Source organism: Leptosomus discolor, chromosome 9, assembly GCF_034619465.1.
Source record: "Leptosomus discolor isolate bLepDis1 chromosome 9, bLepDis1.hap2, whole genome shotgun sequence".
Classification (NCBI taxonomy): domain Eukaryota; kingdom Metazoa; phylum Chordata; class Aves; order Leptosomiformes; family Leptosomidae; genus Leptosomus; species Leptosomus discolor.
In genome coordinates this window covers 14176730-14317459 of record NC_141399.1, presented here as the reverse complement: position 1 = coordinate 14317459, position 140730 = coordinate 14176730, and the positions used below count along the sequence as shown (strand labels likewise).

Sequence of the window (140730 nt, the reverse complement as noted above, 5' to 3'; positions counted from 1 at the left end):
GGTATGGGGTGGTTCATGCTGGTGTTGGAGCCATGAGTTACAGGAGCCCCATGTTTGTTGTTTGCTCTGAGCACTTCGTTGCCGGGGATGAGGACCTGTTCGGGCTCCTGCGGATGCGTGGGCTGCTGCACTGGGCAGGATGCGGAGGTTAAGCAGGGGCGGGCAGCAGCTGGGCTCAGCACGGCGAGTGAGTGCCCGTGTGCCGGGCCAGTGTGCGCTGTGCCCATGAGGCAATGCAACACCCCGGAGCGCCTCGGGGCTATGGTCCTACTGCCTTCCTGCCAGCACTGTGAAGCGCTCCTGTCCCTGCCGTGCGTGGCCTTTGCTGTGCCAGCCTGCAGCCTGCCCGCCCGGCACAGCCTCCTGCCGAGGAGGCAGGTAAGTGTTGGTGCCTGTCCCTTTCCTCCAACTGCCACCACAGCTGGGCGAGAGGGCAGCCCACATGTGACAGCAAGTCTAAGAGCAGAGTTTCATACCAAGCTGTGATTTCACGCCTAACAAGTGGTGTTTGAAGAAGCTTTTGCCAGAGCCAGACTTAGCTTAGTTTCCAGGGCGGGGGGGGGGGGGGGGGGCGGGGGGGCAGGAGCCTAAAAATTCCCATCTGCCAACTGAACAGTCTGCATGGGGTGCGTGTGGTGGCTAAAGGTGAGAGCAAGCCTGCAGCAGGGGATGGGGGACAGAAAGCAGCACCTTGAAATGCAGAAAGCTTTTCCATCACTCAACAGTTGTACAGCAGAACAGTGCAAGAGGAACATGGAGGTCAGGGCTGACATCATCACGTAACTCTTTCATGCATCTTGCTGGAAATATCAGTATTTTGAGTTCCTGGTGGCTGGCCTTACCCTGTCCTATGCATTACGGTGGTACCACATACAGGAGCCGGTGCTGGTGCACAGGGAGCTGGAAACTCAGTGGGCTGTGTGGGCCAGGCAGAGGCATTTTCTTCCCTCTGCCCTTGCATGAGCAAAAGCCCTTTCATCTGGAGCTGGACCACCAAACACTGTCCCTGTCCCCAGGAACCGGTCTCTGATCAAAGCAAGGAGGGAGGTGGATGCCCAGGAATGGGCACACCCAGGACAGGTCTGGCTGAGGGCTCCTGGCAGCAGGTCTGGGGCTGGGATGTTATGCCCTTGCAGATCTGGGTTTCTCCTCTGCTAGAGGCGATTTCCATCCCCTGCAATTTCCCAGGGGCTTGGTGAGAAAGGGAAATAAGTGCTGTCAAAGGTTTTCCCCTTCCCTTCCCAAGCGTAAGCCCCCAGGGTCTCTGGCAGGGATTTGGCAGCCACAGGAATGCGTGGGAATATGCAAGGCTTTGGGGGTGTAAGTTAAGAGAAAGATAGATCTCACCGGGGGCTTCTCTGCAGCAAACTCACCCCCAAGTCTCAGAGCAAAACTGCCCATGCCGACCCCCCGTGTCCTGGTTTTATTCAGGTGCGTGTCCTCGTTTTTGGCAGCCTGGCGCAAGGGTGTGCTCAGTGTCCCCAGCAAGGGACGAGCGTGGCCAGCTTGGCGCAGTCAGGCCTGCCAATATTTCGCCTTCCAGGGCGTGAAGGAGTTAAACTTCTCAGATGGAAAACGAACTGAAGATCAAACCAGCAGCCTGATGACCTCCCGCTGCTGGGACAGCAGCGACTCCCCAGCCCAAGCCCGGCAGTTCGTCAGTTCCATCCATCGGCTGGTCAGCGGGAGCAGCAGCCGGTAGGTGCGAGGGGTGGCGCGGCTGGGCATGGTGCGGGACCCCCCAGGGCTGGGGCTGGAGGGCGATGGCAGGGTGTGATGGTCCGTGGGATGGAGGGAGAGCCGGGAGGGCTGTCCCTGATCGGCTTTCAGAAAAGGGATCGCTCCAAGCAAGTTCGTCCTATCAACGCATGTGGAAAGGCGATTTCTTGCCTTTTGGGATGCACAGCCGGCAGATCCTGAGGCTTCGGGAACAACATAGATTTGTAATTGAACTCCTTGCATGCAGCAAGGGAGGAGGTTGTGGGTTTATTTCTCCCTGACAAGGAGGGAATGATGGCCATATTCTTTAACCCCATCCTCTGATGGTGGGCAACTATTTACCAATAAATGCAAAAACCGTGGGGTGTCAGTTTATGGTTTCGAAATGATGAAAGATCTTGGTATAAATGGAAATTGTTTTTTTTCCTTGAGATGAAAACATCGTGGTCTGATTCTAAATAATATCAGGCATAGCCTGTTGTGGTAAGCCTGTGCTGTCTCTCTGGCTCTTCAGTTTATTGAATGATAGCAAACACTCACTGGTTCAAAGACACTGTGTCAGTACTTTGGATGTTTATTTTGCAGCAATGAAGTGGTGCAGTCTTACCTAAGGATTTGCATAAACATTTATCGTATCATTTGCGTTGTAAAATGGAATCATTTTATACCATAGTAATAATTCCTTTTGTTCAGAAATCGAGGCTGAATCAAAAGTCACAATCATTTCTGTCAAAGAAACAAAGATTACACTTAGTTTAAAGGAAAATGAGTACAGCTACCTCCCAATAAATTAAAACTGAAATAGCTTATCCTTCCCCCATCGCCAAACAACACTCTCAACCCTTATGGTGTTACATGTTTTTCCTTAGAAAGGAACCAGAAAAAATATTTCCCTAAAATCTGAGATTCATTTTGGTTTTTTATTAAACTGATCTTGGGATGGTGTCTAGAGGTTGCCAGGCGGATGCCTGCTAAGCAGTAGTTTCTGACCTGGCAAATGGAATTGCAATCACCGTGTTTCAGAGTTGGAAAAGCTCAAATTGCTCTTTCCTGGCCTCCCAGTCGCTATAACCCAATTCCCACAGGGTACTTTCTGGCCAGAGATGAGACTCTTGATTACAGAAATGCAGATCTCCTGGTAACTGCACTTGATTTATTCTTCTGTAGCACGGAGAACAAGTCAGTGGTATTCCTCAGAAGCATGAACTCCTCCAAATGCTAGCGCGTGGGGAGACAGGAAACAGCGATTTTTATTATCTTCTTAAAAACAGCCCGCAGGAATGTGCTTCGCAGAGAGTGCAGCCTGCGAGTCCTCCTGCCTTGGCCCCAGCGCCTTTCCCAGGGGCTGCTGACAGCCGAGGACCTCTCTGCTGGCCGACCAACACCAAGCAGGGGAAGCAATAATCTGAGCGGGGGGAAAGGAGGCTGTGGGATAAGTTAAGAGAGGAGCTCTGGAAAGTCACTGGTAGTAACGCAGTGGGGGGGCCTGCTCCTGAGTGCACCCCAGAGACATCCTGTGGCTGCTCAGCGTGACCAACGGGGTATTTGGGGGCATCTCCTGGGGTCAGGCAGCGTCTGATGTAGGTGACACTGGATGGGTCCCTGGTGTTCCATCTCTTAGGACAGTCAGGAAAGGATGCTGGGTGCTATGGCTTTTGCCATGAGGCTCGTTGGCCCGATGCCTTCCTGCGGCAGTGGGGTTTGCCCTGCGGACATCCCTGCCTGCCCCTTGTTGTCCGTAGCGGAAGTTGCCGGGAGAAATGCCTATAGGCAGATGGTAATGCATCCAAGGGGAGCAGAACCTGCCCAGCCTGGTGGGTTTGTTCAGTATGGTCTTGATGCTACTCCCATTCAAGTGGATAATAAAACTCCCATTGATGTTTTAAATTTACTTATGACTTTCTATGGACTCTCAATTACCACTGCAACTGCGCACAGAGTGTGCGAGTGCGTGGGGGCTGCACAGGGCTGCAGCACAGAGGAGTCTGCTGTATCCTGTTTTTGTAAAGGGCTTTTCCTCTTAGTAGTTGTAGTGAAAACAAACATGTGGGAGAACAATGGGATTTTTTTTTCTGTTTTCCTCTACATTTTTAAATACAATTTAAAAGCCTATTTAAATTAACTAAAGTGTGTTAAGAAAAAAGGAATACTTCTATGTTAATGAGGAAAATAAGCGTAACTATGTGAACATGCAATCACAAGCACAAAGGTCATTTGCCTTCCTGATCTCAGCCTGTATTTTTGCAGTTGAAAGCCTATTCATTAAATACCTTGTGAAAACAGGGCACTGGTAAAGCAGAACAATGCCCATGCTATAAAGCTGTTATCTGTAATAAAGGAGGGTCAGCTTCACACCCCAGAGAAACACCCTTGCATGCTGCCGTGGGACTTTGCAGTCTTCTGAGTCGTCATCTCAGCAGGGAGCAACGCAGAGTCCACAGAAAGGTTTTCCTTTCTTCAGATAAACCTGGAGGTATTTTATTTGTTGTGTCTAAAGTGTTTTGCAATAAGCAAATGAAAATCATTCTAGTTGCTGTAAAAATGGAAGTAATAGTAAGATATTAATTCTTTCCAAGAGTAAAACTTGGGATTACTGTTTGTAGGACAAATTACCCTCAGGGAAATGGGGACTGTGAAATCAGTGATAAGGTACAATATAACAGGTGGGACAACCACCTTAAATTGTTCCTATTTAGATTACATGTATTTTAGAGAAACACCTGATGATTTTTCCATATGAGAGGTGGAGGCTCTACCATCACAGGTGGATAAAGGTACAGTTAGTTGTTCACAAGGTCAAATTGCTCCTATGTGAAAACGTGTTTCCTTAGTGTATGGCTGCTTGGCTGCAGCTTTCTGCCAGTGAGTCCTTTTCCCTCTGGGGAAGAGGGACCCCTGGCCTCTGACATTGCTCCTCCCTGTGCAGGTGCTGCAGCCTGTGACCACATCTGGCCTCGACCTTCTCAGCAGCAGATCAGGCTCCCGAAGCCCTTCGCTACAAGGTGGGTTTCCCATGCTGTAGCCATCCCCCTCGCTGCTCTCCCTCTTCTTATTTTTTCTGAGTGGCAAATACCACACCTGGATGCAGCTTTCCAGTATGTTTATATGGGATGAAGTTGTTTATGCCACTAACAAAGTCCAATATTCTTCTGACAGAGAAACTTGCACTAGACCCAGAAAAATATGAGATAAATTTTACTTTTGAAAGAGACCACATTCAGGGCTTTCCAGATATGACAGTCTCAGGTTTGCTTTGTGTTTGGGTGTCACCAGTTTATTAAATAATGGCTGCTTGTTACTGCTGCCTTGATGTGCTGTGTGTGGACACCAAGGTGGGGAGACCTTCCTGGCCCCATCCATCAACGGGCAGGTGAGAAGGGCTGAGGACATATTCGTGGGACCAGATTTCACCCCAGCGTGTTTCATTTCTGTTGAGACCAAAGTGCTTTGTGAAATTTATATGAATTTGAAGGGATTATTTTAAGGGTGGGAGAAAGGAATAAGGTGCAATAACGTCAAAATGCTGCATTCAGCATTATCTGGGGTGTAATATTTTGGATTCATTTTGAAACAATGTATCCTTTCAAGAACCGGTTTGCTTTTCCTCTGTTCTAACACACAATACAAAATAGAAAAGAATGGTTTTGATGTGCCTGAAACCGAGGGGAGCAGCTTTTTACCATCCTCCTCCTGAGAATCGTACACACTGGGGTTTTGGCTCCGACTCATAGCGATGCTAAATTTAAAAATCCTTTCAACCTTTCTCACAGCTCTCTTCATAAAGAGCTGAATGTTGAAGTGATAATGTTCAGAACAAAGAACACTTAGTATAAACATTTAGTTTGTACTAAATAAATTACGCTTGGTCTTACAGTCACGTTCTTGGTGACAGCTCATGCAGCCTGCACCCTTCCCCTGTAATGCACCAGAATGAAGCAAATATACATAGTTGGGAAAATTTCCTTGTCTTTTGTCAAAGAGCCCAACTGCTGTCAGCAAACATATTGTGGGAATACGAATCTGGAAACAAACAGATCATTAGAGGGTGAGTTAAGGTTTTGTATTTAATTCTAAACATGTTGAGTGAAGGAACCAGAGATGTGCAATGCCAGGAAAACGGCGCACCAGAAGGTTTTTTTTTTCCTTTAATGAAAGCTGGTATTTTTATTGAATACAAAGTGCTTTGGGTGACAAAGACGGTTACATATGGAAAATATGAAGTTCCGTTTGTTCTGGAGAATTACGAAGATCACTTGATTAGAAGTAATGTTGTGCCGATGCAAGCTTTACATTCTTTCCTTTGTGGAAAGTATTCATCCATTTACAGAACTTTACTAACAAGGTACAATAATTTTCCAGTGTTAAAAAGAGAATGTATATGGAGGACCTCTACTTGCACAGAAAGTAGAGACTTGGGCTTGTGCAGTCACATCTCTGGTTGGATTACATCTGTCCTTCGCCCTGTTGCAAATATAATGGGGTTGAGAAAATAAAACTACTTCTTTGTTCAGAGCATCCTTAGTGGGATGAACCTGTGCCAGGGTCATGGTGCTGCCCAGTCCTCTCCAACTGCCGGAGCCATCGGGCAGCCACGGAGCCAGAGTAGCTCTTTGGAGGTCTCCTGAGAGGAACTGGAAATCATCTGTGGAGTCCTGAGAGGGCCTGGCCATTCCTGGTGTTTTACAGAAATGCAGTCCGAGGTGGCGGGGCGGTGGGAGTGCCCCAGGGGCAAGGAGGGAGCCAGGCCCTGTCCCCTGGTGCAAGGTGCTGCACCCCCTGGGGCGGACGGAGCGTCTGTGACCAGGCTTATGCCTCTTCTGGGCTTTCACTCTTCTGCTGCTTCGCACAGGTCCCCCGCCCACGTCTAGACACATCAGTGTGGAACGGATATCCTGATCTGCCCCGGCCCCTGCTCTGCAGGGACCACCACAAGGCAGTCTGTGTCCTTGTGTATTTTGGCAGATGCTGGAGCTCTGCTCTCTCAGGGAAAAGCTGCTTTGGTCTCCCCCCTTCCTATAGCCAGACAACTACTGTCCCATAGCTATTCTAATGGCAGCCTGAGCTGCTCCATTGTACTGAAGAGGAGAAGGTTCAGGCAAGGGAGCAGCAGGACTTCTCCACCTCAGAGTGCACCAACAAGCCCACGCAGACCTGGAAGTCTTCAAAGGCTGCTCCTCTGTCCGGCACCTACCCCTGGAGTGCTTTCTTCGGGCAATAGGAGCTCTGGACGCCTCTGCCATTAATGGTTTCCTGCGTGGCGCCACACTAATGAAAACTGAAAATCCCCTGAGATGGTCCACCTGCCACTTCCCTTCCAGCCCAAGCACATCCTGGTTTTGCCTAAAATCCAAGGATCTGCTTCCTGCGATGCTCTGAACATGAGTATCCCACCTGCACCATTAACCTGAACACAAATGGCATATGAGAAGAGGGGGGAGAAAAACTTTCCTTTCCCAAACTCTTTGACAAGATAGCAAAATGCTTCTCTTCCTCAGGAGCAGAAGTGCTTTTGTCGGAATAAATGCCCCTGCAAAGCTGGCTGCAGCCCCACGAGCTGCTTGTGGCTGAAGAGACCCTCCCTGGGGTGATGCCAGAGCTCAAACTTGGAAGTGGCTTCAGTTGCCCCTGCTTCTCATGGTCCCTTCTCTGCCATGTGCCGGAGTCTTTCCCCACACCGAGTGTGTGTCTTCTCTCTCCCAGCCCTTCTGCTGTGCTGTCTGCCGTGTGGGCAGGCTTCCAATTATCTCAATACTGAGTTTTATATGCTGTTAATTTTATAGCAAGGCAGAGGTTGATCAATACTTTCTGCTATTTTCTATCTTTTCTCACAACACTGGTTCAAATTGTTCTTAACAAACCAACCCCCCTGCCTCCAAAAAAAACCCCAGCCAGCTCTGTGAATACAGCCCAACGCTCAGGGTAGAAGTTATGGGGGATGCGTGGGATGCATGATGCTCATCTCAGGGTGAAGGAGCAGCTTCTTGCTGCCCTTCTTTTCCGCCTAGGAGAGAGCACCGATGCAGGAATGGGCCGTGTGAGCACAGGAGCATGGCCTGGAGATGTTGGACTGTAGCGAGAAGATACCAGACGATAGTTTCAGAAAATCTGCCCGTCGGGATCTGAGCCTGCGTTCAGAAGTGGTAATGGCTGGGATAATGTGTTGTTTATTGCAAACAGGCATCTGCAGTGGCCTCAAAGGTCTGGATGTCCAACCGCCCTGCTACACGCATCAAAAACCCTGTTAAGAGTTTCAGCCCCAAATTCAGCCTCCAAAGCCAAATGGTGATGGTATCACATTCGCTTTTCATTTCTGTATGGGCACAGTGCCTGTGCAGTTATAACACAGCTGATTCTGATTTTCATATAGTTCATTGTTTACTTATGACTTACTATAAAGTTGAGCTTGTCTTATTTATGAGCAGCCATGAAGATATGGGATTTCATCCACTGGGTGATGACTCATTCATTGGGTTGGACTCTTTAGCTCCTAATACGTGACATATTTTGGACTATTGGATGAACAGCATTTCTGCATGAGCCCAAATTAAATGCAGTGAATGGAAATAATTAGTTATTTGTTTTTAAAATCATGTTTGTAGCTGGGTTTGTGCTGGTTCAGCTCCCGGCTCATTCCACCAATGTGCACAAGGGCAGGATGAGTGGCTGTATGGCTACAGTGGAGAGGTGATGAACAGCATTTCAGGGTCAGACATCCAAATATGTCAGGGGCGACTTTGCTTTGTTTCTGTTGCACAAGGAAAAGCTTGGCAGCGCCGGAGCATGCGATACTCTCTATGAACTTTAATGACTGCAACATTTCTTGTGCTGCTGCAAACAATTTGAGAAACTAATTTGTAAAATCACTCATAAAAATCTCATGTTCTTTTTCTAATAATAAAGCTCCTTGGCTGGAAAAAGAAATACAAATCTTCAGAAAGAGCAGCTCAGCAGGAGAGTACTTTTAGCTGCTCTTGTCTCGGGCATGCTTTCCCCTCTCGTGGGTGCGTCATGCATAGTGAGTTCAGCAGGAAGGATTCATGCACAGTCAGAAATATCGCCCCCGGTAACGTTCAACTACCTAAGGAAAATGAAAAGTTTTTTAAAACCTTTTCCCCCTCCTCCTGCCCACAGCTCTCACGGATGGGACAGGTACCCTGGGAAATGTCGGAGTAACTTTGTCACAGCGAGTGGTTGTTACAGCTTACAAGTTTTTGCAGCCAGGAGCCCTGCCAGCAGAAATTTATGCCTCCATTTCAGTGGTAACGATGCTTCCCAGAGCTTTCGGCTGGCGGATGGCTGGGAGGCAGTGGCAGGGCGTGTGGGGGACTCGCCATGACATAACCGCATTCCTGCAGCATTAGGAGATATTCCCAGGCCGCGGCAGGGGCAGCACATCCCCTTCCCTGCCTCCCACCCAGCCACGCTCTGCTGCACTGGTTCTCAAGGCTCGGGGAGAGTGAGCGAACTCTTTGCCCGCACCATGTTTTGGGTATTTCCCTGCTGCAGGTTTGCAGGGATTTTTGATCAAATCCAACTAATAACTTGTTTTGTTGGGGTTTGTCCCGTGCGGGGAGTGGGGGAGCTGGCTGGTGGCCGAGCGGGGTGTGGAGCAGCCAGCGGTAAGGGCACGTTTGGTGCCAGCCACAGCAGGGCCAGCCAGGGCCCTGCGGGGAGCGTCCTGCCGCCCCAGGCACGGCTCTGCTGGTGGCAGCAGGTTGGCAGCACAGCAAAATGTTCATGGGGGGGTTCGCCCTCACAGGGCGTGGGAGCCAGGCTGCCCCTTCCCACCACCGGCTGCGCTCCAGGGGCGCGCACCAAGCACCGGGACGCTACCAGGGCCCGGCTCAGCCCCGCACCCGCAGGCTCGGACCTGCATGGGCCACCCACTCGTGGTGGCCGTTGTCTCGCTGTGTCCCGCCTGGCTGCGCACACACAGCAGAACTGCGGTGTGCAGCTTCTTTTCTAACCCTCAGATAATTTACAGGCTTTTATCCAGCCCTAGGCTGAAATGCCCTTCGCAGAGTCCTCTGGGGCAGTGATTGCCTTTGCCACATCCCTTTGTCCTCCAAGGCCAGCAGCTAAATGGACTTTGTGCTAATTAGGGTTTCTAAGAGCTGTCAGAGGGGTTGGGGTTTGCCGGGAAGGGAAAATGTGAACGGCACCCGCTGCCGCTCTCCTGCCTTGAGCCTTCTAGCCTGGAGTGCAAATGACAAAGCTGTTTTCCAGTTGCACTTCACCAGTTTGCAACCACTTCATCTCACCCCTCACTTTGCCACTGGAAACTTGCTGCTGTCAAGGAATTGGGGAGAGGATTTTTGCTTTGCAGAAGGAAAATCTGCTGCTGCTGTGAGGACTACAGAAAGCACAGCAGGCCAGTGCCTCCCCAGGTTTGCATGTGGCCAGGCACACCACTGCCGAGGCTGGCGAAGGAGCAGGAGGAAGGCTCCTGTGGGGCCGAACTGGCCTGTCGCAGGGCAGAGAACAGCTTGTTCATCTGTACAGAGCTCCCAGGCCCTGGGCTGCAGCTGCACCGCGGTACCCGTGCCAGCCGGGCACTGGCAGCACCAGCGTGTTAACAGCAGATTTGTGCTTTCCTCACAGGAGCAAAGGCTCTTACTGTGGAGTCTTCCCGGCTGCTGCTCCCAGAGAGACAGGGATAACACAGGTGTGCTGGCGTGCTCCTTGCTCAGCCCAGCGCTTTAAGGCACAGTCATACCAGGAGCTTGCCGGCCAGCGATAGCTGGTGCCAAAAGGACCAAAGTCCGTGTAGAGCAGAGGAAAAGTTTTACATACAAAGTTCAAAAAAAAAAAAAGAGAGATATCCAGAAGACCATTGCCATGTGGAAAGCAGGAGAAGGGGGCTTCTTGGGGGTATGCCTGGCCCTGCTGGTGTGTGTTGCAAATGGTGGAGTTCCTGGTCCCCACAGGAGCTGCTGCCAGGCTTGCCTCCCCAGGCTTGAGACTCAGAGAGGTCAAAAGCAAACAAGGGCCATTGAAGGTGCCTGGGTGGCTGCCGTGCTGTGCCCATGGAAGCAGCCAGTGTCTCTGAGAGGGCAGTGGTGATAACCCAGAGCTTTGCAAGGCTCCCGCAGCCCTGTCCAGACACTGGTGAGGTCCCCGCTGCCAGGTCCCCACAGGGCTCCCACATAGCACGACTGGTCCCAGCTGGATTGCCTCCATCCTGCTGCAAACTGTGTTATCACCACGGCTCCAAAGATAAAACCACTTACCTGAGGTCACTGTATCTGTATCTCACTCTTCTCTCTCCCTTCTCTACCACCACCACTGCAGCAATGGGGCAGCTGGGACTAACGCACAGTGAACACCCTCAAGACAGGCTCTCAAGCCATGCCCCAACCTTGTTCCCTTGCTATGTTTTGTTCTTGCTCACTCTGATTAGCAGGACTGGGCTTGGTAGGGCTCTTTTTTTCCCCCTCTGTGTCATACCAGTCTCTCTGTTGTTTTTATAACCCGTAGGAAAGCCACAATGTGTTTAGCTTACAAAGCCTTGCTGGGAGCACTGTACCAGATGGCTGATGTGAAGTGCAGTGCCAGCTACTGCCGTTTGGTTGAATTGCCCTTTGAAATACACTGTTCTTGATTGAAAAGGATCTATTTTTACTTTCTGATCCTTTTCAAACAGACAGTGGGTGACCGGGCTCATTCTTGATATTATCTCCTGTTTCAGGTTTCTGTCAGGCACACAAAGAGCAAAAGGCACCAGCTGCCCATCTAGCTCCACCAGCAACACTTTTCTGATGCCATCTTCTCCCAGTAGAATACCTTTTATTGCCTTTTTTTTTTTTTTAGCTGGTGATTTTGGAGCTGCTTTGCAAAATCCAGGAATCACTGTTGCGAGACAAGCAGGAACATGGGAATCACAGGTTTTGCTCTACAAGACAAGGGCAGAGCGAGAGCAGAGTGGGCGTCCCCATGAGCGAATCTCACAGTTTACACCTAGAAAAGCTCTGGGAATATGTAAGGTACAGATCATGCCATGGGGATGGGTGATCTGCTTGGCTTTCTTCCTGCCCTGTTTTCTCCCGTCTAGGGGCTCCGGTTTCTCCAGACAATCACCACGGAGCCGTCCCTGGACACCCAGCCCCCCAGTTCCTGCTGGGGGCTGTGCCAGCACACACAGCCTGGGGTTTCCCAAGCTGTCGCCTTCCTCCCGCCCACTGCTGGGGTGGCGTCTCCCATTATTTTCTGGGACAGTGGCAACACCCTGCCCTTTGTCCCCAGCTGGTGCTTCTTGCACCCACACACCCGCTTCTGCCTTTTCCTCCTCGCAGGGTGTTGCTGGGCAGAGCTCAGCCGCGGTATGTTGCTATGCTGCAATATAGGAACAGCAGAACTGACTAACAACAGGGCAGGGGGAACAGCGGCTTGAGGCTGGTGACTGCTGGCCAGGTCCAAGTGCTTTTCTTCCACCCTTTATTATTCCTAATTCTCACCCAAATCAATGTGATGCTGCCCGCAGTGGCCTCTGCCATTCCTTCTGGTTCTGCAACGTGTTTAAATCGTTGGCTCCCTTTCGAGCACAGAAATGTCCACACATATATGGCCTCACACATACAACTGTTTCTGGGGGAAGTTAAATACCTTAATTGCTTGTCTGGATCAAGACCAGGCTGCCAGCCCCACACCAGGCTGAGCAGCAGAACAATGCATGGCCCTTGTGTCCTTATGATCCAGCCAAAGCTTATCAGCCCACGTAGGGGCTAATAAAGCAGCTTTCAAAATGAGTCAGTAAGCTTAAGGCTTCTTATGCAAGATTTCTGTCTGGGAATATTTTTGTGAGAAATGTTTAAAAAAAGGAAAAGGAGAGTGACTCCAGCCTTTTGCAGAAAGCAAATCCACTTAAAGCGTGTTTTTTTGGTTGATTGTTCACCATCATAAGAACGCTGCAACGGGGATGGCAGATACAAGCACTGTGCAGCATCATGCCTTTCTTCTGAAATAGCTGGAATGTGTGTGTTTTCACACACTCCATGCACTGGCATCCTCATCCATGTGGCTGCCACATCCTGGGGCGTGCACCAGGAGAGCCAAACGACCTCCCCCTTTGGCTGCTCCTAGGTCAACAGTTTTGTTCATGTCACACAGAAAGGCTTTGGTTTGTTTAAAAAATATACACTGTTCCCCTGGAAAGTGTTTCTTCCTATGCTTCATCCAGCTGTCCCAAGGAGGAGCTTGGCCACTCCACTGCAGTCAAACACTACTATTCATCTGTACCCCAGGCTAAAACAACTCCCAAAGAGTAATCGGGAACACCTGGAATTCTGTGCAGTCCATGAGCTGTGGCAGTCTGAGATGTTTTATCCTGTTTTTACACAATTGCTCCTGTGAACTCCAACTCACTGAGTAAAAGCACAAGAAAAGAAGCTCAAACCCTGAGAAAAATGGGCATATCGTCTCAGGAAGAGAGCTCCAGTTGCTCCTAATGTAAAAACACAAGCAGTAGGTAAAGCTGGGAGCAAGCACAGAAAATGTCTAATGAGGACTGTGCCTGAGGTATCTGATAGGGGCAGGAAGCTGTGATTAGCTGCACACTGGAGCATTGTGTGGTTTTGTATAGGATCTGACTTCCCAGGTCATGATATCAGATCCTGAGTTATTTTTAAAATGAGTTGCTATTTCAAATTATTTTTCAACTTTGTGTTTGATATGTCAAGCCACATTTATTTGGGTAAGCTATGTTTCACTTGGACACCCACAGCGTGGCCATCGCTGCATTCCTGGTGCTCGGTGGGGGTTCTGTCTGAGAGCAGGCGCTGCCGCGGGGATGTTTGCACTGCCAGGCATCATCCTCAGGTACCAACACAACTTTTATTTGGTTTTTGCAAAGAGAGGGATGCCTATCCATGGTTGTGAGTATACATTTTTTAACTTAAAATCATCTTCACATATTAGAAGTAAAATTAAACAACCTGCGGCAGTTTATCAATCAGAAAAATAGATGGACCTACAAAAAAATAGATGAACTTTGCAGCATTTCCATAGGAACAAGCAGTGAGGGTTTTTTGGACAAAGAAACTAGGTGAACTCCATGAGACACACTTCCCAGGAATGCCCTGTCCTTGCTCTTCCAGTATGCACTAAATGGATTCCAGTTTGGTTGTCTCCCTTGATTTCAGCTGCCATAGGACAGCAAAAAGCACGAGCAGCCTTGCTCTTGGGCCATTTACAGCCTGTGTCAAAATCAGAGCTTTAAATTCCAGCAGCGAGTCTCCCTGGGATCCAAAGCAAGAGCAGCACTCTGGCGAAGCACTGTGTTTGCCAGACGGATGGCTGCTTTTGGCACCAGTTTCAGCTTCTGGATATATAAGTAATGCAGCAAGACATATATATACATATAGATAATGCAGCAAGACCTCTATGTACACAAGAAAAAATATATTCTTCCAGACACAGAGAGATCAAAAAAATGCCCCAGACACAACTGCTACTACAAGCAACTGTTGCCTAAATAGACTTTTGAATGATAAATTTCAATACAAATTCCAGGACAGGTCTTACATTTTTCAGCATATTTCTAGAGATTTCTCTGCCTAAAGACATCCCTCTGTCCGATTTGGACTGAACTGCTGCTGCACGCTCTTGTATTGCTCTCTTCCCTGGGTAACAGAGGTAGGAGGAAAAAGAAGACTTAAAAACTCAGAACAAGTTGTATCAAATGTCCTAGCCAGTATTTGTATAATGCAGAACTCCTTTGCCTTCCATATAGCTGCTGAATAACGAAAATGCAATCCATGACACAATCCATTTAATTCATGCTTTGACTTGAACGACTTGTCTTGGTTTTGCTTCGCTTGGTAGAGACCATGGTAACGAAAGGAGAGGCTTAATGACTGCTTCATCAATCAAGAAGAAACACTTCTATTGTCTTTTAAAACCCAGTGAACAGCATACCGGGTGAAGAAAATGTGCAGTGTGTTTGGAAACCTTTGACACGGGAGGCTGGGTGCTGCCCCCAGGGACCTGGCTGTGATTGCTGAGCCAGGATCGGTGCTGCCAGCTGCCCGGCAATGCCATTTATGGGCACTTAGTCATCGAGTTACGGTATCTGCAGCTTCTGAAAAACCAAACCTTTAGCTACTTTGAGCCACAGCTTCTCTATCTTTAACGGAACTGGCTGAGTGCTGGATTAGCGGATGAGTCTCCCCATGGCACTGTGAGGATTAGCATCTGCACAGCGTTTTGAATGTGCTATAATTTATTTTATGGCATTTGTTGTGCATGGCTTTTGTTGCAATGCACAATGCTGTCCTGTGTTTGGAAAAGGCTATTACATGCCAAAAACTTATAAATATTTAAAATCTCCTGATAAATTTCTAAAGCTACCCGGGTGCTACAGACCATGGCCCAGTTACTCCTTTTCCAAGCCATTGCCCTGATAACTCCCAAGCTTTGACAGCCCCAGGGTACAAACCCTTCAGGGTGCTGAAGCTTTGATGGAAGCCTTTGGAAAGGATGGAGGCATCTTGGTGGCTTTTCATCATGTTTCTCCTGAGATGTGATGCATCTTCAAAGTCATTTGTGTGGAGTTAGTTGTAGTGTGGGAAAAAAATCAGTGCTGCTGGTGTTTTAGCAGCACCACAGAAATCTTTAAAAGATGACGTTTCTAGTTGCACAGATCCTCAGAGAGGTGATAACTGAATCATGATCTGCCAATGGTAGAGAAAAGCCCTTCCACCTGAGAAAACTCAGCCCTGAATGCTCAGCCACGGCCAGTTCCTGCTCTAAGCAAACTGTGCAGATGTTGGATTAACATTTGATATTAATTCCAATTCTTGTCCTCTTTCGATCAAAGCAAGCTGTTGCTCAATAAACGCATCAAGCAGAGAGCATGTACAGTGTCCCGAATGGCCAGGATCTCTCATAAATAGGCCATGGTTTGGAGGAATCCAAGAACATATCATCACATGAGACCATGATAAAGTCGATAACCTTGAAGCAGACCTCAGACTTCATTAGTCACCCCATCATGTGCTGCCTGTCCACTGATGTCAGTGAGGGCCCGCGCCGCTGGTCCCCACACCCTTCTGCTTTTGCAAGTCAGGCTTAAACGGACCTTTCCTGACTGAAACAGCTGGTGGTCAGAGCTGCTACTTCCCCCTGCTATTACAATGCTCCGAAAAGCTAATGGCAAGTGTCCACCACGGTGTCACACAGTATGCTTCCAGGGCCCCCAAAGATGTGATAAATAATCTGTGCTGAGATTAGATTTCCATTAAGGATTGTCACTGATCCCAGGAAGAGCAGCTGCAGACCTGTGAAGGCCAGCCAACTTTTATTTACCTTCACAGTTTAAACTACGCTCCTCATTTTTTTATTCCTGCCTGTAAAGCAACTCCCTGTAAATTCACAGAGCCTAACGCCATATTCTGGTTTGAGAGACATTCTTTAGTGTCTTTTTGCTAAAAATAGAGAAACCCAATGCCATGACTATTCATTCTATTTGTCAAGGCTGCAATTTCAAACGCAAAATATTCTGAGCAGTTCTACGATAAAACAGTAAGTATGCGGCAGTAGACCTCTGCTGCTGAATAAACAGTGTCTTTTTAAGTCCAGTTTTGCAGCAAATTATCATAAAGAGGGAGGAAGAGTATTTTTAAAACAGTAGAAAAAATTCAGTGCTGTGTTTTTGCAACTTCTTAAAGAGAACCAAAAAAGCAATGACAGTGTTCTTCCTCGTATCTGCATCTAGCAAGCAAAGGAAGAGCTGGGATGGAAAGATCCTCATCATAGAGGACAAATCAAAAGAAAAAAGTACCTGCCCCAGAGTGTAGTGTTGAAATCTCCCTCCCTCTCTACATAGATACATACATCCACAGAAACATCTACCCATATAAATATACACATCAGGTATTTCTGCAAGGCATACATTAGTTCATTTGTAAAAATATACAGAACCAAGACGGTATTCCAGCAAGTACAGATTCATGGGTTAGCTTGTTTTCACTTCTCTGTCTCCTGATGAAACTTGAAACATATGTTCACTCGTGTTAAAGTGTCTTCCAACTTCGTTTCAAAGGAAATCCAGTTTTTCAGGCCACACACGACCCCAAGAAGAATCCAGTCACGCAGCAGCACAGAGGGACTCTCTCATCGGTAGAGAAGGACACGACATTGATGCCAGAGGAGCTCCCCAGTGCAGCAGTCACTGCCACAGCTGGGTGCCACACTTGTGGCCAGGCAGCTCCCAGGCACGGTGCCTCTCCTGATCTCAAACACACGTGCAGGTGATGGGGTGCACACAGGGTCTGCCCCCCTGCGCTGCCCGTCAACCAGAAACATTGCTCAGACCACGGCTGGGAGGGTCATCTGCGAACATGAAAGAAGAAAGGAAGGAAACAAGATCTGTTCCTCAGAGCACAAATTATTTTCCTTTTTTTTCATTCTCTTTCCATAAAGCAGTCTTTGTTTCCCAACACTCATGAAAGCAATCAGGATTTTTCATTACAGAAAAAAATGGTTGAAGCTTCAACTTTCAGTGTGGCGTGGGCACAAAATGGTATTAAAGAGAGTGTGCATTACTAGGTGCAGGAGTGGAACGGAACTGAAATGAAAATGTTATAAGCAATCAGCTAATCTGGATGTGGAATGGCTGCTAAGGAGTCCCAACCCAGGCCAAAATCTATACACAATTAGCATCTATTAAAAGATGAAGCACAGGATGGTGGGACAAAAGACCATGAAAAAAGGCTCAACTCCATCTTTCCAGCCTGCTTTCCCCTGGGCTGGACCAGCCTGTGCCAGCGGCAGAAAAGCCACTCGCGGGGGGCACAACCTGCCCCGGCTGGGGCACTGCTGTGGCCTGTTGCTGATTTTGCTCTGTAAATAAAATCCCTTAGTCACAGTCAGGTTTTATTTGAATCCTTCTTGCTGCTTGGCTCAATAATTTGAGGAGAGGGGAGTGGCTCCTGTGCCATGAGATACACCTCAACATGTTAGTACATTAAATCTGATCTCTGATTTCTTTGACAGTTTTAAAACAGGAGGCGATGCTGGTTGGGGAGCAACAGAAGTGGCATAACTCCCACTTAACCTCATGTTCATCTTTGCTTCTTCCTTACTTTCTTGTGAACAAATTTATCTAATATAACTTAGCCTGGGGGAGGGAGCTGTTAGGTCACTGAAGAAAACCACAGTGCCACAGTGCCACAGTTCAGTAAAGGCATTAGAATAAAACCCTTGAAAGAAAAACAATGGCAAGCTGTCTTCTAATTTTAGTAGAGAGTGGCTATGGTCAGTTAATTAAATTAGACTTTATTGATTGTGTTTTAATGGGTTTGTTTTCTCTGACAGACTCCCGCATCTTGCAGTGTGACAGTCTTGATGTAAATAGACACGCACACCCCCCCCTCTCTTGAAATCGGAGCAGCTCCCGGCAGCAAAGCCAAGGCTGTAAGTGTGCGCGGGAACCGGCCCGAGGGCAGGCGAGCGGGTGGGCACAGGCTTCCCTTGGGGCAGGGACACGCAGGGACACCTCACCGCAGCTTTCACTGACCCAGCGTCATGAGATGTCTCGGCCATCCGCAGCGTGTAGCAACTGCAGACGAGGTAGTTCTGTTGACTCTTTGCTGTCATCAAATGAGTCAGCGGCAAGTCAGTCTTGTACGGCGGCAGGGAGTGGTATGCCAGGAAATCAGTCACAAAAACGGGGGGGGGGGGGGGGGAGGGGGGAGAGAGAAAGCCCCGAAAATCCAAGCCCTACTTGATTGCTTTTTAAAGTTTCTATTTTCTTTAAATGGTTGATAAAACGTGCACAGAGCAGCACGGAGGGCGCTACCCTCAGCACCCTGTGCGAGCACCTCCGCCCGCTCCTGGCCCAGGCTGCACTTTGCACAGCGCTCCTCAGGGCTGCACTATTTCACAGCCCTGCACGCACGAACCCGTCCCGGCCCAGGGCGACCCGGCTCCGCCGGCCTCTGCCCACAGGTCCGTCCCGTGCAGGCCCCGGGTCGCCCACCCACGGCCGTAGTTGCCCCCAGCCGCTGCCGGCCTGGCGGCGCGGCCTCTGCCGAGCGCTGCGCGCACGGGGAGCGGGGGCTGCGCCCCTCTCGCCCTGCGGACCCCAGCCCGTTGCAGCGCAGGGGGCCTGGCACCCCCGGCCGCGCATCTGCCGCCGGGGGACTTGCGCGGCGGCCGGCGCAGCGGTGCGGTGCAGCGCAGCTTGCGCGCCTGCCTGCGCGCTCCGCCAGGGCGCTGCGCCCCGGCCGCGACGGGTGAGTCGCGCTCCCGCCTGTGCCGCCGTGCCACGGGGGCCGGTCCAGCGGGCTCCCCCCCGGGGGAACCGTCACCGCTGGAAAGCCGCGGGCGCTCCCAGCCCCCCCCTTCCGTGGGGCCGGTACGGCGGGGCGCGGGAGGCTGATGCAGCCGAGGGCGTGCCGCTCCCGGCGGATAAAGGCCGGGCGGCGGCGCGGGGCCCGCGCAGAGCCGGGGAGCGGAGGAGCAGCGCGCAGCGAGCGAGCGGGCGGGCCGGCCGAGGCAGCGGCGGGACCAGGCGCAGGAGCGGGGCAGCCGCTGAGCGCCGCGTTCCCTACCCGCAGGCGGGCGGGCGCGGCCGGGCGGAGCGCGGGCGGAGCGGATCGCGGCGGCGGAGGAGGAGGAGGAGGAGGAGGCGGAGCGGGGCCGCGCCATGAGCACGCAGGCGCGGGGCCAGGGCGGGCGCAGAGCGACCGATCCCGACGGCGAGATGCCGGCCACCGAGAAGGACCTGGCGGAGGACGCGCCCTGGAAGCGGATCCAGCAGAACACCTTCACCCGCTGGTGCAACGAGCACCTGCGCTGCGTCAACAAGCGCATCGGGAACCTGCAGCATGACCTGAGCGACGGGCTGCGCCTCATCGCCCTCCTGGAGGTGCTCAGCCAGAAGCGCATGTACCGCAAGTACCACCAGCGGCCCACCTTCCGCCAGATGCAGCTGGAGAACGTCTCGGTGGCCCTCGAGTTCCTGGAGCGGGAGAGCATCAAGCTGGTCTCCATCGGTGAGTGCATCCCCAGCGGACGGTTTTTTGGTCGCGGTTTTTTTTTTTTGTGTGTTTTTTTTTTTTTTTTTTTTTTTTTTTTTGCTGCGCCGGCCGTCTGCCTCGCAGAGGGGCTGGGGGCAGTGGGCGGCCGCGGGGCGCTGCCGGCCGGGCTCCCCGGGGCCGCGGGCTCGGAAGCTGAGGGATTGCTGCTTTTTCTTTCTTTAAAGAGCAAGCTTTCGGGGTGCGGCGTAGTGTTGGTCTAAAGCTGTGTGTGCGCTGTGCGCCGCGGGGCTGCCCCGCAGCCCGGCTGTCAGGGCTCTCCTGTCCTCCCGAGGTTCTCTCCTGTCGCTATTCCATCGGAGAGGCTTTGCTTTCAGGTCTTTTCCTGAAGAAACCCAGTGCCAGAGGTGTTCTCTCCCTCTGTAGCCCGTTTCCCCAGGCGCTGACCCCTCCGAGAGCCCTGGCAGGAGATGCAGCAGGGACAGTGCTTGCCCCAGCCTGTGTCCGGCCGGGGGTACCTGGGCTCTGGCAGGGTGCTGGATCCTGGCTCTTGTTGGGTGAGCTGCGGGGAGATACGCCCAGCCATAGGTGGTAGAAGAACATGAGGAGACTTTTCTTGCTCGCCAGAGCCCAGTAGATGATGCCAGTGTTCACGTTAGTGTGGATGCTCGCCTAAGCACAGTTGCAGCTTTTGAGCAGGACTGCACTTTCTCCTCAATCTTTCTGCTGTGGTAGGTCATGGGTGGAAAATGTACAAGGACCTCTGCTAATTCCAGGAGATAGGTGGTTTGAGGTAATGCCTGCCCTGGCTGGCACCAGGGTTGACTGTCCACGCCATACTGGAGGGTGCAATTGCTAGTAACTGGTGGGCTGCTCGGGAAATTGAAGCTGTTGGCATGCGTGTGATCCCTTGGGAATGCATGTGGTGACCGTTTTGGGAATGGCTCAGGTGTGGCTCCACTGCAGTTTGTAAAGCAACAATCTGAATGCCTGAGAGATCTGTGGGAAGGAATGTGAATGCCTTTTCTAGCTCTTTGCCAGATAACTCTAATTACTGCCTGCTGATGACTCTGGCCTCGATGAATTGCACAGCTGAATCTGGGTGAGTGCAGCTCTGCTCAGTTGCCTAAAACTGTTGGCCAAGGTGAAAGCTGCTTCCTCTCAGAGGCTTTAGCTACAATAGCAAGAAAATATAAACTTCTCCAGTCTGGGAGAGACCTGGCCCTCTTTGGAAACCTGGGTGGCTGGGTGGAGTAGGTGGGTACCCTGTTGTTTCTTACTACTAGCGTGTAAAAGCAGCTTTGGACAAATGAGGAATGCGGTGTCCCGAATGGCTGATTATCCTCTTGGGGGGAAAACAGCTATCGTACTTGCAGCTGGGAGCAGATCTGGTGCTAATTATTTACTCAGGGATGCATTCCCTTTGCACACAGTGGGGTTCGAGTTGCAGCTGCCGACTCCTGGGCTTGGCTTGCTTTTGCTAACGTTGGAGCTCACCTTTCCTTTTCAACCACTGGAATAGCTCCACACCAGCCCAGTGCTCTCCTCCTATTGTATTGTTTGCCCTAGAAAAACGTTGCTGCTCCAGCAGCCTTCCTATTTGTCTGTGGGACTTCCTGAGGGCTGCGGGTTTGGGAGATCAAGGTTAGTCTGGTCAGGCCTGGCTTCCAGCGACTTCCTTTCTAGAAATGCTGCTGCAGCAGCACGTCTCCCTTCAGGATTAGACTGAGCTGCGGGGTGACTGTAGTCATTTAAGACTTGTTTAACTGTTTTGCAGCTTACTTGCGTTCTGTTGGCTAAAAAACAAAAACCAAACCCCCAAACCCTGAAAAAACTTGTTGATGCTTTGGCAGAATGGATTTGCTATACTGCTAGTGCCTTTGCCATGTCCCAGCCTCTGCGTGAAGGGGTATACAGCTCCATCCGTGCTGTGCCACCAGAGCTGGAGCCAAGTGGCAGCACAGGAGCCCTACTGTATAGTCCTGGATAAACTGAGCCACTCCAGGAAAAACATCCTGAACTTACTTTCCAAAAAAGACATTCAAAGCAAACCTTGCGGTTCTCCACTTGGTTGAAGGGGCTGAAGCCCACGCCACCCCTCCTGCAGGCACAGGGTCAACTGGGATTGCTACCTGCCCTGAGTGCATTTCTCCCTGTGGGCTCTGAAGAACTTGGGGCTTTCTTTTTGTTTCTGCATTTTAGTCTCTTCTTTTGTATTCCTGAACAAAAACGAGGCCATTATGGGGTCTGGAACTATGTATCAGTAAAGGCTTTTAGGTAGAGAATTTTTATGACTGGGTTGGTCTTTAGGGCCTGGGGTGTTTAGGGCCAGCTCTGAGCCAAATCAGTTGGGAAAACCTGACAGCTGTGGCTGCTGGATTTCTGGCATTAATAATGCCATCAGACCTCTGCTAAGTGGATGCAGTGCCTGTTCCAGTTATTATTTAACTTCCAGGAACGTTTTGGAAGCCATGTATTATGGCTCAGCTACTGCTGCTGTACTACGACCACACTTTAAACTCTCTTTCAGTAGCAAGCTTTTGGCATTCAGTTTTGGTCCATTTAAAATAAGTCTGCGTATACACAGAGAAATCAGTTAAATTTATAGTGTTTGACCACAACCCTTTCTGGATGGACAGTGAGTCCAACCTCTCCTGCTGCTGCTCAGAGCTGGTAGTTTGTAGTTTCAAGATGCTTTTGTTCTAGGTGTGAAGTGCCTTCAGTGCAGATGTGACCACATGTGTGGTCTACCGTAAAAACGGCCATAAAGCACATAGGTGCTTTGTGCCATCCAGCAAAGATGGAATTGAAAGCTCTGGAATAGCTGCTGTGAGGGAAGGTGACTTGAACACAGAGTCTTCTCATGGTAGCTGCTGTACTACTCAAGTGTTAGCAAGTGCTAAGTCTAGCTTTTTTTTTATGTCTGCTAGACTGAAGATAATTGCAGATTCCTGGGTGCTGAGTGGTGTATGGCATGACAGGCTCTGGGGAGTAGGATGCCAGGAATGCAGAGCACAAGGGCTTTGCTCTTGGCTGAAGGGGCTGATTGACTCTGGAAATTAATTTGTACACATCGTGCCTTGGTAAAAGTCATAGCAAGTGGCAGAGAAGGGGGGGCTGAAGCTGATTTGGCCTTGAGTGTGCCCCTGGAAACCTTGATACCAGGCAATAGTAGTCAACTGGTTTGGCTTAGGAACAGAGGACTTCAGTGTCTGAAGCCTGGCAGGTGGTTTCAGGCTGTGACCTGCCAGGTTGCACCCAAGCTTGCGGCCGTCAGGTCCTAGATGCATGCTCTGGTGCTGTTTGGTGCTGGTTGGCAGCATCCTCATGGCCGCTGCTCACCCGGCAGCCCCATGTCACTGGCAGAGGCAGGATGGATGCTGAGCAGCTGGCTTGTTTGTTTGGTAAAACTGCAATCTTGGACTGTGGTGGTCAGATTGATCAAACTGAAAAACATGCAGTTTCTCTTTGCCAGGTTATGCTTTCACCAGATAAGTGAGATGATAGGGCTTGCCTCCCATCTGCAGGGTGTCACTGGGATCTGGTGCCAGCCTCAGCTACAGTTGTGGTTTGTTTTAAGGCTTGCGTTTGTGGTGGTCCCAAGTCCCACTGCAGTGCCTGGAGGGAGTTGAGCCATGCTAGGGGGGGACATAGGTGAGGAGAGGGTGGGGTTATAATCATGATCTGTGGTACTTGCCTTGTGGAGACCTTGGTGGTCTTGGGATGTCCCAACTGCAGGATTACTTCTGGAAGGACTGTCTCTTTCTGACGGAGCCTAACCTGTGTATCTGGTGGGTTTTTGGTTAATGACAAAGTACTTGATGCGTGAACTATGCTCTGTAGTGCAGACCTCCAGCATGCTCTAAAGATGAAAGTGTCTTGACCTGTGAGTCCTTCGAGTACTTCTTTGAAATCTCATTTTGGGAAAACAGTTGAAAAAACTTTCTTGCCTAGGCTGTTGATACACTCACTGAAGGGTGACAAAGTGAATTTAAATTTTTAGAGGAAAATTTAATCTTTTCTAAAACTTGGTAAATGTATTGTCCTGTAATGTCTAAAGCTAGGGCCTTGAAAACTGAAAAAAAGAAGATGTGTTTTCAGCCTGTATACAGTTAGGATGTCTTTCTCTTACTCCAGGTGCTATTAACACATCATAAGGAGGTAGTTGAAATACACTTGCATTTTCTCTGCCACTTACCTGTGACTTCCCTGGAGGCTGTTTTCTGGAAAATATCCAGTGTGCCTTGGAAGTATTGTTCTGCTTCTTGGATATGTGACACTTAATTCTTCCCCTCAAATGATTTTTGATTGACTGGCAATGGGCCTTGCTGCTGGAGACTGGAGGTGGCTTCAGTTTCTGAGGGTGGTTGGTCTCCTCAGGACCTTCTGTTTCAATAGTTGGACTGCTGGTCTAAAGAAAAAGTGGCTTTGCATGAGCTATTTGCTCCAAGTTACAGGAAACTTTAAGGTAGCTTACACAGACTGTTCTTGCATTCTTTTGCGTATGAGCGGAAACTTGTAAAGTGATCAAACTTCAGCAAAATTACTTGGGACCAGTTAGACTAATGTGCTAAACAGCTTTTTCATTTAAGGCACTGAATGCTATGCCAGCTATTCAAGAAGGACTAAATTCTTAACTGCTCCATATTCTCATGCCATGTCCTGTATTGACTTACATGGGGGTGTTTAAATCTAAATGGGTCAGGATAACACTTTTCCTAGCCTACAACTGTAATCTAAGAACATGGTTAGCCTTGTGTGTGGCCATGCTTCTGCATTGCCAGTATTGTTTGGTGTCTGCTCCAAGCGATGGGAAGTAAAATTATGATCCCTGAATCCCCCAAGCTGCAGAGGAATTCTGTTTTCTCTCTGCCCCTCTGAAACGGGCTTTGATGTACAGCTAGTTTGGGACCTGAACAAGGGCCTGCCAAGTTTAGACCACTAGTACCTGTTCAGCGAGCACACCAGAGCAAAACCATGCATTGCAGGTGATGCTGGTGTGAACAGACCTCTGCTGTACCGTGACACTCACCAGGTCTCTGCCACCAGCATCAGGTGGATCTCCCTGTGGACCTGTCTTCCTTTACTGCATGGTGTGGTACACAGCTCACAAATACAGCATCTGACCTGTAAGTCATTACAATAATGAAGATGCAAAGCTCAGCAACCTGGGGTTTGGCTCTGTTAGCCTTTGGTACTGGTGTGCCTGAAGAGCCTGTCCCAGTGGCTGTTGCTTACAAAGCCTCAAGCTTGACTTTGGCTCTTGGTGAGGTAGCCAGGCTTTCTGTAGAGAAACCTGTAGGTTCCTGTGAGAATTTCTTGCTTTTTGTGTGTGTAGTCTGAGAGTACTTTGGGTCCTGTTCCATGGGGAGAGGGAATCATCATGATGGGTACGCATGGTAGGTGGAAGTAGGTGAGGATGTGTTGCCACAAACTGCTTGGAGTTGGCAAGAAAACCAGAATCAGGTGTTCCAAGTGTGTCTGCCAGAGGGAGGAAATGCTGTGTAGCTGAGTGTTAACTGTTGGGGGAAGAATCCAGGGAAAAAAGTAGAAAAGGCTAAGGGAGGACACTGCCCATCTTTGTCAGGAGATCTGAGCAGGCTTTTTTACAGCCTTCACCATATGGCACTGCTCACAAGGCTTAGTTTGTCACAGGCTGAATTCATGCGAATGGTGGGGGGAACAGGTATGTGCCTTCATGTTGTGTTTGGAGAAAGAAGTCACAGTTTTCATGAAAATACTGTATCTGTGAAACCTGTGCTAGCTGTTGCTGTGTCATTTCTTGATTGCTCTAGTATCATGTGTGCGGTGGAGGTGAATACTTGCCCACCGTTTTTTCCAACGGCTGGCTGGGTGGGGTGAGCAGAGCTACTCTTGCGTTTCCTGGGAACTTGACCGTGGGTTCAGAGTTGACTCAACTGAGATCTGAGGTTGTCTCTTCAGTGGGCTAAGTGAGCTCTGCCTGTTGATTTGGATTAATGCAGTGAAGCTCGAGTGAGGTTTTTCCCTAGGTCTTGCTCCTGGGGCCTTGGTGCAGACTGTGTGTGTGTGTGTGTGTGTGTGTGTGTCCCCGCCCCACAAGGCAAAAGTTTCTGTAGCTTGCACTCCTGCCTGTGTTCCTCCTGAGGAAGGACCAGTGCTCTGTAATATAATGGGGAAGATGCTTTCTTCCAGGTCATTGTTAGGGGATAAATCCTAGTTCCTATACTTGAAAGCCTTACAGTGAGTGTGTGTTGTATCATAACCAGGTGGTTCTCTAGGCTCTGACATGGCTTTAACCTCTGTGTGAGCTTCCCTCAGCTTTCTGTCCCCCCTGCAAATAACCTTGAGTTTGGGAGGTGTCTACATAACATCTAGTATGTCATAGCAAGGATTGTATCTGCTGTGGTGGGCTTTGGGTTCAGCTAATGGATTGCAGTTTCTTGTGTAAACGTATTCTGCTGTAAGCAGTTGAAGTCCAACATCCATAGTGAGATGTATGCAATGTCTAGCTTCTTCTGTGCTACTACATGGCAACTATAATACTTGCACTGCTAGAATAAAACGGATTTTTTTTGTTAGGAAAAACAAGCTAGGCCACTTCAAACAACAGCCAAACGAAGAAGGTTTGCTCAAGTTCCTGGGGAAGCAAGAGTTGCCTTGCACATCCTTCCTTGTGCTGAGTAACACAGCAGACACTGCCCTGGAGCTGCCTGGGGCTGGGCAGAGGGTGGAGCAGCTGAATCCTGTCTCCCCTGGTGTGATGGGTTGGGGTTGTTTGGATCTCCTGCTGATACTGCCCTTGGAGGAAAGTAGCCATGGCTCTCTAATAAACCCTCTGAGAAGAGCGGCCACACATACAGCTGCGCCATCTGGTTGCTAATGGGATGCTTCCTCCGAGTTGGATAGGTGATGGTCCTCTGCTGTTCCCTACAACTTGCAGAAGTAGACAGCTAACCTAATGGGAAGGAACCAATAAATACTGAAGGCACTCTCTAACTTGAAAGCATAAATTCAGCTGATATTTCAGAGTTGTTTTCTTTGGGTCATTGAAACAGAGCAAGTTTTACTGATCAGGCTGGTAAGTTGATAGTGGCAGAGCTTTGAACATCCAGGCTGGGATACTTGCAAGGGGACAAGCTGTTTTCATCTAACAGCAGCAGCAGGTTGCATGAACCCTCCTGCCAATGTTACCCAGTAATAGCACAAAAATGGTTGTGGGCCACGATGACCTCATGGGCTGCAGCTCCTTCTCCCTTGCTTCAGGGCATGCCATAAATCATGACACATTTATTTGTCAGAGCATTGAATTACTCCGGTATGAGCTGGCCAGGCTGCATGGCAGCACAGCTCCCAAACACCGGGTCCTCTGAGGGCGAGGTGGGCACAGACAGACACTGTCACACTGATGCCCAGCCTGCTTGCTGTGAGGGGAAAAATGGGGCAAGGGCTGTTGCAGCAGCATGTCCCGGTGTCACCTAGGCGCAGACTAGCAGGAGGTGCATTGCTGCAGACGGTGCTTGTGTGGTGTGGGCGCTGTGCTGAGCAACCAGCCAGAGGCTGTGAGCAACCCTCTGGTCTTGCTGTGCTGTTGGGGAGTCTCTTGATGTCTTCTGCAAGCCTGGGTGGGGTGCAAGTGTTTGCAATGCTGGCCACAGGTCCTCTGCTCTGCTGCGGAGCAGTAACTGAAAGCAGTGGAGCCACCACCCTTCCTGCTAGCCCATGGCTGGTGCGTTTCCACCAGCTTTTTGTGCTGAAATCTGGGGTGCACTTCAGACTGCCAGCAAGATGAGCTCTCGGCTGAGCTATTAAGTGCTGCTCTAAAATGCCAGCTCCTGTGCCTTGCATGAGTGCTGTGAGCATGTCTGGCCCTGGGGTAGGATGCTGGTGGCCGGCTCTCTTCCACAGCTTACAGCCCACGCTCATCTCAGGCTATTCTGGGTGCTTGCGGCTGCCTACTGGTTTTGATTAGTCTGTGGCCACTCTTGTGAGGAGACAATGTGTGTGTGTGTCTGTCTGAGCCGATATTAAAGGGTACTGTCGTGTTTGGTGGGCCTAAAATGAGCCGTAAGTGGCAACTGCTGAGCTATGTTGTGTAAATAAGTTTTTGAAAGGTCTCCTCTGGAGCCCTGCAGAAGTAGGCACGGTGTACGGAGCTGCTCTGAGCAAACAACCATGATATGTGCATCTGAAGGTTATTCAAACATAGAAGAGGAAATGCTGTTCCCCTTGGCTAGATACTAATGTGCTCTATCTATACTTCCTTTAATTGGTATAATTAACTGTTTTACATTCCCTTTTCTCACAACAACCTTGCAGCAGTAGGTGCAGCATGGTTTTAATGGACTTCCCACAGGCAAATACTGGCAAGCCAGGTCTTGGAGCTAGTTTAGGTCTCAAGGCTAAAAAACATGGACAAATAGGTCTTGGAGGTGACCTTTACCTTTGTGCAGATTCTCCATTTATTATAAGGTGAGTGGTAGCAGCAGGTTCCTCTGTGTTTGGACTGCAGGAGCAAAGAGCCTGAGCTGGGGGATATGTGCAGGGTCCTGCATGTGTCTCTGATGCATCTCCCTGGCAGGGCAATGTCAGTATAATGAATACACCTTGTGTCTGTTCTGGTGTGAGACACAAATCTTGGGTTAACCCGAGTGCTTTTGATTCTCACTACAGAATGGGGAATGCTGGCTTGCTAAAAACAAAATTAGTGTCAAAGTGTTGTCTTGATGGTGCAAGGTATCAAGAGATACTTAACCTTTATAGCTAGACAGTGAATTTCTGCAGGGTTTCCTTCTCTCTGCAAGGCTCGGAATAATTCTGCTTTTCAGTCTCCCAAGTAGTCCAAAGCCCAGGCACCTTTGAGCCTGCTCCAACACCTGGATGCTCCTGCAGATTTGTTGCTTTCTGGAGTTGCTGCTAGTTGCTGTGGCTCTCTGAGCAGTTGTCACTTGCTCAGACGTGGCTTGTTGTATCAAATTCCTCTGTGGGGAAAGAGTTGGTGTCTGAACAGACTTAACATACCAGCTGTGGGAAGACTTGGGATGCTAATTGTGTTGTTTCAGCTTTGTTCTGGCTGTTGATTAACAGTGTGGCTGCATGCAAATATCTGATGGCTTATGTAACTGCTTGAACAAGATCAATGATCTAATTAGAAGTCAAATGGAAACAGCTTTAGTTGTCTCTGATTATTTCTTTTGGTAACTCTTTTAGGCCTGTGACAAAAGTGCCACTATGAAGAAATAGAAAACTACGCTGATGACTGCTACGAAAGCTTGCAGTGAATTGCAGTGCTACAGCCCAAGGTCAGCAGTGCTGGACACTGTGGCTGTCAGGTGTCAGAACAAAGACATGGGTGCTTTTAAACTGGGACCATGGGACCCTCTGTCATGGTGTCATCTTAATGGTCTCAATACTTTGTGCTTATGTGGCCCCATGGTATCTAGTGCTGGCTGAAGTCAGTTTGACACTTAGCAGAGGATGCAGCATGTGTGCTGGACAACTGGACTGCTACATGAAACACAGATGGCCAGAGGGAGGAGGGCAGCTTTTACCACAAACCCAGCGCAGCTGCTATCAGAGAAGACCCTGGCTGGCAGAGGTTGGCTGTGTGTTGATAAACCAGCTCCTGTACCAATAGTATTTCCCTGACCTAACCCAAGTAGTAAGAGTGATGATTGCCAGCTCAGTTGAGTCACCAAAGACCAAGGAAGGTGTCTACTTGAGGGGCCACAAAACCAGGCTACCGAGGAGTGCCTGCAGATCCCTGTGGCTTTGGGCTTCAGTGTGTCCTGGGGCTCCCCAGAGCTGTGCAGAAGCAGGCACAGCTCACAAGTAGCCAGTTATATTTTTTGCATCCAAGAAAGTTAGAAAAGCCTGAGAGAGTCTTCCAGGGGTTCAGAGTCTCCCTCAAAATGTAAGAGTGAAGAAGCACTAATTGCTTTTAGCTCACTGCCACTGTAAAGCCAGCTGGCTCAGCCCTGCCCTTGGTGCTGTCGCACTGGATGATTAGTGGCTGCTAAGTGAGTATTACTGGGCACGCTAATGCCTTGCAGACGTCTGCAGTTACAGAGATAGGAGCATCTGGGACTCCTGGACAAGAGTATTGCAAAGACCTTGTCCCAGAGAATTAACCACATCATTGCTGTTGGGATCCTCACTTGACTATATCCCAATATACCACTTTCTGCGAGGACACAGTTCGAAGCTACTCTGCAAGGGTTGGCTCATGGACATGGTTTGCTCTGCCATGAAAGCACCAGGAGCAGCAAATTTTAGTGAGGAGCTGCTACTTCAGGCCCTGCAAACACCAGACATGTCTGGGGTTTTGTGGGTGGAAAGCTCTGCTGAACAACCCTGACTCATCCAGGGAAGCCCCCTGAAGTTAGTGGCATAAAACCCTACTTCAACAAATCTACTTCAGATTTTGCTATGGTTTTGTAGCCTAGCTCTGAGTTCAATGTTTAAAACTAAAGAAATACCTCTTCTGATATAGATAAATAACTGAAGAAAATTATGTACCTTTAACAGGTTTTATTTGCAAGGAGGAAAAATAAACTGCTTCATATGAAGTGCTGCAGCTATTGGTTGAAAACACTGCCTAAGGCAGAGGAAGCTTAAATATTTTAACCAGCTTTATTACTTAAGCATAGGCTTTAACAAGCTGCAGAATATTTCATACTCTACCTGTAAGAAAATTAGCTCAGGATTCTGAAGCGAGTACCTGCACTGCCAAAGTATTCAGGCTCAAATGTAGAAGCTGAAAGGAGCAGCCCAGTCTCTGCCTAGGAGCAGGACAAACTCCTGTGGGGCTTCTGTCTGGTTGGAGGTAATGGCATGTTACTAAACATTTTTCATTGTGAAATGGAGGAATTGATAACAAAGAAGGTGGCCTAAACCTGTATCTAATGTGGCAGGTAACTGGAAGGGGTATGAGAGATCAGGCAGAGCAGTGTAGCTTGCAATGTTGCTGCAACTATTCCAGCTCTAGCAAAATTGTCCCTAGAGCCAGTGCTTTATTTTTTTGTGTTGTATTAAGAATGTGAAACACAATAGGCTTGCAAATGTGAACAATGTGAGACTGCAGATTAAAACTGAGATCTTACAGCTGGTGGGGATTTGGGTAATTGCCTGCACCCTGCTTAGTCAGCATGTGTGTGGTGGAGTGCTGTCCCTGAAGACTAGGGAGAGAGCTGCAAGCTTGTGAAGTTTGGAAAGACTTGTGTGAAGCCTTAGTTGGAACATTTGAAGGCCAGTCTCTGGAGAGGAAAGGTGGTATCCCTCTGAGTGCTGCCTAGCTTGGAAATGCTGTTAGCAGCGAGAGCCTGTTATGGCTGAGCAGCTCCTGACAAAGTTGGATTAGGCTGATAGTGTCAAATGAGCAGAGCTGCTCCCTGCCTCTTGCTAGGAGCAACCTGGTGGGGGGAAGAGCAGGAGGATGGCCCCTGAGCAGAGCCTGTACGTAGCAAAGGACCTACGATGCGGGAGAGCAGCTGGGGTGGTCCCTTGGGCTACTGGCAGTGGTGCAAAACTTGCACAACTGAAGCAAAGCTTCGCTGTGTGGCGAGCAAGTTTGGGTGGGAGGAGTGGGTACGTGGTCTGCACAAGTGTGTGTTGCACAGCTGGGGCTAATGTGTGCTCAAGCTGTACCATTAACCCCATATGGTCCTCTTTAAGGTGCTCAGAGACCACCCATGCAGACTGTGCCTCTGCAGATTCACTACTGCTTTGCTGCTCATGAAAGCTCCTCTCAAAAGAGGTCTGTCCGATAGCCACTGTCAGATGAATTACCTGGGCCTCAAGCCAAGTGTCTATTCCTTATGTTAGCGGCTTGTAGCTGAAACCGTATAAACACAGTGCTGTCCTCTGTGGGATATTAAACACACAAGGATTAAATCTCAACTGTGCAGGAGTGAGCCTTGTGCTACATGCAGATGGAAGTGTGTTTACTGCTAGGTTACACACAAGTATACAAAAATATGTTCAAATTACTTCCCTGCTTTCCCCAGAAAGAGGGGAAAGCTGCTTCCTTCAAGAAGCAGCTGCACAACAGTGAATATTTTTTATTTGAGGATTGATGTTCCAGGAAGGAAGCGGCCTTCTTGAATGGGGATGGTTGTGGTTTCCAGTGGAGGGGAGGATAGAAGTCTGAGCATGAAAGATCGCGAAGATTTAATATGTAGCTTGGTTACGCACAAGAGCAGAGACATTTTCTTACTGGTCATGGAAAAGCAACAGTGCCTGCCAGGACTGCAGGGATGTGCAGTGGATGTGTGTGTTTGTAGTGGCTGTGCAACTGCCCCGAGCATCCTCACTTGGTGTGCAGCTGCAGGAAGCAGCCTGGCTTGTGCATATGTGTCATCCTCCTCCTGATGGGCACTCCTGTGGCAATGTCATGCCTGTGGCTGGAGCTTGGAGGCAGGACCACAGCTGATTTCAGGTGGTTTGCACCATCACAGCAGCGCTGAATTGCAGTGGAGTGGCAAGACACGTTCTGGTGGCAGCATGTGGGTGTAGGGCTGCTTTCAGTGCTGTGTTTTTGTTGAGAGTGAGTACTTATGTCTGAATGGATATTGCTGAAATATCCAAAAGGAATTGCTGAAATGGCTCAGCTGTTGGGGGGAGATTTTCAAAGCGGCCACTTGGATCTGCAGCGGGGGTGCAATTGCGTGACAGATTAATCACTTTCCTATTGCTTCTCAGGGAAATGGGAGGACAGAGATAGCTGACGTGCTGATAAATTCTGGAGTAACTTTGTCACTAAGCTACAGAGCATCTGTAACAGGGTATCTGTGCTTAAATGCTTCAAACCTGCATGGAGCTGTGCTGTTAGGTGCTCAGAATCATGGACTATCAAAACTGAGACAAACCACAAATCTTTTGCCTAGCTAAAGCAGCTGGCAGGGTATTTTCTGATGTGTCACCAACCCCAGACCACAAAGTATGCTCCAATCCTGAGCTCTCTGGTGCTGCAGCATGGAGTGGAGATGGGTTGAGCCACGCAGGGCTGCATGAATGGGGATTTCCTTCAAGCAGCCCTGTGCACAGTGAATCACAGTCAGTACAGCAATTCTGGTTTCAGATGGAAAAATTGAATCTTGGTGAATGTTGTGGCCAAGGATTTCCCCAAACAGTAATCACTTCTGATAATTTCCAATGTGTTTGTTTTGGCTTCAGAAACTCCATCCATTGCAGCTTTCGTGCCTGGCGTCTGCCTCACAGAAGATGTCAGACAGCCCTATCTGAATGGCCTCATTTATCTCAGCAAGATTTTACATGCTGTTTCTTACAACTATCTTGACCTACCCCCACTGTGAATAAACATGCTCTTCAGTAACGCAGAGGTCACTCTGGCATCTGGAAACCCCTGGATTACTCAGTGCTCTTTGGCCTTGCGGGTTTTTTTGCAGCCGTATCTCTTGTACCTTTTCCATCTCCAGTGCATGCTGATGCCTGAGGATGGACCTGCCTGTGGGTCTCCTGCACTGAAGGTTGGTAGCCTTCCTTCAGCCATGTAAGGTACAACACAGTGCTGATGACTTGTCACCTGCCAGCCCCTGGGGGGTCTTTGCAAGAAGTAGCCGGGTTTTTAACCTTGATGCAACCTGAAGTGACCTGATGAGAAGTAGGATTACCTGAATCCTGCAGAGATGGTTACAGCACTCTCATGCTTCAGAGACAGTTCTCAGGTTTATTGTGTTACACTTGCAGAAATCTGGCTCTACAGCTGTTTTTATCAGTTCAGCCTTGCTGATGAAGGCTTGGCTTTCTAGTGTAAGCACATGATGTGTTGTGAGGAGGTGCTTTTTTGTTTGCATGCGTGCATGAAATAGCAACCTCCAGTTTATCAGACTCCTAGACAAGTATTTCTTGCTAAGGTTAGATAATTTTGCATTTGACTAAAATGTTAATGTCTTGAGGTAGAACTTGTTTCCTGTGAATTTGGTAGCAGTGTTGCTGACACTGACTCGGGTGTAGCAGCCCGCTCTGATGGGAAGGTGAAGCTTTGCAGTGCTATGGCAATAAATGTGCTGACCCCTGGGGAGCAGAGACCTGGCACACTATTATTCCCCTTTCGCTCCCGTCCCATGCCCAGAGGAGGGAGGCGTAGTTTGTGTTGCATCACTTGGCTTCAAAAGCCAAGTGAAGTGTTTCTCTGCAAAGCGTGGCAAAGGCCAGAGGACTCCTTTCTTCCCCCTTCCCTCCATCATTTCACAGAAATCCACTTTCCGGAATGTTCACTCCCCACTGTAGGGACTTTCCTTCACAAGTCATTCCTGAATGATTATTCGGCACTCGGGCAGCCTGCGTTGCCCAGGCCCTACAGCTTTCTGGTGCCTCCCGTCGGCGTTTGACCCCGGGGCGGTGGCCGCAATCCCGCAGCCCTTCCCGTAGCCCGAGCCCCCATTGCCGGGCCCTTTCCAGGGTCTTTCCCAAGGTCGATGCAACCCGCCTTCGGGGTGCTGCCCGCCGTGCTGTCCTGGAGAGTGGGGGGCTGCTGTGTCACCCCGCACCGGTGGGGAGCAGGACCGTCCCGAGCGGACTCGGGCTCCCTTCGCACGGTGAGAGGTTTGCGAGCCTGTGCCCGCCCCCGCCGCCCGGCTTCCGCGCGTTGCCCCCCCGAAACGCAGGGCTCTGCCGTCGAGGGGGCCGCGCTCCCGCCGCCGTCCCCGGCCGATAGCCGCGGTGCCCCGGCGGCTCCCGGGGCCGGCCCGGAGGGGCGGTGGGATGAGCTCAGCAGCGGGGAATGCGCTCGGCTGAGCGCGGGGGGGGACCCCCCCCCTCCCTGGGCCCGTTGTAGGGGCGGTCTGCGCGGGGATGTCGCGGCGGGCGGGCAGGCCCCGCTCCTCCGCCGGTGGCGCGGGGGGCGGGGGGCCGTTCGGTGCCCCGCGCCGGTGGACGAGACGCGCTGGCGGGCTGCCCCGCGGAGCTGGCGAGGGGCTCGCCCGCCTCCAATAAAGCAGCGCTCCTGGAAAGCTGCTGCTGTGCAAAGGCTCTCGAATCACTAGCGCAGCATCCCCGGCCGGGTGCGGCTCGGCTGGGTGTCCGCACCGCGGCCCCGCAGCTGCGAGCGGGAGCTGCTTGGCGGTGAGCGGCTCGGTCTGAAGCAGCCGGTGGGACCGGCTCTCAGTTCTCCCGTGCCGCATCCTGGCTCGCCGCTCGTCCCGTCCCCGGCAGCGTGGAGCCCTCCTCGTGCTCCTGGGGGAGATGGGGCAAGAGCGGGATGTGCACTAACGCCTCCGTCCTGGGGCTTTTCCCGAGCACAAGATCAACACGTTTTCCGTCTCACATCCATAACTTGGTATATGGCTTTTAAGACTAAGACGACAGAACCCCTAGGTGTATGCAGAGTGAAAGTATTAAGGAATTGTATCATAAGCCACCCGCAGTTTTGACTTTTTTCCCCACCCACCCCAACAATTCCTAATTTTTAAATTCTTGACTTCTTCCAGCCCCCTTGGGTGTTTCCAGCTCCTCTAGGAGAAGCTGTTACACTGCTGGCTTAAACTTGCTTCATGTTACGCCTTTCTCTTCTGGATGGGAGATGTAAGTAGTCTCTGGGTGTCCATTAAAAAGTTGGGCAGAGCTATTTTAGTCTGTATTTCATTCCTGTGAACTCCACTGGCTTGATTCTTTTTATTCTCTTCTGTATAAAAAGGCTGTATGATTTTTTTTCTTGCCAAATCTACACTGAAAGGACTGGATTTGAACTTATTTTTATTGTTGTGTGTTCCTCCTCATGAGAGATCCTTTCCAGCAGCCCAGTGTGCACCACTAGACAGTACAGGGTGATGGATGCAATAGTGGCCTGAAGTTCTCTGACTGATCTGAATGGTTTCAAATGCAGTTAAAGTAAAAACTATTGGAAAGATCTGAATTGTAAGATGAGCCTTGCAAGGGAATCTTTCTTTTTTTAATAACCAGACACTCTGGTAAGTGTAGAGTAAAATAGTTTCTATCCCCTTTAAAAAAAAAAAAAAAAAAAACAAACCAAAAAACCCAAAACCAAACCACAAAACAAAACAACCCACACCAAAAAACCAACTGCAAACACCCAGTGTTTTTTTCTATCCTGTCTGTGCCCAGATCAGCACTCAGTTACTGTTCTTACCGCGCTGCAGTGAAATGGCATTCCTCCTCTGGAAAACTCACCTTGTGAAAAGCCTAGTGGATCTGCTGTGTATAGGGTGTATACCTGGCACTTCCCGAAGATACACTTCCTCAGGTCACGAACGCCCTGGGGCTCGTTAGTGAAGCTGACCACTGTCAGTGTCTTGGCAGGGTGCAGGAGCTAAGCTGGGAGCGGGTGGGCGGGAAGCCCGCTGGGATTCAGGTAAGCTGGGTGGCATGGAAGAGCTCTCCTCGAGTCACAGCGCTGACCACAAACACTGCTGAGAAACAGAGGTGCAGTGGTGCTGGAGCATGTTGCCATCAGAGGCTGTAGCAGGTCACAGCTAGGAACCCATGAAACTGGACGGAGTTCAGCTGCCTCAGTGCCAACTCTGTGGAGTAAGCGCAGCCGGTGATTTTGCGGGGTAAGCTGGCTGCATGCAGCTGAACAACAAGCGATGTGCTGAGCCCTGAGAAGCTGTGAGGTGGCCCTGGGCTTAAGGGTCACTGGAGGAGATGGTTGCAGCATGCTCTCAAAGCACACAGGAACCTGTGTAATTGATTTAAAGACATGTTATCCCTACAGAGGATGTCGCTAATGTCTTTAGCAGACGCGGTAAGCCTGTGAACACATACTGTATGCTTCAGCAAAGAATTTCCTTAGATAGCTTGCTTGCTTAGCTCCGTCTCATCTGCATGCTTCTGTTTGGCATGCACACAGTGTGGAGCAGGGCTTTGGAAGAGCTTGGTTCAATGTGGAGTTTTCACTGTTGCAGAAGATCAAGCCCTAATGAGTACTTAACTTGCCTGTCCCGCAGTTTCTACAGCTGCTTAACAGTAGGTGAGAATAATTAAGAGGTGGGAAAGTACTCAGAAACTTCAAGATACCAGGATTTTAAATTCCTACAGCCTCTACATAAATGATCCGTAACTTAGGTGAACTTGTGTGTGTTATACAAAGTTCCTTCCATGTCAAGAAATAGGGAGTAATGGCTGTTGTTGAGACCGCTCCTTTGTTTTGTGTTAAGGAGCATGCATCTTGGGTCTTCCTTATGTAATGCATAAAACAAAATTGTAAATGGGAAAGACATCAAGATTGGAGAAGGTGACTGCTTTTTAGAGAAGCTGGATGCAAAGATCAGTGCTAGTTGTGGTAGAACTTTCACATGTGAAGATCAAAACTTCTGCCATGACTGTGCAGACTGTGAATAAGTAGTGTTGACTGTGGCCTCAGCCAATAAACTTTTTTTTAAAAAAGTAAATTTGCTACTTGGAAGTTGCTTTTTCAATGCTTGATTTGTTGCGCAACACTTTGCACAGTCTGTATTGCTAGCTCGATTTAGTAAGGAAGCTGTCTGCTGTAGTAGCTTATCTTGTTTCCACTAATTGTCCAACAGAAAGTAACTTGCAGCTCTGCTGTAGGGCACAGTTCAAGGAGCGTTGCCACAGTTTGGGTAATACTTGTGCTTAATCTAAATGCAAAGCAGGCTTGCACATAAGCAAAAGATACTAGTCAAAAGTTGTTTGTAAGAGTGGATTTTTTTTTTTAATTTTTAAATTGTAGAATAATTTAGTTCTGGAGAGACCTAATGAAGGTCATATAGTTCAAGCTGTGTACTTAGAGCAGACCCAAGTTGATCAGGGTGCTCAAGGACGTGTCCAGTTAAATTTGAGTATTTTGGAGGATTGAGACTTTATGGACTCCCTGGGCTTCTGTTCCAGTATGTGACAGACCTCATGGAGAAGACTTTTTTTTTTTTTTCCTTTTTCCCAAAAATCTGCTTGGAATTTTCCATGAAGCAACTTGGAAACTGTTTTGAGCAGTTGAGTGAGGGGACTCGCAGTCTGCAAGATCTTCTTTTGATTTTTATTTTTTTTTTTTACCCCCCTCTGGAAACTGCTTCTTCCAGCATAGAGCTGAGTGAAATAAAGACTGGACACTGGGCTGAGAAAAAGCTCAAGAGACAAGTGAAGCAGTTCTGAAAGATATGTGAGATCACAGGAATTTCTCTTGCAGCACTAGCTCTTGAAATCAAGTGATGGTGGATTGTAAGTCTACTAAATAATCTTACAGCTCTGAAGATCATAGAATCATAGCATGATTTAGGTTGGGAGGAACCTTAAAGATCATCTAGTGCTGATCCCTGGCCATGGGCAGGGACACCTTCCACTAGACCAGGTTGCTCAAAGCCCCATCCAGCCTGGCCTTGAACACGTCCAGGGAGGGGGTGTCTACAGCTTCTCTGAGCAACCTGTGCCAGTGCCTCACCACCCTCACAGTGTAGAATTTCTTCCTACTATCTAATATAAGTCTCCCCTCTTTCGGTTTGAAACTGTTACCTCTCATCCTATCACCACAGTCCCTGATGGAGAGTCCCACCCCACCTTTCCTGCAGAGCCCCCTCAGGTATGGAAGGCTGCTAGAAGGTCCCCCTGGAGCCTTCTCTTCTCCAGGCTGAACAACCCCAACTCTGTCAGCATGTTCTCATAGGGGAGGTGCTCCAGCCCTGTGATCATCTTCGTGGCCCTCCTCTGGACCTGCTCCAGCAGGTCCATGTCCTTCTTATGCTGGGGGTCCCAGAGCTGATGCCTAAAACTAAACTGGAATGTGCCCTAGGTGCTTAGGTTAAAGGATGTTGTGACTTAAAGACCTTAAGACAGCTCTGTTTAAAGAGTCAACACCAAGTGAGATCTTGCCATGCTGCTGGCTGGAGTACGACACTTCAGGTAGTGTTTAGGGATCTCTGCTGCAGTAGATGATTTTTTAAGCTTCAGATCGATGCCAGGTTTCAGTTTTGGCACTTGCTCCTGGGGCAGCTGCAAGCACAAATACAGAGGACCAAGCTCTGCAGCGCTGGCTGTTTTCCACTTGGTAGGTTGGGTTGGGAAGTTTTTTGTGTCCCAGGCCATAAAAATGACACACGTTTGTCTCAAGTTGGTCACATTGCTGGCTCAGGCTAGTCACGCTGCTGGCTGAAGGCTAGGCACTTTAATGTCTTCATGCTTTAAGGAGTGCGATATTAACAGTCCAAGTGTAACATATCATATTAATATTTTGTATAGAGCAACAATTATAAATCAGCTTGAGCAGTTAAAACTTGGTTCCCTTTCAAGACTGAGACAAGTGGTGTGTACTGTCAGCCTATGGAATTGCCATAATCCATTTTTTGGGCTGGTCGCCACTTAGTTAATAGGATAATAAAAGAGTAAGAATTACAATCTAGACTCAGAGGTGTGATGGGGGAAGCAAATGAGCTCTAGTTCAGTCTGTTTTCCTCTTCACCCTACCAGGCAACCACTTAAATCCTAATAGCTGACTAAGAAGCAGGATACTCCTACATAAAACTTAATGTTGTAGGCTATATATAGGCTTTTTTTTTTTTTTTTTTTTTTTTTTTACAGAAGAGTGAGTGCTCACTTGTCCAATGCTGATGTTGATTCTGCAGAACAGCTTAAGTCTCACTGGCAGGTTTTCCCCAGCAGTCAGCACGCAGGTCCTGTCGAGCTGCATCCCAGCGCCAGGACCTCTTGACAGTGGGCTGACTGCAGCCTGTCCCTGCAGACTGCTTCTGCCTGCATGCAGCTGAACCAGGGCTGCATCCTGCTGCATGGCAGTAGCTGTTTTGTTGGCGCTGGATTGCCATCGGGTACTTTTAGAGGAGGAAAGCAAGTTAGAGTGGAGTAATTGAGGTTAAAATGCACATTGAACAGCATGGGTGGGCATGAAGGTTCCTGTTAAAGGCAAACGTGAGTGTTTCTGCTTCTTGCTGGTTCCAGACCGTGTGTCTAGCCATGATAACTTGCAGACTGTCTAAAAGTGGTCATCTGGCAGCATTCACAAATTTGGAGTCTGCAGCTGAGTATCAGCAGGACTTCCATGTAGCAGCCCAAAACCTCTTTGAGTTCTAATGAAAAAAACCAACCAACCAACCAAAAAAACCTATCTCAAAATCCTCATAGTTCTGCTGTTCTAGATGGCACTTCTAAAGTTGGTTGGCTCTGTTTCCAGGTAAGCTGAAGTCCTCCTAAGTACTGGTCTGGGGCAGGCAAGACGTCCTCTGGCATTCCAGCCATGGATTCCTGCTTCATGCCTGGGTTCCTCATGAACACATATCCCTTGAAAGTATAAGTTAAATGGCTGTCAGCAGGTATCCTGCTCTGGTGCTGGTGCAGTGGTGTGACTCAGCTGTGCAGGAACTTTGATCTCCAAAGCACACATGACCTACCAGGTACAGTGAAACCATGAGCGAGTGTGCTCTGGCATATGTATAAGTGCATCTGCAGATGTTAACATAGGCATTGTAATGTGAATAATGCAAATTATGCAGATGACCATGCTTTCTCCAGGATAGGTTACATTATAGCTGTCTACAATAGTGCTGTAGAGAATTCGTTCAGCCCTGCTAAATTATCTTGGCGGATGAGATGCGGCAGCTTGCTTCCTCCGAGCCACGGTAAGGCGGGGATCGGTGGCTGTTGCCCACGTGGGGAGGGCTCCTTTAATCCTTGGAAACTCGCATCGTGCCATGGAATAAACACACTCTCCATTTCGGCTGAAAGCGGACAATTTGTTCCCATCTAGCTAATTCATCAAAGCTGAAAGTCAAACACTGCTGCTTGTACTGCCAGTGCTGGAGGTGCATCCTCGAGGGGCTGGGCACTTGCACTGTGGTTTTGAAGCAGTGACTGCAAGTGTGCGTCTCTAGGCTGTAAATTTACTATAAGCTCTAGAGGAGTAATGGAGACATGTAGCTTGAAAGGCTCTGTAAAGCTTCAAAGCATAGATTGTGTGAGTAATAAGTATGCCTAAAAAGTATGCCTAAAAGTAATGGTCATTGTAAGAAAGCACTGCTGCAAGATCTGCTGTTCATATAACCTGTTTTCCAGCCTGGGATGGCCAGAAAATATGTCTTGAAGCGGACCAGGGCATGGGGGGGATCCAGTGGAAAGCCAGCTGAGCTGGGGTACACAGCAACACCTGCAGTAATGATTGTTGGTGCTCAAGTGTCATTGGAAACACATTTTTGTCACTGCTCCAAAACCTGGGCAGTATTACACTGGCAGCGTGCACTTGGCGCTGGTGGGGGATGCCTGCAAATTTGGTTGTGCTGAGAGGGTTTCAGAGTTCTCTGAGACAGCTCTGTGCTCCTTGTGCAGGACCTGTTGATGAATACTTATCTTCTAGGGGTGCCACTTGCATTTTAATGCCTGAGAGACCTCGAGGAGAATGCACTGGATGATTTTAGTTGGTTAATTAAAAAGGCAGCACTAAAGCAGGGGCTTTTCTGGAGAAGCTGGATGCTTGGATGGAGATGAGCTTTATACCAGCGCTGGGAAGCCAAGCCCATTTAGGGCTGGACTCTGGTCTCTTGAAGATGGAGGGTCCTTTCGTATCATGATAGAGATTGTGAGTCAGAGCTGAGCTGCTGGTGGGATCCCCTGTAGCTGGGAGCGGGATGTCTGCAGTAAGGATGCACAAGTGGCTCTGCTGGGTGCTGATAAGGTGTCCTGTCCTGCCCAGGAGTTCTTCTCCCTCCCTCCTCCCCACCCCAAATGAAACCAGACAAGCCCTCCTACAAGCAGGCTTGGAAAAAATTACATCATGAGATCCCTGTGCTTGTCAGGAAGCCGGGAGGCCAGAAGAGCTTGCGAGCTTTGCTAACAACGTGCAGTTGCGAGGATGGCGCCAGCCCCGGGAGGAAGAGCTATCCCATTCCTGTGGTGACCTTTTCCTGTCATCGGGGCAGCGGCCCCACGGCTGGCCTCTCTGGACAAGGCTGATGAGATGGGATATTCTTGCTCTCGATGTGGAGCTGTCTTGTGCACAGGCTCTTTTTTCCCCAGGTCAAGGACCACTGCCCAGCCGTGCCCTCGGAGATGGTGATGAGGTGCTGGAGGAAGCTCTGAGCACGCAGCCGGTTGCTGCAGTAACTGCAGTGCATCCACATATAGACATTATTTATGTGCTGTAAATATGAAACGAGCCATTCTTCATCTCGAGTAACGTGCGCATAGCAGTGTGCTTGGGGTGGTTCTCTCCTCCTGGCTTTCTCCCTGGAAATGCTGGATGGCTTTCTGAAATTAGTTTACTTGTAACATACTAAATCATTGCTGTGTCCACTCTAGTAAAATGCTGATGTCAATATGAATCTGAAACTGAAGCTCAGAGACGTTTCTGGCGCAGGAATGCGACAGCCGGCGGTGTGCTCCAGTGCTGCGGTGTGAGCGGGTGGTCCTGCTCTGGGAGCATGGGATGGAGGTGCTGCAGGCACAGGGAGCGGGGTGGGCAGTGGGGGGCTCACACTGATGGTCTGTTTTTTGCATGCTGCAGCCCTTAAATCCAGCTTGCGGAGCTCAGGCACCATGGTGAGCCTGCCAGTGAGGCTTTGGGTCTCTTATTTATGTAAAATGCAGCTCTTCCTTCTGTTCTGATACAATTTCCTTCAAGAAAACTTTCCCTAATAGGTTGTAAGGGAGCATCTTCCCTCCACTGACCATCTGGCAGCTCAGCTAGAAAGAAGGTGGAAATGGGTAACAGCAGGGACTGTTTAGTTGTCACTAGGAGACACTACTTACGTGATGCAGGCTTTTACCTTGGAACCTGTAATTAAAACTCAGCGGGGCTTAATCACCTCATAGCTATCTATTGTATATTTCAGACTGGATGTGAAATCAGCAGTGAGCAGTCAAGTGGCAGACACTTACTGTAATCCTGTAAGATTAGTCAAAACTGGTATTTAAAAAAATTCAATACAAATAAAACCGGAGTAGAAACCAGACGTTAACTATCCAGAAAGGCCAAACACCATTCAAGTTCTGAAGTTATAGGATGATCTGTTGAGGACATACCGCTCTATTGTGAAACCGTGTAAATATTAACCACTTCGCCTGAGGACTGGGTTAAAGGGTGCTTACTGTTCCTGGTTGCTATTCTGTATAATCACTTGTTTTGAAAGTCAGGAGATGTTTTTGAATTGATAAGGTGGTATTGGGTTGCTGCTGCAGTCTCTGTAGCTGAAGAGGAGCAAGTAAGGCATGCCCAGGGGATGTTGGGCGTGATGAGGCTCGGCTTGGAGGACTTCACCTGGTAATACTCTGAATTTGAACTGGAGAAGGCAATTGAAGTATTGAACACTTTTCCTTTGCTAGCTAGGACTCAGTAAGATCCCTGTACAATTTTTCTGGTGGCATGAAAGTGAGTTTGTACCGCTGTAGTTGTCTTTACTCCAGCATCTGCTCTGGGAGCTGGAGAGCAGACAAAAGCTTCCAGGTCACTTGTAACTTCTATTGACTAAACAAGGGTTTCTGTAACAGTTTCCACTGAAATGGAGGAAAGAACAGAAAAAAGCTTTGCTGTAGCGTGCTGCTGTGAATGAAAGGATCAGTCAGGCTGAGGGCATCCCGAAACATGGCAGTAGAGCCCTGGTTTGGGTGAGCTCGGACAATCTGGACCTGAGTAGCAAAGGGAGTGCATCCCATCTGTGGCTCACTAAAACCAAAATAAATTGCAAGAGTATTCACAAAACTGTAGAGGCCACTTCATAAGGCCAAACGGATGCAAGAAAAATATCCTCCCCCTTCAGACAGCTTTTTATGACAATCTCATCTTGATACTAAACAGCCTTAAACTTAGCCTGCATAGTGTGTATTAAGTAGAGCTGTAGCGCAGTCACTGTGGTGATAAACTTTTGCTTGGCTAGAGTGTGACGTGGAAAAGACAGAGCTGGCTTTTCATTTTCTTCTAACTCTGAATTTGTAGCTTGAAGGGATGACTTTTTGTGCAGGCAGGAGTGTGACGGTGCAAAGGATGCCAAATGGACATCCACTCCCCACTTTTGCCAGTTGTACCCAGGTCATGATATATCTGGACTTTGTTCCAGTTCCAAACTCTTGACTTTGCTGGAGTTCATCATACAGCACTTTTTTTTTTTGCTACCATTTTTAAGATGAACTATTGATGTGTGTGGCGAGACATGTTTCTGTATATAAATGCAGTTTCCTAAATGGTGTTTTTAGGTATGCCCTGGGATATTTCACCTGTGTTGGGATGCTGTTCGTGTGAACTCCATCACATGCCATTTGGCCTCTTTCATAAGATACAAATGCCATTAAAAATACCATGTGGCACTTACCATCCAAATGCAAAATACCAGAGACCCTAAACTGCCAATTCTCCTAAGCTTGGTGTTGTAAAGCTTCAAGGGCAAGTCACATCACCTCTGGAGAGCGCTGGGTTCTTGGACTCTCCTCTTTCCTCCTGTCTAATGCAGGGCATGGAGAATGGTGTCTCTGCCTGAGCAAGCGTCTCCAGTGACCTGGGTCGCTTCTCTTGTCCTTGATTACCTGGGTATGAATCCAGGCACACTATTTTGAAAACATACCTCTTTCCTTTAGAGTGGGAAATAATCAGTTGTATGTCTTTTGTCTTCCAGATAGTAAAGCCATAGTTGATGGAAACTTGAAGTTGATCCTTGGCCTGATATGGACCCTTATCCTCCACTACTCCATTTCCATGCCAGTATGGGAGGATGAAGGTGATGATGATGCAAAGAAGCAGACCCCTAAGCAGAGGCTGCTGGGCTGGATCCAGAACAAAATTCCTTACTTGCCAATCACGAACTTCAATCAAAACTGGCAGGATGGCAAAGCACTGGGGGCTCTTGTTGACAGCTGTGCTCCAGGTAAGGCCTTTGCTTTGATGGTCAGCGTTTTGCTTGCTTGCTGCTCTTGTGGCTGCTCTGCTGTTCCAATGAGAGGAGGTTTTCACTGCTGAGCTGGAGACGGCTTTCAAGAAAACCCAAGTCCAAAGAGGCCGTCTGTGTGAAGCAGCAAGTTGTAAACAACTTGGCCAAGAGAAACACTGGCCTAAAGCAGAATGTGTGATTGCATTATTGGAGGCGCCATGTCTAAGCTTTGTATTGGGTACAAGGGACAAAGGCGCAAATGCTGGCTCCTAAATGCAAGGAAGACTTGTTCCCACAGCAAGTGCCAACAACCTTTCAACTTCAGGGCGCCGCAGGAGGCTTCATGTGTTCTTCTGAAATAGGATTGCAGAGGGAGCACAGAGCAGCCAGAAGCTGCACACTACCTGAAACTTCAGTGTTTAGCAAGCTAAGGCTGTGCTACTTAAGGAGAGTAATGTGATGAAGTGTGAAAAAGATGCAGTTTCCTCACCTTCTTGTAAAACAGCCTTGCTAGTGTGATTGCTGCTGTTCATCTAATGCAATCCGGGGTGCTATGGCATGCAGCTGAAATTTTCTTTTCCAAATCTGCTGCAGGAGAGCCAGTGAAACATAAAGGATGGCTAGATGTATTCATGCTGAATTTGGAGGGTGTCTTGCCCATCTTAAACTTAAAGCAGTGTGGTTGTGTGGCTGTCTGAAAAGCTGCACATCTTTTTTGTGGACAGGCAAGGTGGGTGCGAGTCTCTCTGAACTGACTACTGTCTGTGCCATAAGAGCCTGTGGAGATGCTGGTTGTTGTCTTGGAAGCATTTTCAGTGAGCAGCACGTGCTCATCTTGTTTTGATTATTTTTGCACAGCTCTGATTGTCTTTCTGTATAGCAGCATAATACAAGTGGCTGTGGAATTTGTACTTGGCTTCTTCAGCAAGGGTAGCTCCTTTGCAGGTAACACCTAACAACTGAAATGTCCTTGCAGGCCTGTGCCCTGACTGGGAGACCTGGGACCCGAAGAAACCTGTGGACAATGCTCGGGAAGCCATGCAGCAGGCGGACGACTGGCTGGGCGTGCCACAGGTAAGGCTGTGCAGCGGTTAAGCTTTGTGCTGGCAACCAAGCTTGAATTTAGATTGAGGAAAGCAGGTGAAGTTGTTTGGAAGCTTCCAAAAGTTACGGTTTACTCATGTGAAATGACCTGAGAAAGGACAAATTGTAATGAAATGCACTATTACATTTCGGAGCTCTGATTGTAAGATTTTGTGTAGTTGTCTCCACTGAAGACAGCTGGTGTTGCAGCATGTAGGGTACGGGAAAAAGTGCATGTATAGTGGTGCCTGCTCTGTTAGTCCATGGAGTGAGTTTGTCTTGCTGTGTTGAATGCCACAGAAGGAAAACTCACAGGGTTCAGAAATCAAAGATGACTTTCAAACAGAGAACAATGTATTTGCAAACCACATTGTTTTCATGCTGATAAAGTTGGACAAAGTGCTGAAGTCTCTGAAGCTGCAAGCACTGCAGTTCAGAGCTGTAGCACACAGGATTATGGATTACTAATTCTTTCAGTTTCAGTTATCCCTGTGTTGCTTTTTGGGGGGAACATGGCTACTGTGGACTTGCCTCACTACCATTTAGTTTGTCACGGTCTCCTGAGACCCCCCGTATAACCAAGGCACAAAACACCCCCAGACCACATTTGGACCATAATGAGCTTCTTGATTTTCTTGCCATGAGGTAATAAATGGTGTTGTGTGTATCAAAGGGAAAATAAATGTAAGAAATTGCATTAGCATGCAGGAGTTTTGAAATGTGAGACACTGTATATAGCTGTGTTTCTGTGTTGACATGTGGTAACCAAGCACTGGTACAATACACTTAATTGCGCTGTCTTTCAGGTTATTACCCCTGAAGAAATTATCCACCCTGATGTGGATGAGCACTCTGTAATGACTTACCTCTCCCAGTTCCCCAAAGCCAAGCTGAAACCAGGAGCTCCTTTAAAACCCAAACTGAATCCAAAGAAAGCAAGGGCTTACGGCAGAGGTAAGGACTTGGTGAGCTTAAGCTGCACAGAGCGTTTAACTCTTCAGAAATCTGGGTGGGGTTTTTTGCTTGTGTTGAACTACAGACCTACTGTAACTGACTTCAAAGTTTCACTTGTATACTCTTGGTGTGGTGCCTAGTTTCAGAAATACGTGGATATAGTCCAAAAGACACTCCTATTTCTAACATGTAAATTCCCCAAAGTCTCTGAACCTGTTTTGCAAGCTGCCAGCCTTGCAGTCCACAGCTGGAAGAAGTAGCATGATATGGGGCTAAAACAACCTTGGTGTGAAATTTAAACTAGTAGTATTGCTGCTGACAGTCATTGATCTAGCAGTGAATGCTTCTTGTGATAAAGCACTCCTTAAAGAGGAAAAACCCCTTTACGTCGATGTGTGTCTCTGAGCAGGCTCTGTGTAGAGGCAGAGTCTCCAGTTTCCCAGGCTTGGTGGCAGATGTGTATTGGTCGGCTAATTCTAATTACAGATTTTGAATTGATCAGTAGGTGTGAATACTTTATTTGCACGTGCACAAAGGTGGTTGGTAACACTTCAAACATTAAATAATGCTAAGCTTTTGTTGTAAAGGCTGTGTCTGCTAATTGAAAGGACTTGTCCGTAGACATTTATGCAACTGTAGATTTACATAGGCATTTGGATTTTTAACTTGCCTTTTAAATGGATAATTCCTGTAACTTCTGATGTGGTTCTACGCTAGATTGGAATACAATCGCAACTAAATGAGTAACAGATTTTTACCTTTAGTGTTCTTGGTGTGTAGCAAGACATTACTTAAGCATTACACTTTGTTCTCCATTCTCTCTTTTTTTTAGATCTGGGGCCAGCTAAGGTACTTCGAGATTTTTACTATTACTGGGTGTCAGAATTGGGTGTACGAGAGTGTAACGGAAAGAAACAAAAGTTTCCTTTTTTTTTTCTGTTTTTCCTGTTTTTTTTTTTTTCAGCCTGATTTTTCCATTGAAAGTTAACTAGTCTAATGAATAGACATAGACGCTATCTCTGCACTGACGAGCAGTCATTGTAGTCAGAAGTGGGTTTAGCACTTACACTAGTTGGGGTTTATGTCCTTCATTGGTGCCTTCCACAGCAAACCACAATTCATAGACACATTTGTCAGATCCCAAAAATATAGACTACCTATAGTCCACTTACTGTTGTAATGACTGATCAGCCTGCCTCAGTCTGTCAAGTCTGGCTTTAGTCATGTTCTTATTCTTTCAAAAACTGGAATTACTTGGTTTGCTTTTGTGCATGCAGTGCTCTGGAGCCATTGTAATGGAAATTTATAAAGGGTGAGCGGCTCTTCTTGAAAGATTGATGTTTTCCCCAAAGTTAATTGCCAAAACAGAGTCACTAAATATAATTGACAGCTGCTAACATATGTCAGAACCAAAAGGTGCTAACGTATGTCAGAACCAGCAGCAAGGGGCTTGCTGCCAACCTGGGCAGGGTCTTTTGGACAAATGAGTAACAGGTCTTCACATTTCCAGAAAAAAATGGTTGTCAGGTGTGAAGTTGGTCAGTCTTAGCTTTTTTTTGTTACTGTTTTTCCATATACTGCAGTAAGTTATTCATAACCTCTCAAGGTGAATCTTGGTTTTAGCACATCACCCTGGACACTGCAGTGGTTTACTCTTAGGGTGGCTGTGTGTAGACCTGATGTGAAGTGAGCCTGCAATGGTGCTGTAGGGTCCTGCAGATCATCAGTGACGCACTAAGAGTTCTCATTTACCCAGCCAAAGCAGATCTCTGAGAAGAGAATAAAAACTAGAAGATTAAATGTAGGCTACGAAAGTGCTGTGACTAATGCTGTCCTGGCTGAAGCTGTCTTCTGAGGATAAGCAATCCTTCTTCTTGTGCTTGTGCTTGCAGAAGGGGATACTTAACTCGAATACCGTATCCTAATGCTTGTGTGGTGGACTGAAGATATGCAGAGCGAATTTATAGCTGTTTAAAGCAGATGATAATCTAGGGCTTAGTTTGAAAGAATTAATATGTCAATTGTTAACACCTTATCAGAATGCTCAGATTTCCTAATAAAAACATGATCTTCCTTGCATTGCTCTCAAGTTATTGTTTTCTGAAGATAAACAAGTTCAGGAATTCTGTTGTTCACGACCGCTTCCTTTATAATCTATCAGACGTTGCACTTTCCACTAATTGTGCTATGGAGCTGTAGTGCCCACGGTTTTATGAATAAGCTGAGGAGTAATTCCTTTGGATGGAAGAGTATATATGTTTGGGCTAGTCTGGAACCAGCAATTTTGGGAAGTTCTTCCACCCACTCAGTCTGACACCACCATGACAGGTGTCATGACCTGAGGCTATGTATAGGGAGATGATGAAACCCTGCTGGTAAATGCATGCTGTAGCAGGCCCTGTGCTGAGGAACAAGGAAACTGATTAAAAGTTAAGCGTAAGTGGCACTGAATTGCAGGATTTTCATGGTTTAAAGAGGTTCCTGCGTGCTGTGTGTACAACAATCACTCTAACAATGTAGTTTGAGCAGCTCTCAAAGAATAATAAATCTGAGCAATATCTGTACAGCTGAGTTCTGAAAATGAAGTAAAATGGGACAGTATAGGTAAGAACTGTCTTGCTTAAATAAGTCCTTCACCCTTGGCTCTAGGGTAGTAAATTTACCAAAAGGCTTCCCAAAATTTCTCTCCTGCCTCCCTGGGTGCCCTTCCTGCAGTGCAGCACCGTTGCAGCGTTTAGCTGTGTGAAGCAGAGCAGCTCCTAAAGAACAGCTAATGCACAATACCCCGCTTGCTGTCGGCGTCGGCATCGGCTGGGCACTCGCCAGTGGTGGGGGTGACCCTCAGAGCGTGGCTTAGGCAAATGGGGTAACTTGTTTTCACCTGAAACCAGATGCCCAGTGGCATTTGACTCAGCCAGAGATCCTGAGGTTCAACCAGTTTTTAAAAACGCTTGTATTGTAAGAGTAGGGGTTATTGTGAGCACAATGCTCTGGGCAGCTGCTGAAGAGGTGTTGTGCAGTGGCCTGGGGAAGCTGGTGCTGGGGACTTGTGTGGGAGGACAGGTTGGACAGGTTGTGGGTTGTCTCTGAACTACCTTTTGGGTTTTGCAGCAAGTGCTAATGTGCCGCTGTGTGTCTGTCCCACAGGGGTTGAGCCTCACGGGAACATGGTGAAGCAGCCTGCCATCTTCACGGTAGACACCATCAGTGCTGGGCAGGGAGACCTGATGGTCTTCATAGAGGATCCAGAAGGAAACAGAGAAGAGGTACGTATGTTAAATATTTTGTGTGGAAAAGTCAAGCTGATGTGAATGCTAAAGTTTTTGTAGTAACCTTCATCTTTCACAAGTGAGGTCTTAACAGATAAATCATCTAAAAAGAAGCTGCAAAATACCATCCATTAAAAGTGCAAGCCTCAAGCTTTTCCTCATAATTGCCTTAGTGGATGAACTTGAAAAAGAAGTCAGTATCTGCAACTAAGCAACACAACTGCAATATCCAGTAGTTGCTGGCTTTAGCTTGACTGGCCAAGTACATTCTGACATGCTTTTAGATAACACACATCACTAAATCTGTCTGCCCTTACTCATTCTGCAAGAATGGCAAAAGCAGCTATTTAGATGCCATGAATCATTTTGAGTTAAAATGCTGGTTTTAATGTTTATAGAAACTTCTCATCCAAGTGCTCCACTTGATCGTGTTACAACATTCCAGAAAAATACAGCTGTACGTTGGACTTAATGTCTCCTCAGTTTTGGCCTGCCTTAGTAGAGCAGTTAGCAGCAAGGGAAAGGGCTGGGGTGGGAAGGCAGCTTGCTTTATCTCATGAAAAGACAAAACCAATGTTTTTTTTCCTTGTGATGAGAGGAGGTAGCAAGGCTCGCTGCTCCCACAGCGACATGTCTCTGACATTGCCGGCTGTAGAAATAGTTCACAGTATAAAGTGCCACACAGAACAGTCTTAGGCTGGCGTGCGTGGGCACAGCTCGGTGATGGATGTGTTTTCTCTCCTAGGCGAAGATAACACCGTCCAGTGACAAAAATAAGACCTATTCAGTTCAGTATGTGCCAAGGGTTACTGGACCTCACAAGGTAGGTTGTGTGTCAATAACCAGTATTCTCTTGCTAAATGTTCTGCTCTGCTGGTTGTTAACGTAAGCCCTTGAGGGCTGCCTGTTTACTGACGGCGTAATAGCCACTCTGGGCATATTGAAGAAAAGGTAGCTCGGTGGGGCCTTCATTCTCTGTCTGAGCTATCGGGCTGCCCCCTTCTCAAGGGGGAAGGAGGGGTATCTTGGGAGAAAGTGCATTGGTGTTTGGGTATCAAGTGCTGCAGCTGGCTCTCCTCTCATGTGGGGCCACTTCTTGCAGCTTGGGAAGCCAGTTTTGTGGGTTGTCATGGATATACAGAGGAAAGTACCAGGTTGTTTCTATAAGGCGTTTCTTCACTGATGATATTCTACACTGTAGGGCTCTTGCAGAGAAGGTTGCCCATGCAGCTGTGTCCTCAGATGGCTGCAGAAGCAGGTGATCCCATTGCTTGGCACTTGCCTGAGTGGCTGTTCCCCACAGCCAGCCTGAAAAGATAAAAGCAACTTCTGCTGCCACTTCATTGCTGGATGGTGATCTGCCTCTTATTGGCATGTCTACATTCAAGCATCCCTGCTGGTGTGGCTGACCCCGTGATCAGTAGCACTTTAAGGAGTTGGCCAGCAGTTATGCTGCATGGACAGGATTGAGGTTGTGGGATGGATGGTGTCTCACTTCTGAGCCATAGACTCTCTGTGCTAGGAATGCAGGTGCTTGACCTCACACTTGGCTGTGTGGCAGTGACACTGAGCTCTGCCTCTGCCTGGTGGGTTGGAGCTGACGCTGTCTGTCTCTAGGTTTCAGTCCTGTTTGCCGGGCAGCACATCTCAAAGAGCCCGTTTGAAGTGAACGTTGACAAAGCCCAGGGTGATGCAAGCAAAGTAACAGCAAAGGGACCAGGACTGGAGGCGACAGGGAACATTGCCAACAAGCCTACCTACTTTGACCTCTACACAGCGGGTAAGCAGGACAATTGAGTGCCAAAATCCTGCAGCTTCCTCAAACGTGAGGAGAACCTAAGCCTTGGAGGAATAAACAAACTGAAAAGTGGATGAGGGTTTGCCGCCCCATCAAATTCAGAGGTGAAATAGTAGCCAGGCTGTTCTGGAGGCTTCAGCTGTGTATCAGATGTTTGAAGTATGGAGCCGTGCTGGAGCAGGAAGGTGTTAAGCGTTGCCCAGAAATTTGCCATGAACTTGCTGAGTGGCAGAAGGCAAGTTCCTATGTGCTTTCTTCCCCCACCACATTTTAAGCAGGAATGTGAAATACCCACCTCTGAAGGATAAACTGTGAGTAAACTGTAAACACTTGATGTGTTCTGTATTTAGTTTTACAGAAAGAATCTCTGCAGTGCTATTTTGAGTTCATACTTCAATGACGAACTGTTTTCAACCTCTGTTGAATTTATTAGAGGGCTACTGTCTTCACGAGGGCATCTTCATCGTGTGACTTGTTGCTTGCTATTAGGCCAATGCTGTAGCCTAGAGGAATGAATCAATAAGATGCTACAAATGCTAATTCGTTTAGAACAATGTGAAACTACTTAGGGCAGTCACCTGGAAGTGTTTAAACACCAAAATATGCTGACTAGCATATTTTAAATTGCCTTCTGCCTGAGGGTGCTTATAAATAAAATTAAATGTGGTTATAGTGAGGGGAAGTGTTATGTTCAGCCCCTAACTGGGAGAGGGAGTGGTCTGAATCATGTAAAGACATGTCTGGCCTCTAAAAGTGTCTGGAAAACTTGCTTTTGTTGCATGATGAGTTGAATAAAATGTGAGAGGAGCAGGTGTCTGAGCAAAAGTGAGTACGTATAGTCTGTCTGAGAAGGATCCTTGTGCAGACCAGCATGCACGTTGTCAGAGTTCTTAATCTAAACCGCTTCAAAGCCTGAGAGATTGAACTGACAACTGGTAAGGTTGTGGGCTGGTCTGTAAAGAAGGTGGTACAGGGTGGTAGCCATAGGGTAACCAGGCTGTATGTGTATTTAGTACTATAATGCTGTTGCAGAACCCTGTGGCTGGAGCAGCAGAGCCCTGTCAGTTTGGCTTCATGGAGATGCCACCATCCTGTCTTGCCCCCTACCCACTTGAACGTCTGGTTGCTGTCAGCAGAAGCTGAACATACAGACTGTGCCTAGAAATGGTAGCAGAGGACAGCTGGCTGAGCCCAGACAGCTGGCTGAAATCCTAAATGCAGTGCATGTTGCTGTGGGGAAGCCAAGGCTCAGCTGGGCTTGTTTCCTTTGCAGGTGCTGGTGTGGGTGACGTGAATGTGGAAGTGGAGGATCCTCAGGGGAGAAGCCTTGCTGAAGTTGTGGTAGAAGACAAAGGCAACCAAGTCTACCGTTGCACCTACAAACCTGTTCAAGCTGGTCCTCACGTTGTCAAAGTGACTTTTGCTGGGGAGGCAATTCCCAAAACTCCTTGCACTGTTCTCGTCGGAGAGGGTATGCTTTTTAAAAAGGCACCTAAATGTAGATGGCCACTTTTCTCCTTGGATGCGATCACAGGATATGCTTGAATCTTGCCTTGGACATTCTCTGTACCTTTCAATATCTTGGACCTGATTCAGGGGGTCACCTGGGTATTCACAGGGTAGACCAGCACTCTCTAACAGTAATACGGCTTTTGTTGCTAGAGTTTCTTTTCTGCCTAGACCTCCAAATGTTAAGCTGCCCTCTGTATTTTTTTTGAAGTGTTTTATGCAGCTGTGCAGTGTCTTGCTGTTTTCCACCTTTGTTCCTCAAATGACTATATTTACTGTTTTCCTCCTTAACTGACACCTAACTTGCTTTCTGTTCCATCCTTACGTGCTCCTACGCTTTTAGATCTCTGCTCATCTCTCCTGAGCTACCCTCCATTTGTGGAATTTTGGACTTCACTGCTAATGGCTTCATAGTTGGTAAGAGGTGTGCAGGATGCTCCGTCATGTTTGCTTTTTGTAAGCTTCTAGCCTGCAGCTTGTCCCGGCCAAAAGGGTTTTTTTGGGGTTGGGGAAGAAAGTTGCAAGCGAACTGAAGCGGTGTGTAACCCAGTCAGTGAAACTGGCTTAACCACAAGCTGCCTGACTCAGTTGTGTAAGGGCTCTGCAAACTGTTCCCACTCCATGTTGGGCACGCTCCTGTATGCTCCCACGGAGTTTTCAGAGCTAGCAGATGGCATGCGATCTTCACTTACACTATCTGACGTAGGACGTGGAGCAATGTTGGCTGCTGCAGGGGTGAGGGTAAAACTTGTAAGCTCTTGAAATGAGTAAAAACCTAATGAGCTGCTTGGCAGTCTTGTGCTCCTGCTGTAAACACGATGTCTTTTGCAGAAATGCATGCTGAGTTTACACTGTTGTGATTATTTGTAAGTCTCTTCAAACCTTCAGGTCTTTGGAGTTGAAGACCACGTGATAGCTGGGATTGTGTAACAAAATCTGTTCATAAGCGTGCGTTACTTATTTACGTAGCCACTCTTCAGGCCTGGAGAAGCACATGGAGTAAAGAGGTCAAACGTAAACTTAAGCTCAGCCGTACGTAACCTGCTGCCCCTACCCATGACTGCTTTGGTCTGCAGAGGGCTTGATGGCTTTGTTTCTGGAAGTATGAACTGCAACAAGCAGGAGGTTTTGACGTGACATCTCTTAATGAAGCATGTGCAGAACTCGGCTTTGCTATTAGCAGTTATTCCAGTCATGTGCTTCTGAAAGAATAGCACAATAATACTGTTCATTGGGGCTTATCTGCAAAGGCAAACTTCACCCCCATGCTGCAGTGTGCCTCGACATGAAAGGCATCAAGATTGTGCCTAGAATGGTGAATATCTGTACGTAATAGTCATGTAAAAGTTTTGTATTGATAACTGGCATCAAATTGGAAAGCAACAGGGCTTCAGCGTTTGCTTTAATTCTAAAAAATGACCCTTGTAGGGGGTCAGTGTTTCCTGGCTGCACCAAATGCTACTGCCCAAAAACCGTGGGACATAGTCAGCGGCTGGGCAGGCTCCTGTCTGCCTTGATGCTGTAACATTAAAACTTGTGCTGAAAGCTAAGCTGTGGTTGCCCTGAGTCAACATTAAACAGAAGGTTGTTCCAGGCTGGCTAGGCTGTGTGTATGTGGAGAATCAAAGACGGTGTTGATGTCTGACATTCCCTTGCAGCATGCAATCCGAATGCATGTCGTGCTACTGGTAGAGGTCTGCAGCCCAAGGGCGTCCGCATGAGGGAGACGGCTGACTTCAAGGTTGACACGAGGGCAGCAGGGAGCGGAGACCTTGGAGTGACTATAAAGGGACCGAGTAAGTGTTGGGGTGAATTTGTACTGTGGATGTGTTTTGGGGAAGGGGGGAAGCAGAGACTGTGAAAAGGAAGAGCAGTAAGGAGATGGTGGCCTGATGGAACTTTTGTTTTGTATCACCATAAAAAGCCAAATTTCAGAAGGGTTTTCTGGTACTTTGTGTTTCGTGTGAAGGTTTTGATCTGAGGGGCTGGGTAAAATTACATCTGGTTTTAGGTCTCTCCATTTTAATGCGTATCAGTTAGCAAAACTGAGAAAATCCATGTGTCTCCTTTGGGTGGCATAGCTTTACCCAAGCTTTATGGGTTCGTATTGCATCTTCATCTGATCTGGGAGCAAGTCATACTCCAGGGTCTCTGGCAAGGTGGAAATCCTACTCTTGTAAAGCTAAGAATGGCTCAGAGTGGCACTCCTGGCTACAGTGGATGCTTGGACACATGAGCCGGCGAGGAGTGGGTTGATGGAACCTGTAGGCTGACATGGAGACCTTCTGCCAGGATCTGTCCCCAGGTCCTTTGCTGTGTTCTGAGCTCTGGATGTGGCCCTCCTCCTGGACCGCGGCAGGCTGGGGCAATGGGTGCGCCGGTGGCCGCTGGCTTGTGCAGTGGGCTCCTGAGGCTGCCAGCAGCGGTGGCTGTGCAGCTGCTCTCGGGGAGCTGCTGTGCTTCTGTGGTACTTGTGAGCCCGTCACCTCCCCCTGGCTGGGACGGTATTAAAAGGTGCATTGTATTGCCTTCACCTCCTCCACATGCACAGTGCTCTGATTGTGTGGCTTAATGCGGTTAGTGGGGGGGAAAAAGCAACAGACGTATCGATGTAAATTTTAGTGTATTAAGCTTTTCTTCTGGAATTCTTCATCTTGAAGAAAATGAAAAGTAGACATTCCCTGCATACTTGTGGTTGCAAAGTCTGACAAATGTTAAGCTTTTTTTGTTTTAACATATGACATGCATCATACTGCAGACTAAGAAAATAAAACACAAGGGAACCTATTAAGTCTGGTAACTTAAAATACTTTCTGCTGTATTTCTTCTGGGAGTGTTTGCTGTCTTTATCCTAGAGGGCAACTAGAACTAACTTCCCTTATAACCTGACCTTTTTCTTTCTGGTGGAAGAAATTTATTCTTGCAAGCTAAAATAAATACTAGAAAACATGAACTTGTCTGAGTAATTGAAGGCAAGATGGAAGCTGTTAAGTTTAATGCTGAACTGATCTTTCAACAGAGGGCTTGGAGGAGCTGGTGAAACAAAAGGGCTTTATGGACGGTGTATATGCATTTGAATACTATCCAGCTACCCCAGGGAAATACCTTGTCATGATTACATGGGGTGGGCACAACATCCCAAAAAGGTGAGTTAGAAGTTGCTTTTTTGAAGTTTTTGTGCCCTTTGATGGGTTGTATAGTTGATGGGTTTTTAAAGTAACACTGACCTTTGAAAAAATTTGGGAGGGACAAAGTTAGTGGCAAACAATTGCTGTGACAGTTTATCTACAGCCGGTTTTAGGGCTGCAGTGGCTTATAATGGGAAAGCTTTGAAGGGTGATTCAGATCAGTCTTGCTAAACCCAAAATGATGAATACAAAAAACAGTAAAACTTGGTAGATCATGCAGTTTGGACTTCTCTGTGAGTTTTTGAAGGGATTTGTTATTTTAATGTCTAGGGCTACAGCAAGCAGTGCAAGCCAAGTATTTGATGCTCAGGATTTGTGGTGCAAGATGTAAGCACGTGATGGGTTGGGTGCCCTCTCTGCTGGAAAGACAGTCTGCTGGGCACTGTGCCACCACATGATAGCATCTATTAATTTGGGAAATCCAATGTAAAGCCTCATTAAAATGCCTGGGGGAAAACGTGGATGCTGTATTTGTCCTCATTTCTAATCCTGTGCTTTGTTTTTCTCTTGCAGCCCCTTTGAAGTTCAAGTGGGTCATGAAGCAGGTCCTCAGAAAGTGCGAGCCTGGGGGCCAGGACTGCATGAGGGGGTCGTGGGCAAATCGGCTGACTTTGTGGTAGAGTCCATCGGCACAGAAGTTGGCTCGCTTGGTATGTTATGTTACTTCGTTTGCCTGAAATATTTGTGTATTGCAATGCTAGCAGTGAACTCATGAGAAACAATAGCTTTTCCGTCAGTAAAAAAACATGTCTGTAAGATGTTTTGGTCTAAACACAAACTTATATCAGAGAATCAAAGGCAAGTCCTGGAGACAGGAACATGTGTGATGGGGAGTATTAATCTGTGGTTTTGTGGGATGAGATCTAGAAGGGAATGATGGATTATCTCCTATATTGCTGAAAAAGGGTGATAGAGAGCCTGGTTGTGGCTAATAAAAAGCAGTTTGGGGAAGTGGTGTTAAATTAGCAGCCACCGCAAACCTAACACAAAGAACCTGCTTGTTCCTTTTTTAGGCTTTGCGATAGAAGGCCCTTCTCAGGCTAAAATTGAGTGTGATGACAAGAATGATGGCTCATGTGATGTGAAGTATTGGCCCAAAGAGCCTGGTGAATACGCTGTGCACATCATGTGCGATGATGAGGACATAAAAGACAGCCCTTACATGGCCTTCATCCGACCAGCTTCAGTAGAATTCAACCCTGATAAGGTGGTGTATAAGACTTTGCCCATGGCATAGCAAGTCTTTGACGTAGCTACAGTAGAGATGTTTCTGAAGACTTCTGATAACAGACTTGACTCTTAAGCTGCCTGTGCTTAAAGCTCTGAATTTGCCGTGCTCCAGACAGATATTACTCAGCTTTTTCTAATAACACTGTTGTGGTTTTGATTTGATGTAATGAAAACTTGCTGAATTAGTCCAAATTCCTAGCTTCAACACTAGCCTCTACTTGTATCCCATGCTTCGTGCCTTTTATGGGAAGGTGAAGGTCTTTAGAAAGAAATCACTTAGTTTTACTTCTTCTGAACTGCAAGTGACTCTTGGGGTGGATTTTTTTAGGTGAAGGCTTATGGCCCGGGCTTGGAGAGAACTGGCTGTATAGTGAACAATCCTGCTGAGTTCACAGTTGAAACCAAGGACGCTGGGAAAGCACCTCTGAAGATGTATGCACAGGTAAAAAGCCAAAGGCAACTATGTGAAACTTCAGCAAAAGGGCTTTAATACTGTTGGAAAATGCCTTAAGTATTTCTACTCACTCACACGCCACTTAATTCTGGGCATGTGTAATTCTCTCAGAGCTCTGTGCTTTGATCTGTGTAATGTAGTCGGGCACCAAACCGAACTCAAGACAAGGTGACTTCTCCCTGGCACATGAAATACATGGCTTTGCTTCCTTACTTGGAGTCTCCTCAGCAAAGCAAGCTGTAATTTCCTGGAGTTGTCATTTGGATGCAGCCGAAGTGTCTCAGCCTGTGAATTTCAGATGAGCTTGTTAAAATGAGTGTTGTAGGATGGTGTCAGGAATGAGCAAGTGTTAGATGAGGAAGACTTATAGGAGTGTAATTTGCATGTTTCTTCAGTGTTTGAGCTGCAATTCTGGAAAAAAAGTTTGGGGCTGTTCAAACTGTACAGACATTTTTAAAGTACCTGAACCTTCTGCTTGTGTTACTGCTTTTTAGGATGGAGAAGGAAACCCTATCGATATCCAGATAAAGAGCAAGCCTGATGGTGTGTTTGCCTGTTCCTATGTGCCAGTTAAACCAATCAAACATACAATTTCTGTTGTCTGGGGAGGAGCCAACGTGCCCAACAGCCCATTTAGGGTAAGTACAGAGGTGGATATTACTAGTTCTAGCCAAGCAGGACATTCATGCTCGCAACTACTTGTCATTACAACCAGGATGATAAAACCCTTCTGTGAACTTCAAGGAGGTGTGCCCTTCTGCTCCCTTTTTTTCGGAGTCTACCCACTTGAACAAAGCTTTCTGTTTTTACAAGCTCACACGTTGGAGATCTCCTATCAGTCTAGCTGCAGCCTGGGGGAGTTGGGGCACTTCACTCTTACCTTGGTACTGTTTTCCTGTAGCCTCTGTCCAAGCAGTGCTCCAGCTTGACTGTGATCTTGAGCAACACAGATTTGTGATTCTGACCCTTGTAAATCTGTGTAGGTCCTTATAGGTCAAGGGAGTCATCCTCAGAAAGTGAAAGTGTTTGGACCTGGTGTGGAGAGAACTGGCCTGAAAGCAAATGAGCCGACCCACTTCACTGTCGACTGCACGGATGCAGGAGAAGGTAAAGGCCAGCTGGGCTGTTGCTGTGGTATTGGAACCACAGATCATGCCAGGATGGGGGATTATGTACTGTTTCATGCTGGTTATGCTTGTTTCTTGGAAAAACTTTGGGAAGCAGAGCATTGCAATGAGTTGTGATGTGTTTCATCAGTTAACATGGTGGCTTGAACAGCTACTCTGGAAATGGGAATGTGCTGGCTGTTTGGCTAGCAGTATCTGTACCATCCGGTAGCAGAACCTCTGTTTGCTTTTCCTAGGTGATGTCAGTGTTGGAATTAAGTGTGATGCTCGTGTGGTCAGCGATGAGGAAGAAGACATAGATTTCGACATCATCCACAATGCTAATGATACGTTCACAGTGAAATATGCACCACCTGCAGCTGGGCGCTACACTATTAAAGTGCTTTTCGCAGGAGAGGTTTGCAACCTTTGTTTTAGAGCCTGATGTTGCTAGAGCCTGTTTATCTGCTCTTTGATCACCAAGCACGTGCCAATTCACAGCTGGCTGTGGCAGTTTACAGCTGTCTCCTTTCATTTCAGCTCACATGCACTTTGTCTGGTCGCTGTTTCTAAACACACTTTTGTAGTACTTGAAGTTACAGAAATGAGGAGGGCTGGCTGGAGACACTGAAGTTCAAGCTGTGATATGTTGGGCTGGCATAATGAGTGTGCTGTCAATGGTGGGGCAAAGCTGCTTTCTAAAGGATAGAAAACAGAAGTGACTCTACAAGGAACATGGGAATAAAAATAAATTTTCCTTTAAAAGAAAACCAAAGGGAGAGAGAAACCCCTGCAAACTCTCCATCTGTTAACTTTGCCCTAGACTTTGAGTGATAGTACTCAATAAGGCAGAGTGTTTAAGTGAGGTGAAATTTTACTCAAGATGGTACTGGAGTTAAAACAGAAGTACCTTAAAAAGATTATCTGTCTGGTTTTGGCCAGTGAAGAGTGACCTAGTTATGTTTAGAGCTGTGTTTCTGTTGCAGGAAATTCCTGCCAGCCCGTTCAGAGTTAAAGTGGACCCCTCACACGATGCCAGCAAAGTGAAAGCTGAAGGACCTGGACTGAACAAAACTGGTGAGAGCTGGGTTGAGATGGTGTGGCCGGTGCTGGACCTTGAGGAGCTGTTGTGGGGTAGCCGCTGCCTGGCTGAGCATTGCTGGGATGCAGTGATGCAATCCTGGATACAGTGGGGTAGGGTGCCAGGCAATTGGAAGTGACTCCATTCCCATGGTATTTTACTTGACTGGGCTTTGTAGGTACTGAATGCATCTTGAGAAGTGTTTCTATGTGTGAGCTTTGCATAAATTAGAATTAACGTTTTTCTTCAGGTGTGGAAAATGGCAAGCCAACACACTTCACTGTGTTCACCAAGGGAGCTGGAAAAGCGCCGCTGGATGTGCATTTCAGCAGCCTGGTGCCAGGGGAGGCGGTGGCAGATCTGGATGTCATTGACAACTATGACTATTCCCACACTGTTAGGTACACTCCAATACAGCAGGTAGGTCTGTCTCCTATAGGAATACAAGAGTGATCAGCTCATGTTGCCGTGGTACCATGACCTACCTCCCTGGTATCTGTGCACAGAAGAACGAGCAGATAAATTTTGCCTGAGTGTCCTGTTCCCTAGGATCCCTAAAGTCTGCAGGACAATTGGGATTGGAAAGCAGTAATGCAGTTTTCTGGTGTAGGTATTGATAGCTTGTCACTGTTTTCTTTTCTGGGAACAAGTGAGATATTGAAGCCGTAGCGCACAGCTCATGTTGCTATTCCGCACCTTACCAGTCGAAGAGGAAAGGTGGTGAACCTTTCTGGGGTCCGAAATGGAGCTGGCTGCTGCATCAGCTGCTCTGGGCTGCCGTGGTCCTGCAAAGTCAGGGCTGTGGTGTGGCACCTCTCAGCAAGCTGCTGTTGTCAAAGGAGCAAACCAGAGCTGGGACAAAAAGCCCAGCATTTGGGTGATGGTGCAGCAGCTCCCCAGTAGAAAAGTGAACGAGTTGGTGCTAAGGAGGGAAGCTGGGCTGCAGAATGAATGCATCAAAGTATTTGTATTTGGGGTTTGCCCTTAGGTTGGAAAAAGATTCAGCCTAACTCATTTTGCTTCGCAGACAGATGCTCCCTAGCAACACCATTAAAGAGCTGAAAGTGGAAGCTGTTAATAACTAGAAGTACTTTTCCTTATGCTGTGCTTCCGTGTTTGTAAAGGGCCATTAAATGCCAGAATGCATGAGTCTCATGTATTTCTGAATAAGTAGGTACTGTAGTGCTGAGATGAAAGTGTTTTGCTGCTCTTGTTCTGCTGAACAAACACACGAGCTACTCGGTCATCTGCACCAGCTTTCTTGAATGTTGCTGTGTAAAAGTGGACTGATATGGAGGACTGCAGCATTATTTATCTGATAGTGCTGGATTAGCATTCTTGGAAGCACCATAGAGCTAGCGTTTGTTTTTGGATAAAGCAGTTGCGTGATCTCAGGATGTGGCTGGCATGCCTGTTTGGAGAAGCTTTTGCTTGTTCATTCAGGGTTGGTATGCAGAAGGGAGCAAAATCATATGAACTCTGTGCATGTGTGTGTGAGCAGTACCAGAGTGCACTGGTGAAACAAGCCAGGATGCCTGAAGCAGGTTTCCCACTTGGTTCTCCCATCTGGAGGCGTGGAGGAGCTGTGGACTTACAGGAGATGCTCTCAGATAGCAGTGGTAGGAAAGCAATGGTTAAAAAGAGGAGATTAAAATAGGCTGCACAGTAATTAGAGTAGCCTTGTTGTTCCTCCAGGGTGTGAGCATGTAGGTCCTTCCTGGACCCTGTCTTTCTCAGGTTCATAAGCAGTAGTTTACGAATGAGACTCTGGACTCTTCAGAGCAGGGGGAGGACAGACTAGGTAGTTAAATTCCTGAGGGGCCGTGTCAGCAGCAGAGGAGCCTTGGTTTAATGCTGTTTACTCAGCCTTATCTATCTCGTGGTGTTGCTACAGCTACCCGTGTGTGTGTTTTCTAAAAACAACCAAGAATAATCCGGGAAGCTATTCACTAGCTTGCATGAAACATCCATGATTATTTCACTTGGGAGCTGAACTGGCCAAGAATGAAAAGTAAGCAAACAGTGAATATAGCTAAAATACGGACTGCGGTAGGAGAGAATAAAGGGAGCACACATTGTGGGCTGGAGCTTGCCATGGCTGTACGGTATTCCAGCCAAAATACACAACAGCATTAATCTTTCTGACTTGCAGAGCTTAAAACCCTGGTATTTCAGATGTAATAATGTGGCCTCTTTGCAGGCTTGGCTTTGGTGTGGCCTCTCCATGCAGTGGAAAGGGATACCTGGTCTGGAGCACTGGGACATTCATTCAGCTGTTGGGTCTGAGCGCCGGGAGGGTGGGAGCGAGCTTGAGCCTGAGGTTCTGCCAGGCAGCTTGAGTATAAGGCTAATTAAATGTTGGAAAGAACTGTCTTCTCCTTTCTTCCTGCTTTAAATAAAAACCAGTTAGTACTTTGAAGGGCTGTAGTGGGATGAGAGCTTGAGAGTCTATAAACCAGTAAGTTTGGCTGTGGTCAGCTAAAATGGATTAGGTGAAGTGGTTATGTACTGTTTCGATGTCATGTGTCTGCATGAAGTGAGGAACTGAGCTAACTTGTAATTCTCCATCTAGGGTCCAATGAAGGTTTTCGTAACTTATGGTGGTGATCATATCCCTAAAAGTCCTTTCACTGTGGGCGTTGCTGCTCCTCTAGACTTAAGCAAAGTTAAAGTCAATGGACTTGAAAACAGTAAGTACCTCTGTGCTGGAAGCCTCATAGCCTGCCTCTGAAGTGTCTCCTGAATCTGGGCGATAGCCAACATGTCCTGCTGGAACAGAAGTGGGCAAAACAATCTTCTTTTTGACTTGCTACAGTTGGCCATCAGCCAGCTCCAACTTCACAGCTTGATCACTCTGACTTAGCTGGTCCTCTTGAGGACTGAATTTCAATTTAGATTTTTTTTTTTTTTTTTTTTTTTGGCAAAGATTACATAGCAGTGTGGACAAAGCATGTGTTGGGGTTTAGTCCCTTGTGGTGAACAAAGCTGGACTCTTCACCAGGCTGGGCACCTGCTGCTAAAATTTGGTTTCCTTGGGGCTAGATGGTTCTTTGTTCAAGTTTATGTAACTGCTATAGTGCAGAATGTCATTCATACAATCCCTTTGCTTTCTAAAAGTGGAAGAACTTAGGGCTGAGAAATATTGTTGTGTTCCTGAAATGAGCTTCTGATACTGTCAGGCCATGTCTTACAGGCTTGTTTAGCACTGTAGCTTTGTAGCTTCATTTAACCAAAGCACTTGTTTATGTTTTTGTTTGGTTTGGCAGGGCTTTTTACATGCAGAGGGGTGCAGACTGAGCAGGGCTCTGCCAGTGCTTGCTCCCTTGGTGGTATGTGCATGAGAGATTTCTTGGAGCACTGTCTGATGTTGAGTAATTAACGTAGTAATATGGGTTATGTCTTTTTCAGGAGTGGAAGTAGGGAAGGATCAGGAATTTGTAATTGACACCAAAGGAGCTGGTGGGCAAGGTAAACTGGATGTTAGTATTTCCAGTCCTATGAGGAAAGCTGTGCCATGTCTGGTGGAACCAGTTCTGGGTAAGGAGTGCAGCACTGCAAAATACATCCCAAGGGAAGAAGGACTGTACGTGGTGGATGTGAGTTATGATGGCAACCCAATCCCAGGGAGCCCGTATACTGTGGAGGCCACGCTACCTCCAGACCCCTCCAAGGTGAGTGAATGGTTTAGGGCTCTAACAGCAACTGATATGTGAAAACTGAATGGTGGGCTATTGCATGACACTTGGCTTGGTTTTGGCCAAACCAGAGCCAGGAACATCGTTACTCAGAGCACTGACTCATTCCTTTTGCAGGCTCTGTGACTCATGGAAGTCATTCCTATACACTGTATTTGAAAAACCATTGAACTAATTAAGAATATTGCAAGCATCCTGCATAGTGTGGCAAAATATAAGTATTGCTCCTAATTTAATAGAAGTTGGCCTAGTGAGCATCTTGACTGTATTAATTGAGATGCTTCTTTCTAAGGAAATAGATTTCAAGAAAAAGTGCGTGTACAGCCATCAAATATTTTAACATTGCTACCTTTTATATCCCATGGCTATATAAAAACAGCTATGGTGAGAGTGTGAATATCCTTGCCTTGGAGGAGAGATACCAACTTTACTGTAAAACTGGGAGGAGCAGCAAAGGGGACGTTGCTTTCCGTGTGTTTTTAAGAGCTTGTTGATAGACTCCCACATACAAACAAGTCTAACTAGGCAGTCTGTGCTGGCAATAACATGACAAAATGAATTTATCTCAACTGCATGTTCTCTTCCAGGTAAAAGCTCACGGTCCAGGTCTTCGAGGGGGCCTCGTTGGAAAACCAGCCCAATTTACGATAGACACCAAAGGGGCGGGAACTGGTGGTTTGGGTTTGACGGTAGAAGGCCCGTGTGAAGCTAAAATTGAATGCTCAGACAACGGCGATGGAACCTGCTCAGTCTCCTACCTGCCTATGAAGCCTGGAGAGTATTTCGTAAACATCCTCTTTGAAGAAGTTCACATTCCTGGTTCGCCATTTAAGGCAGACATAGAAATTCCTTTTGATGTCTCTAAAGTTGTTGCCACAGGCCCAGGTCTGGAACGTGGTAAAGTAGGTGAGGCAGGGCTGCTGAACGTCGACTGCACGGAAGCGGGTCCCGGGGACCTACGGGTGGACATGGTGTCAGATGCTGGTTCCAGAGCTGAGGTCCAGATTGATGATAACAAAGACGGGACTTACGTCGTAACGTACGTGCCGCTTTCAGCTGGCATGTACACGATCAAGATGAGATACGGAGGAGAGCAAGTGCCTAAATTCCCAGCCCGGGTCAAAGTGGAGCCAGCTGTGGACACAAGCAGAGTTAAAGTGTTTGGGCCAGGAGTGGAAGGGAAAGGTGAGAATATCTGTTGTTATCAGAGTTTGTAGGACTCTATCCTGCGCAGAGTATTCTGAGCAGTAAATGTCGTAATAGCCTTCAATGTTTCCATGGTGACCCTCGGATGGGGGTGTTTTGTTATGTTCCCAAAGGAGTTGTTTATCATGCTGGTTCACAAAATGTTTTGTTGTCGGAAGTACATGTAGTTCTTGAAGTGACTCTTCAAAATGTACCCTGCAGATGTCTTCCGAGAAGCTACAACCGAGTTCACCGTGGATGCTCGACCTCTAACGAAGGCTGGTGGTGACCATATCAGGACACAGATCACGAGCCCATCTGGCTCACCCACAGACTGTCTCATCCAAGACAATGCTGATGGAACGTATTCAGTAGAGTACACACCGTTTGAAAAGGGTAACCTCTGGATTTTTTTTGTTTGTTTGATTAGTTGTTTTTTTTTTTTTCACTTGAGAGGGGAAACCAAGAGCAAGCAGCTCTTCTGACACTTTCATTTGGCAAACTGCTGGGGTCTGCCAGTAACTTGTTGGCATCTTGGCAAGATTTTTGCTAGTAGAGGATCTAATTGTGCGGGAAGTAGCTTTATTGCAACTTGAAGAACTGACTTTTATGGTAACTTGGCTTCAGAATAGCAGTGTGTAAATGGCATTTCTGTTATGAAACACTAGTGAAGTCTTGTGAAATGCAGGAGGAAGCTCTTACCCATATACTGACATTTAAGTCTGTAGCATCTTGTAGAAGTGATGTTAAGTGATGAGACTGTTTAGGGAATCTGGGACATGTTTTCGTCTTCTTAACAGGTCCACACACAGTCAGCGTAACGTATGATGGCGTACCCGTGCCAAACAGTCCCTTCAGAGTGAACGTGACAGAGGGCTGCCATCCGTCACGTGTGCAGGCACAAGGACCCGGACTCAAAGAAGCTTTCACAAATCAGCCAAATGCCTTTTCAGTTGTCACCAGGTAACTGGGCCTACTTGATCCTTAAGGAATATCTGAGAGAGGGAGGAGTGTAGTGGGCTGTGTGATGCAGGATGCTAAACTCAGTACAAACACTTATAAAATGACCAAGCTGTGCCCTTTTGATTACTGTGTGTGCTACCTCATCATGTACAGAGCACTCTGCTGTGCAGAGATTAGAGGTTGATAGTTGTTGAGGATTAAATTCTAGGAGAACGCAAATGAGGTTATGCTCAATGGCTTTGTATGCTGAAGCATGCTGAAGGCTGGACATCAGAAGTGTCAGGTTCCTGCATTTCCAATAAGGGTAAAAATGCAGCCAGAGCACACAAAGGCTGTGAAGCTGCTGTTAGAAGCAGGTAATTCTAACAGTATGCATGTCTGTCTTGCAGAGGGGCAGGAATTGGTGGCCTTGGAATAACTGTTGAAGGACCTTCAGAGTCTAAAATAAGCTGTAAAGATAACAAGGATGGGAGCTGCAGCGCCGAGTATGTTCCTTATGTTCCAGGAGACTATGATGTTAACATCACATATGGGGGAGAGCATATTCCTGGTAAGAGCTCTTGCTCAGTAGCTTTCAGAAGAGGGAAGGCATTGAGCTAGGGGCTCAGTGCCTTGGCTGCATCTCACTCACGCTGGGGGTTGTTGAGGTTTTGACATTTTGCTTTTCCTGGGAATTCTGGCAGAAACAGCGGTGGTTTATTTCCTCCCACCCGGCAGGGAAGTGTGGAGTGCTTTGTGCTGTGGTGCGGTATTTTGGAGGAAGGGCTGCAGTCCCTTCTTGTTTCTGAAATGGCCTCTGTGCAGTTGCGAAGGAGCCTCATCAAGACTGTAGCGCCCATAGCAGGGAACAAAAGTGCAGATACAGATGGGTGGGACAGGGAAAGGAATGCTAGCCCTTGACAAATAACTGGTATCATGCACAAGTGTTGCGTAATACATTAGGTCAAGAAAATAGCCCTTTGATATCTGGATGCCTTCAAGACTGTTCTGCAGTAAGATAGTCTAATGAGTGAGCTCGTTGTGGGGGGTAAATTAAACACTGCAAGTTTTGGTCACTGCAGAAAGCATAGTAATTGTTTTCTAAACCAGATGTTTACCTGTGTGTGCATTTGCACGGGATGTTAAGCTGAAGTGAAGTAGATTTAAGGAATGTTCCAGGTACGTCTTTCATCCAGCAGTTCACGATTAAAAGGAGGATATTTTGCTTGTTACCAAGAATTAAATGCTCCTAAATGCCAGACATGTTTTGCTGCAGTGGTTTGAGTTCTTAGGTGCTGTCGTATAGCGTACATCTAGGTATTCTTTCCTAGACTTTGTGAGTGAGCTCATTCTTTCCCGTTGGTCCCATTTTATTTGTCAACGTACTGAACTTGGTAAAATATGAAGGAAACAAGTGCCCACGTGATGCTTCATTTGCACTTCTGGCTTCTTTCGTGTGTTTTTTTTCCTGAGGTGTGAGAAGCAGATGGATCACAACTGAGTTGTTGAGTAGACAGTGAAAATGTAGAAGCACCATCATGACACTTCTGGCTTTTGCAGAAGCAGAGAAGTAGTGTGAAGGCTGTGGGGTTGTCATTCCTGCCTGAGGTTGAGGGATAGTAATAAAAAAGCCCAAGGAAAAGTAGGGAAAAAGACCTTTGGTTTCCTGTAACTGTTAACTCTGTGGTGTTTAACACTTGCTGCATTAACTTCCAGGCAGTCCTTTCAAGGTTCCTGTGAAGGATGTTGTGGATCCCAGCAAGGTGAAGATAGCAGGACCAGGTCTGGGAACAGGTGTTCGAGCCAAAATCCCACAGTCCTTCACTGTAGACACCAGCAAGGCAGGAGTAGCACCCCTTGAGGTGGTGGTGGCAGGACCCAGAGGTAAGAACCGAAGTACTTCATCTAGCTGTGCCCCCGTGTCTGTGTTTGGGTGTGTAACGTGGTCCTGGCCCTGCTTGCAAAGGTGGCAATATGACTTTGATGAGCCTTTCCCTCTATTCCTGTTCATCCAGCATGTGCACCTTGACAGCTGACCCATGTGCCATGCTGTAAAAGGAGAACTGTGTCCTAGGTAGTGCTACTTTGGGCAGAGTGTCTTTGGCTTTATCCTAATCTTTGGAGCTGGGAGAAGTGACATGAGTAACCATCACTGGTGCACAATTGTGGCTTAGATTTAGACGTCAAAAAGTAAATCCAGAGCCTCACATGTGAATACTCACTTGGGAAACCCGTGTCACTGGGTCGCAGGAGTCTCTGAAACATGGTGGAACCCCTCAGTGGTCCTCAGAGAGCAGCAAGGCCCTCGAGTGATAGTGTTAACGGTGTTTGCATTAACCTAGGAAGCCAGGTCTCAGTGGCACAGTATCTAATGGCAATAAGTACCATTTGGCTGCAAGTCTTGCCTTGCTAGGAGGTGAGAGCTGCTTCCCCGCTCAAGTGTCAGGTCATGCTCGTGTGGGTGCCCCTCAGGTAACCCTTCTTTAATTTTAGTGGATGAGACGGATTCCCAGGGATGGCGCTCCCCGTTGAAAGCGATTTCGGATTTCTTTAAAGGGGATCCAAAAGGTGACACTGAGACAGGTTTGAACTCTCACTAACTACTGGCAATTTTGGCTCTTGGAAATCCAACTGGCAGCAGCAAGAATCATCTGGAGGAGGGAGTGGGAACCAACAGTGTTGCTTTTAGGCTTTGCATGGCAACTATATGTTTCTTGTGCGCTTGCTTTACAGCTAATCCTTCCTGTGTTTTAAAGCCAACTTGTAATTGTAGACTGCTTTGTGTGTTGATCTGAACTGATATGTCACGTAATCTGCTGTAGATTTAGCTTAATGCAAATTGAAATAATTGATCCTGCTTTCTTAGGGCTTTGGCAGCTTGCAGGGCTTTCCTGCCTAGGCAGCGAGCCTGCCTTTCCAAATACCTGATTGTGAAACACTCAGTTGGTGGATGCTACACACCAACTGGCTTTAGGGCTCAATTCTGTACAGTGAATCCCAGTAACAGTATGTAATCTTGTAAATGACAGTTCAGGCAATTATAACCATTACTCACTTCTTTCTCAAAAGATCTTCTGTGTATTTTAAGCAATTGCTCTTGACCTGGACCTGGACTGTACAGAAAGGCAGGTGTTTCTCCAGTATTTTCATGCTAGCTTTTGTTTGCTGTGAGAAGATGGGAGCTGGGAGAGCAGTGGATAACAAATCTATCTCAAGTCAATGGCTCTTGAATACGAAATAAGGGAGACTGATCACTGATCCACACCTATTGCCTTCATTCAAAAAAAAAAAAAATTTGAAATTCAGCTTGTTGCAAACTGTAAACAAGCAGTGCATCTTGGAACTTTGTGCAGCAAATGGCTGGTGAGGAATTAAATTTTATTAGCACAGCTGAGAAGATAATCTATTGTGTTTTTAGGAGTTGTGGAGCCTGTTAATGTAGTAGACAACGGAGATGGCACCCACACGGTGGTGTACACCCCTACACAGGAGGGACCCTATATGATCTCTGTCAAATATGCTGATGAAGAGATTCCTCGCAGGTAAGGTGGTGAAGATAAACTTAGATGAACTGAAGATTTAATAACCTGATTGTGCTCTCCCAGCGCGTGAGCACCATTTAAGGGCTAGCTGCGGTCCTTTCTGCTTGACCAGTGCAGAAACGCTGAAGGGGAGGTGTATCCACACCTCAACATGTACTCCAGTAACTATCAGCTATTGACTTAGGAAGAGGGGGCAGTAACGGGTTTCCCTTTAAGTCCCTTCAAGGTGAAGGTGCTTCCTACCTATGATGCCAGTAAAGTGACAGCGAGTGGACCAGGTCTCAGTTCCTATGGCATACCAGCCAGCCTGCCTGTGGAGTTCGCTGTGGATGCTAAGGATGCTGGGCAGGGACTTCTGGCTGTACAGATCACTGTAAGTAACTACAAAACCAAGCAGGAGTGGAAATGCATTGTTCCAGGTGGGCGTGAGTGGCTCTTATCCCAACTGTCCATAGCTATACCCTGACATAACCAATGTCCTGGAGACTGGGCTGGACCTTAAGGTCTGGGACAGGAAAGTCTCGCACTCTGCATTTTTGCATCTTTGAAACTGTGCTTTTATGAGACTTCTGTCTTAAAGTCATCACACATGCTATATTTGGCCCTTGGTTAACCTTACACTCTGCAAATGCCCAAAATGAAATTGTTCCTTGTAAGATTATGAAAATGCTGGAATTGGAAATGGAGACAGCCTTCTAGCAGTGTAGTTCAGCAAGGCCATGAGATAACATCCACCCTGAGCATTACATGATGATAAATTAACAAATGAGTCTCCCTCAAGCTTTCTGAAAGTCATAAACTGCTTAAGGAGATACTATAGGAATGTTTTTATTTGACTTTGTTATTGCTCTTCCTGAAATTTCTGGTGCCTGGAGTCTGTGGCCTCAGCAAAAAGGTCTCTGATTAGTGGACCGTAAAGCACATTTCTCAGCTCTGGCATGCCTAGGTCATGGCATGGCCTGTTGTACTTGCCCTTCTGCATTCTTGCTCCCATGCTGTCCTGTTGTCTGCTAAGGTGCAGCAAAACAGTTGTCTTTATTCTAGCATGCAAATGTGCTCTTAAAGGATCCAAAATGCTTATCAGAGCTCCCAGCCTGGCCATGGCTTTGAAGATCAAGTTCCACAAGTCCTGCATGGTGGGAGTGCATAGGTGATCCACCTCACAGCATTTGTTTGCTTCTCGTTTTGAGCTTTTGAATGACAAACATTTCTCAAGCCTTCCTGAAAGAAGTAAGCTCTCTTGCGCTGTACCTAAAATCCTTTGCGGCTTATATGGTACCCTGGGCAGTGTTAAGTCATAAAATACAGAATGAGGTCAACATAGGGTTCCCTATAAGCAAGCCTGGAAGACTTTCTAAAATGCTTCATGCTTTGAAGCTGATGAGTTGCACTGAAAGCTGAGGCTGGGAGTAGCTCTGTTGGAAACGTTATATGCCGTGCTGGTCTTGGTTGTAGACGGAAAAGCTTGATGCTGAGGCTGAGATCTGTATTATTTATACATCTCATTAATTCTTGTATTCAGTGTAGAAATGGTAGTTGAAGGGACTACATAGATGAGCTTTTAACTGTAGACCTTACAGTGTGTCAAGAGCTGGATGCCTCATCGAGGAGTGTTCAAGGCAGACTCCAGTAATGCTTCCCCCAGTCTCAAAACTTTCAGGGAGCAGCTGGCCAAAGCTACCCAGTGCTTTGTCAGGACAGAGCTGCACAGTCTGGCTCCCGATCTGTGCCTCGGGAACTTGGGAAGTGTTCTTCATTTCCAGCAACGCTATGACAATGAAGCCTAAAACTTCTTACAATTAATATAAAGTTCATTAAAATGGCTTGTTGCATCTCATAAACATTCTTTTATCAAAGGGTAGTTAATGATAACACTGATTGTTTTATAGTGGTCTGATACCTTTTTGCTTCTAATAATCTGTTCTTGGTACTAGTCCTTGAGTGAAATATATTTAACCCTCAGAAAGCCTCAGTTCTGTATCTGTTTGAGACTATCTAAATATGGTTGTGAACAGATTTGCTGCCCTGCTAAAGGAATTAATAACTAACTTCATAGTGCCTAAGTCTTCTGGTTTGCATTCCTCAGGACCAAGAGGGCAAACCCAAGCGAGTGGACGTTCATGACAACAAGGATGGCACTTACACAGTCACCTATGTCCCCGACAAAACAGGCCGCTATACTATTGGTGTGAAGTACGGTGGAGATGATATCCCGTCCTCTCCCTATCGGATCCGGGCATCTCCAGCTGGGGATGCCAGCAAGTGTTTGGCCACAGGTGAGTGTTGACTTCTCTCTGTTGCTGCTGTTTGTGTACTTGGTGTAAAGCTGCCTTCTGAGCATGGTACAGTTGATGTAATGGGTGTAGAAGATGCTAGAGACTTGTGTAATCTGTCTGCTCTTACAGGAGAGATTTTCCTAAAGATAAAGAAGTATCCACCCTGTGGGTGAGCAGGAATCTCTTGCAGTCTCTAGCCAAATCTTTCAGACTGCCTGGGTCGTTAGAAACAGCCAGATGCAACCCAAGTCTGATGCTTATTTTGGCCTAGATAAATCCTGCTGAGAACTGCAGTGAGGTTGATTTGAAAATAACACATCTGCGCACCTTCACTGCGTCATGCTCCTTGCACTGCTAGTGTTGCAAGAAGCTTTTTGTTCCAAGCAAGAACAGAATTAATTCTGAGGGTGTAAATAGCTGGCCATGAACTTCTGCATTAACAAAGCCTGCATAGGCTGGGTGTTACTAGTGGAGGTTTCTGCTGCTTTTCTATCTGGTCAAGGTTGGCCATGGTCTGAACAAACCTTTGGAAGGCGCAGGTGGAAGGAGAGAACCTAAAGAGAAGACGTTACTGCAACTCAAAAAAATCATTGCCTCAAACATCAGTGCCTTGGTGTAGGGAGAGACTAGAAATTTGTTGCTGTAGGAGCACACTTACAGCTTCAACCTTTACCTGTTCTCAGGGTGGGTGGTCATCATGCAGCCTTGGGCTGGCCACCACGGCATGCTGCTACCTCCCAGCCAGCCGGAGACAGGGAGAAGAAGTGACAGGAACTACTTGCCACTGAAAGTTAAATACCCTGATTTTTAAAATAAAAAGTAAATTAGGCAAGACCAAACTGAGAGGGAAACTTCATCGGTCGTTGTAGACTTGTGAGAGTGTCTGGGCATTGTGCTGACCTGCATCATGCGGTTAAGAGCGTACCCGGTGCCTGTCTGACAGCTGGCTGCTTTCATGCCTGCTTAAACAGAAATACACTCCTGGCACAATGGAAAACACAGAGCGGCAGGTATCCCCTTTGCTTCTAAATTTGTTTAAAAGAGGCCCTAATGGCTGAATCTGGTACTCTTCCAAGTAACTCAAGTTGCTAACTATTCAAAATAGCTGCAATGGAGATTACTCTCAGATGCCAGCTTAAATTTCCCCTTTCCAAGAAGTGCCTCTGACTCTCTGTGGTAAAGCTGAAATACAATCGCTGTAGGAGTAGATGCTGGAATACTTTCAAGGTATTAGAACAGCAGGTTTGTTGCCACTTGAAAACGAGCCATTTACCTGGTAACAAGTGCTGGTCAAAAGCAGGAGTATTGAATACGTACTGCAAATAAGACTTAATAGTTCCCATTTAAACACAACGTTCTTCAGGCTGGATCTGATAGCTACAATTTGGGGATTGTTTCATGATTTTCTTTTTTGGGGTTGTGTGGCAGTGGAAAATCATTTGCTGGTAATGTGGGAGGAAACGGCCATGGCTGCTACTGTGCCCTTTTATAGCTGCTTACACAGGGAGGTTTATGTTAAAGCAGTGACAGCCAAGTTGCAAAACATAGTGCCTTTGGCTGTGCATAAAGGAGTATGACAGTAAGAGTATGGGTGAAGGCGTTGCTTTCTTCAAACTTAGCTTTTTTCCTGTCTCTGTTTTCATCTAGCCTCTCTCATTGCAGAGAGGAAGGAAAGCTGGTGGCCAGCTCTTGCATGCTGCTGTGTTGTCCAACGCTACGAACATCCCTTGTTGCACATCTGCTCCCAAACCCACATCTGTGGGTCCCTCGGACTGGCGTCTTGGTGCCGTGTTTCCCAGGCGCCGTGCAGGCAGCCTGCCTGGGAAAACCATCCTCTGAACGCTTTCTGTAATGAAATTGCCTTGTAGGTCCTGGAATTGCACCCACTGTGAAGACTGGTGAGGAGGTTGGTTTTGTGGTAGATGCCAAATCAGCAGGGAAGGGAAAAGTGACGTGCACTGTCCTGACGCCAGATGGGACAGAAGCTGAAGCAGATGTTGTTGAAAACGAGGACGGGACTTACGATATCTTCTACACTGCTGCCAAACCAGGAACCTACGTGATTTATGTCCGCTTTGGTGGGGTGGACATTCCCAACAGTCCTTTCACTGTCATGGTAAGCCAGCTCCACTCTGAAAATATCTCCCACTTGGATTCCTGCTGCCACGCTTTATTTAGGGATAGGTTAACTCTGTGTGTAAATGTTTGTTTAGGCATTTATTAGACTAGCAGGAGCTAATGAATCCTTATTACTTGCAGAGCTTGATTTGAGCAGGTGATACAGTCGGGTGAAGAGGGATAGAAGCCATCAGAGGATGAAGACGGCTTCTCTGAACAAATCCGTTTTTCATTTCCTGACCATGTAGGTTTTTTTCGAAATGGTGTAAGGGTAGTTGTAATCCACTTCTGCGACTAATTACTTCAGCTGTTGTCAGATACGTGCTCTGACTTGTCCGTCTCTCACTCTTTATAATGTTGACCCCAAAATAAGAAATGGTCTGCTGACAGATCCCAGGGAAGCAGGCTGTTAGCTCGCACTTAAAAATGATTTGCAAGTGCTAGTTAAACTGTTATAGCCAAATCCCCCTTCTTCTAATTATGTTCTTTCCAACATCCAGTACTTCAGCATGTTTAGGTTTAGAAAGCAAACAAAACCCCAGCCTCCCTGAGGAGCAGACTAGGTGCCTCTCAGGGTTCACGGAAGCACTTCATGTGAAGAACAGCTCTCACTGTTGGCAAAACAAGTCTTAGTCTTGTAATCTTAGCTGAGGTGGCCTCCAGTGCATCTCGGTCCATGAAAGTATACAGCTGTACTTGTGCTGAGTCTGGCCGAAGCCCGCGGGTGAGTCCTGGGGGCCAGGCATGCCGGCTCTTCCTACCTGCCACCCTGGCAGATCGCTACCAGTGTCTCTGAAGATTTCCATGAGAAGAATGACTCCCTTGGTCATTGCTCAAAGCTCACCACAGGAAATGTCTCTTGAGGTCAGGGAGCCTGGTCCCAGCCAGCCAAAATTCCCACTTCCTAGCGGACTGATACAGTATGTGTTTGACTTGGGTGTCTCAGCTGGGGACAGAGAACAGTGAAACAGCAGTATTTCTGGTTTGGATTGGTTTCCTTAGTGGAATCTTTCCATGCTTAGGTTTCCAACGGGATATTTTGTTAGGGTGGTTTGCAGCAGTGTGAACGGGCAGGAAGAGCTGGGGTGGCTGAGCCCAGTGGAGCTGCGTGCGTGGGTGTCAGCCCCAGCCGCTCTTGTTGGGTTAAGTGGGGGAGATGGGAATTTGCAAGTCATCCTCTTGGCATGCCTGGTGGGAAGGGAGGCTGTGCTGGAGAAAACACATTCGGTGTCTTGACAACGCTGTCCCAGCTATGAATCAGGAGAATAGCTTTGCAGCTATGACTGGACGTGGGCTGGGTCATTCACCCAAGTGCGCGAGCCGGGAGCAGCCTTCCCACGGTGGCAGGCTCCCCTGCCTCCCAGCTCGCACACTGTGCTGTGCAGTGCTTGCATCTTAGGTTTAACCTTTCACTTCCCTCCTTGCAGCAGTCCCATTAAAAAGCTACTCTGAAATTCAATTCTACCAGTGTCTAGGCACTGCTTTCTGGCTTCCCTCCCAGGCTCCCAACAACAGCATGTACAGACTTTGTCCCTTTGCTGTGCCACTGGTGGCTTCCCCCAGTGCCCGATGCCTGTGGATACAGGCAATTTCCCAGCTGGATCCAGGTCCTTGCGATGGTGAGAGGACAGGGAGGGCTGTGCGGTGGGAGGAAGGTGTTGAGGAGCTGGAAGGACCTGTGCATTCTGTACTGTAAAAGGTGGGCATGCCTCCGTTCCACAGTAACACCTAACCTGCCTTTACCCCTGCGCAGGCTGTAGATGCAGATGATGTTGCTGTGCGGTCGCAGGAGCCAGTGGGCACCTCCCCCCCCGGATTCCGCCCTTGGGTACACAATTTTTGCATTTTTCAGCTGTTTTTCCTCCATCTGTGTTCCATTTCAGATGACAGCCTGCTTCTTGGGACTGCTTGAATCGCTCTGGTCATTGTGTTCATTCTTTCTGTTTGATCAATTGTTCTTGAGATCCAGACCTTGTTTTTTCTTTGCTGCTTAAAGGCAGTCTCCAAATAAACTCTCATTCAAACACAAAGAGGATCATTACACCTACAGCTTCTACTTCCGCAATGTCTACTGTTGGCAAAAGCAACCCGAGTGCATCGCTTTGTTTTCCCAGTAAAATATCACAGTGTCTTGAGTCCAGAGTCACATTGTAAAACTTGTTTCTTTTGTCCATTTTGTGTTGTAATCGCTCTGCCCCATTCAAAAATCACTTTCTTTTCCAGGCCTTAAGCAACTAAATCCTTTCAGACGGAGCCACTTTGGGTCTTGTGTGCGCTGCATTGTCTTCCATCCCTTTGTGTTCCATTTTTATCTCTTTTAACTTTTTTCCAGCATGTCTTCCATTCACACCATGTTTGATTTGCTCTGCTCTGCGGTGTGGTGGTGTTACAAAGGACAGCTTGGCTGGACGCTGCTCTGGTTGACCCCAGTCCTGCGACTGGCTGTGATAATCACCACGCGCTCTCTTCTGCTTGTGCTTGCAGTGGAGTTGCTCAGTACTTGTTTGGGTCTACCGTCCTTTTTTGAAGTGTCCCATCCTTTTGCTTCTTTTAGGTCACCGAAGAAGCTTATGTCCCAGTTGGAGACATGAATGGCATGGGATTCAGGCCCTTTGATATGGTTATCCCTTTTGCTGTAAGGAAAGGAGAAATAACAGGTACCTGGAGTATGTGTAGCCTCTTCGGGAGGTTTTGGGTTTTGTTAGCATGTTTGTCCATTTGCAGCTAACAGTCTGGGTGGTCTAGACCACAGTGTGTTGGGGAGGATTGTATCCTGCCAGCAACTTAGTTGTTTAATTTCACATCATGTGGCACCCGCTGAGGGTAAGTAGGATACGCCCAGCTGATGGTTTGAGTTAAATGAGGGGATTCTTGGTGCTGCCGTGGTCCTCAGTGCTAGACTGTGAGCTACTGCACTGTAGGACCTCTTGCTGCTTTTTTTCCCTCTGGAGCAGCTGCGTGCATCCCTGGTAAGCTCTGTTACTTATTTTGTGCAGATACTGCAAAAAGAGTCTAATCCTGCATTCTTGTCACATACCTTCTGCAAAGCAGGCAACCCCTCTTCCACAAGTCTGGCAGCTGAGCCTATCACCCCAGTAACACCCCAGTTGCACTAAGCTCCTACACACATGGGCTGTGTCCCCTCCTGCCTTCTAGCTCAGCAATCCTACTCTAAGCCCCGCTCTGTCCCTGCTGAAGGGTCAATTAATCTTGTCCTTTCCAAAGAGCTGCGGGAGAGGGAGCATCTTGCGATGAGGCAGATCAGTGCCTTTCCTGGGGCTTGCTGTGGAAATTTCAGTGGCTGAAGCAAACAGCCCTGCCTGTAGAGTTTGCAAGGTCACAGGACTGTTTGCCAGATGTCTACTGCTGCGTTGTATTCATGTAGCTTAAGTAGAAAACATGTCTGGTTAGTGTTCCCATTAGTCTCCTATTTGTGCCTGTGGGTAAGGAATTTAACAATTTAAAATGCTTGTTTAAAATGGCTAGACGATTCTTTGTGGGTGGGAGAGGGGAAGCAGGCAGCTTCTCTTTCTGTAACTCCCATGGTGGCTTTTTGTAGGTGAAGTACACATGCCCTCTGGAAAGACGGATACGCCTGATATTGTGGATAACAAAGACGGCACAGTAACAGTGAGATATGCTCCTACTGAGGTCGGGCTGCATGAAATGCACATAAAATATATGGGAAAGCACATCCCAGGTGAGTCTGACAAAGCGGATGACACAAATCAGAGTGCAGTGTCCTGCTGACGCATCTGTTCTCTACTAAGATTTCTGTAGCTTAGTTGTATGCACTGCAGTAAGAACTGCCCAGGACATCTTACTGTTCAGCAGCAGTTCATCTGCAAGCAGTCCAGAGAGGAACTAAAGCAAAGGAGTGAGTGCCGGCACATGTGAGCTTCCATTGTGGTTTGATAGTACCAGCCAGGCTTAAAATGGATTTTGGTTTTGGAAACCAGCTTTTGTGGCATTTTATTATGAAGAATAAACGTACAATTTTTGAACTACCATTTTTTTCAGGTTGAAATTTACTGCTGTGGTGCTGAACAAAACTAGTGGTTACAGTGTATGCTTATCCTTAAAACTGCATTGGCATGAAATCTCCAATCTGTGGGGAGGACTAAGTGGCTAAAACACTGTAGTTACTCTTTCCATCTCATTGCAATAAAATAAAACACACATGCATACTATGCTGTAATCTTGCTTTCTTCCTGGCTGCTGCTTAACAAACAGAAACCACTGCCTTTCATTCCCTTTCTCTTCTCTTCTTTGTCCTTACTTCACCAGCTCCCCAGCTGAAGCCCGCCTGGAGGCTGGGGCTGTCCTGCAGTTCTTTGAGCGTGCTGGCTACATGGGGCTGAGGCAAAAAGGGGCAGATCTGTAGAAGGATGTGTAGACATGGGACAGAATACCTTCAGCACGGCCTGAACTTGGCTGCTGGTTCTGTTGGTGCACAGAAACACAGGATAACTTTGGCTGAAGCAGGGAGCTCGATAATGTGATGCATGAAGCTACTTCAGTATCTTCAGTGTTTTTTATGGATATAGCACCTCCATAAGTGCCAAACTGTTCAGATGTAATGGTTCAGTAAGACCATTACCCTGTCCCTGCACAGAAGAATGATGTGCTGTAATGTTTCCTTCTTGAAAGCTATCATGAATCAAACTTGCTACTGTCTCAGCTGTAAAATCTAGCTTTGGACTTAAGAGCTATCTGTGCCTTTTTTGAAACCATTACTGGCTGTTGGTGACTGTACTTTTTGTTCTTGTGCCCCAGCTTAGCTAATCTGAGGCTGACAAATATGTTTTTGGATACCCTTCAAATGTGCTAGTTCAGGTTCATTGAGTCAGACAATGTGCTGTGCTAGTGCCTAATTCTGAGCTACCCAAATTCAGGATCTGTGTCTGAACTGAAAGCCTGCTTCTGAGTTACGTTCTGATTTAATGTGCTAAAAATAAATTTGTAATGAATAAGACTCTTTACAACATCATTGAAGCTTATCTCTGGTAATTTGAGTAACACTTTGTCATGGCTGAATGTGAGACAAATTGTGGAGAAGTATCTTTTGAAGATGAAAGGGGAGGCTCATTCGTCTTTTTTAAATGCATTACAGTAACATAGAAGTTCTTCAAATATCAAGTAGTGAGAATGGCATTGAAGAATACGGGTAATCAGTAAGCATAAAAATAAGATCAAGTTAGGTCGGAGCAGCTTGATGTCTGTTCTGTTCTTGTAGTGCAAGGTACTCATCCTTAAAAGTGCTTCTTTTTAGGGTTTTGTTTGTTTGTTTTTTTCCTTTAGAGAGCCCTCTGCAGTTCTATGTGAATTATCCAAACAGTGGCAGTGTATCTGCTTATGGGCCTGGCCTCATTTATGGGGTTGCCAATAAACCAGCAACTTTCACCATTGTCACGGAAGATGCAGGAGAGGGTAAGTCTGTTCTTTAAACCCATCCTACCCTAAACTAGGAACTTCTTGGAAGTGTAATGTGTATTTGCATTAATTTGCATTTACCTGTCCAGCTATGAGTGTCTGGTGTGATACAAACAGCTTGTGCAAATATCAGGCTGTAACTTGCAGTAAAGAATGGGGTTTTTACCTCTTCCAGAAAGCAGTAGATGTACCCTGTGGTACAGGGTGCAAATCATTTGGTTAATTAAAAAAGAAAAAAAAATTAAGGCAGCTTAGATCTGGTAGATGATGACTGGATGTGGAATCACTGTTAGGTGAATCTAATAGACTGAATAGAGTTGTGGCCTTAATGGATTGGCCTGAGTGTTTTTTGCTGCTGTCCTTTGAAAACTTTCACCTAAGCTGCATTTTCAGTACCAAGTACTGGATCTTCCTCTTTGGACTAAATCTTTGGACTTGGTGTGCATGAAGATTTACAGAAGTGCTGTTTTCCTTGTTTCCTAGGTGGGCTGGACTTGGCTATCGAAGGACCTTCAAAAGCAGAGATCAGCTGCATTGATAACAAAGACGGGACGTGCACAGTCACATACCTGCCCACTCTACCTGGAAACTACAGCATCCTGGTCAAGTACAACGACAAGCACATCCCGGGCAGTCCGTTCACAGCCAAGATCACAGGTACAAAGTTTAGACTTCTGAAATACTTCATAATGAAAATTAACTTCTGATAGCATGGGGGACCTGGTTTGTGGTAGGAACATGAAGTCCTCTGACTTGTTCTGCACTTAACCTTATAATATTTTCTGACTTGTTTCTCTTTATATGTTCAGATGATAACAGGAGACGGTCCCAGGTTAAGCTTGGTTCTGCTGCTGACTTTTTGCTGGACATCAATGAGACTGATCTCAGTCTCCTAACAGCCAGCATTAAAGCCCCATCAGGTCGTGATGAGCCTTGTCTTCTGAAGAGGCTACCCAATAACCACATTGGTAAGCTCTGACAGTCTTGATCTGAGGGACTGGAATAGTAGCCTCTACTCCAGTTTATTTTGCTATGTAAAATGACTGACTTCTGTGCTCCTTCCCAGGAGAGCATTGTCAAACCAAGTATTTGATATTGTTTGGTACAGTTGGCCAAAGACAGGAGAATGTGAAGAATGACCTCTTGTGTTAGCTTGCATGTGACATGCCAGGTTGTGATTTAAATACTTTCTGTCAGCATATGTGTATGGCTTTGTGGCCCATTTGAGAGCAATACTTCAGCACATGTAAAGAGAGTGCTCTTTCAGTATTTCATTTCTTGGTGTGATTAAGGCATTTAAATCAAATATAGCATGCATAAAAAGTGAGTAAGTCTGTCACATTTCTCTGCTTTGTAGGCATCTCATTCATTCCACGAGAAGTAGGAGAACATCTGGTTAGCATCAAGAAAAACGGGAGCCATGTACCAAACAGCCCTGTAACAATCATGGTGGTCCAGTCTGAGATAGGAGATGCCAGACGAGCAAGAGTTTTCGGACGTGGCTTGGTAGAAGGACGAACCTTTGAAATGTGTGACTTCATTGTAGACACCAGAGATGCAGGTTAGTTCCATCGCAAAGGGACTGTGAGATGCTGTGAGATATGTATTGTCTCTAAATGAGAGCATTGTGTGTCCCTCAGTGTGCGATCACCAGGTCACAAGCTGCAAAGCAGCAGATACAAATAGTGTGTTAAGTATGCATGGTCATTCTTGTCAGTTATTAACTTCAGACAATGCTATTAACTTCTAAAATACTTTGCATTGTTTTGGCCGATATTTTCCATTACAGCCAACAAGGACTATCACTGAGGCACTGATGAAACTTACTTTCGTTTGATGGTGCTGCTTTTAGTATCATTGTGTACAGCAAGAATGAAATGAGGAAGATATTTCCCCGTTGGCTTAATGCGGAGCCTTGGCCACAGTCTTTGAAGCTAACTTTTCAACATTAATGAAATAGAAGGGATATGGTCAGAGCATTTTAGGAGCTGAATGCATGCTGCACCTTGAATATCTGACTGATTAGGACTACAAAAATGTCTTTAAAGTATCATGCAACTTCCATGTGTCCATTACAGCACAAACCTACCAACTAGCTACTGCTATGGGTTTGGACTATTTTATGTCAAATTTATAATAGTGCTATGGAAATCTGAGGCTAACTTAGCTGTATTGTAGGTTATGGTGGGATCTCATTGGCAGTTGAAGGACCCAGCAAGGTAGATATCCAAACGGAAGACCTAGAAGATGGAACTTGCAAAGTGTCCTATTTTCCAACTGTACCTGGCGTGTACATTGTGTCCACTAAATTTGCAGATGAACATATTCCAGGTAAGCAGAAGTGTTGGGCAACGTTTTCGTTAGTACAACAAAAGTCTTACCTAGCTGGCCAGTGCACTGGAACTGCAGGTAGGCTGTGTGATCTGGCTCGGAGCATCAGTCCCAAAAATTCAAGGAGGTCCTACCAGTACCCTCCACAAGCAGCAAGCATCCAAAACTGTTCTGGTTACATGAGTGTATTTCACTTGGACCTGACTGTTATCTGGCTCTAAAACCTCACCTGTGATCCATTACAAGTCAGAGGAAGCTTCCATTCCTCCCCTCGATGCAGGGTGTAATGAGCAGAGGAGGAATGACTTGCTGTGGTACTTACAGGCAGCCCATTTACTGTGAAGATAAGTGGTGAAGGAAGAGTTAAGGAGAGCATCACACGAACAAGACGGGCTCCCTCTGTTGCAACAGTAGGAAGCATTTGTGATCTGAACCTAAAAATTCCAGGTAAGCAATGTCCTTATCCCCGTAACAGTAACTTGCACTTGTGTAGTGTGGGTGTACCTGAAGCAGTGGAAATAGGAACTTTAATGTTGTTATGACATCCTCATATTAAGATAGTTTAGGGAAGAAACACTTGATAGTGTGGTGTCTCTGAATGGTTAAAAATAAGCGTAATCATGATCGACATACGGAGAAATAAGTACCAGGGAGACCTTGATCTATTCTGTGTACAGCAGGCTGGAGAATAGGTTGCACAGCTCACACTATTTCCAGGGTTTTAAGACCATCGTGTTGGCTGTTAAGTGTTTGTACTGCTGTCTGGCAAATGTGAATCACATAAGCCAGTCTTAGCTGGCTGCACTTATCCAGCCTCTTCATCTGCCTCCACAGCACCTGATAAGCTGTAACTGGCTGGACTTGCTGTTCGGCAGCACGCACCTAGCTGAGTGTACAAACTGGCACGTATGTGCCTCTTCTGTCATTTATACTGTGTAATCACTTGAGCTGAGGTCCTGCTTCCCAAAAGAAAATACCAAAACCCTTTGTTACTTTCTAATCTACATTTTTTATTCTTTTCTTGTTAGAAATTGATTGTGGGGATATGACAGCCCAGGTAACTAGTCCCTCTGGAAGAAACTTTGATGCTGAAATCGTAGAAGCTGACAAAAATACCTACTGCGTCCGCTTTGTGCCACAAGAAATGGGGGTTCACACTGTGGATGTCAAATACAGAGGGCAGCCAGTGCCGGGCAGCCCCTTCCAGTTCACCGTGGGGCCACTGGGTGAGGGAGGAGCCCATAAAGTGAGAGCTGGAGGTCCAGGGCTGGAGCGTGGAGAAACGGGTGTCCCAGGTGAGTCCTCTGCTCTTGCTAGGCTCCAGTGCCTGCTGTGCACAGGTCTGTAGCGCAGTGCTTTCGTTTCTGTCAGCCTCTCCTCTGAGAGCTTGAGCAGAGCTTGGTGTAACACTGTAGGGTCGCCCCAAGCCAGGGCTGGTCAATGGAGAAACATGAATATTGCTGTGTCGTGTGGATGGAGAAGTCTGGAAATCCATGTTTTGAAAACTGGCTGCTCCACAGTATGAGCTTGAGGTTGTAAGGTGTGTTATACAGGTCTGATAGGCTAATTCAAGGCTACTAGGAGCCTCTTGGAGAAACTGCTGAGTGTTGTCATCCAGGATGATAGGACGAAGTACTGTTCCTTGTACGCCTAAGTATGGGATGCTGCACGATCTGTTAGGAGGAAGCTGCAACCCAGTAGCAGTAAACTTATGTGTGCTCTCATGTGCTTCAACAGCTGAGTTCAGTATATGGACACGGGAAGCTGGAGCTGGAGGACTGTCTATTGCTGTAGAAGGCCCAAGTAAAGCAGAAATCGCCTTTGAGGACCATAAGGATGGATCTTGTGGTGTATCATACATAGTTCAAGAGCCAGGTGTGTACCAAGACCAAATCATACTGAAATAACACTGAATGCTACTTTCAAAGAAACTAAGGGTGCTATCTGCTGCTTTCTCTCTGCAGGCAACTATGAGGTGTCCATAAAGTTTAATGACGAGCACATTCCTGAAAGCCCGTACCTGGTTCCTGTCATCGCCCCCTCTGATGATGCTCGCAGGCTCACTGTCACTAGCCTTCAGGTGAGACATGAGGAAACATCTCCACAACTTGCCACACAGACTGATTTCGTCCTTGTTCTCCAAGACTAACTTGGTTGTCCTTAGTGATAACCTTGCCTTGGTTGGTGCTTGTTTTCAAGCTCAGCTTGCAGCCAGAGAAAAGTTTTTTGGCAGCTGGTAACTTGGGCCAGTAGAGCTGGCCCAGCTCTGGCTAGCCAGAATTTGAAGGCAGAAGGTTCAACTGAGCATATTACAGGTGGGAATTAAGAATTAAGAGGCTCTTGAAATACCACTGGAGGATCTAAAACTTGCTTTCCGCCTCCATTAACTAGGGAAAGGCCAAGGAGAACTGAAACATGGACACAAACCACCAGTGATCATGCTGGTACTGATTTACTCTATTGGCTTGTGGACTGAAGCCGTGGGTTTCCACAGGCAAGGCAGTGTAGGGCTGTGTGGTTGAGATGTTGCTGCAGCCTTGCTGTAGCGTTCGTGTGGGCAGATGGGCCCCGCCATGAGGTCAGAGTGCACATTTGCTCTGGCTGATGTCATGAAACCACACAGTCGCTGCTCAGATGATCCATGAACAGTAGCAAATCTCGGAGTGAATCACAGCTTTGTAATTGGTCTGGGCTCGTCTGTTAACCTCACCATATCATTTTTGTATGTGTGTGGTTACGTGCATTAAAATACAAGAAACATCAAAGGCCTGGCTTATATCTCTGAAGCCAGAAACTTGGACATGAGACTGAGAATCTGTGTCTAAATATGCTGTTCTTCAGTCCTCGTCGAGTGGTAATAAGCAGTTAGTACTTCAGTTGAGTCTTTCTTTTGGATATGTCCCAGCCGTGGTCCCCAGGAGTTTGCCTGGGCTGCAGGACTCCTCCACCTTGGCTGTGTAAATGAATCATGACAGCCTGATCCAATAGTATCTCTTCTAACCAGGAGTTACAAGGGCGTTAATTAGTCACTGTGGCATTGATGTTTCTCTTGTGTTTCATTTAAAGACTCTTTGACAGGAATACTCGCTTCAATTAAGCCCTGGAGAGGTAGATAAAGCTGAGTATTTGGTAACGGAGCGCAGTGTGCAGCATCAGCCTCCAGTAAACCCACATCAGGGACTTCCTTTATACATTGTACCTCAGTTCTACTCAGTTGCATTTATTTATCTCTTCAGGATTTAGTTGAAAACAAAATCAGGTAAAGTATGTTCAGCGTAAAATATTACTGCTACATGGGCTGTTGTGGTTGAGGACCGTTGCAGCACGGATGCTGAGCTGCCTCTCCTTCCACCAATGGCCTGACAGCATGGCAACATCTGGTTTTGTGTTTTAAATTGCTTTCTTATGTTAAAACGTCTTGTGGTGGCGTTCTGAGTGCAGCCTCTTGTGGCAAATATAAACATGCATATTACTCTTTCAGGCAACTGGATTATCAGAGGCTTTTCCCCTGAATGAATCTGGGATGAATGAACGGGATGAAAATGGAGCTATAGCTTAAACATCCTTTAAATCAAGTGCCTGAATACTGGGTGGCTGACTTCAGTGATAATGGGTGACTAGTCTCGTAAACATGACTCTGCCTTATTTGTCCAAGTCATCTGGCTTCCAAAAACAGTCTGTTACCATGGGAAAAATCAGCCTAGCCAGTGTGGGTGACTCCTAAATCAGCCACCCCCTAAGAGGGATAGAGGTTCTGATTTGAGAGTTAATGCAAGTCACAACTTTACGCCTTTTGTTGGAATCCAAAAAGAACTTGTGCTGAAGCGGCTATTTCCCTGCCACAAATCTTACGCTGTCTGAAATGAGAGGTTTGAATTTGATAATCTAACTGTTGCATTCTCAGGAGTCTGGATTAAAAGTTAATCAGCCGGCATCCTTTGCTATAAGGCTGAATGGGGCAAAGGGCAAGATCGATGCTAAAGTCCACAGCCCCTCCGGAGCTGTAGAAGAGTGCCACGTGTCTGAGCTGGAGCCAGGTGAGCACAGCTTTACGTTGGTCAAAAGAAACTGGGTGACCTCCAAAACACGCTTGCTGCCCCATAGCGAAGGGGATGTAGTCCCTTTGGGTTGCAAACAGCATACCCAAGGGACAAGCACCTTGCTTGGAGAATGACTTTGTGGTGTCAAGAGTTGTTCAGTGAGGGTTGTGTCCATGCTTTTCCTAGACAGTTCATGAAATGCCTGAGCCCTAACTTGTTTAAGATACAGATGTTTAAGTCTTGGCTTGCCAGTGAAGGTACTGTGATACTGGTCATAAATGAAATACGATGTGGTTGTTGAATTTAGCAAGGGAAGAAGTTTATTTTTCAAAGCTATGCTTCTGTCTTTGACTAGTAGTTTATTTTTAACTCGCACTCCTTCATATGGAACGTCAGGGAAGCTGAATGTAAGCAAACACTACAGAAAGCTCAACACCCATTTCAGCAATGAGCTTTTCTTTTTCACTTGAAGTCTGAATGACTTATGGTCTGTGCTATGGACAGACAGCAGCTGTCCAGCTGGGGAAGATCAGTCCCTCCTTTGGGTTAACACACAATCAAAAATCTTAAGTATCAGCAAATTGCAAAATGACTTTATTTTTTGAATAAAGGTGCGGTGTCTGTGGTGTCAAAGCAGCATGCTCAGCCTGCTGGTGAGATTTGACTTGCTCTTACCAGCTGCTTTTCTTCTGTGCACTGCTCCCTTGACCGCTGACAGGTTGGGCTGTGATTAAGCTGTCACGTTTAGTGCACATGTGAGGCAAATAACCCTAAAACTCACCCTGCAGACGATGACAGCTGAGACGGAGTCCTAGTAGACAAGGTGAAAATGCAACCCGTGACACCTTCTGTGATAAATGCAGTGTTTTCCTACTTAAATATGAGCTTAGCAGCTTGCACAGCTGAGTTTGTATAAGCTGGGACCAAAATATGTCAAAGCGTTACAGAAGCCTTGCTTGGGTTGCTAACCAGCCCTGCGCTGGGTTTAATTGCTGTTTTATTGCTTTGTTGTTATCTCTGATACATCAGAAAAGCCACTTCTCTCTTGCAGACAAGTATGCCGTTCGGTTCATCCCCCATGAAAATGGCATCCACTCCATCGACGTGAAGTTCAACGGGAGCCACGTCGTGGGCAGCCCTTTCAAAGTGCGTGTGGGCGAGCCCGGGCAGGCGGGCAATCCCGCGCTTGTCACGGCGTACGGATCCGGCCTGGAGAGCGGTACCACGGGTAACCCTTCTTTTACAGCTCTGATACAGGCCTGTTTGCACTCTGGCTTTCTGAGAGAGAAAGGGGCTGTTCCTAGGCATATTTTTACATGACTTTCCCTGCTCAGGCAGCTGAACTAACCAACATTCTCTGCTGACCTGGGTGCAGGCTGATTTTGCTTTCTTGCATGCTCCTCAAGCCTTATAACCGTCAATTAGCAAGTCTGCAGGCTATGCTAAACCTTAATGAACTTAAAACCTCTGTAAACCAGCAACCGCAGCACGAGTTCACTTAACTGATTAGCAGCTAGGCTGTGACTCCACCGGTTAGCTTAGCTCCACATCGGTGGTCCCTTGGAGCTCCGCAGATGCTCTGGCTCTCTTCCACGCCTGAACACGATGTCTACAAAGGCTGGAGGCTTTTGTGGATGCAGATACTGAGCTGGCTGTCTAGTTGGAGTCTTGTTTAACTTGCATCCCCCTGTTAATTCAATGGGCACGAGGGTATACCCAGTTACTTTTTCTTCAGTGCTTGCATCTCTAAGAAATATCGAGTTAAATATAATGTGATGTGTAAACTCCAGGTATGGTGGATTGTTCTGTTCGTAGTTGATATATGTGTCTCAGATGCAGCGTGAACACTGACTTTTCTTGGAAATCTGACACCTAGTTATCTGCTGTGTCTGCCCCATCTAATAGTTCTCAACTCAAGAATGTGGAGTTTAGGATGTTAACTTTTTTCATTTACATGACTTATGGCCTTAGTAAGAAAGTATGAAAACATTCCAGAATGTGCTGCACTTTGATTTATTTAATTGCTTTCTTGGGCCACACACACAGGTGGATAGCAGAGTAAAACTGATGTGTATTTTTTTTTTTTATATATGCAAGGTGATAGCTAGTTCCTCTTATCCTACCTACTGCTGTCTTTTGTGGATTCCATTTCGTACCTTTTTTCTCCCTGGAAAAAAAAATACTGCAGTAATTCAGTCAAACTTCTGCTGTTCTGGAGAAACCAAGCAATTGGTTTTGGGAAACATGTGGATATACTATGTAAAATAAAGATATTATACCCTGTGCTGCTTTAATAGGTGGAAACAAAAGCACTCATTAATACTAGCCACTGATACATCAGGGACAGGGGAATTTTTCTCCATCTATAAAGGTGCTTGGGGTTGTTTTTAGTCTAAATAGACTGTTTAACTTCAGCAAAGTTACTCAGTGCCCCCTTGTTGAATCCTGGCTGCTGCCAAAAGCTCAGTGCTCTGGGAGCTGCTGAGCAGCGTTTCCAAACAATGATCTAGTGTAGAGATTTCAATAGCCTGTGGCTGAGCACCTGAAACACTCCCCCGGGAGGGGTGCGCGTCTGCAGCCTCCAACAATGTGAGCCTTCATTTGGGGCACAGGGAAAAAGCAGTGACTGGAGCAAGAAGTCTTCAGCAAGAAGCTGTGAAGCTTGCTGGCTTTGGGAATTAATTTTCCTCTGGTTGAGCGGTGCATTTTGCAAGCTGACTGCCTTACCTCCCAGACAGGCGGCACCAATGAGATTTAGTGCTAAAGCACTGGAAGATGCTACACTCCTCTGTGGAAGCTGGGTTCTTCCAGCATTGTGACACAGCAGCCTCTTGTGTGGAGGGGCTAGAAACTTCTCCCTAGTTTGTCGCCATACTTGCATGCTTCAGTCATAGCTGTAGTAAACTTTCCCATAACTGTCCTGGTTTTGATTGAGCTCGAGCACTTTATTCCTCCTCAGCAGTGTCTGATATAACAGTCCAAAGATCATAAATACTTGAAGCCAAAGCTTGACAGTAAATTATTTGAAAGCCTTGCTTAATTTTTTCTTGTGTTGCTGGTGTTGTGTCATTGGCTTAGTATTAGCAGCAATAATTCAGCTGTGTTAACCAGATGCTGTAATTAAACAAGCTTTTGTTTCCACAAACTGCTTGGAGTGCTGTTGCTGAGCAGTTCAAATACCCGTCTCCTACAGGAGACCTCCTGCCCTTTGTCTTTTGCTTTCTCGTGGACTCTTCACTGCTGATTTACAGTCCAGGCAGTGAGGTGGCTCCGAGCTTTCCCAAGCTCAGCCATGCAGGAGGCTGTGTCAGCACGGGTTCCGACACCCAGTAGAAAGGCTCTTGTTCTAAGAGTTTTCTCTCTTAAGGCAGTTAGTCTTCTGATACTAGAATCCTTCCATTTTGGTCCTAAAGGGCTTTCATGACCTCTTTTCCCAGCTGCCCCAGCAGTCACATTACGTGAGCGGAGGAGGGAGACGGGGTGCTGGCAGGGAGACTGCCAGGGTGCAGAGCCCCCCGGTCAGGGCTGGCCTGTGTGAGGATGCTGGGGGGAGGCACGCTGTCCCTCCCTGCCTGCAGACTCGTGCAGCTTCGTCTTGCACTGAGTTACCCATTCCTATTTAATAACGGGCTGCTTTTGTAACATCAGGTGTGAGGAAGAGTGTGTCTTACTGTGCTACATCTTTCTAGGATTGCAGTCGGAGTTTTTCATTAACACGACCAAGGCTGGTCCAGGTACCCTCTCTGTTACAATTGAAGGGCCATCAAAGGTGAAAATGGACTGCCAGGAAACTCCAGAAGGTTACAAAGTCATGTACACACCCATGGCTCCAGGAAACTATTTAATTGGAGTTAAGTATGGTGGACCTAACCACATAGTGGGCAGCCCCTTCAAGGCAAAGGTTACAGGTAAAAAGCTAACCAGTGTTTACTGTGTGCCTGAAGTAGTTTGTGTCATTCAGCAAATATGTCTGTCCAAGATAGATGTCCAAAAGCGTGCGAGGCGAAATGTTCCTCCCCATCACCTCCAAAGCCTAGGTGAGGGATCTCGGGAGAGGCTACAGGAGCATTAGTCACAGAGCTTGCCAGCTTGGCTCAGTGGAGGGCAGTAAAACAGCTTCATGGGGGAATATTAAATCCTGACCTAGTGCTAGGGTGTTGCATTGGTAGTGGGGAAATATGACTTATTTACCCATTTCCCCCCCAAAGCCTGAAACCTGGTCACCTGTAGCATAAATGATGCCCCTCCTGTTCTCATTTTGGTGCAGATGTCACCTAACCAAAGGTCAGTAATGTCAGGAGGCTCCTAGATGATGTGAGGAAGGCTGGTTTAGGAAGCTCTTTCTCTTTGCAGTGCTGTGTTTAAGCACAGCCTGGACTTCGTCTCTACTGCTGCCCCTGAGGTAGTGAACCCTCTCCTGGTGCCCGTGGCGTGGTAATGTTCTTGGGAGTGGATGGCAGGGACTGCGCTCCCATGGGCTGGGACATGCTCTGCTTTCAAAATGGGTTATTGCAAAATTGCACCTGCTTTTCTGCCAACTCAAGTCGTTTTTGGCATTTGGTGATTGGAGCACAATTAACTCTTCTTAAGCAGCTAGCTTTGCTTAATGAATCCTGAAGTTCCTGTGGTCTTTTAACCACTCAAGGGCTCTGGGATGGGATTGTTGCCAGCGTTGCTGGAAGATGTCAGCTTAAAAACCCAAGTAGGAGATTGCTCCTCTCTGAAAATGCATTTTGGATGCAGAATGCATGCTAGTCATGAGGAGGGTTTTGAAACCTCCTTGTAAACACTTTTCAGATTGGATGAACCTGAATGTCAGAAATCTCTTCTGTTTCCAGGACAGCGACTGGTTAGCCCAGGCAGCGCCAACGAAACTTCTTCCATCCTAGTAGAGTCAGTGACGAGGTCATCAACTGAAACTTGCTATAGTGCCATTCCCAAATCCACCTCAGATGCTAGCAAAGTGGTTTCCCGGGGAGCAGGACTCTCAAAGGCTTTTGTGGGTCAGAAAAGCTCCTTCTCTGTGGACTGCAGCAAAGCAGGTATGGGTATAAGAACTATCTGGGTGTCAGGGTGGTTTAGCTGGATTTTTTTTGCCCTAAACCAACTTGCAAAGTTAAAATTTAGAGCTTGAGGTGATGATCTGGTTCTAAAGAAAAACTCTAAATGCTCCATGGACCAAATCAGTCCTAATATAAAGGCTGTAAAGATGCCAGTTCCTCTCCAAATGGCTTTATCTGAGCCAGGTGCACGTGGAAGAAACCACAGGGTTATGGCATCAGAACAAACAGGTTGCTGGACTTAAGCAATCCTCGTGGTGCATTGTAGCATGTAGTGCAAGCTGTTCCCATAAGCCTTGAGCGTTGATCATCATCGTCATCTGGGAGCTTTGTGGTGGGTGGGTTACAGGCCACCCGTGGTTCCTGGTCTCTGCTATTAACTTCTAATGAAGTACTTGAAAGGCAGTCCCTGCTTGCTTTCGTGAGCAGTGTTGTTATCTCCTGTGCTCTAGTTAGGTAGTGGTAGCCTGTCAGGTCCGGCAAAATGCACAAATAAACCCTTGCCTCTATGAGGTTGAAGGGTCTTTTTAAATAAAATTCCTTCTTGTACCAAATCAGCTTAGCCATACCTCAGACTACCACTCTGTGAATTAAAATAACAAAATCCTTGTGTTATGGAGCTAGTATGTTATGGTACAACCATGCTTGTTTATTTGAGCTTAGGAATGATAACAGTCTGTTATTTTGCTGTAGGTTCAAATATGTTGTTAGTTGGCGTCCACGGACCTACAATACCATGCGAAGAAGTATCCATCAAGCATTTGGGCAGCCATCAGTACAACGTAACATATGTCGTCAAGGAAAGGGGTGACTATATTCTGGCAGTGAAATGGGGTGACGAGCACATCCCTGGGAGTCCCTTCCACGTCACTGTTCCTTAAACTCACCGAGCGTCAGAGTTGATCTTTGCGTTTGCAATTCAGATGTAGAGTTATACTGGGTGCAGTCCTGTTGCAAAATGCAGTATCTAGACATACACGGCTCACATTTCAATACAGTCAGAAGTAAACTCTGTAACTTTATTTTTTACAAGCATTTCATTTCTATCCTACTTACCAACCTAATGTCAATCTATTTAATGTCTTCCTCAAATTGTACCTTTGCAGTACTGTCCGGGTCACTGTTAATGTTTGGAGAATCATGTGGATAACTAGACACTAATTTCCCTTGTGGATGTTAAAGACTTTAGATGTTAATTGAAAACTGGAATTTGTCTTTGTAATTGGGTATCTTAACTACTGATTTTATTTGACTGGAGACTTTACGTTTTAGTTATGGAATATGACTTGGGCTGTCCCCAGTTCAGATTCTTTTCTGTAAAGAAATGAGGTAAAACTGGTACTATAATAGGTGCCTTTGTATACTTGATCCATTTTAACGCTTAACATTATGAAAAGCTACTAAAAGTGGCTTTACCACTCAAATTTAAAACGTTTCTGAAAATGCTTTGCTAATGGTTTACATTTAGGAAAAGTTTGTCTTTTATAGCAAACCAAAAGCAGGCTGCAAGTGACTTCTTGGAAGCTTTCAGCCTTTCTATGTTAACGCTTTGTAAATCTAGACAGGTAGCTTTTTGGCCATGATGCTAGCAATGTGTTTTTTAATTAGCTTGGGATTCTGGTGAGATTTCTGTAACTTTACAGGTCACTCCCCACACTTTTTTTTGATTTAAGAACAACCCCCCGGTTTGCCTGGGTTAAAGCCCCTAAACTTGCCAAGCCAGGTGTAGCTCTCACCTGCATGACCCAAAATTGATGCAGGTCAGAGCACAGTGGTGTATTGGGAAAGATGATCACTGGTTTCTGTGGAGGCTGTGGGCCAGGTGAGTAGCTGAGATGGTGCAAAGAAGACAGCCTGAGGATGGGACCCCGCATCTGTAGTCAGTTACAGGGTGGGAGGGAGGGTGGGTGTGCCAATTTACCAGTAATAGCAATACCAATCAACAAGCGTGTCTTTGGTGCAAGTTGTTTTATTAGATCTCCAAGGACATTCCTGAAGCATGCTCGTCTCTTCTGAAATCCCCTTCGCACTGCAAAAGGCATTCCTGCAGAGGGTCAGGGAATGAAAACTTCTATTATAACTTGTCTGTTTGTTCTGGATTGCTCTGTGCTACTTCCCAAGTGCGTATCTGAATTGCTGTCAGCTGCTGGGGCTTTAGTAAACTCTCCAAATGAGCTTTAACTCTGCAATTCGGGGAAGTAGGATTTGTTGAAAACCTGTTGAAACATCACTGTCTGTCCCTAGGGAGAAGTTCACGCTTACGGTTCTGTAGTTACGTGTGGATGCACTATTCTCCAGCACAGTCATTGGGGAAATAAAGGAAGGTTGGGGGGAGGTTTTTACTGTGCTTTTTTTGTGCCTTAATGTGAAATGCTCAGTACATTGTAAACTAGGAAGTAAAAACAAAATAAACTGGAATAAAATGCAGGATTGTAAAATTGTATCTTATAACTTATTAAATAGAAATGTTTGCTTCATTAAAATGTGCATGTTAAAAACAACATTGGATTGTTTTCATATGTAGTCAGTAAAGTTCAAACTAAAACCACAGCATGCAGCAGCTTCAGGCAGACCAAATAACCCCCGGCCTGCGAGCCATGGGTCTAGCCATGAAAAACTTGGGCATAACCTCCGTGCCATTCATTTTTCTTCTCTAAAACTTTTTTTCCTAAACCAAGAAGTCTGGCACAAGTTTACACTGTGGCATAAACGTACTGGATGGCAGCAGGCACAGTGTGAACGGGACATGACATGTCTGTGCTGCTTTTCCCCTGTGTAGACCCCAGGTACTGGGGCAGCGGAGCTGGGGAGCAGCACCTCCCCAGGGGTGCCGGCAGGGTTATCGGTCCGATCCCGGGGCACCCGCCGGCTCCTCCAGGCTCCCTGGGGTTGTTTGCAGAAGGTGGGTCCTGGCGCGGCACTGCACCTGGAGCTGCCCGGCTCCGGCACACGGCCATGGAAACTAGCAGATGTTTTCCCAAACATGGCTCCCGCTGGAAGCCCTGCTGAAACCTGAGACTCGGCGGCTGCCAAGGACTTTCCTGCCCAAGGTTTATCAGTTTATTTCCTTTTTATAGGTAACTGTGTTTCATTAGCTTCGTGCTATGTCAGCCCGAAACTCCTATTTAATATTTTTAAACAACAAAACAACCTGGATACAGCTGTTGGGTTGAGTAAGCGTGAGCCTTGCACCTGTGTAACTCCTATTGCCCAGTAACCCTCCTCTTGTCTGGCCTTCTCTTGGCTGTTAACCACTTGGCATCTTAGCATCACAGAAGGGTTTGGGTTGGAAGGGACCTTTAAAGGTCCAGCCCCCCTGCCATGGGCAGGGACACCTTCCACCAGACCAGGTTGCTCAAAGCCCCATCCAACCTGGCCTTGAATGCTGTCAGGGAGGGGGCAACCAAAGCTTCTCTGGGCAACCTGTCTTGGTGTAATCATACTAGCTGAAATTAATGGGAGTTGTCTGTGAAGTTAATGGACCCTGATTGTTACCTTGTCTGAGGTTACCTCCAGCAAAAGCTGAGCTCCACTTCAAGGGAGCAGTTCTACCTTGCCTGGGCACTGACAGCTGTGGGGTAGCCACAAAAATTAATTTGCTCGGGAGAGCAAGCAGATGGTGGTGTTGATGAGAAGAGCTTTTGGTGCAACTTGACTGTGCCTATTGTCTTTGGCATGAACGTTCAGCCAGTTCCACCAGCTCTGGCAGCTGAGGACTGACTTTGTGTTGGGCATAAAGCGGTGTTTTGGGGGGCATTGTGCTCTGCTTTTCGTCTGCGGCACCCTGACGAAGGTTTCCATTTGCAGTGTCCACCTTAGCAGGCAGCTGAGGGGCTGGGGTGTCAGTGTACTGGGTTACTGGTGTCCCTCTGCCTCTTGCTGGGTAGAGTTGCAATGGTATGAGATGCACTTTCTTCATTATTTACAGAGGATTGGCATGGGGTTTTTTACCTCTAGCTGTGGAATTATTTTTTTTTCCTGCCAATTTGGTTGAAAGGTTCTTTGTTTATAATCTCTGTCCTTGGTGGTGGTTTGCAGTAGGGTTTGGCCACGTCGTACCTGTGAGTCCTGCTGGGAACTCATCCATTCCTCCTCAGCTGGTCCAAACTGTCCTGTGAGCACTCAGCTAGAGCTGGCAGTGCCCTTGGTAGCCAGCTAGACTCTTGCCTGCTGATGACCAGTGACCCAGGACAGCCCATAAGTCGGGGCACTGCCACATAGGAAAGCTTGCTGGGACCCACTGCACCTCCAGGAGGTTCACAGGACGTTTTGGTAGGTGGTGGAAGGTAAGTCCCTGCAGCACACCAGTTACCTAATAGATGGTAACTCTCAAGAGCATCCCATCCCCCTGTCTGGTATTGGTGGTTTTTGATGCCAGAAGCATTTGTTCATTTCAATGGGCAAGGAGAAGGGATCTTTGGAGTTGATGTCCTGGGGCTTCTCACAGCCTGCACACTCCACCTGTCCTTCACGCTGCCCAAGTCCATTCTACAGCAGTCCCTGTTCCTGTGCTGTGCTTGTTCCTGCCATAACCTGGGGTCTCACCTGCATTTGCTGCCCACTGGCCCTCTACTTTGTTTTGGGGAGCTGTTGGAGTTCCCTCTTCAGACCCCTCTGGATGTCCCTGGCCTTGCCTGCCTCTATTTCTGATGGCCATCACTGAAGCCAGCATGGTAAATAGCTCATATACTTGGGTGTTGCTCAAAACAGAATTGCATTCTGTCTTGTGCAGCTCTATTACAGAAATGCAATCAGGAGAGCATCCACCACTTCTGATCAACGCCTTGGAGGCCGCTCCTGGTGGGAGGCGAGGTGGTTGATGGCCCCTCCACAGACACATGGTGTACATGAACCTGCCAACAGCACACCCCTGGCTTTCTGCACTGCTCGCAAATGTGAATGGATGCCTTTTGTTTTATTGTGGCTGGTACAAAAGACGCCAAGAAGTCTCGCGTTAGCTGCAGGAGGCAGTTTGTCACAGGCCCCACTGCCTGACAGTGGTAAAGGTCCCGGTTTGCTGCTCGTGTCTTTCACACTGGGCACAAAGCTGCCTTCTGCCCAGCTGTGCATCATTTTTTGGGGGAAAACCCTGGCCATGGGGACTTCCAGCCTCTGGCTGGTCCCAGGCTGCAGCACACGCTTGCCAACTCTACCGTTTCCCTCAGCATTACCCTGGCAGCACAGGGCTTTGCTTTTCGAAGTAGCTTCAGCCTTTTTGAAATAAAGCATTAAAGTGCAGCTCCTTCCAAAAGGCATAAGGTGCTCTTTCTGCTCGGCTCCTTGCCTTGGGCAGCGGGGGAAGGTGATCCATCCAGGGCCTGCCAAGAGCTGGTTGTCTGCTTCAGCATTTGCATGCCAGTAAAATAGCTCACGTGCCATGTGTCACCTGGTATATTATGCTTCTTGCAGTGTAATAAGCCTTGGATGATAGTGTTCGGGGTGTAGCACCAAGTGCCTTGCTTTACTAATGGGCTAAATCATGTCCCCTGTGATGTGTGTGCTGGTGAACTCACAGCAGCTGGAGCGTTTGGTGACCGGCCGGGCTGACTGTGGGGTGCACGGGCAGAACGAGGCTGGCAGTACCTCTTTGCCCTTTCCAGTAACAGTGTAAGTGATTAATAAGTTAAAGGTGTGTGTATATATATATATATGTATAAAAATTATTTCAATTATTTTAATTATTAAATATTTAAATTATTTCAAATCAATCCTTCAGTTATTTTAAAGATACATGTATAAAAAAGATAATACAGTATACTTAATTTTTCTGGCAATGTTACTCCAGCAGTAAGTCTCCAATCCATGCCAGGCCTGGGACTGCGCAGAGTACTTTATGTGTCCAAAATGGATTTCCCTTCACCCACCAAAAAAGCACTGAGCTGCACTGACAGATACTGGGTGTATAAGCAATGTGGGTAGTGAGGCTGTTACTTAGCAGGACTCTGGTTTTGGTAAGTTTATGCACACCCTGTAATTAGTTTTCCCTCTAATTATCTGTGGAAAGTGAGATTGTAAAGTTTCCAATCCAGAACCTGTTTTTTTTCTCTACTCAGTTTTAACTTCTAAATGTATTTGTTTTAAACTTACTTCATTTTATTTTACCCCACGTTGAAATGTACTTGCAGTACAGACAATGAGCCTTTCTTATTTAAAAACAAAAAGGAAACAAACTATGTATTAATCATATTTAAAAGCCTGTCCAGAGTGGTTACATATGAACAGGCATCACTTGACAGAAATTGGGATGGAGTTGCATGAAACTGGTAATTCAGAGAATGGTACAATGCGTTTTTACACAGCGTTTCTTATTTGTTTGAAGAAAGACTCTTTCCAAAGCATTTGTTATCATGACAGCTGGCTGCACCGCTCTGTCCCACAGGCCAAATGAAACTGGTTGCCCAGTTTGGCCTCTGCCAGGTGAGGGACAGCTCGGGACCCGCCAGCATGCAGCGGACGGTGTCTCACAAAGCTGCCGTACGCATCCCCAGGTGTTTATTCTGTGCTCTGTGCCAACTGGATTGAAGGGTCTTACTTGTCTTATTTTTTACATCTCCTGTCCGCATCAAGAGCAGCAGAAAGGAGTGTCTCAAGTTTTGCTGCTGGCGGTGGTGGTGTAGGATGTGTCACCGGAGCACCCAGCCCTACCGTATTGCTGTGGGCCAGGAGCAAACCCTCCTGGTACCCACACCGTTCAACATCAAACTCCCCAACTCCTGTAAGTAAACATTTATTTTAAAAAATATGTTTGCCCTGTGTTACAGTAACTTAGAGATATTTCCATTTCCATCCCACCATGAGGTGCCACATCTTCACGGCTCTATCCGAACTGGAGAGGAAGCAGCAGGATGGGCTACAGCAATTGTTTTTGCTCTGCAGCCTGCAGTAATTGTTAATATTCAGCAGGTCCTTCTCGCAGAAGGTTATCAAAACATCCCCGCTGCCAGCTCTCCCTCTTGTGCAGCCTATTTCCCCAGGGCCTCCTGGGAAAATGCTTTTAAATGGCTTTTCAGAATTTCTCAGACTTTCAGAGTTAATTTTCATAGTTGTGAACTTAGATTGCACACTTAGAAAAAACATTGCCACTAAATCAGGCTGGATTTATAGCTCATGTCACTACTAATTTGACTGGGATTTACAGCGCTTTCTTTATATAACATGAATGAAAGGCTAATCTATGTGATTTTAAAAAAACAAAAAATTGATAGGCAAAATATGATTTAGCAGGACCCAGAGGGACATTTGACAGCTCTTTCCTGTGATGAACTGCCTTTCTGCAGGACCTTGGTACTGCAAATATTTACATCTGTGCTTAGCTGGAAGCCTGTGAATCCTTCAAGCCCCATGGAGGAGCTGGCCTTGCTGGGAGGGTATTTCTTTCTGACAGTGATGTCCTGCTAGGGTATTTTTTTTTCAGAGATGGGATTTTGCATCTGGCTTTACTGAAAATGGCAGGGATCAGGCCCTCCTCCCAATTGAGGAAAAAGCAGTCATGTCTCAAATGCCAGCGCTTGCAGAGCTTTTCAGGGTTTCTGGTTCCTTTGCCAATATGGAAATTAATTCCTATAAATCTGTCCCTCAACTAACAGCAAATACCCTGTGAACACCAACAGCTGAGGGACTATACTTAAAATGACACACAAAGTATTTAACCTTGTTTTTCGCACCAGCTAGAAAACCAGACTGCATAGAAAGGGCATTCATCGTTTTATACCAGATGATAATGGAGAGGTTGTGTCAGTGGAGAGGAACGTGGGCTAAACCCAGCCCCGCGGGCTGCAGATCCAAATTGCAGTTTGCTCCAGCACCAGAGAAGGGGGTCAGCAGCGTCTGCTACAGACAGGCATGGCAGAGAGGGGATGGTGGTGCTGGCATCAGAGTGGCCTCACACCACTTCCAAAAACAGGTACAAGCCACCAAAGGGCAGAAGCAGCATCACTGAAAGACGTCCAGAGAGGCTGGGCAGGCTGGAAAGGCTGTGATTGCTGCAGGGCTAAACCAGCCACCCCACTGCTCCTGATGCAAGCATGGCAAGGGACACCAAGGAGTCCCCTTGGGTGGATGTGCCCTGTAACCTGCCAGCACCTGGTCCTGGGAGCTGGTGCCTGCAAGCAGGGTGGTCTTGTCAAGGTCATTGCAGCGTGTTTCCTAGTTAAATAACTGTGGGCAATGAATAAACAGGCCTGGAGCCAAAAAATGTGCTGCCTTTTTGTTGCAGAACTCGTTTACAGACCCAGTGAAAACAGGGACACTTCAGGGTCAGCTGCGGGCCAGCTCTCAACAGTGGACAGAAAAGGTCTGTGTAGAGACACATGTGGGAATGCGGATTTAGCAGCTCCCAGCTAAGGATGAAACGTCTCCTTGCTGCAGCTGGATTTGCCGGCAGTGCTGTGGCACCTGGGTCTAAATACCTCGGGGACCCCCCCCAGGTGCTGGGATTTATAGCAGTGCCACCAGAGGGTGCCCTAATAATATTTAATGCACGTATGACCCCGCAGCGGAGGTGGCCAGGGGCCCTTGTGGAAGGGAGAAACCTGTGTTATCCTGGACAAGGGGCTGGCAGAGGTTGTGGAAGTACTGTTAATGACACATAGGTGGAGAAAAAAGTAGTGCCTTTTCAAATTGTATTCCTTTTGAATAAAGGCAGGGAAAAGATGACTGCTGTCTTCACCTGCTGCTCTCCATCTCCTTGGCTTGCTCGGCAGAGAAAAGCCCCACCGGGGACCACTGTGCACTGTGCTACAGGGAGATTGAAACCAAGCGGCCCAGGCAGCCCTTGCTCCACTCTTGATCCTTTCCCACGGTGGGTGCTCCACCAGTGAGTGGCCAAGTCCAGCCTGGGGCCCCGAGCTGCTCCCTGAGATCCCTCTAGACACTGAGGGAGCCATGAAGCAGCCAAGCTTGGACCAGCTGCTGGCTTCAGTAGTCCCATGCTGGTAGGCTGCTTGATTTTTCTGCCTTTGATGTTGCTATCAGTGCTACGGGCCCTGCTGTGCAATAGCGCAACACAGCCTCTCTGGGGGCTGCAGCCCAGTTGCTTGCTGCACGTCTGCATGTGGCTGTGCATGTGTGCACCTGTGTGTCCAGACACAGCATGCATATGGGTCTGAGCCCAATCCCCATCAGTGGTGGCTTTGGCACCCGCTTCTGTTCACCGATCGCTCACATGATGGGGAAGCAGCAGAAGCTTTGGAGAGTGTTCAGGCTTGAATCGTTCATGTCCGTGTGTATTCGTGCACGATTAAACTTTCAGGAAAGCAAAACAAATGTGGATGTAAACCCAAATAAGAGAGGCTGCGCTGCATATGGACATTGCTGTGCCAAAGGGCTTAAGAGCTGGGGACACTTGCCATGATGCAGAGAGGGGACAGTCCCTGGTCCTGCTGACCCCTGTCCTTCTGTGCAGTTTGTTAAACAGCACATCCCAGCATGTTTGGCTGATGATGCTTTATATAGAATTTTTTAATGTTCCCCTAATGCTGCATGTTCAGTCACAGTGCATGCTCCATTAGTCTGTGTTTGGTGATATACAGGCCCTGAATGAACAAGCCAGGTGGGTCTCTAGGGGGGGTTTGTACCATCTCTCCTGTGTCCTCATTGCTGCCAGTACCTAAAAGAAGGCAAAAGGAGGTATACAGAGCTTTGCCCAGGGCCAAAGATTCTCTCGCCCTGCAGCACAGGCGGAGAGGTGTCGAGGCCCTTGGGAGTTGCTGGGGAGCAGTGCCAAGGCCAGGAAGAGGACATGAGCCCTGTTCAGAGGAGACCAAGGCGCAGATGGACAAGCCTAGCCAGTGGAGACAATGGAGGTTATGGGGAAATGGCAGTGCTGCCTCGGGCTGCTGCGGTGGGTTCCTGGGGGTTTCCCTGCCAAGTTACTCCTCCAGAGCAGCAAAAACCATACCCATGTGGGTTTCACAGGGCAAGGGGCAGCCCTGGCTGCATCCCAGGTGCAGGGCAGCAAGGACCTCCTGTGGGGCTGGGGAGGGGACCTCTGTGGAGACCTCGGAGCTCTGGGAAGTAAGGATGCCTCCAGTGCCATGCACTGGAGAAGGGCTTCCCAAGGACCCAAACCTGAGGGATTGGGAGGGTCGTAGCACTTTTTGTTCAGCTGAACCCTGTCTGCTCTGTGTTCTCACATGGCCAGGGCTACTGTGAAGGAAACAGAGTTTTCAGCTTCTGAAGAGCCTCTTTGTTTCTCTCCCAGCCACGATCTGAGACCTGGCTTGCATGAGACAAAGTCTCTTCAGGCTATTTCAGATTCCCAGTGTAAAACTTCTGTTTGATCATAAATAAACCTCAAGAAGCCTCATTCATCAAAAGAGAAACTTTGTTCTGGCTGCAGAATACATTGAGGCTCCTGCAGGCTGGAACAACTTAAAAACCCCTTTGCAGTTGGGACAGCTGGGTAATGATCCCTCGGTGTGGAACATCTAGAGACGACGTTAACTGTTAAATATTTTAGGATGTAATTATAATATTGTCTAATGAATAGATGGAATAAACACAGGAATATCTATAGACACTGACTGTGCCGACTGTATGAGCTTTGGACACCTCCCGGCTGTTATCAAATGCTGTGAACCAAGCACAGATGCTGTCTGTCTGCTTTAAGCCCCACAAAAGCGTATCCCAGCATTCCACAGAGCAGCATCATTTTGCATTAAGATGTCTCTCTGCCGGTCAAATGCTCAGCCTCTCTGCAATAGCATCTCTAGACCAACAGTCACTAACATCATGCCTGAGGCTGCAGCCGCTGCAGCAGCTACTCTCTGGCCACATCTTTTATCTTCAAATCCTGGGTAAAGGATTATATTCAATGTCACAAATAAGGACAAAGATATTCAGTAAAACTTAGTCGTAATTACATATTTTTTGTGATTGAATGTATCCATTATTGCTTTCCTGGAGTGTGATTTATTCCTTTGTGCACTGCTGCTTTCTGAAACCCAAGACAGAATAGGGGCTTATGTAGGACTAAGACGTGAGGCCAGAGACTGAGACTGATTTCAGCCTTCACATGAATGATCGCTGCTGTCAGCCAGACCATGGTATTTCTATAAAAATCCCAGTGTCAATATTTGTTCTAAATCAGGCTCTTTCCTTTTGCCTTGACTGGAGTATAACCAAGGGAGCTTATGAAATGCTGTATCGTTTCAAGATTAATTGCTACTGAAAGTTGGAGGATTTGTCTTCCCTGCACAGCCCCCCCCCTCCCCGGGATAATCTCCTCTTGATTTAGTTTTTTTCCTCAAATTCTTTCCCCACAGACAGTGAGTTTCACAAAGGCCAAACTGTCTTCCTCCCCTAAAAACCTGTCTTGTGTGCTACCCCGCCCTGCCTCGTCAGCAGACAAACTGAGGGGGGGGGCATTGATGAAGAGAGATGAATATTTGCCTCTACCGACAAAGTTGGATTATTCCCGCTTTTCAGATGCCATCTGTGTCACGGGGTTTGGTTTGCATTAAATACAGCCTGTGGGCTGCGCTCAGAAAACAGATCGCTGCACTACTATGTTAAATAACCATCCTTAAAGTCTGGTTCATTGGAGAACTTTTTGGTGCACGACAGGGTGCGGTGGGAGGCAGCTCGCTTCCACGTCAGGATGCTGAAATCGGGTTTTAATTTAAGTTTTGCTCACTCTCTCTGTTGGCAGCACTGTCACCTGGGATCCACAGGACTTCTCACCTGCTATTTGCAGGCAGGGTGATGGCAGCTGGCAGGCAGGCAGGGGTGAGAACCACTCTTCCTGCTGCTGCTGGCTGGGTTAGTGCAGAAAAGGGGCTCTCACTGCCTGTCCCTCTGTCTTTTCTTTCTGTCTCTCCCCAAGCCCTCGATGCTGTGAGCAGTTTCAAACCCACACTGAGCAAATACTCCAAGTTCAGCAACATTTTACATATTGCAAATCACCAGGCACAGACCTGTGTCCTACTGGTTGCAGCTCTGAAGCATCCACACATGCATGCACAATGCAGAAAGGTCCTTTTAATCCTTCTGCCCTGCAGAGGAACGCAGAGATCCAGAGTCATTCATGAACACATGGAGATCCCTGCCCTTCAGTTGTTACAGATAAAGTACACAAAAGTATTTTACCCTTGCAGTACCTCCTCACATTTGTGATCAGTACACGAAGTACAGAGTGCTGCTTCTAGTTGATTTATTTTTGCATACAATGAGGAAAATAACCTGAAGGTTTAATTTGCCTTCTTACCCAAAATATTTGAACTTTAACAACATATTTGTTTTTTTTCCACTAAATATTGCGCTTGCTGTGAGTATATCTACACTAGTCTTCTGCAAGGTCCGTTGGCACCCATGTATTTCCACACCATGTGAGAGGACTCAGCACTCATGAGCTTGAACGGTGCCTCTTTCTTGGTCTCCTCTTCTTTGAAAACTGCGATTTCAGCCAGTTGAAGAAGCCACCTTTTGGTTTCAACTCAAACTCTACTGGGAAGTGGTCACTCACCCCCAGTGCCTGCAAACCAAAGACACAGAGGGGTTGGGAGCCGGCCACCCATGCTCTTTCCAAACCCTGCCCCAGGGGGCTTCACCATGGCAGTGGGGAGGTGGATGTGCAGTGGTGGATGTGGGGAGGTGTAATACAAGCGTTCCTACTTTGTGAGGATGCAATGGTTTTACAGCCAAGACCATGCTCAAAACTGTCTGGGTACCACTGACTTTGCACTCCTGTGTTAGCCTTTGCCCTGCTGCTGCAGAGGCTGTGCTGGGCCTACCTGCTCCTCAGTCATCTGAAAGACATTCTGGAAATCAAAGATGTTGACAGACTGTGGCATAACGGCGTGGACAAGCTTCTGCCCGCTGACCACGATCCTGCAAGAAGCAAGGGAATGGGTGCTATTATGGGGTTCCTGACCAGCATCAGCCATGCTGCACTGAGCTGGTGGCCAGCGAGGTGGCATTGATGGAGTCACACCTATGTATAGTTTGTCCTTACCCATGAGCTGCCTACTGAGAGATGCCAGCTGACTGCTTTCCTTGGCAGTGAGGCACCTAAATATCTTAGTGTGCATTGGCCTTGGAAGCCAACGTAAAATGACTTCTGTCTAAACCCATCACAACAGTGCTGCAAAGTTCAAAGCCATACTTTGGATACAAAAATCATAGGACATCAATGACTGGAGTCTCAGTGAAGCCCTACTTTGATCCAGAAGATTGTTCTGCAAGAGGTTGAAGTCTTGATTTACTCTGGGCTCTAATAAGCAGATGTATTTGTTGTCCCTGCTGAGGGAGCTGCAGGTAGCAGCAGGACTTGACACATGCCTGGGGAAGGCCAGGTGACCCAGCTCCTGAGCAGAACCAGATTTTGCATTTGTCAATCCAAATTATGAATGCAAGTGCAAAAATGATGGTGCAAAGCCAGCACGGAGGAGGCAGCAGCGCCTTCTGCCTGGGTGTCTGCAGGGATACCAGCAGATGAGAAGTGCTGTGTAATTGCCTGTCATTTATCTCTGCCTAAGCCACAACAACAGCTGGTTCTTGCATGAAATCTTGCCTTTTCTGCAAAACTGCTTGCCTACAAGCCTGCAAAGTGCTTTGTGCCCCTGGCTAGAATTATTCAGCCTGGACACTGTTTGATCTTTGAAGGTCTCATGCACAGTCACTTTATTTGACAGTCACTGACACCTTTCCATATATATTTTTTTCTCAGAAAGTCATAAACAGGGAATGGTTTGGCAGTGAACCCATTACCTGTCATATGGGCAGCTTGTGCTTCTTTTCACTGTTGTGTCATTCTTGTCACCAATTAGCCAGACGAATTCAGAGTAAGTCCTCAGCCGGATGTTCTTCCACTGCTTTTGGGGAACGTAGCTACAACCAGCATTAAAGTCTCCCATTAAGATGAAGTTCTGGAAGGTAGGAGGGTTTCCAAAAGTAATCACTAGGACAGCTCTTCAAGAGAAGACTGGCAAGGACTTTCAGGGCCAATGGATGCTCCTAATAGCCATTGCAGCTCAAATAGCAAGTGCTCATTGAGTGCAGTGGGACTTCTTCTTTCTGCTGGGCACACCACCAAAGCATGCTGATAAAACAGCAGTTTTATTGGGAAATCAAGTTTACTGATTAAAATGTGGAGAACCTGATGAAAATATGTCAAAGAGATACTCAAAACCTGGGGCTTGTTATCAATGGTTTTAAAGTTATCAGGCTGTGAATAGCAAATAGTGTGTCAGGTGACACAGTACCAAAGCCGCTGTTAGTAATGTAGATATGCCAACTAACCTCAGTTTTCCAGCGCTGTTTTACATCTAAATACACATCATAGAGCTCATCAATCTCCCTTACTGCTGTCTCTGGTGTGGTGTGCAGAGGGATTATAGCAAACTCTCTGACAGCTTAAAAACAAGGCAAAAGAATAGGAGAAAATGCAATGGTTAAGCACACACTGAATCACAAAGAAACAGAGATTGACTTGGAAGCAAGAAGGTTTTTCTGAAGAAAATACATCTTCTGTTCTGGTTGTGGATCAGAGGCTATTGCTGTGTAATTGCACAGTGCTCCCCACCAGCTGCCCAGCCAAGGCTGAGCTGCAACGTGGCGAGGTGCTGTGTCAGGGCAAGGCAAACCCAGCTCCAACACCTGCAGCAATAGCTGCTCCCATGGCCATGCCAGTGGCATGGAGCACATCTGCCAAACCACCCCCCATTGCAGCAGCAGAGGCTTTCCTGGGGCGTGCTGAGCTGAGCTGAGCTGAGCTGCTGCGTGAGCTGAGCTGCAGGCGGTGCTGGAGGCAGCAGCCCCAAAGGCAAACATAGCTCTTGTAAGGAAATGCAGCGTGGGGCAGGGTGCACCCCCTTTCGCCCAACTCCGCCACACGCTGGGTCCAGCTGGCACCATCTCACTCCATGAGACTTGCCAGTGGGAGAACAATTTGTTTCTGGAATGTCTCACCAGTTTTTGGAGACTGGAACCAGATAGTGAAGGGCTCTCTGGAGAAGGCATCCTCATCCCCAGGCTGGGTGTCAGGGTACTGGTAGGTTTCTTTCACCGATACCAGATGCTTCCTGCAGCAGAATAAACAGGATAGGGGATGTCACGCTCGTGGATCATTGGGACATGTCTAATACTGACTCTGTGCTCTGACCCAGACCCTGAGCCATGGTCTGGGACAGATGCAGCCACAGTGGCGGCTGCTCCTAGGACAATCCCCACACCCAGGCACAGCCCGTCCCACCCACGCAACCTGCACCTCTCCGGCTCCCTCGGAGCGAAGCCATCACCACCATGTCCAGCCCATCTCTACAGGGCTGCAGCCCAGGAGGGCAGGGTAAGGGGATGGCTCGTTGGCAAGGGGAGCTCACTCACCTGTAGATAAAGGCGTACTGCTCCTTGTAGCTTTTCCTTCCCAGCCTCTCGCTGACCACACAGCTGTGTTCCTCCTTTGGCCCCTTCAGATGACTGGAAGGAAAGTGGTGTTCCTGAGTTTGTTTCTGCATTCACAAGGGGCTGAGGAGGAGATAATTTTGCCTGTGCCCAAGGGTAAGGGACGTTGCCTGCCTAACCTCAAAGGCGGGAGGTAAAGACAAAAAAAACCCTTCTCTGGACCTGTGCTCTATTGTTGGCTCTTTCACTCTACCCTCTCCCTGCTTATTGCAGTCTGTCTCTATTTCAGCTGGGTCTCATGTCCAGCCAGGCATAGGCTGCTCTTTCCACTGGACTGTCAGTCCAGGCAGGCAATCCTCAATCTAAAGCAATTCCTAACCCTGCAGAAAGAAGCTGCCCTGCTGCAGCCTGCTGGTAGCCAGGAGAGGGCCTTTCCCTCCCTTCTGTTTTGAGAATTAATCTTTAACAAATTGAATCTAACTTAGTTATTTTGATTTAAAAATATGTGTCCTACAGTGGTCTGGAGCTGGCTTTGCTCCCGGCCTTCAGTGAGGCTGCCAGAGCCTGGTCCTTCCTCAATGGCTGGTACAGAGCCCAGACCCTGAGCTTTCACCCCAGCAAGGCGGTGCTGAGCAGAGCACGGGCTCTTGCCAAGCATCTTTCCCAATACTTGCCTACTTGCCCATGGCCACCCTACCTGGTGAGCTTCTCCACCAGAAGAGGGCAAACCTGGTTCTTGTTCTCCTTTATTTCCATGAGCAACGTGATGTCGCAGCGGGAAATGATCTGCAAGAGGAAAATGCAGAAGCAAATTTGCACGCAGTGTGTTTTGGAGGATTAGAAACAGGTTAGAAAGAAGCGGTTACTGGTGCAGAAGAAGTCCTTTGTGGAAGACATGGCACCCAACCTGGGGTCGTGGGAGGAGGGCAGTGGCCAAAGCAAAGACTTTCTGCTTTCAGCACTGCCTCACACCCTCGTGGGAGCTGGGAGAGGGAACTCAAGAGCAGAGAAGTTTCGAGTTTATTGAAAAACTCCTGCGCCTGCCCCTGAGGAGGGTGTCGGGGCGGGAAGGGGCAGTGAGAGCTGGTGCTGCGAGCCTGCTCTCCCCCTGCCACTGCTGCGGTGCTGTCCCTGGCTCCCCACTCCATGGTTGGTCACGTTTTTCTCTCCTCCCTGTCCCTTGGCAAGAAGGTTTTCTTCTCTGCTTCAGACCGGTGCTGCACACAAGCATCCCAACTCACTCAGTGCCTAGATGGATGTAGCAGGAGGGTTTGGGGGGCATTGAGGAGAACCTATTCACATCTATCACCAATCCACTGCAACAATTTCCATCCTTTTTCTGGTGCATACACCCCTAAGTTCCTATCGCTATGCCAAGCCTTCCGAAAGCTGCGTGTGCTGTCAGCATTCACCTGTCCCACTCATCTGTTTCAGACCCCTCTGAAATAGCCCACAGAGCTCAAAATGACCCCTGGTCTGAAAACAGGATCCCAGCATCCATGGGCTGCAGCACCACAGAGGAGCTGCAGGGTGCTGGGGAGAGCGGGGGAGGCTGCCCCAGCCCGGCTCAGCTCCCACGGCCGGCGCTGGGATTCCCCATGGAAAAGCCTGGCTCAGTCTGCAGCCCGGCATGCTCCGGGTCTTCCTTCTGCCCCCCGTTTTGTTGTTCTTCAAACTTTGTAGGTGATGTTTGGGGGAAAAAAAGCCCCTTTTACTGTCTGAAATTTGCAGAAATTAATATGTTGCCTATAATTTAGCATATATCACCCATAGTGCTGACAGTATAGGAAGAACGGTCCAGAAATGCAAACCCCAGAAAACCCCTCTTCTCCAGCTGTTTGTAATGAAAGAATTAAAGCCCAGCTAAGCAGTAGCATTCCTCGTTGCTGCCATTTGGTGCACACAGCCATCCCACTAACAGCGAGCACCGTGTCCTCCAGTACCATGACACCTTTGAGGGCACTTGCAACAGCTACAAGTCCAAAACATGGTTCTTTTAAAAAGCTGGTTTATCTTCAGCTGCTGCAGAGGAAGCCGGATGGTGAGGGTTTGTTTACCTAAATTAGCAATCAGGCTTTTCAATTTTGTATCACACTCTAATATGATACTCTCTGCTGTCCTGAGAATATGTTTCATCAAACAAGAATATTTCAGAGTAATTAGCCATAAGCAAGGTAAATAATGTATCACAAAACAAATCTCTGTGGATTCAAAGTGAAAATTATTTTCACTGTGCACAGAGATTTTCCTCCTTTCCTAACTCCATTTCCAAAGGAAACAGCAAATGTTGTTTCTGTTATATTCCCATGCAAGCTACAACAACAGCAAACATCCTACTGAACCACAGGCTGATTTTTACTTTAAGAATATAAAATTATTTAAATTATTCACTCCTTTTGTTTTTTTTTTACTTGAAATTTAACTGTGAAAATATAAATAAAGTGCAAGAATATGGAGCTATGAAATCCTCAGAAAGCTCAATGTCTGTCTCATCCAGGCAAATGAACGTACCTTTACCACAGCATCGACAACTTCAGGTCTGGCAATTTTAGTTTCTCCAAAAGACCTTACGTTGAAGGAGCAGATTTTTAGGCTCAGAGATGGGTTGAAATTGAGGAGTGAAAGCAAGATGAAAAGCAACATCTTCAGGGACTTGGACAAAATGAGTTGCTGTGAGTGTGCCTATAAATATATATGTGTGCGTGTGTGTGTTTGTGCATCCGTCCGTCTGTGGCCAGCTGGGAGGTGAAACTGAGCAGTCAGCTGTGTTGATCACGAACATCAACAGGAATCACTGTTTCCTCCTTTCCCTCCCTTCCAGCTCAAAGCAGCATGGAGACTTTGAACTTCTGCCTTGGGGGAAAACCAGCTCTTCTGAGCCAACCTCCCCATCCTGGGGGAGCAACTGCTCTGCCAGACCCCAGCATCCCTCCCCACAGGAGGCACCCTGGGCAGTGCTGGGCCAGGACCAGGCTCCCTGGGCCACCCCAGGTGAGAGATCAAGGCCAGGAGGCGGATGGGGCAGATAGTGAAAGGGTCTGGGAAGCAACAGTGGGTAGAGGGGGGTTTCTGGAGGGCACTGGTGATGGCCACTGGAAGCCATGGTGAGCACCAGAAGCCCCAGTGAAAGGCAATGGTGGTGGGACCTCCTGGACATGGAGGTTTTGCCCATGTCCATATTTTGCCCTGCTTTCACCGTGGTCAGAAAGCCACACTGTGAGAAAGCAATGAGCTGTCCATTGCCCCAGGCCACGCTCTTTTACTTGCTTCTCCCTTCACCCAGAGCTGTGACATCCCCTGCTGTGGGAAAGCCACATTTGTCCGCCCGAAGCTAACGGGGCCCCCTGGCTCAGCCACTGCAGTGCAGCTGCAGGAAGGTACGTGATGACCCCAGCGCTGCCCTCCAAACACCAGCACAGCAGTCTTGGGCTGGTGACCCAAGGTGCGCGCACATGGGTCTGGCAGAAGGGGACGCACAAGTTTGGCCAAGGTGACGCTCAAGTGAGGATGCTGCAGCTAGGGTGTCTTTTGCAGCAAAACTGTCCCCCTTCCCTCCTCCATCGTGTTCCAGCCCTTGGCTGGAGATGCATTTGTCAGCCCCTGATCTGGTACAATGGTAGGAGGTATAACAAGAAGTTGAGCTAAATGGCATCTTCAAGTGTCTTGGATTTTTCTCCCTGTGCTTACAGGGTGCTTTCACATCCGCTCTCCTTTTCCTGAAAACAGTCACGAAGGCTGCATGCACCCTGCTGCCCTGCCTGCACAGCTGCCTGTGCAGATCCAGATCCAGAAGTACCAGTGCATGGCTCCTGACCCTGTCTAAATCAACTAAACAGGGTCAGATGGAGATGGCATGAAATGCAGCGCATGGGGGGGCTCCCAAAAATGCAGCACAGCTGACCGCAGTGAGATCCCAGTCTTGCTGGGGAGGCAGCTGCAGCTCTCTGGGGTGTGTGCTGCAAGCACGAAGGATGGGAATGGGCACCACAGATCCATTTTGGCTAGGCAGGGATTTGGAGCAATTGCTGCTAGCGAGGAGCGTGCTGCCGTGCTGCCTTGGTGCTTTCTGACAAACACAGCTACTTGTAGATCCGGTGTGTGACCCTCCAAAGTAACAGGGGTTGTACAGTTCTTCCTTTCCGCTGGGTCTCTAATGAGCCAGCCTTGGGCAGGACAGGCTCTGAAGGAAACTGATAAAGAGGGAGGGAAAGCAACAGCTTTAGGGGTTGTAAATCTCCTCCCCGACCTTGCTAAAAGCACAACGTGAGCCAAGGGCTTGCGACGGCAGCTGCAGCCTCGGGGTCTGAGTCATGAAAACCCAGTGCTCCCCCCAAAACCAGGCTCGCTTTGGCTACCCTGAGTCAAAAAGCAAATGTTTGTTTTGGTGCCTATGGGGCATTTAACCCTGAACCACAAGGACCTGCCTTCATCGATGCTGTGTTTGTCCCCAGGACTGCTCACTTATCAGCCTTCCCTTTCCCCTCCACCCCAGGCGCTATCAGCAGGACAGGCAGAGCCATGCTCTGTAGGGACAGGCAGCAGCGAGGTGACCTGTGGGAGAGAACACAGGGAGCTCACACTCATTTCTGCTTTATGTGTTTACTGCAGTCTGCGCATGTACTCTCTGCTCCTTATCAGGCCATAAAACCCACTCCATGTGGGCTCATGAACCCTGCCAGTTCAGGGCTGTCCTGGTCTTGCTCAAGAGGAGTGACGCTGCTGGTGAAACCAACCTGGGTTGGGTTCTTTGTCCCTGCCCTGAGAGATGCTGGGTGAGGCACACCACCTCCAGCTGAGCAGCACCTGTGGGACGTTCCCTAACAGAGCTCTTCCTCAGCCTCTCCCTGCTCCTAGGGGAGAAGAGACAGGTGATGAGGCAGCAGGCAGCTCTTGGGCAAGAGTGTAGAGTAGTGTGTAGGTGCTGCCAGGCCCTGCCTGCTCCTCCTCCTCCTCCTGATGGCCCTTCAGCCAGGCTTTGTTGACAGCCTGTGCTGGGCACACGGGGTGCGGCTGGTGCACTACTGTCTCTGGAGCAGCAATCCAGGCCTCCATGATCTTTCCACTCCCAGGAAGGTGCTGAGGGATGGATGGGGTGGGATGTGTCCCAATGTCTTATGCCTACTTAGGTTCCCCATGGGACAACGGGGGTGTGAGGGACTGGCAGCAATGTGGGGGTTCCTCCTCTTCCAATTCCTTCCAGCCACAGCCACAGTGGCCTTGCAGGGCATCCGCAGCTTTGTTTTTGCTGGCAGAGTTGGACTGAGAGGATCTCTGATGTTTCCTGTGCCTCCGTAGGAGAGCTGCAGTGAGAGACCGCAGGCGAGCCCACATCCCCTTCTGCTCTGGCAGAGGAAGCCTGCTCTGGGCTTGAAGGGCGGTGTGACTCATGGGGTGCCCCATGGCAGGGGGAGTACCTGTGGGGCATAAGACCGCCCATGGACTTTGTGTCATGCCTGAAAATAACAACGCTGAACCTTTATTTCTCCCCCTGTGGGCAAAACATGGTGGCTGTGTGCTGGCTGGGGGTTTAGCACTGCTGGGGACGCCAGCACCCCTGTGCACCTTCTGCAAAGGGTGCAGAGGCTGGTCCAGCCTGTCAGAGCCCCAGCCCGTCAGGGTGTCCCTGCTGCCCCATTCAGCACGCCCATAAGCCTATCCCTGCAAAGGGGACCGAGTGGCTCTGGGGAAGCACTGGTAGCATGGGCAGATGGTGGTGTTGGGGTGGGAGGGGGCAGTGTGAGGACTGGTACCTCCAGGCTGGTGCTACCCAGATGCCACCACCGCTCTGTTTTCAGGACAAGGGACCCGCACCCTCCCTTTCCCATGTGCCAGGCTTTAAGGTGTTGGGTGTTTCTTAATTTTTATAATTTTTACCCAAATTGCAGCTCTGTCAACATCCGCTGTGGTGAGGGGAGGTCTGTGGGAGAAGCGGGCAGGGCCAGCGCCGAAGTCACCAACATCACCATAAAAGTATGTTCCTTTGGGCAGATGAAATGGCCTTTGGGCTCTGGGTGACCTTATCACAACCATTGCACAGAGTATTTTGTCACAGTCTCCTGGAATTCCAAGTTAATAAGTAGCAAAGCACTCAGATAATTTTGTGATGCTAAAGTTCACAACTGGGCTGCAGACCAAATATGGTCATTTGGGAAGTGGCTTCAGTGAGAGTCTAATGGTAATAAGTATCCTGGCATGACCCTCTGGAAATCCAGTATAATTGAGGGTAAAAATATGTGGTGTGCAAGATACATAGTGTGTTTTGAATCAAGAGGTTCTTCTTTGATACTTAATCTTTATTTATAATTCTGGAAGGTACATGTTCTACTTAATAAATTACTGTCAGGGCATAATTCCTTTGCTGGTACAGGACTCTGATAGGGTTTTCTTTTTCAACTTAATACTTCAGTGTTGCTCAAGTAGTGGTTTAAAGTGTGAAAGCCTACCCACTAAAGCAGTTCAAGTAAAATTCCTCATCATGTTTTCAGTTTCTTGAACAAGGCCACTTAACTGAGACATAGGAGAGCACGCAGTAATCTGAAGTAAGGCCTTTGACGCAGGACGATTAGAAAAGGCTTGCTTTGAAGTTACCCCCTGTAAAGATATTGCAGCCACAAAATAAGGAGTTTTTTGTGACAATAAGTACACCCTTATTGTTAGCAGTTAAAGGTGTAATTAAAAAGGGTGTAATATCTGCATTAACTTTGAGTAGAGTTAAGAAAGTATTATTTAAAGCTGTTAACAGGCAAGTAGGTCTTGCTTTATAACACTTTAAAAGTCAGGAGCGGTTTTTCCTGTGTTTGTCCCAGGTTGTGCAATGAAGCCACTGAAGAGTGATGAGGTGGCTGCCCAGAGTGGTGCTCAGAGGCACAGTGCTCACTGAGAGCTGCTATTTGCAAACCTGGGTGAGCTGAGATCTTATCCCTGCCCTGGGGGGTGAGTTTTGGCCGCTGTATGTCATCAAAGGTGCCCTCTGCTCGGGAGCATGCAAGGCGTTCCTCAACAGCAGGTCCCATGGGCAGGCTTTGGGGCTGTGCCGGGTTTGTGGGGCACCCACCTGCACCGGTGCTCTTCCACGCCGACGGTCCGCTGAGGATTGATGTCAGCATTGTGCCACAGGGTCAACACTGCATGAGTGGAAATAGATGGGGACGAGTCACCCTGGGAAGATGATTCACTTCACCAAAGCGGCATGCCATCACTTGTTATGGCTGCAAACAATCCCGCCGTGATCACTGGGGATTCATCACTCAGCAGTGGAAAATAACACAGAAGCCTTTCATCTGGTGGAGCAACAGTGGTCCTCAGCTTGGTGAGGTAGAAGCTTCAGTTGTCCACGGCTACCCTGGCCTGAGTCCAACCAGAGTTTCCACCTTCCTATGGGAAACAAGACAGTTTATGTGAAAGTCTCATTGCCTTGTTTCTGGGGACATAGGACACCTAATTCTGATTATTTTTAATATATCTTTTTTCCTGTGGCTACTCTGATTTAGAAACACATTTTGTTTCTAAGTGGATCATAAGTCATCCTCTGCCCCGCTCACAGCATCGAAGCTCCTGTGTCAGTGGGAAGTCCCGCTCCTGACTTTCGCATTAGGAATGAGGAATTTTCAGCTGAGGGCCAGGATAGCTGGCCGAAACACCAGCAGCCTTGGGGGGTGATGCAGGGGTGACTTGGTCCTTGCAAGCTGCCACAGCTGTGTGATGAGTTGTGTCTGTGGGCTGAGGAGAAACAAAACACAGGGGGGCAGGTCAGTGCAGGTGCTGGCCTTTAATTAGAGCTTGCCATACTGCAGCCGCCCCAAAAATGGCTTTTCTGGGTCCTCAAGGATGTGCCCAAGGGAGCTACTGTGGCTTTCCCTCAAGCCCAGGGCTCATCTGCTCTCTGCAGGGACAGGAAGCCCAGCCGTGCCCTGCATTCCCCATGGTCCCCGTGCCAGCCGGAGAGCCCAAGGTCTCCTCTGCTGTGCTGGGATGGAGGAGAAGCCTTGGCCCCTGCCCATCAAAGTCATCATGGCACTGCCAACCACCTTGCTGGGGCCGTGACCTGCTGAAGCCGGGGCCTCGTCCCAGCAGTGGCTGGCTCAGGAGAGCCCTGAAGATCCCTCCTTTCCCCATTGCCACCGAAGGAGGCACTTGATGACTCCTCCCTGTGGCTGCATGCTGAGGTTGCGAGAGCAGGTTCCCCGCCTAGCTCATGCCATGTTTTGACATAAAACTACTGTGGGTCTCTGCTTCAGCTTCTCTATTTTAAGAGCCATCATTTGCTATGACTATTTCATGGGGTGTTCCCACCAGGAGGCCTGGAATAACCACCCGGTGGGTAATCCATCCCTGGTGTGAGTCAGCCCTGCCCCTGTCCCACGGGAGCCTGGGGCAGTGCGGGAGAAAGTTGAACAAACAAATACGACTGCAAACGATGTTTAAAGGGTTGCGCAATACCTCCTGTGTCTGCTTAGGTCACCTGAGTGGAAGCTCATCTTTGCTTAGCCTAGCTTGACTGGGAAGCTCTTCAAACAAAAGCTCAAAAAAGCTGCGTGAAGCCGTGACTTGCCTTCACCGGGCCACCTAAAAACCTCAATTTTGGTTATAACATGAGCTGTCAGAAGAGATTTATCAAAAGCTTTTGGTTATTGTAGTAAACTCTGACCTGGAAAGCCCTTTATGCCAGTTCTTCTCTTGGCTCTCCCAGCCTGCCAGACCAAAGGGACATCCTTTATCAAAGCACAGATGCAGTGAGGACTTGACCCATTTTTTTTGCATTTACTCAGGAGCTGATCTCATTTCCAATTTAATTAAGTTTTCTTATATTTTGGGGCGTATCTTAAAGGTGCATACCAAGCTGATATGTAACCTAGGGGGAATGAAAGTAAATTTGCTTATATCAAAACTATTTGGGTGGCAGTTTTAAGAAAACTCAGAGCAGATTTTAAACGCAGGTTGAAATGCAGTTCTTGAGAGCGAACAGTGTCATCTGTTGGGAAGAGAGGGCAGGTAACAGGCCTGTAACCTAAATGGCAGGCTTTGAAATCCTGTTCCTGGTGTAAAAGTAACAGTGCAATGCTCTGATTTCAACCTATGTGCCCTTTCCATGGGAAACGTGTTAGAGCTCTGTGCTCCCTGATCACAGCCCCCTCCCAGGACCTGGGAAAAGGGACAGGCGTCTCCCACCCCCAAGCTTGCTCCCAGGCCTCATGCAAGGGGGCTGCACAGTCTCTGTGTGGGGTGCAGTGCTGCATTCCCCTTTATCTCTGTGGCAGTTTTATCACATCCCCTTTACATCCCTGTTGTATCCACCCTTGTACCTCCTTGTTGTAACCCTGTTGCAGCCATACCACATTCCCTCTTTTATCCCTGTTGCATCCCCATGGCAACCCCACAGTACAACTTCTGTAGCCTCATTGCATCTTCCTTGTATCCCTGCTGTGTCTCCTTTGCATACCCCCTTACATCCCTGTTGTATCCCTGTTGCAGCTGCATGGCATTCCCCACTGTGCCCCCCTTGCACCCCTGCCATGTCTCCCCTTGCATCCTGTTGTAATCCCCCGTTGCACTCCCTGTGGCCTTGAATCGCTGTATTGCATCCCCGTCGCAGCCATGTTGCCCTGCCTCTTGCACGCCCAACTGGAGCGATACTGCACCCCCCTAAGCATCCCCACTGTATCCCTATACAGCTGCATTGCATTCCTCTTGCACCCCTGTTGTATCCCTCTTGTACCCGTGTCGCAACCTCATTGCAGCCCATCTCCCACCCTCTTGTAACACCTTCATGCTCCCTTTTCACCCCATTGCAGCCTCCTCGCAGCCCTGTTACATTCCCCTTGCACCCCCACTGCAGCCCTATTGCATCCCCCCCTTGTACCCCAATTGAATTCTCATCGCATCTCCCTTACAGCCCCACTGCAGCCCCCCACTGCAGTCCCCCTTCCACCCCTCTTGTGCCCCTCCTTCTACCCTCATGGAAGCCCCGTTACATCCCTCCTCGCACCCTGTTATATCCCTCTTGCACCCCGATGCGTCTCTATTGCATCCCCACCTTGCACCCCCATTTCACCACCCCTTGCACCCCGTTGTATTCCCCCCTCACACCTATCGAACCCCCCTTTCACCTCCCCCTTCCAACCCAGTCGTATCCCCTCTACATCCCCCCTTTCCCACCCTCCGCCCCGCACGGCGCACAGCCGCGCCGCATCCCCGCCTCGCCGCCGCGCTCCGCTGCGCCCCCGCGGAGCCGCACCGGCACCGCCGCGGAGGGAGGGCGCAACGGAGCCGCCGCGTTTCGCCGCTCAGCGCTGCCATTGCAGCCCGGCACGGCTCGGATCGGCACGGTGAGAGGCGGGGGAACGGGGGGATGCGGGGCTGACAGCAGCAATGCCAGGGCCGAGGGGGACCGAAGGGGGGGCCCCGGACGCCCGCCCCCCCCCCCCCTCCCCCGCCCCGGTATCCCCCGGTCCCAGCCCTGGCATCGCTGGGGGTGGGGAGGGAGAGTGGGCAGGAGACCAGGAGAAAAGCCAAAATGTGAGAAATAATTTTTAAAAAAAATTATATTTAAATAATTTGCCTTAAAATCACACGCACACAATCAGAAAATAGGGCACAAAGGGGAGGAGAGCGGCGCTGCATCTCAGCCACTGCTCTGTGGAGGATGCCGTCATTTTGCTGGAGGAGAATGCTTTGGGGGTGGGGGACTGTGTGCTGGGAGAGGGGACTAGAGGTGGCCCCCAGTACCCCTACCCCATCCCTCCCCAATTCTTCCCTACCCCCCACCCCCCAGGAGAGGGCTGAGCCCAAGCGCACTCATGACATCTGATGTGCCGTGCATCCTCCGCTGCGTGCGTGTGCGGCAGGATGGGGATGGCGACGGGGTCCGGAAGGAGGACGGGCACGTTATGAGCTTCTAAGCCAGCGGCTGGCTGGCAGCACAGCCTGCTCCGGTCGTGCTTTTCAGCCACCTTGTCCCCAGGCTGGCTGACGGTGATGCTGTTCCCAGCCTGGGGTGCAGTAGCAGGGATGGGGGCCAGCCCAAACTCTCTAGCCCACATTTATGAGCTGTGTTGCACAGCTACAAATGGGTCAGAGATGCTCGTTTTGTGAAACGGCACTGCAGAAATAATGATCTCATTTCTGCCATCTATAAATAAATGAAGGTGAAAGGGCACATTTCCTACTCCCAGCTCTCCGAAGGCTGGATTAAGACTGAGAGCTGCCTGGCTGATGGACAGAGATCTTTCAAATAGTAATAGATCTTAAATTATAACTTCATTGTGAATGGCACCTAAAAGGTCATGCTGCAAAACGTACCACTGAAGAGTCATAATATCAACTATGTTGTCGTTCACAGGCAATATTATTTTTCTGGCTGTTGAGGATGCCAAGGGTGAGGTGGTTTCCAAGGGAAACGGCTTACTTGCATGTTTCGGGTTTTTTCTCTTACAGTTAGCGGTGTCAGTCAGGGTTTCTGGGGGCCTGTCAAAGCCCCCTGTTTCTGCAGTGGGATCTTAAAATTGGTCAATGTTTCTTCTTCTTCAGATATTAAAAAAATTTTAAGTACGCCTAAATGTGCTGCTCAACTTTCAGCTATTTGGAGTTTTTAAATCTATTGTCAGTCATACATGGGCTGCTCTGGGCGCAGCCTTGTGAAGACTTTTGTGCCACAGCCCCCCAGTGTGCCCCCCTAGGCACACCCCCCCCACCCCCCCCCCCCACCACACCGCCCCCACCGCCAGCTCTCACACTGTCAGAGAGGTTGACTCTGGAGAGATGCTGATCCTGATGAAGAGCCTCCTGTTTCCCTGGGTAACAAGCTGAGCTGCTTTCACATTTGTGGGATTGCTTTTTTGTTTTTTTGAGCTAAATGCAGTTTTTTAATCCCGCATGCTGGGGTGTGCCGCCGCTGCTGCATCTTACGGGGGCCTTGGAAAAAATGCATGTATACAGCTGAGTTGCACCATTGGGTCTTCAGCCTCCCTTGTGTGACCAACCGAGCTTAAAAAAGAAAAAATACGGATGTGGATTCACACCTTGCTCACTGTAATTTGTTGTTGCTTTGGCCGTTGGCCCTGGGGACTGTCATCAGCATGCTCTCCTCTGTAGCAACCCGCAGCCCCCTCCCGCCTCTTGGCCCCTCTGTTTGCAGATGATGAGGCCTCTGCTTGAATTTGGAATGGGGGAGGAAGTAGGAGACAAGTGGAGACACGGAGCCTCCCCTTAGTGTCTGTCCAGAGTCTGTCCCATTACCTGGGGTGGCTTGTTTGGGGGTTCCTCCCAGGTGGGATGCAGGGGCCGCGGTGGTTAGTGCCTGCAGCTTGGCTGCCGACATGGGAAATGGTGCTCCCCATTTGGCACCCTGTGCCCTGCAGGGTGCACAGCCCGCTTGGCCTTATTGCTGCGTGATCACACGGCATTTATCAGACTTGCCTAATTGATGTTTGCGAGTTAATTTATGAGGTACTTGGAGATCCTTCCAAGAAGTGGTAGCAATGCTTGGGGCCATTTGCCGTGACACTTGGTCACAGGGCACCTCAAAGTGATGGATGAGCTGTGGTCTGAAGACTTACAGCTGTAACCAGGGAGCTTGCTTTTATTTTTAAGCCCATGATGTTGCTCTATCTGGTAGCAAAGGACCTTGCTGGGGCCTGGGGCAATGCTGACCACTCCCATCGCTGGTACTGGCACAGCAGGGAGGGTGATCATCCCCTGGGCAAAGCAGCATTGCGGGGGGTTGGCATCGCGGGTGCTCCTGTGCGGCTTTCGGGATGGTGTCCCTGCATCACTGCTGCAGGCTTTATGGGGCTGGGGGTCCTGGGGTGATGGTGGCTGCCGCTGAGCACAGAGCTGGGCCTGCCGGTGTTTCCTTCCCAATGCCTCCATCAGAGGTAGCTGTGGAAATCCGTGGCGACGCTCTGCCCACGCAGAAGGAGGCTTGGCCGTGCTTCGGGGCTCCCCCAACATCCTCCCTCCAGGGCACCCATGGCTGGCGGGGCCCCGAGTGGGGCTTGCTGGGTGCGCGTGGCCGGCATTGGGCGCCGGGGCTCACGTGGTGAGCGGCGGCTGCCATGGCCCTGCCGAAACACTCTGGCACGATGGGGATGGGAGGCCCCAAGGGCACCCTCAGCCCCACAGCTGCAGCAAGGGGGATCTCTTGGGGATTTTTTGGCTTGAAGCAGCCCCCAGCACTTGCGGGGGGGGGGGGCTCCGTTGCTCCCACTGCACCTTCAGCTTGAATTTCCGTGGCCAAAACCTGATGGTGAGTTCAGGCCAGAGTTTTCCTGCCTCTCCTGTAATTTCCTGCGGCTGCCCTACGCTTCAGCCTAACTTGCACGGGGAAGGCTCGGGGGGGGGGGGGGGGGGGGGCCCTGAGAGCGCTTGGAAAATTACATTTAAGACGAAGAGGAAGGGGATGGGAAGCAGCTTAGCTGGCTTTGTTCTAATAGCTGTAATCACCCAAAGCGCAACCATGAGCCCCGCTTCGCTGGGGTGCCGCGCCGCCCTGCCACGGCAGGGGCTGCTGGCGTCGGCTCTCCCCGCCGCACCGAGCTGGCTTTCGCTTTGTCTCCGATGGCAGCTTGCACTTTGTTCCTGCTTGGAACAAGTGCCCTCGTTTGGCTTTATCGTACAAAAGACTGTGTTTACATAAACAGGGGAAAGGTTTGTCAGAAGGAGAAGATGAGGCCTCTTGAAGGGAAGCTGGTGGCTTAAATGCCTCAAACTCGCCATCTCAGCCGGCTACCAAGTCTGAAAGGAGGAGAAAAAGCAGCAGTGCGATTTTAACCTTTTTTTTTTTTTTTTTCCTCTTCCGACAGTGTTTTCAGACGCTGCCGCTACCCACAGCAAGCGGGACCTGTGCCGAGAGGAGGAGGGGATCTCTGTAAAGTAAGCTGGGCTTTTTAGAGGCTTTCTCCTTCTTGTTTTGCTTTCCAAGAGCGGTGGAGGCAGTGGTGGCAGTGACCCCGCGCTGGGGAGCACAGGGGCTCCCGCCGCCCGGCGCTTTTCCCGTGCTTTCTCCTAGCTGCAACCTTCTTTTGTTACGGGTTGCCCATGGGAATGATAGCAATTTTCTGTGCTTAGTTTCTTTCCTGGTTTAGTAGTGAAAGGCAACGAGCGCTCTCAGGTGGGCTCCTGTGCAGCCCCGTTCTCACGTACAAGGTTTATCTGTTGCACAAAGTGTTTATCTATGAACAAGCCATGCAGAGATCAAAAATCTTTCTGCAAAATGTTAATTAAACGAATAATGGTGTGTGGTTGAGACTTGAAGAAGGAAATGAGGTTTAGCTTTGTTAAGGAGGTGCCTGGTGGAAATATTTACAGTATTCCTCAAATTTCAGCTATTCCTGTTTTCCCTGGGGGAAGAGGGCAAACCTGGCTGTTGCTTCAGAATTTCTGTAAACGGTTTTTCTTGGTCATGTGTAATGTGTGGGTTTGATGTGATCCAGTGTCACGGCTTCAGAGGGGGAGAGGATGTGACTGCGGAAATTCTGTTCTTGCTTCATGGCATAACATACCACATACTGCCGTGGGTCTTGCAGGAAGCAGAATGAATCTGGCAGTCCTGGCACGGAGAAATATGGTGGTGGTGATGGGGGGGGCATGGCTCGTGGAAGAGCAGGCATTGGCAATGTTTCGTTTTATAAATGTATGACAAAAGAGCTAGTGCTGAGGAAAGGGCGAGACTTAAGTTGGTTAGCAGGGGGAATTAGAGGAGATGTGTGTGCGACAGGGTTTAATCTCTTAATGAGAAAAATATATCCCAGCTGCCTGTGGCAGGGCGAGTTCAGGGACGAGCATGGCGTTGTGTGAGACCTCACCCTTGCACCCTACGTCCTCTGTCTGCCACCCCTGAGGTTTGTCCGAAGGATGCTCAGGAGCAGGGATGGGGACCTGTGATCGACAGCAAGTGCAAAAAGGCCCCATGGGGCAGTAGCGAGGACGTGGGGGCAGGGACGAATTTGTCTCAGATAAGGGCTGGTCGCCAAAGAGCACCCTGCCAGGTTGTTTCCTTCGGTTTCCGAGCCCATTAATAGGCTCTGCTCCCTTGATTAGTTGGTGCCTGTGTGGAGCAGTAATGAGAGCCGGGCTCAAGCCATCAATTCTAGGTCAGTGGTTGTGTGCTGGGGATTTGGGATCGGGCAGGGGGAGGGGAGCCAGAGCTGGATGCTTGCCTCCGAAAAGCAACGCGGAGCCTGTGTTAAGGCAGCCCTGCCTGCACCATCAGGGCCGAAAGGCTGCCTGCACCCAACAGAGTGGGGCTGTGCTTCCCCCGTTTGCTATGTGCCCCAAGGGCCATGTTGCACTGTCGCACCCTGTTACCCTGGATGTGGTCTGTGTCTGTTAGAATGCTCATTGCCTGTTTGAGATGTGCTCTCCTGAGAGGATAACACTGCATTAATTAGATCCATTAAGGAGCCAGAAGAAATAATTGAGTTTTAAAACTGAAAGAGACTTTGCTGCACTCCTGATCGGTATCCTTTGCCTCTCGCAGAGCCGCTTTCCTCTCTCCCTGGCAGCAGAGATCTCATTTAGCATTGACTTATCGTTGTTTCTGGTGTTTAACCTCTGATCCTTCCCTAAATGTGGTCAGGTGAGGCCGGGTGGTGGAAACCAGCATGGACCTGGATGTGCTGAACATGTTTGTCATTGCCGGTGGCACTCTGGCTATCCCCATCCTGGCCTTCGTGGCCTCCTTCCTCCTCTGGCCCTCAGCGCTGATCCGCATCTACTACTGGTGAGTTCATTAGCCCAGCTGCTCTCATTTTAGTGCAGGGGTGGAATTACTGCTGGTCCCCATCAGGTCCCCAGCACACACACAGGTGCACGAAGAACCCGCAGGCAGCAAGTCGGTGTGGACAGAGGTGGGAATTCCTGCCTCTGATGGCAATAGGAGAAGGTGAGGTGGGGTTTTCCATGGGCATACGAGCTGTGTGTAGCTTTAAGCATCTCTGGAAGAAAAAAAATGGCACTTTCTTATCACTTTTTTGCTGCTGAGGCTTATATCTGTCAGGGCAGACTCAGCTGGGCTGCGGGATGTCCCCAAAAGTTTCTGGATTGTTTCTCCCAAGGATGAGACTGCAGCTGGAAAAAGAATCACTCTTGCTGCCCGTCCCCCAGCCTGGCAGCCCCAGCAGGCTCGTGACCTCCCGCCTCGTCAGTGCAGCCATCGGCGTGGGCGTCCTCAGCTCTGCGCGGCTCCCCGGGCTCACATGCTCCCTCCCGGTTAACAGCCTGCTCGGCAGGCAGGGACTTCTCTCTCACTGGTAGTTACGGACGAGGCTTTTCTCATTTTCCCCCTCTCTTCTGGGCTGGAGCATCAGAGAAGATGGAGGGATTCTTTTCCTTATCTCATCCTTTCCGATACCAGGAGGCAGGTGCTACATCCCTCAGTCTTCATCTGTCCCTGGAGATCAGTGATAAGCAAGCTGGTGGCTTTCCTGTCTGGATTTGTTGCAGAGGAAAGCTGGAATAACGTTCCCTTCGGAAGCTGGGGCAGCAGCAGGCAGCGCGGCAGGCTGCCCTCACGTGCCGCTGGCAGATGGTGGCTCCTGCAGTTTTGCTCACGGGGTGTTTCCAAATCAAAGTGACCTCCTGTGAGAGGAGAACGTTAGCCCATCCGTCACTCAGACGCAGCAGCGTGATGAAGCCTGTTTCTAATGGCAAATTTATTAGCAACCTTTTAATTACAGCATCTCGGGGCTGAGTGAGGAGGGAGGATGGGATGAAAACCCCAGTGACTGAATCGGCACGAGGGAGAATTTCTTCCCGTTGTGCATCGTGTGGGGACCTGCAAGGCAAACGTCGCTCTTCAAAGGAGAGCAGGCAATGTGACAGCCTCCTGCCCCGGGGACATCTGGGCTGCTGCTTGGGGCAGGTCCATATGGTACCGGGTTTGTCAATCAAAGGTTGTTTTTTTTCCTTTGGACATATGAGCAGCCAGTGGAAGCCAGGGAGGACCCTGATGGGCTCAGGTTCAGAGCAATATCTCTGGAGAAACACTGCTGCACTAGAGCAGAGCGAGTGTGGTTGGGGTGAAGCCTTCAGAGGGCCGTGGGCAGGGGTGGCAGGACAGGGGCTGATGCCAAGAGCTTTCAGGAGCCAGGTTGAGAGGCAGGTAGAGAAGACCCTGCTGCCTTGTCCTTCAGGGCTGTAAATTAGGGGCTGAATGAAGACACACCGTGGGTAGGTCGGTCTGTGTTCGACTGAGGGAGGGAGCGTGTGAACAGAGATCAGCAGGGCCACTTTCTTTAGAAGGGTAAGCGCCCCTATCTCTCTCTCTCTCCTTTCCAGCGTTTCTGGCAGCGTTGGCATCTTGCAGGAGTAACTGCAATGCTCTCTGTTTCAGGGGCACCTCTTTTCTTAGGGACAGTGGGCAAGAAGAGCGGGTTTGCCCTTTACTCTTCCTTTCCTGTTTGCTTCTTTCCGAGTTGGCTTTTTCTGGGGCAAAATCGTTGTGTTTCCCCATTGGCAAAGGCTGAAGGGGGGGCAGCCAGCATGCCATGCTGCCCTGCCTTTTCAGCCCTGTGTGGCTCCAGCTTTGTGGCACCACTCCTGGGAGGTCCCCGAAGCATTCCTGGGGACACTTCTCCCTTCTCCCACCACTCGCTGCCCCCCTCCTCCTCCTCGCTGCTGGTCTGCGTGTCCTCAGCCGGCGTGGCCAAGGGTCATGCTGGGCCCCCCCCCCGTTGCCAATGGCCTCGCTCCCTCCCCTGCTGCTAATGCGCCTCCCTGCCAGGTGTGACATCCCGGGCTGCCCCGCTGACCCCAGCCCCAGAGCCTGCCTGCTCTGCCTGCCCTGCCTGCTCTGCTGCCAGGGGTTAATCAGTTTAGCCGCTGCCACTAAGCGCGTTAACACCTTGCGAGGGATCAGTTCAGCTTTGCACAGATTATTTTGCCTTCTGCTGAATTGATCCATCAGGATCAGTTGCTAAAAATGTTATCATCTTGCCCATCAGTAGTTTACACCGGTGCCTTTGAGGCGAGGACTCTTAAGACACTTATTCAGGGAGAAATTCACCTCTCCTTGTAGGACCAGCACAGAGCCGAGATGCTGCTTAAGTCCCACTAACTCCCTCTAAAAAGGGATTATGCTAAAAGAGGATTGCACTATGCATAAGCTTTGAGTGGGCAGAGAGCTAGGACAGCCCAGCAGTATTGGTGACCTTGCTCTTGTGTCTCAAATACATTCTGTTATTGTGTATAAAATATTTGCCTGTAGCTTGGCCGTCAGGAGTAGCCTGGTAGTTGTCCTGACAAGGGTTACATCTGAGCATAGGGGAAATGCAGAGAAAGCGTGCCTGCTCCTCTGTCTTGGACTGCACGTACACATCATGTGTCCGAAGTGTCACCGATAATCTCTGCCCAGGTCCCCTCTGGCCGGCAGTTTCACTGCATCCTTCTTGAGCAGGCTGCAAGTGTGCGCTGGCAGGAGCTATCTGCCTCTGCTTTCAGAGGAATAACCCAGGTTTCCCTGGGGTTAGCCTGGTATCTTTTGGGGTGTTTGACCCTGTGTAAGGATGGCCCTCTCTGGTCCTTTGTGTCTGTATAAATAAATTTTTGAAGATCATCTAGTTCATATACGGGAAATGGGTTTCTGTGGTGCTCCTGGGTGACACGGTTGTTTTGGCTGGGATCTGGTGTGCTTGTCCGTGGTGTGATGTTGTCCCATGGCTGCAAGGGTGTGCCCAAATAAACCCACCTGGAACCAGTGCCTCCCTTGGACTGCCTGTCCTGCATGCTGCCTTGCCATGTGTGCTGCCTTTCTCTCTTGAGCCTTTCTCCTCATACCAGCCTTCGGGTATTTTCAGTTTTAGGATTGTTATTTTGACCCATTTCCATTGTCTTGAAGGAATTGTGCAAATTAGTTATTTCAGGTATTTTTTTAAGTTTTTAACAGAGTGTCTCCACAAGCCATCTGCAGTGCAGCCATGAATAGCAGCGGCCAGTACTACACCTGTCAGGGATCACATCTAAGTGTGGGATCTGGTCCAGGGACCAGATGCTCAGAGTTAGTCCCAGTTAGGGCCATGACAGCACTGATGCGAGCCCAACCTGACTGGCCTTATCAAATCTGCAGCTGAGTTTGCACTTGTCACCTGGCTTATATTGCTGCAAGGCCCTGGTCCTGCCTCACTCACTGGTGGTGTTTTCTCCTTGTTTCCAGGTACTGGCGCCGAGCCTTGGGTATGCAGGTTAGATATGCAAACTACGATGACTATCAGTTTTGTTATTCCTATAGAGGGAGACCCGGATACCGACCGTCCATCCTGATGTTACATGGGTTCTCAGCCCACAAAGACATGTGGCTGTCTATAGTCAAGGTGGGACTCCGTTTCTATCATGTTGCTACTTGGTGAGAGTCGATGGTCCTGGGCTTGAGTGCAGTGTGGGAACCCAACGGTTGCATGTGTGGGATGTTACGATCACTGTAACGTGCTAGAAACCCTTCTTAGCTCTGCACTCATTGCTCGTTGGATCCCTTTCATCCCTATGACATGCAGAGCTTCATGGGAAGAGCAGCACATACCTGCCTCTGCCTCCTCCATGGGAAGTGAGCCTTTTCCGTAGTTTCTCATCGTGTCATCCTTGATACATGAGCTGACTTATTCTGGTGCATGAGCGACCAAGGGCTGCTAGGCGGAGAGTGGCCCCCCTGCTCCCACCCTGGTCACCGGTTTCCATCCTTGGGCTTTGCAGTGGTTCCCCTGCACAGTAACCACCCCTGGTTCGTTTCTGCAGTTCCTGCCGAAGAACCTGCACCTGGTGTGTGTTGACATGCCCGGGCACGAGGGCACGACCCGCTCAGCCTTGGACGATTACTCCATTAGTGGGCAAGCTAAGAGAATACACCAGGTAATGCCCCAGCATTGCATTGCCTTTGCAGAGGGATGCAGGGATGTGAGGGATGTGGGGACATAAGGGTTGCTAAGCCCCATGAGCCCTGCCTCGTGTGGCCCTGCTCCCTCCCTTCATAGGCAGCCAGAGCCACTGACCTCAAGCTTTTGAGCTGAATTTCTCTAATGACCCCACATCGTTGTTTCCTCTCCCCTAACAATGCTCCTTCTGCTCCCCTGCCAGTTTGTGGAGTGCATCAAGCTGAACAGAAGGCCCTTTCATCTGGTTGGCACTTCCATGGGGGGAAACGTTGCTGGCGTCTATGCTGCTCAGTACCCAGAAGACATTTGCAGCCTGACCCTTATCTGTCCTGCAGGTGGGCAATAAAGGGGAGGTGAGGTGGGGAGAGGGCAAGAAGGAGATGGTGCCGAAGCCCAGAGCAGTGCTGGAGGCAAAATAGGCTTTTATTGCAAAACATTTTGAAATAATTTGTATGTACAGTCTGTAAATCTCTGCCAGGGCACGCTTCCAGGGCATGGGAGGAAAACACAGTCTTGTCCTGACTGCTCTTCTCCAGGGCTTTGGAGTCTGCCCTGCTGTGCTGTAGTTAGAGCTGGGACTAGGGCAAATGGGAAAAGTCCTGCTCTGGAGGAAAATATGTTTCCCTGTGGGGTGGCAGCTGTTTTGCACAGCACATACATAGCCCCTCAGTCTGGAGGGGGAACCCAAGCAGCAATGGGAAAAGTCTCCCCAGACTGGCCGCTTGAGAGCCCCAGCATGCTGGAGGGCTGGGGCTCTGGGTGCCGATGAGCTTGCTTCTCCCACGTTTGGGTGGTCCAAGAGGGAAGAGCACGCTGGGGCCAGGCGCAGGTCAGCAGGATGTCCCTGTGCCTGTGCAGCACCCCTCCACCCCCGCCACCCCCTTGGCCGGGGTGTTGGGGGGATCCTGGTCATTAAATGCTGCAGGAGGCTTGGGCAGTTTGGCAGGGAGCTTCTCTGCCAGGGAGGGCTTTGCTGCATGCCGGTTGTTATAGCAGCTCTTTCCTCCTCCCACGCAAGGAAAGCAGCTCCCACATAAGAACTAAGTAGTGAAGCAAGGCACAAGGTTACCTAGCTACTAGGCTCTGGGGATGGCAAAGTTCCCCCTCCTCTCTGGGAGAGGTGTCAGCCAACTCTCTGGGTCTTTCTGGATGTGAAACCTCTATGTGGGGGCTTCAGAGAGGTCTGGGATTAAGCTGCTGTGGGATTCTTCATGCAGATGGGGCTTCTGACCCTTTGCTGTAGTAGGCTGAGCATAGGCATTGGTATTTGCATCCACTGTCCATACAAAAATAAACACTATAGTTTTTGCCAAAATATTCATGGCTGTCTACAGGGAACACACCTTGTGTTGTGTCAGCCCACGGGGCTCGGTGGTCAAGCCCTGGAGCAGGAGGGAGGCTGGAGTACCTCTGGGTACATATTAAGGTTGCTGTACATACTTACTGATTTTATTCTCTCCCTCTATTTTGATTTCTTTTTTTTTTTTTTAAAATGATTGAGCAAGTGGAAGGCCAGAGGCAGGGATGATGGTGGTCAGTACACTGACACTCTGTTGATGGGGCTGTTGGTGTCTTGTTGGGGTTTTAGCTTGTGCCTCCCTTCTTGTTCAACGCAGGCCTGCCGAGTACCACTGACAGCAAGTTCATTAAGCAGCTCCGGGAGCTGCAAGAGTCTGAACGCATTGACAGGATCCCTTTAATTCCCTCAACGCCTGAGGAGATGGCAGATATGCTGAAGCTTTGCTCCTATGTTCGCTTCAAGGTGCCACAGCAGGTGAGGAGCCTGGGCTGGCTGCAGCAGCTGGGAAAGGGGGGCTTGGAGTTGGGGGGGGGGGGGGGCAGGTTTGCTTCGCCCCATGACTGCATGGTGGCAGCTGAGGTGATGCCAGGAGTGGAGCCGGTGCTGCCATCTCCCCATCACCCAGATGGGACACCCTGGCCTGCTCCCAGGAACTTTCCAGCACTTTCCCCTCAAACTCACTTTTCCCACCGTCATCTGGCACCGCCTGCTGAAATTTCTCCTCCCACAAGGTCTTTGGTAACAGGCTAGGATGTTGAAGGGCTTTTAAGTAAATATGGCTGGCAGGAAGCATTAAATAACTAAGACGGCTGTTGTCTGGCCTGGAGCAGGATTTTTTGCTGCTTTTGAAGCAAAAGCGATGGAAATGTTAATCACCTCATTGTCAGGTGAGGGGAACTTGGCGAGGGGCTGGCCATTTAGCTGGTTTTCCTTAGGAAGTCTGGGATGAGTAGATTGGAGAGTAAAAAAAAAATGTAAGGTAACGCCAAGACCTTTTTTTTTATTTTTTGGCAAAAGAATAAAAGAAGGAAGAAAAGCACAGTCGTGGCTGAGGCGGCCTGCTGGCGGTGGATAGCTGGCCTGGGGGAGGAATTTGGGATTGCATCATAAAAGACAAAAATACTTGTTGCTGAAATATGCGTTACTCAAGCATGGTTGTGACCACCAGACGTGCTTAGGAAGGTGCTCGTGCTGGGGCCAAGCAGCACAGGGCACGTCGGGGTGGTGGGGGCACACTCATGGCCGCCTGCTGCGCTCACGGGTGCTCTTGGGCACACTTAGCCCCGTGTGGGGTGCAGGTCCCCCCCAGCAGCTCTCCTCTGCTCTCCCTGCAGATCCTCCAGGGCCTTGTCGACGTTCGCATCCCACACAATGATTTTTACCGGAAACGTAAGTGCGCGGTGGCAGCCCCTCTCGCCAGGCTTTCCAGCTGGACCCCCAGGGTGTGGGGACGGGCTGTGCCCGGCCCCGGTGTCCCCTGCATGTTGCCTGGCCCCAGCACCCCCCTGCTGCCTTGCTGAGGGTGGGAGGGGGCAATGTCGTTAACAGATTTGGGGATGCACCTTGGTCGCTGGTAACAATACACTGTTACCCCCATGGGCGATGGGTTTGCTACTTCACCCTCATCCTGCCATCTGGGTTAATTAGTGCTAATATCTATGAGGAGATGGGCTTGGAGGGGGCAGTCTCTCTGCAGCGAGGTTTGGTGGCAGTGCAAGGACAGCCCATTGGGGCTCTGCCCATCACCCCTGCCTGGGTTTTCCAGGGAGGGGACGCTGGCAGGGCTGGCCCGCAGGGACCCCTGCAAGAAGGGAGAGCAAAGCATCCCCCTTCTAGGACTGACTCTCCTTTTGCCCCCACTAGTGTTTTTAGAAATCGTGGATGAAAAGTCCAGGCACTCTCTCCATGAGAACATGAGCAAGATCAAAGTGCCGACGCAGGTCATCTGGGGAAAGCAGGACCAGGTATACGGCCCCCTCTGACTCCCCCATGGGACCGTGTCTCCATCTCTGCCCATGGGGGCACGGCAGGGGCTGTGCTGCCGAGCTGTACACTGCTCTGCTGCGAGCTGACATGCGTGTGTTGCTGTCCCCGGTGGGTTTGGACACGGGGGCTCAGTGTGGTGATGGGCAGAAAGCTGACAGCCAGCATGAGGCCAGAGGGGGAAGAGGGGAGAGCCGGGGCTGGGGAGGGCGAGGGGGCAGGCGGAGGGCCGGTGCCAACACCGCAGCAGGCGTGGGCTGGGAAGAGGAAGAAAGTGCCAGCAAAGAGAATTGTCCTGGTAACTGGGGAGAGATGTACTGTTCGTGGGCAGGCGTTGAGGCAAAGGCATGGGGCTTCATAGGGCTGCTTATGGAGGGAGGAGTGGGAGAGGGAAGGAGGCAAGCTACAGGCATGCAAAGGGCTCTGTAAATGCAAAGGTACAGATGTTCGCTTGCAATGACCTCTTTGCCCTGAGCCGGCAGCTAAAAAGCATCCAAGAGTGTTCCCTGAGGCCAGCGCTGTGCAGCCTCCCTGTCCCGTCCCCACGGGTGGGTACCACAGGATGGGGCTGGCACCACAAGGACTGTGTCCGCATCCCTGCACAACATCTCACTTGGGCTTGCAGAGGCAGCTCCAATGGGGTTTCTACAGTGTTCAGCAAAACCTAGCTCTGCCCATGGGAGTGACTATTTTTTCCCCTGCCACCCAGGTCCTGGATGTTTCCGGTGCCAGTGTTTTAGCGAGCGCTATCCCGGACTGCCACGTGTACATCCTGGAGAACTGCGGGCACTCGGTGGTGGTGGAGCGGCCCCGCAAAACGGCCAACCTCATCCTGGAGTTCTTGGCACTGCTGCACATCATAGACAATAACAAGAAGCAGGCGTGAGCCGTGGTGGGGAACCGAGCACCCACAATGGGTCTTTTAAATTGTAAAGTACTACAGCTTTGATAAGTTCTCAGGGATCTTGTACAAATCGGGGTGAATGTGCCAAAGTCCCTGAGGAAGACAGAATCACTGATACCTAAACCTATAGCACCGCCGGCACAGCGACCTAGGGATCATTGAGCAACCTCCATAGATACAGGAATGGAAGCAGAATCTCTCCCTTTTCTACTTAGAGATAAAAGTAGAAACGAGCTGAAATCACCAAGCACTAGCCATGCCTTGTGCTGAAGCTCCTTACGCAGCTGCCCATCTTACCCAAGTTACCGGCCCGTAGTTGTTAATGACATTTACCTAAACTATATAAGAAGCGTAGGAAGGAGGAAGCGTCCTGGACTGAGACTTACAATATTTCTACTACTTAGAGTCTGTTGCGTTGCATGCTGCCGTGCTGTAAGAGAACCCCAATGCTCCAGGCATCTACTCGAGTGCTCTTTGTGTAGCTCCCTAACTCATGATTTATGCAGAAAACACAGAAAACTTCATGCGTGGAAGTCCAATGACTGTATGTGCAAAAATGTTTACACTTTGAGTGGGTTTTTTTAAATCCCCAAACAGCTCCTGCATATATGTAATGCCTTAACGTTGCCCAGGGTACAGCATCCGCACACAGCCTGCCTTGCCCAAGGGATGGTTCCCCCTGCAGGTGAACATAGCAAGTGAAAACTTGGGGTGCAGACAGCAGCTTCACCGCCGTTGTGCAAACTGGAGGGTTGGAGACCACCCGGGTGATCTGGTCCCCAAGCCTGAGTGAGCAATAAGCCTGTGGGCAGGGTGCAAGTCAACAAACTCTGGCGAACTCTTGTCTCAGCTCTTTGGCCATGTATGCTGCTGAACACGTTGATGTAAATAATGATTTTCTTAATGAATTCCGTGAATTCTGTGAATGCTGACGTCACCGAAACAAGGTGTGAGGGGTGGAGCGGGCTGTGTTCTGTGAATAATGCGGGGGTGCGGGCTCCTGGGCTTGCTGGGTGGCGAGGAGGGGGACAGCTCGCCTGCGAGGCGCTGGGCGGTGGCATGGAAAGGTACAGTGCGCTTGTGTGTCCTCTTGATTATAACTCCTATAGATAGAAACGGGCAATGCAGACAAGCTATGCTTTGCAGCCTGCAAGGTGACGTACAGGGACGGATCCTGCATCTCCCCGGGTGCAGTCCCTCACTGCGTGTCCCAGGGGGAGGGGCTGGTCCTGGTCTCGGCAGGACCCAAGGCTGCTGGAGGGCAAGGCGGTGTGTGGTCCTCTCAAAGGCAAATCAGCAGGTGGCTGTCGCCCCTTGGTCACCCCCAGCCCTCCTTGGGGGTTGACACTAGGTGCTGCTAGAGTCCCCCCGCAGACTGGGTATGCACGTTTGCGGTGCTGACAGCCATCTTTTCGCCATCTTTCTGAGGTACCCCGATCTGTACAGATATCCGAAACTCCCCATCAGCTTCTCTGCTCTTTTTAAGAGAAGAAACATTGTTGGTTTAGAAGACTAGAAATTTGCTGTTAATTGCTTGGTTATTGTTTCTACTACAGGAGTTGATTTAAAAAAAAAAAAATGCTCATAGTTTTATGTGGTAAAAGCCAAAAAAAGTTGTTGGGCATCTATATGGTTTCTCATATGCCACAGATTGCTGTATGCAAAGGATTTATATGGCTATTAAAGTTTAGTGATTTAAGGTGTCTACTGTGCAATGATTATTTTCTCCTTTGAGAAAGAATGGGGCTGTGGTGTGAGATGATGCACCGCACAGGGGACTTACTCTGCTTCTTCTTTCCTCCCCACATTTCTGAGAGATGCAGGTTTTGCCTTGAGGAATATTTGATAATGTCAAGGGAGATGGTGAAGGGTAAGAAGCCTCAAGTCGTGTCTCTTCAAAGACAATACGAATTTTGTTTTTTTCTTTTTATTAAGGGGAGGTGGCCGTAAACACTCAAGAAGCGAAATAAAACCTCAAGGGACAGGAGACTTAGGTTTTAAGCACCAAGATTCCTCTTAAAACTCTTGAAAGTGTGTTAAATACCAATTTCAGCTGTAATTACAAGCCTTCCTGAATTCATACATTGTGCTAGGAAGAGTGTTATGTCAGTATCCAGGCAGAAGTATTTGCATTTCTCCTTCCTTTCCCCAGGAGGCTGTCGAGGACCAGCAGCTGCTTTGTGTGACAGAGGAGCTGCAGGGAGGGCTGGGGAGTATCCTGCTGGCACCTCATCCTCCTGCCCGGACCCTGCCATGGCACCCCAGCCCTGCTGCTGCTGTAACGCACTGGTCGAGGTGACAGTGGCTGCAGGAAGCCTATGGATTACTGCAGCGCAGGGGGATGGCAGGGGGCCTGCCACCTGCAGGCAGGGGCTGGGGTGGCTTGGGGCATCTGCATCACAGGTTGCAGCTTCTCATAGTTCAGTGATAAAAATCCCCAGGGATTTTTATTTGGGAAGGGGGGGTCTGGGTGCTGACCCACAGCTCGCTCCTTCTGCACAGTCAAGGGTGGCAGCCTCTCATTCCAGCTGTGCCAGTGCCCAGGCTGGCCCCGTAGCAGCAGCTGAGCCCACTGAGGAGAGACAGGGAGAGAAGCTGCCTGCACCTGGAAACACACCTGAAAGCACACCCAGTAACACTGGTCGCTGTTCCCATTAACCCTAATTTCCTGCTGGGAGCCAGAAAAGCTCCATGCCATGCAAGGGCTGCTCATATGTTTTCCACTGCTGCCCCCTTGGCGCTGAGTCCCCATTGAGCCCGGGCCACCCCCCCAGGTAAGGCTGCGTTCCTGGGCTGCGTGTGGGGCTCAGGACAGGGCAGAGGCTTCTGCTTCTTACAGTGGGTTTGGGTGTCCTGTGGGAAGGGTTGGGAGAATCATGAGGAAACCAGTGGATCCCAGTTGTGTTGAGCCTGGGTACTGGGAAGCTGCACATAACCTGAGCATCCTGGCATGGCAGGAGGGAGGACTTTGCTATTTGGTGTGTTGCCTGGTGTTTAGTGTTGCTTTCCTTGTACATGCGTGAATAAACCAGGTTGGTGCTGGGGCTGGGCTGCGTGGCAAAGCTCATAGAGGTAGAAGCTCATATAAGAGCTAAGTAAGGAGTCCGCCCTTGGTTCTTATGGGACTTGCTGAGGCCGATTCACAGTATCCTGAAAAGAGGTTGCAAACACAACAGGACTGGCTCACTAATGAACCTAACGATGCCTCTGAGCAAGGTGTTTTGCTGCTGAGCATCCAGGTCCATGGTGGTGCCCATTGCCCTGCTCCTGGGGTGTCCATGGGAGCAGGAGGGACAGAGCTGGTGGCAGATGCTCCTGGGCACTTGGTAGGTGACTGGCTGCGTCTGAAGGGGAAAATGTGGTGCCCTCGGAACCTGAGCACCCAAGGAAACTTGGGCTGAGTCCTGCACCACACAGCTGCAGCCAGATGTTTGTCTGTAGTGGAGAAGCATCTTTCTCCCTTTTTTCCAGCAGAGAAGAATAACAGCATCGGCGGTCTTGTGAGGCAGCTTCACTGGTGCAGCCCTGCACAGAGCAACCTCTGACAGGCAGAGTGATGCTCGGAGTGTCTGGCACCATGGTTTGGGTGCTGCTGTGGGTGTCCCCCACTGGCTGAACCTGACTCTTACTCAACCTGTTTCACAACCCTCTTAGACACAAACCGTGTTTTTCCACAGAAGCCTGGATGGGGGCGCCCTGGGGCACAGCCCCTCTCGCCCACTGTGGGAGGGGGCACCACAGCCCCCCCGCCCTCCCGTGTCGCCGCACGCCAGGGCACAGCGGAGGCACGCCTTCCCCGTTACACCCGCGGCTGCCCCGTGATGCGCCTGCCTGGACCCTCCAGCTGAGACTTATGGCGAACGCAAGGAAAACATATAGGATCTGGTAGCGGATTTGGTTTTGGTTGTCTTTCCTTCTGGGAGGCCCTTTTCCGAACACCAGCCTCTTGGGGGCGGTTTGGGATTATTCAGTGAGTATTTGCTGGGCCACCAGCGCTCGGTGGCTTCTCCCTGCCATTCCTTGCCCGATAGCGCTGCCTGGCTGCTGCCTCCTGCCCGCAGCTTGACACACGGAGAGCGACCCTCGATTTTCCTTTCGTAGGAAAAAAAAAAAGGCAAATAGCTGTGAACACGGTGTTCTGACAAGGACTTTGGCTGTTGCTGGGTGCCGAGCAGACTGTGGCATCACACCGCTTTCTGAACCCCACTCTTTCCCAGAAACCTCCGTTTTGCTCCAGAGAGCAGCTCTGGTGTGCTGCTCTATTGATTTTATTTCTTTTCTTGTGTTCTGGGAAAAGCTGGACAGAAGCATTTGGTGACCCAGCAGGTTTCCAGTAACAGCACAGGGATTTGTGCTCCCCCCCAGGTTTGCAGGGTATTCCCTTGGCCTGGGCTCTGAAATTCCTCAGTGCATTCCTTGCGTGGATAACTCAAAGTCCTTCCAAGGCACAGGCAAATACAGCTGCAGGGGAGGCTTCATGCAGGTTTGCCTTGGCCTTTGCCACCCAAGTGCTCGGGAAGCCCAGGAGAGCTCGGGCACTAGGTCAGAGTCTATGCCCATACCTCAAGGAGCAGCCTGTGCTGCTCTGCAGCCATTTCATGGGACAGTAGTAATGCAGGGCTGGGAGAAACCTTGAGAGATCATCCAGGCCATCCCCAGACTGACTCCTGCATCAGCCCTGAATGACCCTATCAGTCTTGGACATCCCACCACAGCTCCCCAGGGGCTGCTGGGCTCACAGGGCATCCTAATGAGTAGCCTGAATCTCTGCTGAAATTCAGCTTTATTACTTCTCCTGTCCCCATCAGATGCTGGGGTAGTGCTCATAACTCCCTGCAGCACCCTCTTGCACGTTTGCAGACTTGCTGCATCCAGAACAAAATCCTGCAGGCTCTGCCAGCCGCTCCCCCTGTACCTGGAGGGGTAATACAGGCAGCTAGGCAAACTCTAGGCTCAGATTTTGCTGCCTTCAAACAGTGGGTGTCTGGCTTCATGAGGGTGTTGAGAGCAAACATCCCAGTCAGCTTGATTTTAAAATAAATAAATGGTAACAATAACAACAACAGCCCCCCCTGACAACCCCCTCGAATGACGTTGCTCAGCCTGTGAGTCACCCTTTCCTGCAGCCTTGCTCCCTAGCTTGCCTCTGTATGCTGATTATTTGTATCTGAGAGCAGAATCCTGCATTGGTCTTTCCACTTTTTTTTTTTCTTTTTTTTTGGTCTGTTTGCCAAGATGTCTGTATCCTACCCTAGCTCTCCAGCACACCCCCTTGGGGTAGTCTCAGCTGTGTATTCATTAAGCAGCCTGTCCTCCAGCTCAGTTAGTGAGCTACTGATGGAGCTGTGAAAAACAGTGTGTCTCCTACTTCCACAGGGAACCACTGGTAATGAGTGAGAATAATTTTGCTGCATGTTTTGCAGCCACCTTGCAGGTTGAGTTAATCTTGAGTTTCCTTATTTTTTTAGTGGGAATGACAGTCTTGCTTAACAAAAACTCTACTAAAGAAATACAGTCCTTACTGCTCTCTCTTTGCCTTGGGGGCCTATTAACCTATTGCAAAAGAAAATTGATTTGGAGTAACATGAATAATTCTTCTTATTTACCACCCTGCAGGTTCCAGGTGCTTCACATCCCTGTTCCCAGGCTGTTCTGGGACACCATGAGTGCCACCTCCAGATACAATGCCTGGAACAGCCACCTACCTTAGGGGAAATAACCCTTGGTGATGTCCGGGCGGTTGCAAAATATTTGGAGTCCTAGCTTGAACCCTGTAGGCAGGAGGGAGGTCACTGACCTGTTTGGAGAACCAGGCGAAGGTTGTGCTTTGGAGGACAACTGGGGCCACTTGGGGCCACAGGTGTCAAGGATGAGGACCCCACGGGTGCTTTGTGCCCGTAGGGTCCCCATTTTCAACACCCCAGGTCCCCAGCACTTGTGGCGAGATGGCACCAGGTGGCAGCAAGTGACCAGCACGGGGGATGCTGCAGCACCCTGGGGGGGAGAAGAAGGGAGCCCTGATGCTGCACCCCTTCATTACAACCTGCACCCAGCACAGACCAGCACCCCATTGGGATCCTGCTCCTTGCTTTGGGCTTATGCCCAGGCAGGGTCTGGCTGCTCTCTCTGTGGGAGCTGGGTGCTCCATACATCCCCAACCTGTGTGTCACCTGTCCAGGGACAAAGCCCAGCATTCCTGTCTTGTGTTTGGAGCTGGGTGCTTTCAGGGTCAAACTCTCTGCTTCCATAAGATGTCCAGACTTTGAAGTTTAAGGGCAAGTCACCCCTGAAAGGAGTTAAATCATTAACTTGTTTTGCAAGAGCCTTGATTTGGCCTGTAAGCAAACCCCTCCATGCTCCTGGAGACCCTGTCACCAGCTCATGAAGGCTGTTTCTGAGTTCTAGCTCAGGGGGGATGATGTGAATGATGCGAAAGGAGAAAGCTGGGGGGTGCTGGCCCTGCGAGAGCATGGCTACTGCGAGTGGTGTCACTGCATGCTCCCAGTTCCCGGGGGGGGGGGGGGGGGGGGCTGGAGGAGATGGGGGCGATGCATGCAGGATCAAGCCCTCTGTACCCCTGGAGAAGCAATTCCATACCACACAGCTCAGGAAAGCCCATGCAGCATCCTCTTCTCTGCACCTCTCTTTAGCATCTGCTCCCCTGACAGCATTTCTCAGAGGAACGCTCCTGCAAATCTCCCTGAAGTGCTTGAGAGCTACCGGCCTGGATTTGCTTAGTGGGAGACACACCTGGCCGCAGGCTACCTGGAAACGTTATCTGTCTCACTGCCTGACTTTGGGTTTAGTTGTGTTTGAAGCCCGAGCAGGCAGCTCTGGGTGGAGGCTAGTGCGGCGTCGGCACAGAGCAAATGGGATCAACAGCCTCTTCCTGTTGTGCAACCTCCGCACAGCCCACGTAGAAAATTTTTGGGCGATTTGTCAGGGCTTTTGTGTTTCCAGATAATATTTATTTGCTTGTTTTGGGCCTTGCTTTCACAAGCGAGGGATTTAAATAGCACAGGCTCAGAGGGGACACGAACCTTGCCTAGTCTTCCCTGAAGTGCCGTGTCCCACCCCAGGGGCTCCCTATGCCCACCCCAGCAGCCCTCACCTGCCTGGACCTGGCTTCCCCAGAGCATGGCTCCCTGGTCCCGCTGGCTCTGGAGCTGGGATTCTGGCACAAACATTATTTATGGTTTCACCCGGCAGCCCGCACATGTTCCTGCCCTTATGTAATAGTTCAGCCTGGGGTACGAGCCCACTCATCCATGCCCTATCCACCCAGGGGACCCTGGGCTTTGGGTACCAATGTGCTCACCCCAGACCTTGTGCCATGGGCAAGGGACGGCTAAGCTCATTCCACTTGTGTGCAGGGCCCTAGGTGAGCCTCTGCCCATGGGGCTTTGGGCTCCTGGCCAGGCAGGACTGAGACATGAGCTCTTGTCTCCTCTGAAACCTGCCACTTTCCTGCTCCCCAGTTCCAGCTTGGTCCTCTCCTGTTTGATGCTGGGGACAGAAGTAAGGCACAGAACTGTGTCCTCTAACCAGTATCTTCTAGCAAGCCCCATATTTACTTGATTTCAGGTGTTTCAGCTGCACCTACCCCTGACCTTGCTGTGTTTCTGCTTGTGGTTCCTGGAGCAGGCATGGGGGTGCAGGGTGGCCAGGCTGTGGGCAGCATGTGCCTAAGCACACATGGGGGGCAGGAGAGCTGGCTGCCCTGGGCATCAGACTCACCTGCCCTGGGGTGAAGTCATCCAGGATGTGTAGGGGGAAAGGCAGGGAAAAGTTGCAAAAGCAAGAGTAGGGGCCAGAGCATGATGTGTGCACCTGACGCGCACTGTCCGTGATTCAGGGGGTATCAGGGCATGGACAGCCCTGGAAAGGCTACTAATGCTGGTGGTAGCCTGGTGCCCACTGGTGTCCTGGTCCTTGCTCATGGTGCCTTTGGCATGTGTGCTGCCCCTGGAGGGGGTGGTCTGTCGGCAATGGGGTGCAGGGCAGCCCTCTACCCATCATGTGCTAGACACAGAGAGCTGATGGCATAAACACTAGCTGCCAAGAGCAGCCTGTGCATGGCTGGTGGTGGAGGGCTGTGGACAGGGCAGGTACTCCCCTCAGCCTCTTGCTTTTGGGTGGGTGTTGTGCTGAAGGAATGCTTTCCTCCCACCACCTTCAGCCCACCTCCTGGCCATGCCAGTGGTCCACCAGTGAAAGACAGTCAGCTCATGAGAGGTGTCCAGAGTTGGGGTGGGAGCAGTGGGTCAGATGAGGCAGGGAGCAGCTGCCCGCAAAAAATCCCTGTTTTTCAGGCTGTTATGTTAGCTCATCCTCACGGCCTCCTGGAGCTAGGTGACCGTGCCCTCGCGCTGGGCACACTAGAAACCAAACACTTGTCACTTGACTGCGCTGGAGCCCTGGGACGCTGCTCTCTGTGGGTTTGCCTTTAATTGCGAGCGAGGCGTCTGCCAAAAGAGCAGCTTGGGGTTGGCTCCAGCTTTCCCGAGTGCAATCCTGTGCCAGGCACGGGAGGAGGACGGCCAACATCTTGCCCTGCTGACCGAGGGAGGCTGGTGTGCAAAAGGCCACCGACGGCTGGCGGGCAGCATGCCCAGGCAGCACCCTCCTGCCTGCTCTGAGTTGCACAGGCAGGACTGTGTATTTAAAACTGCATGTGTCAGCATTGGGGTTGTGGGTCACTCCTATAAGCAGGAAGGTTGTTGGCTGTGCCAGTGTGTTCAGCTGGAGTTGTTCACGTTGCTCCAAGAAACTGAGGGACCCCTGGGAAAGGGGGCAAAGCCACCACAGTGGTGTCAGCCAATCCCTGGGATGGGAGCATCACTCTGCTTCACGGAGGACAAGCCCTTAGGGAGATGAGCATAAGGATATGGGTGGCATTGGGAAGCACCAGCCTCTCCATCTCAAGCGGCAGAAACCTTTGTAAGGTCCCAGCTGCTTTTTCACCGTTACAAAGATCACAGAAAGCTTTCTTGATAAGAGCTGCTGTAAATCAAAAGCTGAACCACAACCAGTAGCTCTCCTGGGACGTGCCCTCATGTCTCAGACAGCCGGGATGGGATGTGACACTGGTGCTCCTCCACAGCGTGGTTGTGGCCAAAGCTCATTCCCATCATACCTGCCCCTCTCCCCATGCCAGGGCCATGGCCAGTGTCTCAGCCCCTAGTGCCTAGAGGGACAAAGGGTGGTGGGTGGTGGGAGCAGGGCCTCTCTGTTCCCCTCCTGGGTATCAGGAACAATGGGGTTCTTGTAGCTCCTTTGGGAAAATCAGGAGAGGTTTGTCTAAGATTTAGCCATCAGCGATGGGGCTCACTCTCCTGGGACCGCCAGCTAGAATGATTTCCCTCTGCTTTGTTGCCAGCAGGAGCCCTTTCCCCATTTCCAGGCTCTGTGCCACCTCCCATCCTTAACAATCCCCATGTCCTTCATCATCTGCCCCAAGGTAACTATGGGGCCTGTGCTGGCCCACCCGTGGCTGCAGGTGTGCCAGAGCCAAGGGCACCCAAGAGCTGGTGCTGGACTCCTGCCCCACTGCAGCCCTGCCAGTGCTGCCTTCAGTGCGGCCAAATTTTGGCCATTAAAACCTGTCTGAGCGCTTGCGAAGCAGTTCGGCTGTCATAGGCTGGGCTGATAGGCACCACTTAAGAGTGAAAATGGCCCAGAAAGTCCCTTTTTGAAACCGTATTTGCAAATGCTCACTGCTTTAATCTGTCTTGGCCGTGGGGCTGGCAGCGTACGGGACAAGTCACCCACCTGAGGTGGCTGTTGCTGAAATCACTTCAGATGTGGCCTAATCCAGTCACATCATCATCTCTGCATAATCAGAAAGGAAATATAAAATCTAAAAGAAAATATATTATGACATTACAGGCGCTGGGCCCCTGTGGGATGAGTCTGGGCATGCCTGGCCTGACCCGGGACATCCTCACACCTCTCCTGGACCCCCTGCCCCGGCCGGGGTTCATGCAGGGAGCTGAAGCGAAGGGAAAATGCAGCCATGAAGAAGCTGTCTCCCTTGCTTCCCAAGCCATGGTTTCATTGGAGCACTTTGGAGGAGCGCATGGTGGCTCTGTGAGCTTTCCTGATGGGAAAAGCCTCTTGGCACTGCTGGTTTGGTTTCTGTGGTGGCTCCCTCTGCTAAGTGTCTCATTACGGGGTGAGTTAGTGTTTTTGATATTTTTAGATGCCGCTCAGCACAGCCAACACAAGTGCTCAGGACTTTATAATTAAAGCAACTGTTTTGGCAGTCAGATGTTGCCAAGCTGGAGCTCCTGGTTTGAAACCTCCTCCCTGCAGAAGGATGCGCAATGCGGGGCAGGGGCAAAGCAGTGACCCACCCCGTCCTGGTGAGGGCACAGCTGTGCCCAGAGGGACAGGGTCCCTGTCGGTGCAGGATGGAGGGCCTCAGGGGGCACAGCCAGGGTGGGCTCTGGTTTTCCGAGACCTGTGAATCTGGAGCTGTGGGCTCCCCATGTCACTGCTCTCCCAACAGAGGTGGCAGGTGTGGACCCATCAGGCAGGTGGGGTGGCATGGTGGGGACCAGTGCATTGAGGCTTGTCCTACTGCAT

At 48.8% G+C, this 140730-nt stretch overlaps 3 protein-coding genes across 7 annotated transcripts; 2 read left to right on the top strand and 1 right to left on the bottom strand.

The window, feature by feature from the left end:
- The first annotated feature begins 19363 nt into the window (after nt 1–19363).
- On the top strand, nt 19364–91639 carry FLNB (filamin B). Of its 5 annotated transcripts, XM_086470111.1 has the most exons (47): nt 19364–19712; nt 44213–44461; nt 45441–45538; nt 46354–46501; nt 49649–49767; nt 50516–50593; nt 51388–51550; nt 52842–53039; nt 54736–54873; nt 56097–56223; nt 56779–56915; nt 57279–57472; nt 57824–57937; nt 58444–58587; nt 58933–59056; nt 59313–59473; nt 60042–60132; nt 60387–60556; nt 62709–62826; nt 63545–63807; nt 64419–65016; nt 65239–65412; nt 65817–65979; nt 66369–66529; nt 67675–67842; nt 68452–68541; nt 69377–69500; nt 69717–69873; nt 71587–71776; nt 73645–73892; nt 75648–75722; nt 76449–76551; nt 77454–77594; nt 79196–79324; nt 79811–79984; nt 80137–80295; nt 80685–80888; nt 81506–81658; nt 81983–82105; nt 82687–82953; nt 83396–83533; nt 83623–83738; nt 85563–85695; nt 86750–86926; nt 89388–89606; nt 90537–90740; nt 91452–91639. In XM_086470111.1, exons 1-47 carry the CDS (start codon nt 19364–19366, stop codon nt 91637–91639), a joined length of 7959 nt encoding a protein of 2652 aa, XP_086326237.1. The 5 variants fall into 5 exon arrangements, with proteins under 5 accessions (XP_086326237.1, XP_086326238.1, XP_086326241.1 ...); XM_086470112.1 differs by lacking the exon at nt 68452–68541; XM_086470113.1 differs by lacking the exons at nt 68452–68541; nt 75648–75722 and adding an exon at nt 72460–72485 and having other exon boundaries at nt 19421–19712; nt 71587–71780; nt 77454–77598; nt 79200–79324.
- An 11399-nt stretch (nt 91640–103038) lies between these two features.
- DNASE1L3 (deoxyribonuclease 1L3) lies at nt 103039–108740 on the bottom strand. The gene is made up of 8 exons (XM_086470293.1): nt 108609–108740; nt 106795–106883; nt 106080–106172; nt 105666–105778; nt 104997–105109; nt 104466–104623; nt 103490–103586; nt 103039–103230 (listed from the first exon to the last, which is right to left on the bottom strand). Exons 1-8 carry the CDS (start codon nt 108738–108740, stop codon nt 103102–103104), a joined length of 924 nt encoding a protein of 307 aa, XP_086326419.1. The 3' UTR covers nt 103039–103101.
- A 12956-nt stretch (nt 108741–121696) lies between these two features.
- Nucleotides 121697–130125, top strand: ABHD6 (abhydrolase domain containing 6, acylglycerol lipase). The gene is made up of 8 exons (XM_009949705.2): nt 121697–121815; nt 125245–125401; nt 125820–125933; nt 126159–126291; nt 127573–127730; nt 128591–128645; nt 129120–129220; nt 129949–130125. Exons 1-8 carry the CDS (start codon nt 121697–121699, stop codon nt 130123–130125), a joined length of 1014 nt encoding a protein of 337 aa, XP_009948007.1.
- Nucleotides 130126–140730: the final 10605 nt, after the last annotated feature.

Coding starts and splice junctions, on each gene's coding strand:
- FLNB (XM_086470111.1), top strand. CDS start 19,364: ATGAGCACGCAGGCGCGGGGCCAGGGCGGGCGCAGAGCGACCGATCCC. Junction 46,502..49,648: donor AGCAAGGGCTTACGGCAGAG/GTAAGGACTTGG, acceptor TCTGTCCCACAG/GGGTTGAGCCTCACGGGAAC. Junction 60,557..62,708: donor GGTACACTCCAATACAGCAG/GTAGGTCTGTCT, acceptor TTCTCCATCTAG/GGTCCAATGAAGGTTTTCGT.
- DNASE1L3 (XM_086470293.1), bottom strand. CDS start 108,740: ATGTTGCTTTTCATCTTGCTTTCACTCCTCAATTTCAACCCATCTCTG. Junction 106,173..106,794: donor CTGGTGGAGAAGCTCACCAG/GTAGGGTGGCCA, acceptor CTTTCCTTCCAG/TCATCTGAAGGGGCCAAAGG. Junction 103,587..104,465: donor ACAAGCTGCCCATATGACAG/GTAATGGGTTCA, acceptor TGCTTCTTGCAG/GATCGTGGTCAGCGGGCAGA.
- ABHD6 (XM_009949705.2), top strand. CDS start 121,697: ATGGACCTGGATGTGCTGAACATGTTTGTCATTGCCGGTGGCACTCTG. Junction 125,934..126,158: donor AAGCTAAGAGAATACACCAG/GTAATGCCCCAG, acceptor CTCCCCTGCCAG/TTTGTGGAGTGCATCAAGCT. Junction 128,646..129,119: donor CAATGATTTTTACCGGAAAC/GTAAGTGCGCGG, acceptor TGCCCCCACTAG/TGTTTTTAGAAATCGTGGAT.